The sequence below is a fragment of the Helianthus annuus genome, chromosome 12 (assembly GCF_002127325.2).
Source record: "Helianthus annuus cultivar XRQ/B chromosome 12, HanXRQr2.0-SUNRISE, whole genome shotgun sequence".
Lineage (NCBI taxonomy): Eukaryota > Viridiplantae > Streptophyta > Magnoliopsida > Asterales > Asteraceae > Helianthus > Helianthus annuus.
In genome coordinates, this window is record NC_035444.2 from 49088842 (window position 1) to 49233020 (window position 144179).

Here is a 144179-nt window from a genome sequence, read left to right on the forward strand (position 1 = left end):
GGTCAGCGTTGAGTCATTTTCTATTTACAATTGTCCTAGATGAGTTGTCAAAGTCGATTCAGGAGTTAGTTTCATGGTTCTTTCTTTTTACAGACCATATTATGCTGATAGAAGAAAGTTTAGAAGAATGGCGTGTAGCCTTAGAATGCAAAAGTTTGAGGATAAGTCGCTCTAAGACCGAGTACCTTTACTGTGATTTTAGTGGAGCAGGTGATGAGCACGACACGCAGATCACCATTAAGGGACAGGTGGTTCCACAGGCAACTAAGTTCAAGTATTTAGGATCGTTTGTTCAGAGTAATGGAGAGATAGACGTTGACATAGCTCACCATATACCTGTTCGATGGTGTAGATGGAGAGCAGCCACAGGGGTATTGTGCGACAAGAGGTTCCCTGATAAATTAAAAGGGAAATTTTAAAAGGTTGCAATTAGACCCTCTATGTTATACGGAACAGATTGTTAAGCCATCAAGAAAATTCATGCACGAAAGCTAGAGGTGGCAGAGATGAGGATGCAAAGATGGATGTGTGGGCAAACTAGGTTAGACAAGATAAGAAATGAGGTTTTTAGGGAAAGATTAGGAGTTTCTAGTATTTCAGACAAGATGTCACACCCCCAAATTCCACCTACGGAGTAGCATCCGCTTGAGGGCGTGACTGACCAGGATCCAGCCACCAATTATACTGAGCATTGTTTAATAGCAAAATTATTCACCAACCCAAGTAGTTAGTAAACATCACAGTTTAAGTTTGATAATCAGTTTAGACAAACAGCGGAAGCATAATCCAAATAGTTTTAAAGACAGGTTCATAGTTCGAGATAATTAAAACCCAACACGCGGGTTTTGACGACCACTACACGTTCCCAAGCTGCGAGCTCCTGAGTCACTGGTTACCTGCAAAGCATGCAGTAAGGTGTCAACAATAATGTTGAGCGAGTTCACTAGTGTCCAGTTTTTAATTACCAAAAACTTGTTTCACCAGTTAATTTATCCGTTTATACATGCCATGGGGAGCTACCCCAAAAGTAAGCGACTAAACTGTTTTTCCAATACCGAATACTAGGTAACCGTACGTTTCCGCAGAATGCCCCGATGTCAATGTTCTATCATCATTGACGGATGCCTAAGTCCATTAGTTCACTCCCGATCCCATACACGGGCACGGTGTGAGGTTGGTAAGACCTAAATAGCGCTATCAACTAATAACCCGTTCGCCTGGCCCCGGCGACTAATCGGTATTAAGTAGTAGGGACTTAAGTGATAGAGTTTCGCTTAGTGCTGTTTGTTGCATACCGTATAAACAGTAATTAACTAAAGGTTCCCAATAACAAGGGAAGAAAAGTAAGTTGTATCCCTCACAAGGGGATAGTGTTGTTTTTTAGTTCCGTTTCCCAAACCACCGGGAACGCATGCTTTAAGTTGTGAACCCACCTTGGGTTGCTCGGTAGATTATTTACTCGGTCAATCACGTTGGTCACCACGTCCGATTGATGTTCGGATGCAAGGGTGTGGGGGAAACAGTGGAGAGGGGGCTCTCGAGTGACGAATACAAGCTAGATCCCGAGCTCCAAGCTGCCGCTTAGCGGATCCGAGAGGATGGAGGGAGTTGGTTAGTGAAGTTCTAGGGTTTTCTAGAGAGAGAGAGGAAGCTAGGAGGAGTGAGAGGGTGTGAGAATGAGAGAATGATTGTGGGTTTGAGTGTCCAAAGAATAGGAAGGTGTGGCTTATGTGAGGGTTTTATAACCCAATTCACGGGCTTAAGGAGATGCGGCCCAAACGGCCCAACCGTTCACTCGAGACCGGGTGGTCTCGAGTCGGGTTTCGTGGTCTTGGCCCACCACACACATACATACCTATATATACTACATATACAAACATCGTGCAAGGATCACATAGAACATCAAAATAACACGCAACTTTCATTTAATAACGTATATACACACAATGATATTACAAGATAATGCTCAGGAAATCCCAGTGTGTCACATTATCCCCAAGTTTTAAGAACTTTCGTCCCGCAAGTTGAGGCAGCCACTGACAAGCTAGTATGGGCGAGAGCGTTTCAACGGGGTGTCACATCATTCCCCCGTTAGTTTGGAATTTCGTCCCGAAATTCGGTTGTAGCTTCAGTGCTGGGGGTTTCGTTTGGGAACAACTGGGGATACTTGTGCTTCATCTGATCTTCCCGCTCCCAGGTAAACTCCGGGCCACGTCGCGAGTTCCAACAGACTCGTACAAGAGGTATCTGGCTACGTTTGAGGGTTTTGATCTCTCGATCCGTGATCTCAATCGGTTCCTCAGTAAAGTGTAGCTGTTCATCAATAGTGAGTTCCTTGAAAGGAATTACGAGTGCTTCATCTGACAGACACTCCTTCAGATTAGACACGTGGAAAACATTATGCACCGCACTCAGTTCCTCAGGCAGATTCAGTCTATAAGCAACCTTACCGATTTTCTCTGTAACTTCGAATGGTCCGATATATCGCGGATTAAGCTTGCCCCGTTTACCAAAACGAACCACACCCTTCCAGGGTGAGACTTTAAGTAGAACCCGGTCACCGACCTGGAATTCTAGTGGTTTCCTACGATTATCAGCGTAACTTTTTTGACGGTCACGAGCTGCCGCCATGCGTTGTCTGATCTGGGCAATCTTTTCCGTTGTGTCTACCACTAGTTCTGGGCCTGTGATTTGGCTGTCGCCAACTTCCGCCCAGCAGAGAGGTGATCGGCATTTACGACCGTACAATGCCTCAAAAGGTGCTGCCTGAATGCTAGTGTGATAGCTGTTATTATACGAGAATTCTACTAGCGGTTGGTGCTTTTCCCAATTCTTCCCAAAGTCGATCACACATGCCCTGAGCATGTCTTCTAGGGTTTGGATGGTGCGTTCGGACTGCCCATCCGTTTGCGGGTGATAAGCGGTGCTCATGTCCAAACGTGAGCCAAAGGATTTGTGCATAGCTTGCCACAACTCCGAAGTAAAACGAGCGTCTCGGTCGGAAATAATGGAAGTTGGCACTCCGTGCCTTGAAACCACCTCCTTTAATTACACTTCTGCCAAGGTAGAAAACTTATCTGTTTTCTTAATAGCCAAAAAGTGTGCAGATTTGGTCAATCTGTCTACTATCACCCAAATAGTGTCATTCCCGCGTTGGGACCCTGGTAAACCAGTAACGAAATCCATGGAAATTTGCTCCCATTTCCATTTCGGGATTTCTGGTTGCTGGAGTAGGCCTGCTGGCTTCTGGTACTCTGTCTTGACTTTTGCGCAAGTCAAACACTTGCTGACATATGTTGCTATGTGGGCTTTCATGCCATGCCACCAATATGTAGTCCTTAAATCATGGTACATCTTATCCGAGCCAGGATGTACTGAGTAACGGGACTTATGGGCTTCGTTCATCACAAGTTCACGTAGATCTCCGTAGAGTGGAACCCAAATGCGCCCTATCACATAGTATGCGCCATCTTCTTTTTGTTCTAGTCGTTGTCTCGATCCTCGCAGGGACTCAGCCCTGATGTTTTCCGGTTTTAATGCTTCAACTTGAGCATTTCGAATCTGAGTAGGGAGGTTAGACTGGATGGTAAGTTGTAGCGCTCGCACGCGCTTGGGCGTAGTGTCTTTTCGGCTGAGGGCGTCTGCCACGACATTGGCCTTGCCCGGATGGTACTTGATGGCGCATTCGTAATCATTCAAGAGTTCGACCCATCGACGTTGTCGCATGTTTAATTCCTTTTGCCTAAAGATATGTTCGAGACTCTTGTGATCGGTGTAAATAGTGCACTTGGTACCGTACAGGTAATGTCTCCATATCTTAAGAGCAAAAATCACTGCTCCCAGTTCCAAGTCGTGCGTAGTGTAGTTTCTTTCGTGCGTCTTGAGTTGTCGAGAAGCGTAGGCAATAACTTTCTCGCGTTGCATTAACACGCAACCAAGCCCATGAATAGACGCATAGCAGTAAACCACGAAGTCGTCAGTACCTTCAGGTAACGAGAGAATAGGAGCACTACAAAGGTTATCCTTTAGCTTTTGAAAAGCGGCCTCCTGAGCTTCATTCCACTTGTAGGTAATACCTTTCTGAGTGAGGGTTGTGAGGGGTTGAGCAATCTTCGAGAATCCCTGAATGAATCTGCGGTTGTATCCTGCTAATCCCAAGAATTGGCGGATTTCGGTTGGAGTTTTGGGCATAGGCCAGTTCTTTATAGAGTCGATCTTAGTCGGGTCGACGTGAATCCCATCCTTATTGACTATGTGCCCAAGGAAATGGACTTCTCGAAGCCAGAAGTCGCATTTCGAGAACTTGGCGTACAATTGCTCATTGCGAAGGAGTTCGAGGATAAGGTGTAGGTGCTGTTCATGCTCTTCTTGACTTTTTGAGTAGATCAGGATGTCGTCGATAAACACAATCACGAATTTGTCGAGGTAAGGCTTGCACACCCGGTTCATGAGATCCATAAAAACCGCAGGCGCGTTAGTCATTCCGAAGGGCATAACGAGGAACTCGTAATGACCATAACGAGTCCTGAAAGCAGTTTTGGAGATGTCTTCATCACGAACTCTCAGCTGATGATAACCTGATCGTAGGTCAATCTTGGAGTAGTAGCTCGATCCTTGCAACTAATCGAACAGATCGTCGATTCGCGGGAGAGGGTAGCGATTCTTGATGGTAACCTTGTTCAACTCACGATAGTCGATACACATTCAGAAGGTGCCATCCTTCTTCTTAACAAAGAGCACCGGCGCTCCCCAGGGTGACGAACTAGGACGGATAAATCCTTTATCCAATAGTTCCTGTAATTGCGTAGAGAGTTCCTTCAGTTCTGCAGGGGCTAGTCGATAAGGCGCACGAGCTATGGGCACTGCTCCGGGGGCTAGCTCGATTTGGAATTCGACCTGACGATGGGGAGGGAGTCCATGTAGTTCCTCAGGAAATACCTCGGGGTAGTCACGTACTACTGGAAAATCTTCAATCCTCTTTTCCTTCTATTGTGTCAGTGACGAGTGCTAAGATAGCGGTGTGCCCTTTTTGTAAACACTTCTGGGCTTTTAGAAACGAGATAATGCCTGTGACTTCTCCGCCTTTGTTACCTTGAATGATGAGGGGTTTGCCAGAACGGCGAGGAATACGAACCGCTTTCTCTTGACAGAGGATCTCAGCGCGATGTTTGGACAACCAATGACGACGTCGAAGCTTCCAAGTTTGATAGGGAAAAGATCGACACTAAACGTCTGACCAGACAATTCTAGCTCGCAGTCTTGGATCACGTGCGAGGCCTCGATGTTTCTACCATTGGCTATCTCGACGATGTGCTTAGAACTTAATAATGCAGGTGGGTGCTTAAGCTTCTTACTAATACGTAGGGATACATAACTAGCATCGGCTCCAGAATCAAATAACACAGAAACATAACGATCATCAAGTAGGAACTTACCCGCCACGACGTTGGGGTCATTCCTTGCCTCTCCAGCTCCAATCACAAAAGCTCTTCCTCTTGCACCATTCCCCGCATTGTTGTTTTGATCATTGTTCCCAGCTCCCTGGTTGTTGTTGTGATTCTGGTTCAGTTCGGGGCAATCCTTTCGCATGTGCCCTGTTGCCCCACATTTGTAACATCCGCGGTTGTTTCCCTGCTGTTGCTGCTGCTGTTGGGGTTGTTGCTGATTCTGCCTAGCCGGAAACTGACTCCTACAGTCCTTGGCTTCATGCCCCAACTTGTTGCATCGCTGGCACTGACCCTTGTTACATGCCCCATTGTGGTGCCTGTTACACTTGTTGCACTTAGGGTAGCTTCCCCGATAGCCACCCTGTTGCTGAGGGCCTTTGTTGTTTTCAGTTTTCCTTTGCTGGGCTGGGGCCTGAGAAGAGTTAGTATCCTTGCCCTGATTTCCATCCCACTTTCGTTTGCCATCACTAGAAGTTCCTTCCGTAACACTGATCCTCTTGGGCAACTTGCCCTCTTCCACAGCCTGGTTGGTGAGTTTGTGGGCAAGACGAACCACGGGCTGTATGGTATTGAGGTTGGCCGAGGTCACATGGCTCCGGATTTCTGGGACCAAGCCTTTGATGTAAAATTCGATCCTTCGATACATAGGTCGGGACATGTTTGGGCAAAGTGCAACATAGTCGTTGGACAGCTTGGTGTAGGTCTCAATCTCTGACCCAACCATCTTGAGACCATAGTACTCGTCCTCGAGTTTGTGGATGTCATCCCTGTGACAATACTCTTCCTTAATCATATCCTTGAAATCTTCCCATGCAGTAGTATTAGCAGTCTCCAAACCAAGCATTTGAATTTGCGCCTTCCACCATGAAAGCACGCTTCCCTCAAGGGTACCAGTAGCAAACTTCACCCAATTAGCAGGGGGACATTCGCAGACAGCAAAGACAGCTTCCACCTTCTCGATCCAGTGCAGAAGACCTATGGCACCCTCCGTGCCATTGAAAGGGAGAGGCTTGCAATCCATGAAGGTCTTGAAAGTACAAACACGTGGTTGCACAGGCGCATGTTGACCTCCAGGGTGAGCTGCGAAAGCTACAGCCACCGTGTTGATCAGGTTAGTGAACTGCGCCTGAGTCACGTTGACGTTTCCTCGTCCGCGTCCACTCATTGTCTTCATAACCAGAAAACATAGTATGAGTGTGATGTCGTAATATAGCGAGAATAAGATAGAAGAGGGGAGGCGTATCTATCTAATTAGGCAAACTAGTACGTATAGCAGAGTAGAAAGCATAAAACAAACAAGCAAGTAAACACGGGTCCGAGCTATGAGGTCAGATAAGTCGAGTCTTGCACTTGGAGTGTAGTGTCGTCACGAGTCACGGGTTATAGTCTGGTTTTTCCTCAAAAAGATTTTCCCCTTTTTAAAACCAAGTTCACTATAACCAATGGCTCTGATATCAATCTGTCACACCCCCAAATTCCACCTGCGGAGTAGCATCCGCTTGAGGGCGTGACTGACCAGGATCCAGCCACCAATTATACTGAGCATTGATTAATAGCAAAATTATTCACCAACCCAAGTAGTTAGTAAACAACACAGTTTAAGTTCGATAATCAGTTTAGACAAACAGCGGAAGCATAATCCAAATAGTTTTAAAGACAGGTTCATAGTTCGAGATAATTAAAACCCAACACGCGGGTTTTGACGACCACTACACGTTCCCAAGCTGCGAGCTCCTGAGTCACTGGTTACCTGCAAAGCATGCAGTAAGGTGTCAACAATAATGTTGAGCGAGTTCACTAGTTGTCCAGTTTTTAATTACCAAAAAATTGTTTCACCAGTTAATTTATCCGTTTATACATGCCATGGGGAGCTACCCCAAAAGTAAGCGACTAAACTGTTTTTCCAATACCGAATACTAGGTAACCGTACGTTTCCGCAGAATGCCCCGATGTCAATGTTCTATCATCATTGACGGATGCCTGAGTCCATTAGTTCACTCCCGATCCCATACACGGTCACGGTGTGAGGTTGGTAAGACCTAAATAGCGCTATCAACTAATAACCCGTTCGCCTGGCCCCGGCGACTAATCAGTATTAAGTAGTGGGGACTTAAGCCATAGAGTTTCGTTTAGTGTTGTTTGTTGCATACCGTATAAACAGTAATTAACTAAAGGTTCCCAATAACAAGGGAAGAAAAGTAAGTTGTGTCCCTCACAAGGGGATAGTGTTGTTTTTTAGTTCCGTTTCCCAAACCACCGGGAACGCATGCTTTAAGTTGTGAACCCACCTTGGGTTGCTCGGTAGATTATTTACTCGGTCAATCACGTTGGTCACCACGTCCGATTGATGTTCGGATGCAAGGGTGTGGGGGAAACAGTGGAGAGGGGGCTCTCGAGTGACGAATACAAGCTAGATCCCGAGCTCCAAGCTGCCGCTTATCGGATCCGAGAGGATGGAGGGAGTTGGTTAGTGAAGTTCTAGGGTTTTCTAGAGAGAGAGGAAGCTAGGAGGAGTGAGAGGGTGTGAGAATGAGAGAATGATTGTGGGTTTGAGTGTCCAAAGAATAGGAAGGTGTGGCTTATGTGAGGGTTTTATAACCCAATTCACGGGCTTAAGGAGATGCGGCCCAAACGGCCCAACCGTTCACTGTTCACTCGAGACCGGGTGGTCTCGAGTCGGGTTTCGTGGTCTCGGCCCACCACACACATACATACCTATATATACTACATATACAAACATCGTGCAAGGATCACATAGAACATCAAAATAACACGCAACTTTCATTTAATAACGTATATACACACAATGATATTACAAGATAATGCTCAGGAAATCCCAGAGTGTCACACAAGATAAGGGAGGGGAGATTGAGATAGTCTGGGCATGTCAAGAGGAGGCAGACAACAGACTCGACTAGAATAGTTGAAACGCTCACTTTAGATGGAAGGAGGAGTAGAGGCAGGCCGAAAATGACTTGGGATGAGCGGATTAGGCAAGATTTTCTAGATTTGCACCTCTTTGAGGACATGGAAGATGATAGAACATCGTGGAGACGTAGGATTAAGGTTAAGGACTTTTAGGAGTTTGGCCTAGGTTTTGGTTTAGGTTCTTGTCTTATGAGTTTAAATTTTTCATTTTCTATGAGGTGTGATATAGCTTTTTATATGTTTTCACCTATTCCCGGTGGCATAGTTTTACTAACAACTACTTATTTATTTATGTGTTTATTTTTATTATTTTTCTTTCCATTTTTAGTAGTTATGTGCTTATATGTGTTTTTCGAGAAGCTTATGTCTTTGTTATGGTTTTTTAGAGCCGGGGGTGTTACTGGAAGCAGTCTCTCTATCCCCTGAAATAGAGGTAAGGCTTGCCTACATACTACCATCCCCAGAGCCTATCAATAGCTTCGCTATAGATGGGATTATACTGGGTATGGTTGTTGTTTTTGTTTTTGTTTTTTTTTTGTCTTTTTATTTATTAATTTAGAAAATCAAAACTCTCTCTCACTACCACATCTCTCTCTACCTTCTCTCTAGGCTCTACTAACCACCACCACCACCAATCTGATCCCACTACCACCTGCCACCCATCACCACCCCTCCAAGCACTCTTTTATACTAAACACCTCTAGTGAAACACCCTAGAAAAAAGAAAAACCCAACCCCAAAATCGGTACCCAACCTAAATCAGAACCCGCCATCTTCATCTTCAACCCTAAACCAACAACCATTTGGGGATGAAATTAGTCAAACCTTTCTACCTTCTTGTTGGTGCACTACATCTGTTGATTTCGTCTTAGATCGAGTTTTTCATTGTAATGTATAGATTAGGGCATGTTTTACGAGAAAACTGGAGAGTTTACGTGTTTTAGAGTGTAGGTCCGCTTATTCGGACATGGTAGGTTAGCTTATTCATCAGGTCCGCTTATACGAACATGCCGTATAAGGGAACCTATTCACCTATATATACCACAAAAGAGGACCTCATTTGTAACTTTCAGATTGCATGTAGAAGCTGTCAAATTAATCAGAAAAGAGATTTAAGAGTATATCTAGTTGTTTATACGTCAGGTACTTGTTTTCCGCACCTGTATCTGATCAAACTCCTCTGATTGACTCGTTCGGGTCAGAATCCGATCCTACAAGGGGTATCAGAGCTTCAGGAGGAGGAGTTCTATTGAAATTTGCTGGATTTCATCACATATTCTTACTTCTACACCTTCTTTCTACGTCAGAGCGAGATTTCACGGTCGGAATTCGCTCAAAATTTCACAGATTGTGCGTAACAGTGTATAGTCAAATCCCTGAAAGTTTGAGGCTGAAATTCAAAGTAAAAACGGGTCAAAACGTGTTCCGATGTAGGTCCGGTTTTACGGTAACTCATAGATTCGCTCCAAATTTCAGTTTTGGTTCGCTTTTAGGACACTTTTAAGGTAGATCCGCTCCAAATTTCTGTTCAGGTTCGTTTTTTCGTCATATGTTTCATAGATCCGCTCAAAATATGCATAGGTTCGCTCCAAGTGTATTCACAGGTTCGCTTATTCGAAAAACAGTAGGTCCGCTTATTGGTAAACAAGTGTATTCACAGGTTCGCTCCAAAATAAGTGTTTGGTCCGCTCATTGATAAACAAGTGGTTCGCTCATAGGGTATTGCATATTCCAACAAGTGGTTCGCTTTTTAGTCGTCTTCTTCATAACGTCTGATCCTGCAACAGTAGTCGGCCCAATCACTAATAGTGTAAAACAATAATAATCGGCCCACTAGTTTCTTAATAATCATGCTTGTTTGTCGGCCACTTTATAAAGTCACGGTCCATTAAAAGTTGTCGAATTAATGTTGCCATCGACCCACTAAGGGGTATCGGCCCAATCAAAGTTAAGTCAACAAAATTTAAAATTGTCGGACATATGTGAGCATCACGTGAATATTGTTAGTGGCCCTATCAGATTTTTTTCCCAATTATCGGCCCAATGAATGATCATTTAAGTGCATGTATCCCTAGTCCACAAAAGTAATTTGACTACATAAACAAATACATCTCATGAGTTCATATGAATGGTCCAATAGAAAATGTTGATTGTCTGCATTTTAGATTGGCACAAGAAATGATCATCAATGCATGTTATATTTAAAAAAAAAAAAAAACTCCAGGTCTCCTAAATTGGAGTGATAAGGATTGCAAGTGATAAAATTGTCGGCAAAGTGGCAAGATAAGGCCCAATCACTTGATTCTTGCATGTTGCGGCCCAACCAACTGTTATCATAAATGTTTTTTATGACGACCCATTAATGAAAAGTTGTTTGATCATTAATTGAAATCCATGTGATCATTGTAGTTTAAATTGGCCGAAATCATATTTCATCTTGTTTGAAGCTTAAAGTGTTGACAGAATACCGAAGTTTGAGGCCCATTTGATCTAATTCAAGTTTCACATTGCGAAGTCATTTGAAAGGGTCAAGCTAGTTTGAAAGTGAATTTTGTGTCACACGGATTGAATTTGATTCTAATTCATAATAGGTGGTTCAGTCTTAGGTCATAGCATTACATATGGTTTAACTCTCAGTTCACATCAAGTTCAGTTCGCAAGATGTGTCAATCTACAGTCTGCTTAGTCTGTCAACATTCGGTCCGCACAGAATATTCACCGGTTCAAGTATCAGTTTGTTTCTGTTAATTGATAAGTTTTAAACTAATCGTGTTTTGTTTGTTTGTGTTACGTCAGGTATTTCAAGATCGTCAGGTGAATTCGAGATCATCAGGTAATTCAAGATCATCAGGTGATACAAGTGTGAAGAATGGATTCTGAGTTTTACAACGCGTTCGCTACAACTCCTGCTAGTCCGACCGACATTGCTAAGAACATGACAATGGAGAATGAAACTGGAACGATGCAAAAACCTCCGAAACTTATGGGAATTGAAGATTATCACGGATGGAAGAAACGTTTTGAGAATTAGGTGCAGGCGAATCATCTAAAAGCTTGGGAGAGTATCGAAACTGAATATGTTAGACCACAAAGCGCTATGAATGTCGATAAAATCATTTCTGAATTCACTGATCAAGAGAGGGAAAGTTATAAAGGTGAGAAAATTATGATCAATCTGTTACAGCAAGCAGTAAAGGAGGATATATTTGTGTTGCTTCAACATGATGACAATGCGTACTCTATCTGGGAAGCTCTTAAGAAGAAGTTTGAGGGAAGTATGGAAATGCTACAGAGTAAAGCAGCTTTACTAAAGAAAGAGTTTGAATTGTTTACTTGCATGCCTGGTGAAACGACAAAGACTCTCATTGAAAAATACTGTCATCTTGTTCGCACCATGTCACAGTTGAAAATTACAAAGACTCCAGCTGAATGGGTTGAAAAGCTTGCTGATGCGTTACCGCAAAAGGAATGGGGCACATATCTGATGATATTGAAGAATTCCGGACAGTTTAGCATGTGACAACTCGTACCTTAGACCTATCTTGTGTAACGTTCTGCAATTACGTGAACTTTATTAGATGAATGTTATATGGTTATGTGCTTTGTGTAATTTGTTTGTATATGTTAACCAAGCCCAAACCACACATCATGAACCGATTACCCTTGGGCCGAACCCCTCCCTCTCGGCTCACTATACTTGGACTCGGCCCATCACTCTTAAACGGGTATACATTCACGCATCCTTTAGGGTTTTGTTTCTTTTCACAATTGGCAAAACACATTGACACACACAAACTTTAGAAACTCTCTCTCTCTCTCTCGGAACCGGATCACACACTCACCCTTTCAAGCTCTCGGCTCCGCTCTTGTTTACATATCGGTTAGTAATTCATGATTATGTATTTTGTCAATTATGTGGTATCATGTTGTTGATATGTGACCGGTCTTGTATGTATTGTATCCGAATGATTTTTGATTGATGTGAATTGCATGCTAGATAATAGTATAGACGCCATGAATTATGTGATAATAAGAACCGTTTGAGTACAGATAATGTTCTTGTAATCGGTCTTGCACATGGATCGGATGTATATGAATTATGGATCGGCTGTTAAATATTGTTAAAAATCAGGTTATGTTGACCGGCTACATGCTTATGTAAATCGGATAGGTTGAATGTTCTAAGTTATTGTTCGGGTTATGCGAAGATGTTAATAAATCAGATTGTGTGCATGATGGTTTGAGAATGGATATATGTTAACAATTCGAGATATATGCTAATATGTTTTGGGGATTTGATGCATTGTTCATGTCGATTTGATTTGGGTTCATAGAGTTTATGTAAATATGTTGCTAAAGACTCTATTTGATCGATAATTGCCATATTTTGAAACTGTTAATTATCATGCTTGATCTGTTTCCGAAACTGTTGAACCTGTTTGCTGAAATCACGGATTAGATGTTATTATTATTTAAGGAATTCAGGAAATCAGTTACACACATGGTTGCGACTCAGATTGCGAGTCGGGAACCCACAGTCTCGACTCGAGACCACAACAGCACAAGCCGAGACCATGGTTGCGAGTCCCGTTGCGACTCGTAACCGGACCATGACGAGCCGAGACCACCCGTTGCGACTCGTATTCAGCTGTTTCGACTCGTAACCCCCGGTTGCGACTCGAGATCCCTGTTGCAACTCGAGACCACCTTTGCACGTACACTGTTTTGGGTTTTCACTGTCACGGGCCCAATCGTTTGGGCCAAATGATTTGGACTTATGACTGTTATGTTATTGGACTGCTTATCTGGTCGGGCCGATATGTTATTGGGCTGTTATGTGCTAATTGTTGGACCGAGTGTTTTATACTTGAACTGTTTAGATTGGGCTTTGATATTTGGACCGAGTACATTGGGCTCATATCTTGAAACGCACAAGAATGTTAATGCTATGCTCTTGTCTGTTCACATGCATACGTGATAGTAACGTGTTAACATATGTGATGTACACGTGTATTACCTTAGTCAAAACCTGACTTGTATAATAACCATGATAGGACGTGGTTGACCATTTACTTGCTACCTGTACTCTTTGTGTATCTGCCGAGCAAACCAAGGTGAGTTCACACAGCCAAGGCATGGGATTCCCGGGTTGGGAATTGGGTTGGATATGTGGAAAAAGAATTACTCGTACTTACGCATACTCTAGACTATAGACCATCGTCCTCAGGTTAGTCAGGACACGTTACGTAAAGCCTACGTAACCCAGTTTTTGCCATTTGTCTCTCGGGTCGGGAGGACACGTTACGTAAAGCCTACGTAACCCAATACCTTCTACTGTCTTCCGGGTCGGAAGGACACGCTGCGTAAAGCCTGCGTAGCCCCCACGCGTACAACTGTCCTCGGGGAAGGGCACGTCACGTAAAGCCTGCGTGACCCAGTACGTATTCCTGTTCTCGGTAAAGAAGAACACATGGTCGGAAGTTAGTCTAGTATGTACCATAATGGGAAGCCCGTTATAAAGGATAAACGTGAGGATCCCTCACCAATAGAATACACTTGCTTGGGAAGCCTTATTAGATGAACTTACGCATGATTATTACAAACTTACTTTCTGTGAACTCGCTCAACTAGTTGTTGATTATTTGCTGCATGCCTTGCAGGACCTTAGGTACATAATGGAGCTTGCACAGGGAGGAGCAGGTCGTTGTGGGATACGGATCATGAACGTTAATTGAACTTATAACTATTTTGAGTTTACATTACTATGCTTCCGCTACTTAAACAATGTTTGGTTTTTGAACATCAGTCATGTCGTGATGAATTACATCATCTACTTATATTAATACTCGCTATGTTTGATATGATTGATGGCTTGATCCTGGTCAGTCACGCTCCCGAGCGGTGGTACTCCGCGGGTGGATTTTGGGGGTGTGACAGATTGGTATCAGAGCCATTGGTTATAGAGAACTTGGTTTTGATATGGGAAAATGTTTTTATTAAGACCGGACTATAACCAGAACAGTGCTCTCAACGATCCACAACGACGCTTCACTCCACGTGCAAGACTCGACATCCTAGGTAATAAGGTTTATGTTTATTGCCTGTTTGCTAGAACTGCTTCGAACTTTGCTCGCATTACGCTTAGATACACATGACACTATTACATGAGAATCCCTACGTGCTTACTCTTTTCTGTCATCGCCCTAATTGCGAACCACTCTCACTTACGTTACTTTTACTATGAAGATCATGTCTGGACAAATTAGCATGACACAAGCCCAGCTAGAGGCTTTAGTTCAAGCTCAAGTTGCTGCGGCACTTGCAGCCGCACAAGCAGGAGGTATATCCTGTGGTTATAACACACACTAGGATCTTTAGATCCTACACTCCTAAACTAGCCCCTGTAATTAAACCTTGTCCTATTCGTACACAATAGGTCAACTAGCACAGCAACCAGTCTGCACTTCCAAGAATTTCATGGACTGTCATCCAAGTACCTTCAGCGGCACGGAGGGAGCGGTTGGACTCCTCCATTGGTTTGAAAGGCTCGAAACTGACTTCGAGGTGCATGATTGCCTGAGTCTCGTAGAGTGAAGTTTGCTGCTAGCACACTCGAAGGTGTTGCATTAACCTGGTGGGAAGCACAGGTTCAAATGTTAGGGCTGGCAGCTGCTAACGCCACTTCCTGGAACGAGTTTAAGGATTTAATTAAGGAAGAGTTTTGCAGTCAAGAGGACATCCACAAACTAGAGGAAGAGTTCCTCAACCTACAGATGGTGGGGTCTGAAATTGAAGTTTATACGAGGAGATCAAACGAGTTAGCCACATTTTGTCCTACTATGGTAGACTCTCCCACCAAGCGCATCGAACTGTATCTCAAGGGTCTAGTGCCCGAAATTCAGAGTCTTATGACCACAGCTAACCTTGGCACTATCCAGCAAGTCACTCGACTGGCTCATCGTCTCACAGACCAGGCTGTAGAACAGAACAAACTACCGAAGCGTGCTGAGACTGATACTGCAGGTGCTTCTAGAGATAACAAACGCAAGTGGGATGAAAACCAGAGCACGGGATTGATTTTGGATGACTACCATTGGCTCGGACAGCAGTTTACTAGTAATCATGGGCAGAAAAGATATCTAGGAATTCACCCATGGTGCAACCATTGTAACAGACACCACAGTGGACGGTGTCGCAAGGAACGATGTCAGAGATGTCTTAAGATTGGTCATGAAGCTAAGGATTGTCGAAACTCACGTCCTGTAGGTCAGGAACAACAGCCTCAAGCCCCACAGGCTCAGTGGCAGCAGCAAAGTTTCAGAGAATGTCTTCAGTATAGTACAAAGGATCACTATGAGAGACACTATCCACAATTGAACTGGAACCAGAACCAGAACCACGACCATGGAAGCAGGAACGGCAATGGGGCTAGCAGCGGGAGAAACAACGGAAACAATGACGCCCACGACCGTGTGTCTGGGATGGGTCAGGGTGATGCAAGGGAAGATCTTAACGTAATAATGGGTAAGCTACTTCTCATCGACTCTTATGTTACTATATTATTTGGTTCGGGTGTGAATACCAATTATATGTCCTTGAAATTAGTCGAATGATAGAACATACACCAACTCCCTTAAACACCCAACGTGTCGTAGTGTTAGTTAATGGTAAGGTCCAGAAGCTGTACTTAGTTCAGGATTGTAAATCTTATCCACGCTGGTCAGACGTTCCCTACAGACCTCATTCCTATAGTTCTGGACAACACCTATAGCTCACGCACCGTATCGCGTAACTTCAACTGAGCTGGAAGAACTGTCAAAGCAGCTACGAGAGCTCTTGGAAAAGGACTACATTCGTCCAAGCTCTTCGCCTTGGGGAGCTCCAGTATTATTCGTGAGAAAGAAGGACGGTACCTTCGGGATGTGCATAGACGACCAGGAACCCAACCAGGTGACGGTGAAGAACCGTTATCCTCTTCCACGCATAGACGACTTATTCGACCAGTTGCAAGGGTCGTGTTACTACTCCAAGATAGACCTACGGTCAGGGTATCATCAGCTGAGAGTACGGGATGAGGACGTCTCCAAGACAGCCTTCAAAACTCGTTACGGCCACTACGAGTTTCTTGTCATGCCGTTCGGGTTAACGAACGCGCCTGCTGTATTTATGGATCTTATGATCAGGGTGTGCAAACCCTATCTTGACAAGTTCGTCATTGTTTTCATCGACGACATTCTAATCTACTCCAAGAGTCAGGAGGAGCACGAGTAGCATCTTCGTCTTATTTTGTAACTCCTTCGGAAGGAGCAGCTGTACGCCAAGCTTTCTAAATGCGACTTCTGGCTTTGTGAAGTCCACTTCTTAGGCCATGTGGTGAACAGGGATGGGATCCATGTCGATCCATCAAAGGTAGATTCGATCAGAAACTGGCCTGCACCGCGTACACCGACAGAAAATACGCCAATTTTTGGGTCTGGCAGGTTACTACAGACGGTTTATCAAGGATTTCTCAAAGATTGCTCAGCCGCTTACGCTACTGACACAGAAGGGTGTTACCTATCGCTGGGGAGAGCCCCAGGAGACTGCTTTTCAGCACCTAAAGGATAGACTTTGCAGTGCACCTATCCTCTCATTGCCAGAGGGCACAGACGACTTCGTGGTATATTGTGATGCATCCATTCGGGGACTTGGATGTGTATTAATGCAACGCGACAAGGTTATCGCTTACGCCTCTCGTCAACTCAAGGTTCATGAACGCAACTACACGACGCACGATTTAGAGCTGGGAGCTGTTGTTTTCGCACTTAAGATATGGCGACACTACCTGTACGGTACCAGGTGCACGATTTACACCGATCACAGGAGTCTCGAGCATATCCTTAAGCAGAAGGATTTGAACATGCGTCAACGGCGATGGGTTGAACTACTAAACGATTACGAATGCGCCATCAAGTACCATCCAGGCAAAGCCAATGTTGTGGCTGACGCTCTTAGTCGAAAGGACACCTTACCGAAGCGCGTGCGAGCGCTACAGCTTACGATACAGTCTAGCCTTCCTGCACAGATACGAAATGCTCAGACAGAAGCACTGAAGCCCGAAAACGTCAAGGCCGAAGCCTTACATGGCTCACGTCAGCAAATGGAACAGAAGGCAGACGGCGCCTACTATGTAACGGGGCGTATTTGGGTCCCTCTTTATGGAGGTCTACGTGAACTTGTGATGGACGAAGCTCACAAGTCTCGCTACTCGGTACATCCAGGGTCGGATAAAATGTACCACGACATCAGCACTACTTATTGGTGGCCTAGTATGAAGGCCCACATTGCTACGTACGTTGGAAAATGCTTGACCTGTGCGAGAGTCAAGGTTGAATATCAGAAACCAGCTGGCCTACTGCAGCAGCCTAAGATACCGCAATGGAAATGGGAAGAAATTTCCATGGATTTCGTTACAGGCCTACCTAGATCCCAGCGTGGGAACGATACGATATGGGTGATCGTGGATCGACTCACCAAGTCTGCACGCTTCCTACCTATAAAGGAAACGGACAAGTTCTCCACTCTTGCAGACGTATATCTTAAAGAAGTTGTTTCAAGGCACGGGGTGCCCACATCTATCATTTCGGATCGCGATGCACGATTCACGTCAGAACTTTGGCAAGCGATGCACAAATCTTTCGGCTCACGGTTAGACATGAGCACAGCATACCATCCTCAGACCGATGGGCAGTCTGAGCGAACGATTCAAACACTTGAAGACATGCTTAGGGCATGCGTTATCGATTTCGGCAACGGCTGGGAAAAGCACCTCCCTTTGGTGGAGTTCTCGTATAATAACAGTTATCACACCAGCATCCAAGCCGCTCCATTCGAGGCATTGTACGGGCGTAAATGCCGGTCACCTCTCTGTTGGGCAGAGGTGGGGGATAGTCAGATCACGGGTCCAGAGATTGTAGTGGACGCCACAGAAAAGATTGCACAAATACGACAACGCATGGCGGCAGCACGCGACCGTCAGAAAGCCTACGCGGACAAGCGTAGAAAGCTTTTGGAATTTCAGGTCGGGGACCGGGTTTTACTAAAAGTTTCACCCTGGAAGGGTGTAGTACGTTTTGGCAAACGGGGCAAACTGAATCCGCGATACGTCGGACCATTCGAAATCATAGAAAAGATTGGCAAGGTAGCCTACAAGTTAAACCTACCAGCTGAACTCGGGGCAGTTCACAATGTTTTTCATGTGTCGAACCTAAAGAAGTGCCTATCAGATGAAACCCTCATCATTCCTTTTAAGGAACTCACTATCGACGAGCGGTTGCAGTTCGTCGAGGAACCAGTTGAAATCACGGACAGGGATGTGAAGGTCCTCAAAAACAAGAGAATCCCTCTTGTTCGAGTTCGTTGGAACTCCAAACGTGGCCCATAGTACACCTGAGAACGCGAAGACAGGATGACAGAAAAGTACCCCCAGTTATTCGAAACCAATGCTACCACTACTGAGGCTGAAGCTACTACTTCGGAATTTCGGGATGAAATTCCAGATCAACGGGGGGAGGATGTGACACCCCAGGAAAATCAGCGAACAATACAGTTTACCTAGCTTCCTCAGTGAGTGCATACCAAATTTCGGGACGAAATTTCCAATTAGTTGGGGATAATGTGACAACTCGTACCTTAGACCTATCTTGTGTAACGTTCTGCAATTACGTGAACTTTATTAGATGAATGTTATATGGTTATGTGCTTTGTGTAATTTGTGTGTATATGTTAACCAAGCCCAAACCACACATCATGAACCGATTACCCTTGGGCCGAACCCCTCCCTCTCGGCTCACTATACTTGGACTCGGCCCATCACTCTTAAACGGGTATACATTCACGCATCCTTTAGGGTTTTGTTTCTTTTCACAATTGGCAAAACACATTGACACACACAAACTTTAGAAACTCTCTCTCTCTCTCAGAACCGGATCACACACTCACCCTTTCAAGCTCTCGGCTCCGCTCTTGTTTACATATCGGTTAGTAATTCATGATTATGTATTTTGTCAATTATGTGGTATCATGTTGTTGATATGTGACCGGTCTTGTATGTATTGTATCCGAATGATTTTTGATTGATGTGAATTGCATGCTAGATAATAGTATAGACGCCATGAATTATGTGATAATAAGAACCGTTTGAGTACAGATAATGTTCTTGTAATCGGTCTTGCACATGGGTCGGATGTATATGAATTATGGATCGGCTGTTAAGTATTGTTAAAAATCAGGTTATGTTGACCGGCTACATGCTTATGTAAATCGGATTGGTTGAATGTTCTAAGTTATTGTTCGGGTTATGCGAAGATGTTAATAAATCAGATTGTGTGCATGATGGTTTGAGAATGGATATATGTTAACAATTCGAGATATATGCTAATATGTTTTGGGGATTTGATGCATTGTTCATGTAGATTTGATTTGGGTTCATAGAGTTTATGTAAATATGTTGCTAAAGACTCTATTTGATCGATAATTGCCATATTTTGAAACTGTTAATTATCATGCTTGATCTGTTTCCGAAACTGTTGAACCTGTTTGCTGAAATCACGGATTAGATGTTATTATTATTTAAGGAATTCAGGAAATCAGTTACACGCATGGTTGCGACTCAGATTGCGAGTCGGGAACCCACAGTCTCGACTCGAGACCACAACAGCACAAGCCGAGACCATGGTTGCGAGTCCCGTTGCGACTCGTAACCGGACCATGACGAGCCGAGACCACCCGTTGCGACTCGTATTCAGCTGTTGCGACTCGTAACCCCCGGTTGCGACTCGAGATCCCTGTTGCGACTCGAGACCACCTTTGCACGTACACTGTTTTGGGTTTTCACTGTCACGGGCCCAATCGTTTGGGCCAAATGATTTGGACTTATGACTGTTATGTTATTGGACTGCTTATCTGGTCGGGCCGATATGTTATTGGGCTGTTATGTGCTAATTGTTGGACCGAGTGTTTTATACTTGAACTGTTTAGATTGGGCTTTGATATTTGGACCGAGTACATTGGGCTCATATCTTGAAACGCACAAGAATGTTAATGCTATGCTCTTGTCTGTTCACATGCATACGTGATAGTAACGTGTTAACATATGTGATGTACACGTGTATTACCTTAGTCAAAACCTGACTTGTATAATAACCATGATAGGACGTGGTTGACCATTTACTTGCTACCTGTACTCTTTGTGTATCTGCCGAGCAAACCAAGGTGAGTTCACACAGCCAAGGCATGGGATTCCCGGGTTGGGAATTGGGTTGGATATGTGGAAAAAGAATTACCCGTACTTACGCATACTCTAGACTATAGACCATCGTCCTCAGGTTAGTCAGGACACGTTACGTAAAGCCTACGTAACCCAGTTTTTGCCATTTGTCTCCCGGGTCGGGAGGACACGTTACGTAAAGCCTACGTAACCCAATACCTTCTACTATCTTCCGGTTCGGAAGGACACGCTGCGTAAAGCCTGCGTAGCCCCCACGCGTACAACTGTCCTCAGGGAAGGGCACGTCACGTAAAGCCTGCGTGACCCAGTACGTATTCCTGTTCTCGGTAAAGAAGAACACATGGTCGGAAGTTAGTCTAGTAAGTACCATAATGGGAAGCCCGTTATAAAGGATAAACGTGAGGATCCCTCACCAATAGAATACACTTGCTTGGGAAGCCTTATTAGATGAACTTACGCATGATTATTACAAACTTACTTTCTGTGAACTCGCTCAACTAGTTGTTGATTATTTGCTGCATGCCTTGCAGGACCTTAGGTACATAATGGAGCTTGCACAGGGAGGAGCAGGTCGTTGTGGGATACGGATCATGAACGTTAATTGAACTTATAACTATTTTGAGTTTACATTACTATGCTTTCCCTACTTAAACAATGTTTGGTTTTTGAACATCAGTCATGTCGTGATGAATTACATCATCTACTTATATTAATACTCGCTATGTTTGATATGATTGATGGCTTGATCCTGGTCAGTCACGCTCCCGAGCGGTGGTACTCCGCGGGTGGATTTTGGGGGTGTGACATAGCAGGCTATCGATTGCACAGTTTATAGAGAAGTTGGAGGCACAGGATCTGGAGCAGCAGAAAATTGCCAGAATGAACAGTTCTACTCATCAGCAAGATATCAAATTGTACTATAAAGGAAATGTTCAAACTGCTGAAGCCAGTCCAAAGATACAAACTGCATTTAGTGCTGGAAATCAATCTGAACCAAGCAGTTAAGGATCAGTCAACACTAATGGGTTCTCAACGGTGAATCCTCCAAGTGTTCAAAATACATCAGTTGGAAATGGTCATCTGTTACAATGTAATGTGGCTCTACATCTTCAAAACGAACAGAATTATACTGAAGAAATTGTAAAGAGTCAAATGGGATTACTGGTCACTGCATTGGAAGCTTATGAAGGGTTGATTGCAAGAAGAATTGGCAATCCAATGATGACAAAAGAAGATTATGACCAGATCGATGCAGAGGAGCTAGAATTGATGGACATCAAGTTGGCCTTGGCGAGTGTTTTGAGGAGAGCTGAAAATTTTAGATTGGTTATAGGGAGAACTGATTTCTTGGATGCAAAACTTTCTAACTTAGGATTTGATAAATCTAAAGTTGTTTGTTTTCGTTGCAGGGAGAAAGGTCATTTTAAAAGAGAGTGCAAGAATCAGCAGCCAAGAGGAGAAAAGGAATCGTCTGGGAAAGATGATTATTACAGGAAAACCATTTATCAGCAAATCACTCATCAACCGCATCAACAAAAAGAACCTCAAATGGCACATGGAAGAATGATCGAGGATGCAAACAGAAAATCTTATTATGGCATCATTGATAAAGATGATGAGAAAATGGCTGAAGGTTTTAGCTGGGACAAGTTTATTCCAGCTGATTCAAATGTTAAAGCGTTCATTGCACATATTATTCGAAAGCCAGAAATGCTGAAGGAATGGATGGAAGTGTTATCTGATGAAGAGAAGAGTGAAGATGAAGGATCTGTTTCATCTGAAAACAGTTCATCAGAAACAAGTGATAGTGATGAAGAGATTGAACATATCAATATTGGAAAAACTCACTTATCTTCTGATAGCTCTGAATTTTATTTTGCAGAAAAACTGAAGAAACTGCAAGAGAGGAAAGCTGCAAAAGAAATGAAAGAAGTCAAAGTGATTGAGAAGATTGTGGAGGTTGAAAAGAGAGTTGAAGCCGAGAAGATCATTGAAGTCACAAAACCTTGTCTTACATGTTTAGAGTCTTGTAAACAATGTATAGAGAAAGACGAGAGGTTTAGTAAGTTAGAAAAGTTGAAAGAACAGTTGTTATTTGTTGTAAAAAAACTTGAAAAAGGCGTATGATGTATTGAATAGGCATGTGAATGGTCTGGAGAAGACTAACTCAGAAAGAGAAAAAGCTTTGAAGATGCTAAATGCAACAATGATGACAAAGCAGAAAGAGATCAACATGTACATAGAAGAATGTGCAAAGTTGAAGATAGAGTTGGAGAATGAAGCAGCTGAGAATGAAAGAATCAGAAGATTGCTGCAAAGTTACAAAGGTTGTGACTACGTAATGGATAGAATTTATCCAACAGTTGAAGGTTTCGAGGCATTTAAAGATGAACAGCCAAAGAAGAAGAAGGATACTGGTAAGAAACAGGGTGTCTGTTATAATAAGTGTCCGCCTCCGATTTGGGAAGGGTACTCGCCTAGAAAACCTAACGAGGACGAACTAAAATAGGCGGTCAATAATAAGTTAGAATCCGAGATAACCGATGTTTTACCAGACAATATTGACGTCACGTTTACAGCATCCGACACAGATCATGAGTCCGAACTGATAAAACAAGTGGTCGATCAGGTGTTGGATAAGGATGAGGAGTCAGGGTCAAAGTCCGAGTCCGAAAGTTCGTGTCAGTCAGTCAGGAGTTCGAGTTCGTCCGAAAAGAGTTCAAAATCATCGGGAAAACGGGTTTATAGTAAAGAGTTTTTATTGTCAAAATCTAATTTGAAGGACGAAACGTTTAAAGTTGCATATACTTTGAATGATTCTGACAAATTATATTTTGATAAGGAGTTTCCAATAAGAGGTGTTAAACTAGAAATGATTAAAAAGGTTTTCAAACTAACAGAAATTAATATTTCTGAAATAAAAGATGAAAATCTTATTGTAAAACCTAAATTTTACACCTCAAGAGTTCAACAACGACTAAACAAGAAAAAAGGTTACAATTCTGGTTCGGGTTTTCAAAAGAAACCAAACCAAAATCGTAGCTACAAAAAGAAAGGACTTGGTTTTACTCCACAAGAAAACTATAAAAATGACAAATTTTCTAAAACAAATACAAAATTTGTTTCAGGTACTAGCTCGGAAGAGGAGAAGAAGTGCTCATTCTGGAAACAAACAAATCAAGAATTTCTAGCCGAGAAAAAAAAGAATGGAGCTTACGTGAAGAAAGAAACGAGAACCTGTTTCCGATGCAATGAAGTTGGTCACATTGCATGGAACTGTCCGAAAGCGACAAACACAAAACAGGGAGTTTCTGGAAAAATGAAAGAAGTTGTTGTTGATAAAACCGAACCACCAACTGAACAATTTAAAGTTTTCAAAAATTCAACATTTGAAGTTGGTGAATGTTTGAAGAGATTTTACAAGCGAAGTGTAAAACTTGACAACCAAAAATGGGTTGTTAAGAAATCTGAAGTAAAATCTGGCGATGCGTCTGATTCCACAAAATCAGAGGAGCCACAGTTTGATGAGAGTGATGAAAACTCAGTTCCTTCAATGGATGACGAGAACTTTCCACCATTGAGGACTGAGAATTTTAAAAGAAAAGTTGGAAAGTCTGAATTCTCAAATCAGGGTTATTCTGAAAAGGATAATTTTGATGTTGAAAAAGCTTTTAATGGGAATGTAAAGAAAATTTTCGGTAAAATGGTTGATAGGAAGGTGAAAGGGGTAAAAGACTTCTATGCTACAAAGAAAGCAACTTACACCCCAACTAAATCCGAATTGAAATCACCCAAGGCTGGTCAGGCTTGGGTGGACATTTTCTTCGTTTGAAAAACCTGACTTGCCGGAGATCCCAAGTTTGTAATCGTGGATCAGGAATCGGCATCATTCATGTATTATGAGTTTGTATGAAAAATTCTTAAAATTGTTAAAACTTTACAGGTTGAATGACTACGCCGGAGCTTCCAGGTTGGTAAGTGCGAAGCAGGAATCGGCATTTTGTATATACATACAAGTGGTATTGTATGGTTATTTTACAAGTGGTACATGTTGCTTAATTGCAAAATAGTAAATCAGGGACATTAAGTTGTACTTGATTTACTAACTCTTGATATTACAAAGAACAAGATGATGAACCATATCCCCGATTTTAACAAAGTGATAAACCTACAAGTGGTTTTTATCTTAACAAACTCATTTTCCGGAAAAATCATTTTGATTAAAACAAACTTAAGTGTTTTGAAATCAAAATGAGAAAATGGTTTGTGAAAGGGGGAGTTCAGATTGTTTATGCCTAGTGAATGGCGAATTGAGGCGATTTGATATTGGTTGTCATGTTTCTGTACAGTTTGTGTTGTTTTCTATGTTTTCAAGTGGGTCAAGAATCTAGAAGTTTTCAAATTTCCTTTGAAATGTGTTTGCATTTTAGGGGGAGTAGGGAAATTTCAGAAAATCCAAAAACATTAGAAAATTTGAAAAAGCCAAAAACATGATAAAATTCAAAAATTGAGTTTCGTTGTGAATAGAGGAAATGATAGTACATCAGTGGACTGTCACAACATGCTAAAGAATTGTAAAGATAAAATGTGATAAACAATCTCACTGAGGATGTGCTAGTAGGTTTTTACACATTTAGTACATTGTGACGAGATATAAACCTAAAATTCAAACTTGCTTATTCTGTGGGTTAACAAAACTGCCTGGATATATAGGTAACCCCTGAAATCTCGTTTGAAAGGTCCCTTATTCTGAGATACTAGGTCTTTATGCTCAGTAATATCTGGGGTATTATCCCGGGACTTCTGCTGTATGGAAGTACTGACCTAGTCCCCGGATAATGCTTTCCGCAAACGCTTGAAAAAGCGCTGCCCTCAGCAAATTGATGAAACAATAAAATTGATAGTCATTGCTGTTGTAAAAAAAGATCCTCTAAAGGGGACCCACCAAAAGTCGAGCCGTCATCTCTCTGCTGAACGGAAGTTCTGACCTGAGCTCTCACGGTTTCGCAATTAACCCTGAACAGATATCATCTGTGGTATACTCACCTGTAAGACTGAATATTGGGATCTGGATACGGGAGTATATTCAAGTAGTGGGACACACGGATAAGTTTAAGTTCTCAAGACATTAATATTGTATCTCGGATCAGTTGAAGTTTGTGTAAAAATTTATGTGGACAAATATACTGACAATCTAGGTGAATTGTTTAGAACTTAAAATGAAATGAAGCTTAACGGTGTTGATGACTTGTTTCGTAAACTGATATGATCCATTTACACGAACTCACAAAAATATCGTTTGTTAATATGTCTTTACTACATTACATATTTCTTTATTTCAAAATCCAAAAAGATTTTCAGTGTGTTTTAGCATAAAATTTTGAAAAAGTCAAAAAGATTTTAGACAACTGATATTGGAAAGCTGATTTTCAAAATTCCGAGTGCTAAACATGATGAGCAATATTTGAGGGGGAGTGTTTGTTTGGAATTAAATGTTTTCATATTTTAACCTTTCAAGTGGTTCATTAATATTGTCACTGATAAAGTTTTAGTTTGATTTGAGGAAGAGTTTGTTTTAGTGCATACATCTTTATTCTAAAATTGTAAAACTTATGTTTTAGGTAGAGAATTTGTAGGATAAGATGAGAAGCTGTTAGATGAAAAGACAGACAACGATCCTGAAGATGTTAGTGAAGAACAAAGGAATACCAGTAAATCGAGAGGGGGAGTCTGAAGATAGGGAGAAACAAAAAGCCCAGAGACTGATCAAGACTGAAGATGTGAAGACACAGCATTGTTGTGACTCGATAGTCGACTCCATCAACATCTGCGGGGGAGTCTGTTGGTGCACTACATCTGTTGATTTCATCTTAGATCGAGTTTTTCATTGTAATGTATAGATTAGGGCGTGTTTTGTGAGAAAACTGGAGAGTTTACGTGTTTTAGAGTGTAGGTCCGCTTATTCGGACATGGTAGGTTAGCTTATTCGTCAGGTCCGCTTATACGGACATGCCGTATAAGGGAACCTATCAAGTTCGCTTATATGGACATGCCGTATAAGGGAACCTACTTACCTATATATACCACAAAAGAGGACCTCATTTGTAACTTTCAGATTTCTATACCGAGGTGCTGCCGGTGTGAGAATTGCATGTAAAAGCTGTCAAATTAATCAGAAAAGAGATTTAAGAGTATATCTAGCTGTTTTTACGTCAGGTACTTGTTTTCCGCACCTGTATCTGATCAAACTCCTCTGATTGACTCGTTTGGGTGAGAATCCGATCCTACACTTCTCACCACTACCTTCATCTAATATCTCAAGTGCAACCTCTAATTGGTCATCCAAATACCTATCTAATAAATTCACCTTCTCCTTCTCCTTCTCTTTCACATCCTCCTGCTGACGTGGCATCGGCCGCGGTTGCAACCCATCCGATTTCAACCGGCGGCGACGGCAGAAGAAGAAATAGGCCTCAACGATGCAAATGAAAGGGGAAAACACGCATACGAGAGGGATGATTTACGGCAAACACATCAGAAGGATCAAGTAACAAAATCAGTGACCTCTGAGCCATGATTTGAGAAGCAGAGTCATCGCCGCCGTCGGATTGTTGAATTCGTTGGCGGCGGTTGCATACCCGTTATCGTTGACGATGAGTAATTTGCAAACGGGAGTTTAAGAGAGAGAAGATTCAATCTTTGAAAGCAGATTTGTTTCTAATATATTCACAACAATCATCCAACCCATATCAACCTTTTCCTCTCCCCACCCAACTTTTGATCTCTGTTACAATGGCTGCAAGAAAAGCTATATTCACACTGCTTCTAACTCTCTGTTTTGTAATCTTAATAAGCTCCACTAAATCCGTTGTGCCACAACAAGAAGGTAACACATTTATTTTGTTTCAAGAAAGTGGATTTGTGGATTCTTGATTAAGTTTTTCTTCAAATTATATTATTGTTTCTTAAAGAATGTTGGTCTGAAAGTTTGAAATTTTAGAGAGAGAAGATGGAGAGATGGGTTTTTAGAGAGAGAAAGGTTCGACCAATTTGGGGATGAAATTAGTGTGCAGAGAGAGATGGTTATTATATATAAGTAATTAATTAATTACATATATATAAAATTACTGAAATACCATTACTCTTAGTTGAATGATTTAACTAAGTTAAGAGTCGGGGAGAAAATGGAAAAAAAACATGGTACACTATTGGAGTAAATAGTTATTTTTAAAGGATTAGGGCAAAACCATTAAAACGACCTAACCACAAGGAGCAAAACCGAAGTCTACTGTAGTTATTATAAGTTTAAAGCCTTTAGACTAAAGGTGAGCATACGCATACGCATATGCATACGCATACGTGTTCATTTTTCATCTCTAGCTAACTGATATAATATTATTCGCATAACAATGACCGTTTTGAACTCTGAAAACGGTATAGCAACAATATAATATACACGTGTTTCTGAAGTTTAGAAATGCCTTAGAGCTTTATTAGGACCAGGTTACATGTTAGTATAACTCTCTCTGATTATACAACTTGGTTCATTAGTTATCCGATTCATTTAAATGTTTCCGTTATATGCTTAATTGTTGACCATTATGCCCTTTTGACCATAAAATGATATTTTTGAAAATGTGAAAGAATAGAAACCTTTATTACTGATTTATAAACATGCCCCTAAATTTTCACATCAGTTTGAGGTCTAGATTAGGAGTTATGCTCATTAGCGTAATTAGAAAGCGTTTTATTAATTAAACGGCGTAATTAGCATATAGCCTAACTAAACCTAATTTTCGATACCAAACTTTTTACCTACTGATGTAAAATAATATTTTGGGATTTTTGAAGATTTTTATTTATTTTTAGGCTGAGCATAACATAGGATTATACCTTTGATTCGGTAGTTGTCGGTTTTGCCCTTTTGGCCTATAAAATGAGTTTTACAAATCATTTTGATACCAAACCTTTTTCTACTGATTTTATATGATAAGTAAAACATTTTAAGCTTTCTGGAATGATAAAAATATCAGCTTTTCTTATAAAACCCGGAAATCGCTTAACATCGCCTTTTTTACGCGTTTTTAACGCATAGTATAAATTAAAACTATTTTTAACATATAAGGTTTGATACCTACTGATGTTTTAAGTAAATTTTCATAATTAAACAGTAGGCAAAAGTTTTAAACTCAGAATTCTAATGTTGACCTTTAAAGCTTAGGTGAAATTACCAAAATGCTCATTCGGTGCATAGTTTGGTTATAGAAGATAAATTTCACATATATGCAATAACCTGCTGATATAACTTATTAAATTAAGTATTTTTACTAATTATATCAGACCTGGAACTCAGAATAATATTTAATCTCTTTTATGACTTTTATAATGACCATAATACCCCTACGGGGCTTAATTTGAGTTTAAATTCATTTTGGGCATAATAGAAGGTATCCTACTGATATCACAACATATTTAAGGCATATTAACTTAGGAACCTGTACATGACTCATTTGGTTACCCGTTACGCATTTTTCGCGTCCGGCGCGGTTTATGTAACTAGTTTGCATAAATTAGCCGAAACGGGTCAAACCTTATCATTTTTATCTCAAAATCCAAAATGTGTTTAGTTAATCCATATTACACAAGTCTTCAAAATTGTCAGGTCTAAATCACATTCTAATCCGGTCTTCGCTTAATCGTGCGTTTGAACCGTATATCTTCCTTAAAAACTAACCGGTCTAAGTTTAGGCTTAATTAAAACCCGTTAGGAATCTAATAGGTCATTAAAAACCTTTGTTCTAGAATAGGAGCCCAGTAAAAGCTACGTGCACTTGCTGTTTGTGAATTATACTTGCTCAGGTAAATACTTTTAACTTATTTTCCCTTATACGGGCTTGGGGTACGGTATATAAAATACCGCTTGGTTGGGCATTGAATTTTTAATCATATGAAGGTTAATTTATTGAAATGACCGGTTTAAATTGTTTTGTTTGCTTAAAGCCTTTGGGGGGTTAATGACCATGTCCCGGGTATCCTTGGCATCATTCATAGAAATGGCCACGACCTAAGCACTGGGTGTAGGCATACACCCGCCAGTGCATATATAAATAAAAAGGTATAACCGCCGGTTTCGAGAATAACTCGCTGCGGGACTATATCATGTGGTGTGTCTATTAATCTTTAACCCGGTGTCAACCCGGGCTACTGAACGTATAACGAACATGTAATTCTTTTACAAGTTTATATATAAATAATTATCCCAAGTTTTAAAATATTTTGTGCCTTCTGCATTCAAATCAATTTTCATAAATGTTTTCAAAATGAGTCAGTTAATTGTATTTACCTGTGTAAACTGACGTATTTTCCCAAAAAGGCTAAGTGCAGGTACTAATCGGAATAGGCTGGCCTCTCGTAGCATCAATAAAGAGTCTTGCAAGTTTAGATGTGTTGGGATTGAACCCTACCAGAGGAACAGATAATGTAAAGCCAAAACCTGATCACAACAGTGGATTCACAATAAGCAGATGTTTATACTAAGCTCTCCTCTTGACAGTGGTTACCCATCTGCCGATACACTCTAAACACTACTCAGAAGAACAACTGATGAACCAAACACTGATGAAACAACTAAAGACTGCTAAAAGGCAAACACTGAGCTCTATCTACCGCTGTCTCTCAAGTACTACTGAAGATTCAAGCACTGCTCATTCAAAGACTGATCACCTTTTGAAGAAAGCACTGATGGTCTAGTAATCAGTGCTTAGGCTGTAACAGTGGAACACGAACAGTGTTAGACTTCGTTTGTATTGTATTATCAATCAGTTGTTAGACATCAGTAGTTTTGTATAGATCAGTGGTTATAGGTTGTTAGGCTGTTAGATGTCACTATCATGGTGACGTCAGCTGAGGTACATCAATAATTTGGTTTGCCTATAAATATGACAGTACTCTGTACTGTTATATTTGATTCGTTTTGTGTGAGTTCTTCTCCTCAATTCAATCCTTTCATCTTGTGCAACCAACCCCGGAGTATCAGGCTGAGGGGGAGTTTAGTCTGTAAGCTTGCATTGTAACCTTTTGCTTTTAATGTAATCTTTCGACTCTATGAAAAAGCAATTGTATATCAAACTATATTCTCATTTGATTGTGTTTACAAAGTTTGTTATCCATTTTCGCTGCACTTTTCATTGTTTAATAGTCTCTGAATGTTCATTCTATACAAACAAACACAATCATGACAGCCTCAGATGCTAACAATTGGTATCAAAGCCTGGACAGTCAAATTCGATCTAACAATCAATTTGACATAACAGTTCGGCTCAAAATTCATTGATGCTATAGTTGGTTGTATTCAGTTGAAAAACAGAGTAACGAGTGAATCATGATCAAAATGGTTATTCAGAAACTCTGTAAATCAACCAAGATGTCATATGACACACAAATTTCAAGCAACAAGTGTTATCATGCACAAGTAACTCATAGTTTTCAGATCTGTAAAATATCTGATAAATTATGGGATCGTTCAATATTTTCTAAATTGATTTCAATTGTTGCTTTGATATTTGTGATGTTTTCACTAAATGCTAAAGTATGAACCTCAGATCAGCAAAACCTATGTTCATCTAAACACTAGTATTATGCTGACATGGAAAGAGGGAAATACAGCTTTAGTCAAAAATTTTTATATGCTCAAAGGCAAGTTGAGAATCCTCAAAAGGACAAAAACAACTTTGTCAAAACACATTAATAAAATAAGATGTCAGAACAGTCCAAATCATACGTAATGTGAGATCTGGTAATAAAACATACACAAATGTGGCTAGATCTCTCAAAACATTACCTCAAAATGATTCTGGACTAAACTTCTTCAAAATAACATCTCCCAGTGAGTATTTCTGTACTTGTGAATGGGAAGGGTAAAAAGGGTAAAAAGGGAAAAAGAAAATGAACAAATCTCAAAGTGTGGCTATCTCAAAACTTTTGAATCCAAAAGAAAAGGCGTATAAGCATAAAACACTCTTGAGGTTACAGTTGGGTAAAACAATGAAGTCATGCAACTGTGTGCATTCATCAACACAGGAATTGTTCAGGTAACAATGGCATCTCCAGTGATTGTTCTTAAAAGAAGAATTTACAATCAATTTTCAAGAAAATGACCCCAAACAAGGGACAAAATAACTTGAGAATGATATGATCATGAACTAATTTGGAAAGCTGTCAGATCCTTTTGAGAATTTTCAAAACATCCTTTAATTTTTTTAAGGTGTTTTTCTCTAAATAAAACCAGACATATATTACCTTTTATAAAATATATTGTGTACTTTTACTCATTTTTGATAGTAAAAGTTGTTCTCTGGTCAGGATGAAATTTCCTTATTTTTTGTGTGAAATTACTATCCTAAATCTGGTCAAAAGGAAATGGCACACATATCAAGGTCATGTTAAGCTCAAGTTTGGTTTTCACAGATCATAAATTGATTGCAAATTGATTTTGAACTACTGAGATACTCATGTTCTAGTTCAAGTAATTAGACACAAAATGAGTAGCTCTAGTAGAAATGTCTTCATCATCTGGGATGCTAAACCACTGTCTGGAATAATGGACACTTGGCAAAACCTTGAACAAAATTTCTCTACATAACCGCTGGCAATTTAATCTTGACAATATATATCTAAAATGTATTTTGTTAATAATAGCATCTCTGGTGCTCAACAGATGTTAGATAAGATATTGTGCTTTCACAAGACAAAATCAATTTCTACATCTGAACAAGCAGATGCTAACATTATTTGTCAAAAATTAAAACACTGCTGCACTATCAGTTGTTGCAATAAAAGTCCTCAGTTTATTTTCTACCACTGTTATACCTAAAATGCTGTTGTGCCTCAACATCTGCTATCTAAAGTCTGTCCACTGCTGATAGTCAACCTCTGTTCTTGCAAAAACACTGATGTTTAAAATCATTGTTCCATCCACTAATACACCCACTGCTTCATTTCATTACCGTTGTAACCACTGATGCTTGATCCATCAGTGGTTGTCAAAACAACTGTCCTCCATTATTTACCATTTCATCAGGGGTTGGCACGTGGTCAGTTTTTAGCCGTCAGATCATTATAACCGCTGCCACCTCAGCATTCACCTTTTCCCTAAAATAAAACCCTGATTAAACCCAAACAGAGGCTTACACTGTCGAATTGAATTCCAAACATTCTGTTCACAAAGCAGTTTCCCTCTCATAACTCCAAAAATCTTCTTCGATATTCTTCATCAAAAATGACGAAACCAAAATCGAAATCAAAACCAAAATCATCTTCTTCATCCGCTCCTAAAGACGCCACTCAAATGGCCGTCGATCAAAACGAACTACCATACAAATCTCCTCACAAATACTTGGGTATTCTCACAAAACCCACATCCAATAACACTTTCGACGCCATCATCAATACCTTATCTGCATCAAAGTACAAAACTTTGATAACAGCAGATGCTCCCATCTACATACAAACCCAGAGAGAGTTCTGGAAAATGGCTACCCTTGAGAAACAAGGAGATACTGTCAAAGCCATAAACTCCTCGATACAGGGTAAAGAATTTCAGATCACTCCACAATTAATCTCAGAAGTCTTCAACCTAGATGATCAAAAAGGTAAAACTTATGTATCCAAAGACGATTGAAAACTGATTTTCTAACAAGAGGGTATGCAGTACAACCAACAAGAGATGCCTTACAAAAAGGTTATTTCCCTCCTGCACCCAGGTTTTTATTTCACACTCTTTTAATGTGTGTTTCAAATAAAACAACATCTTTTAATGAAATACCATTAAAAATCCAATGTCTGGGATATGCTATTTTGAACAATGAAAATTATAATTATTCCCAGGAGATTTTCGATGATATGGTAAGAAATGTTGACAATAAAGCTTTTCTGCTCTTTCCAAGGTTTTTAAGCTATTATTTTGAACAAAAATTTGTAAAGGAAGATGCAGAGTTGCCCAAATAAGGTGCTCCTTTTAAAATAAACTGTTTAACACCTGAAACATTCTCTAGAATGTTGGCACCAATAAAAACAAAAGCAGAGGTGCCTGAGCAGAATTTAGTAGGTGAAATTGCTCCTCCGGTATCTGCTGCTGAGCCCACTGCTCCAGGTGATCAGAGCAGCACAACCACTGCTCTGAAACCCACACCTGACATTACCAAAAAGACCAAAAGAAAAACATCTAGAAAACCTACCAAACCCAAAACAAAGGCAACTCTGGAAGATGAGATCCCAGAGCAAATGCCAGTGACAGCACAAAAGTCACCAATAACCACTGCTGCTACTTCCTCACAGCAGTTGAAAGAAAGATCTCAACCCCAGCCTCAAACTCCTCTTGCATCCTCACAAAAGGATCAAGTTGTAAGCATAGGGACTCCAAATTATGAAGCTTTGGATTCACTCGGATCTATCTTCCACAGTCCTGATCCCAAGGACATGTCTCTTTCAACCCCTTTACCCTCACCCATCACATTCCCACAATCAATAAAACCTTTGTTGCATACAGATGCTATTACTCAGACACAAACCAGTTCCTCTCAAACACCTATCACTGAGAGTATACTCCCACAAGTGACTGGGTCTGATGTTGATACCTCTGTTATCCCAGCAACAATTGAGGAGGTTACACTGCAGGAATTACAAGTAATTCCTGTCAGTAGTTCAAGTGGAGCAGCTACTACAAGTGTTGAATCTACCGATTTGCACTTGGACAGTGGTTTCATTAGTAAGACTCCCTTGAAGGCAATTTCTTCTATAGCACCACTGAGAACCACCAGTGAGTTTGTTCTGACTACTGGCAACATCAAAAGGTTATCAAGTGCTGAAGAAAGAAGTCCCCAGTACCAAGAACAAGGGGCATCAATGGCTGACTTTTGGGACTCTGTTCCTAAGTCATTCATTGGTAAAACCACTGCTGGTGGGGATTCAGATGATCCTATTAATTCAGGTGATGATTCAAGATATCAGGAATTGACGGGCAGGGTCGAAAACCTTGAAACCTCAGTTGCCGAAATAAAAGATATGGTGCAGCAGCTGTTAAAAGCTCAGAAAGCCCAATCCACTGTTCCTCCAGCTCAAACATCTGCTCAACAAGCACCTGCTGCAAATGAGTTATGGAATCTTTTTCAACCACTGCTGGAAAGACAAAAGCAGATGGCAGATCAGCAGCATGCCATACATGTTCAAAACCTGACCAATATGGTGGAATCAAGATTCAAGGATACTCAGGCGGATATAAAAGCTATAAAAGCTCACATTCAAAATGCCTCTGGAAAGGTTCCCTCCACTGTTCTTTTCATGAACGAACCCTTCTCAGATAATGCCAAAAAGGGGGAGAAGATCAAGTGGAAGAAAAAGGGAATTGACGATGGTATATATGTTGAGCCAGAAAATAGTCAAACCAAAACTGCAGTATCAACACACACCACATCACCACACACCACCACAACAACTGTTCCACCACCATCTGTGTCTACAGCACAAAAACCACCATTACCATCACAAACAGCCAAACCATTATCACCCTCTGCAAAAAAGCAGAAGACAATAGATGTTACAACATCTGTTGTAATGGCAACAGTGGTTGAAACACCAATTGTTTCAGCTACTGTTAGTTAACCACTGATCACCACTGAAACAACTGCCATCATAACCCCTGCTCAAAAGCAGAAGACATCTGCTAATACATTAGTAGATGTAATGACAACAGCGGTTGAGACACCAGTTGTTTCAGCAGCTGTTAGTCAACCATCCACCACTTCTATCACCTTTCCTATATCACAACCAAAGCTCTTCAGTAGAAAAAGAAAGCCAATCTCTGCCAATGAGGGAATACATGATCCTAATGCTGCAAAATATCCACTGGAACTCGAAGCTATCAAAAATGAGATGAGGCAATTCTACACAGAAGATGATCCTTCAAAAAGAAGATTCTCCTCACTCATAGGCTACATGGCACCAGTATGGATGACTACCTCAAAATCAAGGCAAAGCAAGCTGAAGTAAAAGCTAAGGTTGATAGTAAAAGTGAAGGTCTAAGCGATGAAGGCATTGCTAAAAGACTGGAGTTCTACTTCACAAAAGTAAAGCAGATAGAAGAATTTCCACAAGAACTAATCAAAGAAAAGGCTGATCAAAAGAAAAAGTTAAGGAAACAATATCTAGCCTACATCATGAAAGAGAAATTCTATCCTGCTAAAGAACAACAGTTTGAAGAATGGCCATTAGTTGCATTAAAGCATGAAGCTGAGAGGATTAACAGAATCAAAGATGATCCTACAAAGAAGAAAAATGCTCCAAACTGGAGCAAATACAAAAAGCTCATTGCTGACCTCACTGTTGAGTACAAAGGAAAGAAAAAGGAGCTGGTGGATGCAAAAATGGATACTCCTGAAGCCATATCAAAGTGGTACAGGCAGCAGACTGATGAAGCCTATGAAAGGCTAAAGAAAAGAAAGATAACTATTTCAAGTGCTTCAAAGAAACGTGAACAAATGATGAAGCTTGAACAGCAGATAGAGAACCTCAGAATAATGTACAAATCAGCAGACAATCCAGTTTTTGGTAAACAACTGACTGAAGAAGAGGTCAAAGAAAAGGAAGCAGAGTACTTCAAGGACACCATCATGAAAATGGGTCTAAAAGAAGACAGCTCAACAAAGCTTCAAAACCTTGTTATGAAGGTATTAAACAAACCTGCATCACCAAACACTGCAACAGACATGCCAGAAATTGAAAGGCAAGAGCTTATTGAACAAGAAACTGCAGAAGACATTCAAAAGAATGTCTGAAAGTCTGCAAGTGTTCAGAAGGCCATCATCTCCCAACTCATCAAAGAATAAATCTCTCCCAAGAAACCCATTAGGTTTAAAAATACTAAAGTGGATATCTGATCAAAAGACCCACGTATTGACTCTTGTCAGAACCAATGGTGAAGTGAGGTACATATTAAGGAAAGAAGCACTTGGCCTAAGTGTTGAAGATATGCAGGATATCCTTGAACTTACACTATGTAGGGATGAAGATTATCTAAGTTCCAAGGAATTTGAAGCTGAATTCAAAAGATAAGCTAAGAAACTTTTGGTGAGAAATAAAAATCTAGAATAATGACAGGTTTTGGCATTATCTGTTCCAGGGGGAGATTGTTGGGATTGAACCCTACCAGAGGAACAGATAATGTAAAGCCAAAACCTGATCACAACAGTGGATTCACAATAAGCAGATGTTTACACTAAGCTCTCCCCTTGACAGTGGTTACCTATCTGCTGATACACTCTAAACACTGCTCAGAAGAACAACTGATGAACTAAACACTGATGAAACAACTAAAGACTGCTAAAAGGCAAACACTGAGCTCTATCTACTGCTGTCTCTCAAGTACTGCTGAAGATTCAAGCACTGCTCATTCAAAGACTGATCACCTTTTGAAGAAAGCACTGATGGTCAAGTAATCAGTGCTTAGGCTGCAAAAGTGGAACGCGAACAGTGTTAGACTTGGTTTGTATTGTATTGTATTATCAATCAGTTGTTAGACATCAGTAGTTTTGTATAGATCAGTGGTTATAGGTTGTTAGGCTGTTAGATGTCACTATCATGGTGACGTCAGTTGAGGTACATCAGTAGTTTGGTTTGCCTATAAATATGACAGTACTCTGTACTGTTAAATTTGATTCGTTTTGTGTGAGTTCTTCTCCTCAATTCAATCCTTTCATCTTGTGCAACCAACCCCGGAGTATCAGGCTGAGGGGGAGTTTAGTCTGTAAGCTTGCATTGTAACCTTTTGCTTTTAATGTAATCTTTCGACTCTATGAAAAAGCAATTGTTTATCAAACTATATTCTCCTTTGATTGTGTTTACAAAGTTTGTTATCCATTTCTGCTGCACTTTTCATTGTTTAATAGTCTCTGAATGTTCATTCTATACAAACAAACACAATAATGACAGGCTCAGATCCTAACAAGATGCCTTTAAATCTGTTGAACAATGTTTCCTTTTTATTTGATCCGTCTGTGGATCTTTTTCAGCCATTTTGTAATACTTGATATTACACTTTATTCGGTTGAAATATATTTATCTTTTGCTTAAGCTGTGCATTTAAACTGTGTTGTTTGACTATGACGATATCAACTACGTCACGATACTCCCCACCGGGCCCACCGGTAATACGTGGAAATATCGGGGTGTGACACTATCTAACAAACTCACCTTCTCCTTCTCCTTCGCTTTCACATCCTCCTACTGACGTGGCACCGCAGCGGTAGCAAACCATCCGATTTCAACCGGCGGCAGCGGCAGAAGAAGAAACAGGCTTCAGCGACGCAAATGAAATGGGAAAACATGCATACGAGAGGGATGAGTTACGGCAAACACATCAGAAGGATCAAGTAACGAAATCAGTGGCCGCTGAGCCATGATTTGAGAAGCAGAGTCATCGCCGCCGTCTGATTGTGGAGTTCATTGGCGGCGATTGCATAGCTGTTATCGTTGACGATGAGTAATTTGCAAACGGGAGTTTAAGAGAGAGAAGATTCAATCTTTGAAAGCAGATTTGTTTCTAATATATTCACATCAATCATCCAACCCATATCAACCTTTTCCTCTCCCCACCCAACTTTTGATCTCTGTTAGTCTGTTACAATGGCTACAAGAAAAGTTGTATTCATACTGCTTCTAACTCTCAGTTTTGTAATCTTAATAAGCTCCACTGAATCTGTTGTGCCACAACAAGAAGGTAACACATTTATTTTGTTTCAAGAAAGTGGATTTGTGGATTCTTGATTAAGTTTTTCTTCAAATTATATTGAGAAAAATGCAATCTGCGTCCCTGTGGTATATCCTAAACATCAACCTGAGCCCATAAATTAAATTTTTGGATGTTTGAGCCCCTGACCTTATGAATTCATAACACTTTGAGTCCCTGCCGTCAGTTTGACTGTTTGAGGCAGGGGTAAGACCATCTTTTGACATATATTAATAACACTTTGCGTCCCTATGGTATGAGTGAAATATCAACCTGAGTCCCTAAATTCATTTTTTGCTTTTTTCTTAAGAAATATAATAATTCAAATTAACTCTTTTATTTGAACATTTTTCTCTTTATTTTTAAATAAATGCAATCTAATAATTAACTCTTTTTAAATAAATGCAATATAATAATTAAATGTATACTATATATATCAAATTATTAAAGCCTAAATTCTCATTTGTTTTTAAATAAATGCAATATAATAATTAAATGTATACTATATATAACAAATTACTAAAGCGTAAACTGTATATTAAGTGTAAAGTTTTAATACATACAATACAGAGACAAAACGTCATACCAACTTCGTAGACTTGACGGAACTTACAGACTCGATAACAAAAGACCGTAACATACAATACAAAGACAAAACGTCAAAGATCCACAAGCAATTGTGGATCTTTACTGACGGGTGCACTTCGGAATGTAGCAGATATGAATATAACCTCAGTGTAGGTAATTACATATCTTCCACTGGGGTTATATTCATTCATATGAATGAATATAACCCTAGTGGTAGATATGAAATTCAAGAGCTCGCTAATTACATATCTGCCACTGGGGTTATATTCATTCATATGTTACAATATAACCCAAGTGGCAGATACGTAATTAGCGAGCTCTGGAATTCTAAGGAAAATCGAAGACCTACACTGGGGTTGTATTCAGTCATATCAATCACTTTCTTATGTGCACCGCACCATCTTCTAGGAGGTTGTCAAGTGTTCTCGCCTTCGTAGTTGGTCTTTTGCGTATCTTTACATCCGCAGCCATTTTGTACAATATAAACACATTCAAATGAGGAACACATCAATCCGAAATTGATCTAATATAAACACATTCAAATGAGGAACAATGTATTCACAATCTGATCCAATATAAACACATTGGCTTTAAATAACTACACAAGAATCAACACCAAAACACATTCAAAAACCTCTGTTTTTAATTTAGTACCGTATTCATAACCAAAACACATTCAAACAAAACCACAAGAATCAAACAAGAATTAAACAAAACCACAAGAATCAAAAACCTACACATTCAAATGAGGAACACATCAATCCGAAACTGTTCTTTTTAAACAGTTCTCAAACAACTACACAAGAATCAACACCAAAACACATTTCAAGTTTCAATATTGATGTGTTTAAATAACTACACAAGAATCAACACCAAAACACATTCAAAAACCTCTGTTTTGAATTTAGTACCATATTCATAAACAAAACACATTCAAACAAAAATCAAACAAAACCACAAGAATCAAAAACCTCTTTACATCCGCAGCCATTTAGTACCCTCTGTTTTGATACCCGAGACAAAAACCCACAAGAATCAAACAAAACCAAACCTTTGTTTTGATATCCGAGACAAAAACCCACAAGAATCATGTTATCTATGTGATTTAGGTTTGTGATTTTACCGTATAGAAGATAACCCTCTGTTTTGATACCCGAGACAAAAACCCACAAGAATCAAACAAAACCAAACCTTTGTTTTGATATCCGAGACAAAAGCCCACAAGAATCATGTTATCGATGTGATTTAGGTATGTGATTTTACCTTGGATTGTTATCGATGAAGATGATGAAGCTGATAAAGATGATGAAGATGAAGATGATGAAGATGTATTGTTCGGAAGATGAAAATGATGATGATGATGATAATCGGTGTTGGGAGATGGGAGAGATTTGGTTGAGAAGTGTGATGAAACTGTTCAAATCATGATGAACTGAGATTAAGTATAGAAGATGTTAAGGGTCAAGGGCATAAAGGACTTTTCACAACTGTCAAACGGTCAAACTGACAGAACATTGACGACAGGGACTCAAACTGTTAAGAATTCATAAAGTCAGGGGCTCAAACATCCAAAAATTTAATTTAGGGGCTCAGGTTGATGTTTGGGACATACCACAGGGACGCAAATTGCATTTTTCTTAATTATATTATTGTTTCTTAAAGAATCTTGATCTGAAAGTTTGAAATTTTAGAGAGAGAGAAGATGGAGAGATGGGTTTTTAGAGAGAGAAAGGTTCGACCAATTTGGGGATGAAATTAGTGTGCAAATGAGATGGGTTTTTAGAGAGAGAAAGGTTTGACAAAGTTGAGAGAGATGGTTATTATATATAAATAATTAATTAATTACTTATATATAAAATTACTGAAATACCATTACCCTTAGTTGAATGATTTAACTAAGTTAAGAGTCGGGGAGCAAAATGGAAAAAAAAAAACATGGTACACTATTGGAGTAAAATTGTTATTTTTAAAGGATTAGGGCAAAACAATTAAAACGACCTAACCACAAGGAGCAAAACGGAAGTCTACTGTAGTTATTATAAGTTTAAAGCCTTTAGACTAAAGGTGAGCATACGCATACGTGTTCATTTGTCATCTCTAGCTAACTGATATAATATTATTGGCATAACAATGACCGTTTTGAACTCTGAAAACGGTATAGCAACAATATAATATACACGTGTTTCTGAAGTTTGACCGAGATGACACAATCGAAACTGGTTGACCGAGTTACAAATACGAATGGCATAAACTGCGCATTATTGGCAACTATACATGTTCAATAACAAGAACATGATGTGCACACACATAATTCTAGTTCTGTTTCCTGAAGATCTCAGTATTGGCCTGATATGCCAGATAAAGTTTTAATCAATGATTTTATATACCTTGATCTACATTTCGCCCGGAAGCATCGTATCCCCTGGCAGGTCACATACCGCAATTCCCTGAAAGTAAACAAGATTATATAAAAAAACTGTTTGCGAGTCAACCCAACCCGTTTTCACTGGTATCAGGTACTCACCTCTCCCGTTAAGTGTGCTACACATTTCTTCTCGGCAAGCAGCTCGTCCTCAGACTAAAAAAATATGAAAGTGATTTAGCATTGTACCTTGTAAGATAAAAATATTATAGATTTGAAGAGTGAAGATTTCGAGTACCTTTTAAATTCTTTTCCATAGGTAGTCATCGAATATCACGTCTTTAACAAGCTCGTAATCGCCATCCCCCTAACCGAAAAAATTAACGGAGTTGAGAAATACAATTAGAAGAAGAGTTGAAACTTAAAAGTAAAAAAAAAAAAAAAAGTGTGATTAGTACTTACCTTGGATCTGCAAGGCATGCTGAAAACAATACCCTCTGCTATTCCATAAGGATTTCCATTTGTATAAACCTGCGGTTTTCCAATGTAAAGAGTTAGTCTACTACAATAATACTCTAATGTTTTGATGAATTTGTTGTTTATATGGCTCTGCGTATGAAACTACACTGCACGTTGGGCTACTTTCTACTGGTTTGACTCGCTTGGCCTATTTAACACGTTCCGTATTTAGCTAAAATAACCTATTCTATCCAATTGACGCGTTAAAGATATATAAAAAGAAAACATCTAACAGGAAACTTACTCCGGTTGAAAACCAATCACCCTCTGGTGTGGGTGTTACAAGAGACCTTATCGCATCCACAATGGAAACAGCAGTTGATGCTGCCGAAGATCTTCCCCATTTTTTTATTAAGACTCCGCCTCTCTACAAAACATTTACCCGCGTTTAGTATTAAAAGAAAAAAAAAGAGTTAAACGCTGAAAGAACCAAAATAGTGTAGGTAAACGAGACTTACTGTCTGTACCACTTGGGTAAATTCCTCTTCTAACCATTTTCTATCCCTAATAACCTCCGTAACGGGAATTCCATGTATTTTAGCATTTAAAAAATCCGGAACCTAAGACAAACAACTGAAATTCAGGAAATGAAACAAAAGTTAGAAGTTAGAAAAACATTGAGTAACCTGAGTTGTCGAGTGGTTTCCCCAAATGGTGACGTTAGAGACTTTATGGTAGAAAACTCCTGCTTTTAAAGCCAACTGTGAAAAGAATAATATCAAGTTCATATATATATATGTTTCAAAATTAGTTAAAGTTACTTATAAAAGGAATTATAATACCTGACATTTTGCTCTATTCTCGTCTAGTCTAGTTAACGCATGAAAATTCTTTGGAGGTATTTTCGGAGCGTTTTTCATGCATATCAAAGCACTGCAAAAAACATACAAAATGTTACGGTTTGACTCGGACAAAAGTCAAAATGTAGTTTTCCATACTATGTATTGCAGGGGTTTCCCACCACCATGACTTTGACATTAGGTGATGCAACAGCATTGAGAGCTTTTCCCTGAGTCAACATGTCACATCTCCATTGAATAATTATAAAATTTCTGACAGATGTTATTAATATTTTCGACTAAAAGCACCTGCTCTGCAAAGATTTGGCCATTAATATCCAACAAATCAGCTCTTTCCATTCCTGGTCCTCTAGGCTTTGCACCAATCAAAAGAGCCCATTCCGCATCTTGGAATACCTCGTATGGATCTATACCGATGCTTACTTCTCTTAACAATGGATATAACGAATCCTCAAGTTCCATGGCAACACCTACATGATATGACCATAAGGTATCGTTTCTTTTTTAATCCCATTAAACGATAGTCTTAGTTGTTACCTTCAAGAGCTCCAAATGATCGTTCAGATCCCAAAAGTTTAAGGGCAATAGGTTGGTCCGGGCCGAAAACCTCACCAGATGCAAGCTGCAATTAAACCATGAATTATGAATCTTCCTTCAAGCGTAGTAAAAAGCTATAATCATTTTAGACTGTGTGGTAGACCATATATATTTTTACTAGACACTACAGGAAAACGTTTCGTCATAATTAATTGTTGAGTGAATTTCAAGGATTGTCCTGTATATTTATACTCATTTTCAGGCGTTGTCCTTTATGTTCAAAATTGACGAGTTTTGTCCTTTATGTTTTCAAATCATACACGTTTTGTCGTTTAGGCCTAACCCATTTAGTTTTTTAGTTAAATTTGGTCATATGCTTTGCACATGAGGACATTTTTGTCAATTCAAAATTGGTGTCTTCCACCCATCACCACCTCCAATCCACCTCCATCACAACCTGCCAAAAATGCCCCCTCATGTGCAAAGCACATGACCAAATTTAACTGAAAAACTAACTGGGCAAGGCTTAAAGGACAAAATGTGTATGATTTGAAAACATAAAGGACAAAACTCATCAATTTTAAACATAAAGGACAACGCCTGAAAATGAGTATAAAGATAAATGACAATCTTTGAAATTTACTCTTAATTGTTTGGTATTTGTTCAACACATTTTTTTTTTTTAATCTAAGGTTCTTGTATTTGCATCTTCAACTATGATCGACGAAGATTTCGTATTAATTATGTAATTTGGTGACAAGAACCACGAGATACCATGTGTAATTTATTAGACTATATTATTACTAAGGTGTGAGCCCACGGGCCCACTTTAGGTATCTAGAGTTTGGTACCATTTCTACAACTATTGATTCAATAAGTAATTGAGTATTTTACCATTCGACATCATTGAGTATTTATAGTACTAAAGGGGTATGACAGTTGCATTATCAATACCATGTGCCTGTACAATTAAGCCAATACGGAAACCTATACAACAATCGTATAAATTATATCTCAGGTGTTTTTTCATCTAGATTAAGTTTGAACGTTCGTGAACATGTAGCACACGAACTTATCCAATGGAAACTCTTTTTCTAACGAAAGCAAAATTAAAGTCAGCATGTTTCGTACTCCTGGCGTTTGGAGGAACTAGAGTTACACCGAGAAAAACTCAAATATTCTGGTAGAATGAATATTGTCTAGCCTAGGCAATTTCACTGTAAGCAGCTAAACGATCTACGGAAGATGGAATAATGAAGACCTTAAATGACAACATAATTTATAAAACCGTTCATGCGCAAAGAAGACGTCCCACAAATCATAATGTACCGATTAAAACAATTACTAGTTTTGGTACCAGAACGAGCAAAACATAAATGACAATACTTGCCAAGTTGACAAACATGACACAAAGAGAAGGCTTTACTAGAACATGAAACACGCCTTAGTACCACTAGATATTCGCCAAAGAAACGCTAGTGTAATGATGGTGGCGACAATTAGACTGATTAGATTTTGTTCAAAATGTCAAAACCGATCCACATTGTGACGACCTGTAATCTTTAGGTGTGTCCTTATTTCCGAATCACATTCTGTTACGATTGGGTTGCATTGTAGCTAGGTATGCTCGCACGTTTATTTGTTTAACTTGGTTAAGTTTAAATGTTTGTTACTTGTTTAACTCGGTTAAGTTTAGTGTTAGCCTCTTAATTAAACGACTGTTAACTTGGATCGCATCTTCACGCGTACACCTTGAAATATTGTTAATTTGGACTTTGCATTGGGCCGGTTAGATGTGAGTCCATATACACACACCTGAAGCCTATCTACTTGCGTTTGGGCCTGGTTGAGCCCAAGAGGGTTAGTTGTTTGGGGCCGGTTAGTATTTCAGCATATCTACATGCTTAGTAGCGTAACATATTAACAAAACCCTAAGCTACCCTAAAACACACGATCACAGTGGGCAGAACACCCCCCCCTCTCGTAATCTTCTCCTCCCTTGAATCACGACGACAGTAGACCTCCATCCCCCTCATCAGCGAGACATCACCTCTTTCGGGCGAACCTTGGTTAGTAGATTTTATGTTTATTGTTAATTGTGTGATCTTGCAATGTGCAAAACGTGGGAACCTGAATTATGTTTTTGTATGTTAAACTATGTTAGGGTTGTGCATGCATGGTTTGAAACTTGATTGATCATTGTACGACTATGTATAAAAATCGGTAGTATATGATGTTAGGCCTTGCATGATGATAATTCCATGATCTAGGGTTATGCTTAGGATCCTACGGTTTGTGTGATATTAGATAGTTTGCATGATTGTAAATATATGGTGAGTTAGGAACTGAGTTGCACTATAATTTATGTGGACTTTTAATTGATAATTGATTTGGATGTTAACCTTCTTGGTATCTGGGATGCATAATTAGTGGAAAATCGTTGATTTATATGGACACGAGACAAGAACATAACTGATAAAGCCAATGCCTAGAAATATTGTAAACAATGGAATTTACCATTGAATAGGTTGCAAGTGTGAAACTGGTGTGAGGGTGAGGGTGAGATCCAAAACAATCGGCCCACTTAGATCATATTCTTACTTGAACTTATTATGTAGTTGGGCCACACATTAAGTTGAAACACACCACGTCTGTTCGCACCATTACTGTTGGGCCGGGAGACATAACTGGGCTGCTAATTAAGATAGATCGCACAGCCAATCGGACTTAAGTCTGGGCTTCACAAACTGAATTGGACCGCACACAAATTACGAACCGGTTGCTGATCGCACAAGCCGAACTTCAGTCACATACACACACGGAATGGGCCGCCTCACCGAGTCCATCGCACGCTTGGGCCACACTTAGATGGGCGCAGCGTTAAAACATAGTGGGCCGGGTTGGATTGGGTTATCGGCTGCAAACTAAATGGTGGGCAACAACATCAAAACATTAAGCAACTAGGCTGTATTGGTGTCGGCAAAAGGGAGGGGAACGTGATGGGTTAACATGAGGATTGAGGGTAGGGTAATTACCACTCATATATTTAAAAAGCTTGTGAAGTTTATAATTTAAAATTATTCAAAAAAATCAACAACGATATATGTGTGTTTAATTCAAATATATGAACATGGGTGTTGTGGTTAGGTAGGCTGAATGATTTAACATATATGATTCGATAACAGTAATGGTATATATACATACATGTTAGTGGGCCGGATGGTTTAGGGTGTATTAGTGGGCCGTTATGTTATATTGGATTGCGAATAGGGTTAAGTCTAGTATGTATAATGTATATCGGATAAGTGGGCCGTAATATTATGGGCACGGACTCAAATAACAATGTTGCAATTAGGTATAGATGTTAACAGGTTATAAGGTATTAGTTGGGCTCCGTGCGAACAAAACTGGACATGGGCCGACCCAGTGTGTGTGCATTAAGGGTGCAGTGTGTTGGATATGTTTATATTTAGGTGCACATTGATAATGTGTGATTATGTGTTTGATGGCGTGTCAACGGACATAAAGATATATAATATTACGTGTATGTTATGATATGACAGTTTGTTAACCTGTATTACACTTAAACCTTGAGTTGTTGGGAACACTAGGACATTGCATGACCCTACGTATGTGTACTTATGTTTACTATACATTAGGTCGCGTGTAACGGGTTTGACATTTAAAGTGTAGAAGTAATAAATCTTACCGAGCAAAACTAAGGTGAGTTCATCTCTCTCTTGAGCATGCGTCCCGGTGGTTGGGACAGTCTTTGGGTATCCCTAAGAGGGATTGGTTTTGGGTAAATCTGGGAATGTTGGATAATATACTCATCCTATCACCATTAAAGTCCCTCCGTGTTGTTTGGTTACCTGAGGGGTAACATGGTATTAGTTAGTAGCGCTACTTAGGTTTGGCAACCTCACCCCGTACCTGGGAGGACGGGTGTTGCACTAATGACCTAGTCATGACCAATGCTTTGATAGGAGCATTGGAGAAAGGGCAAAATAATCAGAAGCCGTCTTGTATTCGGGGTATTATCAACATTGTTTTCAACATTACTTTCGGAATTAAATTCAATGGATTAACTAACACTTGGTAATCAACGTTTTCGTAAAACTATGAACTCACCAGCGTTGTCTGATACACTTGTTGCATGCTCGCAGGTCGTTAGATTGTATGGATTTGGAAACTTGCTGTCTGAAGTAGCTGGAGTGGTCATGGGTCGTGCTGGTTGGATACGAATGATGGGTTTATTGATTTCATACATTTAATTTGAAACAGTTAACTATGTTTTCTTTTATTTGCTTCCGCTGACATGTTGGTTTTCATTTAAACTTATTGACGCTACTTTTCAGTAATAATTGATGATTTTATTCAACACTTGTGATTGGTTCAATATGATTAGTGGCTCGTTATTAGTTTGTCACACGCCTGACAGGGACACTCCCTAGGTGGCATTTTTGGGGGGGGGGGGGTGTGACAGTTTGGTATCAGAGCCGCTGGTTATAGTGAACTTGGTTTTAAAACGTTTTCATAAAACCAGACTATAACCGAACAGTATCGAAATCGACCATGACACTCAGCTCCAGACTGCAAGGTTCGTTTCTCATTTACGATTGCATAGTATATCTAGTGTACACTTATGTATGACATTGCACGTGAATGCACACTTGGCACAACAGCATGAGCCCTTATATTAACAACCCCTGTTATTTGAACTGTTAGTGTGACACTACCCTTCGACTATTGTGATTCTTGATCATATAAAACCTTTCGCTTGCTATTTGAATGTGGGGAACCTTTTAGCGCAAGTTAAGAGGCACTGAGATAAGCATGCAAATCGCCTTATTATTATGGGTGCACAGATAATAATAACGCGAGGTGCATGCAAGTCCCAGTGAGGCTTAACGAGCGTGAGAAGGGTTCTGCCCTATTGTGTGTAAACTTGGTAGATTGTAGATTTCAACTTGATACTTGACCTGTACCTCATTTCAACTCGTAACCTTTTCCCTCTTATCCTATAGAATCATGAGTGGACGAGGACATGGACGTGGTCACATCGCGATGACCCAAGCTGAGCTGACCAACTTGATCAACACTCGTGTAGCTGAAGCCCTAGCGGCTTACCAGGCTGGTACGATAGGTGCCAATTACTTTATATCCTTGTGTCGTATACTCGAATCTTACCAGTGCGTTGTACGTTCTTACGTTTTAGGTCAACCTGCGAATCAAAACAATCCACCTGCTCCACCTGCATGTACGTACAAGATGTTCATGGATTGTAAGCCACAGACCTTCAGTGGGACCGAAGAGGCTGTAGGACTCCTGCGATGGTTCGAAAAGGCAGAATTAGTATTTGCAATGTGTAACTGTCCTGCCGGGGACAGAGTGAAGTATGCTACGGGCACACTCGAGGATGGTGCCCTGACATGGTGGAATGCCCAAGTTCAGATGTTGGGTATTGAGATGGCGAATGCCACTACTTGGGATGATTTCAAAGAGTTGATGAGGGAGGAGTATTATCCTCGTGATGAGATTCAGAAACTGGAAAACGAGTACTATAATTTGAAAATGGAGGGATCTGAGATTGAAGCATACACTAGGAGGTCTAATGATTTAGCAACTTTGTGCCCTAACATGTCTCGACCCCCACCTCGGCGGATTGAGTTGTATCTCAAGGGCTTAGCACCAGCTGTTAAGGGGTACGTTACTGCTGCAAACTTAGACAATCTGCCCCGTATCGTCCGTTTGGCACATAAGATTACTGACCAAGAGGTCGAACGTGGCAACTTGCCGCCACGTGTTTCTGCTACTACCTCGACTGCTACAGCTACCACACCTGCTAGTGATCACAAGCGAAAATGGAACGATACTGACAAAGCAACCAGTGCCAGCCAATATCATAAAAGGGCAGACAACAGCATCCACCGTAGTTTCAGCCAGTCGTCTTCTGTGAACCAGAATCAGAGCAACAATTCAAATCAGAGTTCTTACGCGGGAAAGCTACCAAAGTGTGATAAGTGTATGTTCCACCATCGCGGACCGTGCACCCGGGTATGTCATAGGTGCAACAAGGTGGGTCATATGGCTAAAGATTGCAGGGTCTGGCTTCCAAAGCAGCCGCAGCAGCAGCCACAGCAACAGGAGAGGCAACAGCCCAACAGAACCGGGGAAATCAAAAGGGGTGCTTTCAGTGTGGTGATGAGGGTCATTTTAAGAGGGATTGCCCTCAGCTTAATCAGAATGCTGGCAACAACAACAATACTAGGAGCGACAACAATGGGAACAATGGTGGGAACGGAGCACGTGGAAGAGTATTTACTATTGGCGCTGGGGAAACTCGCAATGATGGCAATGTTGAGACCGGTACGTCTTCTTTGAATGATCTTTTTCCTGCTTCTGTTTTATTTGACTCTTGTTTCGATTGGAGTTATGTGCCTTAGGGTTCAGTCGTCAGTTAGGACTGACTCCCACCTCCCTTGTAAAATAAGCATGTAGTAGAGTTAACTGCTAGTAAATCGATAGAAGCTTCTCATGTTCTTTTTGGTTGTAAACTTGCTATCATGGGTCAAGTGTTCGACATTGACCTACCACCCAAAACTCTTGTAAGTTTTGACGTGGTCGTTGACACGGATTTGGGTATCTATGCATCAAGCGGAAATTCTCTGTAAAGAGAAAATCGTGCGTATCCCTTGTCACACCCCCAAAATCCACCTGCGGAGTATCACCGCTTGGGAGCGTGACTGACCAGGATCAAGCCACCAATCATACAGAACATTGTATAAAATAAAAGTAAATGCAATATAATCCAAACCATTTCCATATGAAAGGTGTTTCCAAAACATAAGTAAGTTGTCATTGTTTAGCGGAAGCGTATTATTGTAAAACCCATAGCAATTAAGTATCAAATATCAAAAGTGTTCAATAAGATGATCAAGATCCAAGCCCCACAACGACCAGCTCCTCCGTGTGCAAGCTCCAATATGTACCTAAGGTCCTGCAAGGCATGCAGCAGATAATCAACAAACTAGTTGAGCGAGTTCACAGTTAATAGTTTAGTTTGGGTAATAGTGCGTTTGTTCAATAAAGCATCATATCGTATCAGTTCCATCGCGGCCTCACAGGCATGTGTGCGAAGATTAGGTTCGTTAGTTCGCGACCGTAGTCTTTACCGACCAGGGTGTGTGCGAAGGCAATTTATCAGTTCGTTCGCGACCATAGTCTTTACCGACCAGGGTGGGTGCGAAGGCAGTTGAGTAGTTCGTAAGCATCAACAGTTTAATCGTTCGTTACAGTATCAAAGTATGCACAAGTAATCATCCAACCCATTCCCACCCTGGGAACCCATGCCTTGGCTGTGTGAACTCACCTTGGTTTGCTCGGTATGCTAGGTTATGCACTCACAAGTAATTAATCACGTCCTATTGTATGCACGTATAACAAATCAGTTCATGTTCGCAATGATACGCGTGCAATTTAATGTTCACATAACAGTCAGTTTGCATATCGGCACAACACGTATTGTTTCACATCAAACCATCAGCTAGTGTACACGAATACCAATGTTAACATTCATCACTAATCATGGCATGCCAAATAAATCAAACATACATTCCAACATTAAAATATGTTCATAATTATATATCTTTCGATCCACCCTTATCTTTCGGTACATTAGTGATCTTTCGATACACAGTTATCACAGTTATCCTTCGGACCGAAAGTTATGTTTCGAACCAATGCCATCTTTCGACCAACTGTCATCTTTCGGTCAACTTAATTATGTTTCGGTCAATGCTATCCTTCGGTCAATGCTCCTATGGTTCGGTCAAAGCTATCCTTCGGTCAACACTACTATGGTTCGACTAACAAGCATCTTTCGACCACAACTATGTTTCGAGTAGCAATATCTTTCGACAATTAACAGTTACGTTTGATCACAATCAGTTACGGATATCATGCAGTCAATTACAGAAACAGAAACCCTAATCATCTACAGCCGTCATCATCATTAACAAGCACATTTCATATATTCAATCTCAAGAACCCTAACCGAAATCATGAACAATAACCATATTCATTCGGATTACTATCAAGACATAACAACCTCATGTAAACTGATTTCATAATAACCCGATTTCACTAATATATCAACAAGTTATCAATCCGGAGCATACATCGTCACAGTAACATAACAAGCACCATTGAATCGATTTAAACTTATTATCATGCCATACAACTACAAGATCATCTTTATACGATTCCTATCATTCAACATACAATCAATTCGAGTCGTTCTTAATCAAAGCATGTAATAATAATAACATCATGTCATCAACGATGATAGTGAAACACTAACCGGATTAAGGGATTGAAACTAGTGGGGTTTCGGGTGCACAAGAACTTTCAGCCGACTCCAAGACTTCGAGAGAGAGGGAAAGGTATTAGGGTTTTTAGAAACTAACTGCCGGTTACATGCATCACGTATTTAAACGTATTACAGAAATGGGCCAAGCCCATTAGAAAGGCTGGGCCGAAAGATGTCGAAGGATGGAGTCTTTGGTCGAAGGATATGTTTCGAGATCCTTCGAACCGGAAGCTGATCCTTCGAGTCGAAGGATATGTTTCGAGATCCTTCGAACTGTGTGCCATGCTTCGTGATCTAGACTAAGTGTTTTTAATAATAAATCTAATATTATATTCTACCACAGCAAGTAATCACATATGACAAAACGACAATACGTTTCATTAAAATACATCGCGTACAATTTCAAGTCCACAATCCAAACAACTAAACAGTCAAAGTCAACGCGCATTTAATGCGAAAGTGAAAGTCAGAAACTCGAGTTGTCACATTATCCCCAACTTAAAAGGAATTTCGTCCCGAAATTTGGTACGCACTCACTGAGGAAGCTAGGCAAGTTACATCGTTCACTGGTTTTCCTGGGGTGTCACATCATCCCCCCGTTGATTTGGAATTTCGTCCCGAAATTCAGTAGTAGTAGCTTCAGCCTCAGCAGTGGATGCATTGGTTTCGAATAACTGGGGATACTTTTCTTTCATCTGATCTTCGCGTTCCCAGGTATACTCTGGACCACGCTGGGAGTTCCAACGAACTCGAACAAGAGGGATTCTCTTGTGTTTGAGGACCTTAACATCCCGGTCCGTGATTTCAACTGGTTCCTCGACGAACTGCAACCGCTCATCGATAGTGAGTTCCTTAAAAGGAACTATAAGGGTCTCATCTGATAGGCATTTCTTCAGATTCGACACGTGAAATACATTGTGAACTGCACCGAGTTCAGCTGGTAGTTTTAATCTGTAGGCTACTTTGCCAATCTTTTCTAAGATTTCGAATGGTCCGACGTACCGCGGATTCAGTTTGCCTCGTTTACCAAATCGAACCACACCCTTCCAGGGTGAAACTTTCAATAAAACCCGGTCCCCGACCTCAAATTCCAATGGTTTCCTACGCTTGTCCGCGTAGGCTTTCTGACGGTCGCGTGCTGCCGTCATGCGTTGTTGTATCTGTGCAATCTTTTCTATAGCGTCCACTACAATCTCTGGACCCGTAATTCGACTATCCCCCACCTCTGCCCAACAGAGAGGTGACCGGCATTTACGTCCGTAGAATGCCTCGAATGGAGCGGCTTGAATGCTGGTGTGATAACTGTTATTGTACGAAAACTCCACTAAAGGGAGGTGCTTTTCCCAGCCGTTGCCGAAATCAATAACACACGCTCGAAGCATGTCTTGAATAGTTCGCTCAGACTGCCCATCCGTCTGAGGGTGATATGCTGTGCTCATGTCTAAACGTGAGCCAAACGCTTTGTGCATCGCATGCCGTAGTTCTGACGTGAATCGTGCATCCCGATCCGAAATAATAGAAATGGGCACCCCGTGCCTCGAAACAACTTCCTTGAGGTAGATATCTGCGAGAGTGGAGAACGTATCCGTTTCCTTAATAGCCAGGAAGTGTGCAGACTTGGTGAGTCGATCCACGATCACCCATATTGTGTCGTTCCCACGCTGAGCTCTCGGTAGGCCTGTAACAAAGTCCATGGAAATTTCTTCCCATTTCCACTGTGGTATCATAGGCTGTTGAAGTAGGCCAGCTGGTTTCTGATATTCGACCTTGACTCTCGCACAGGTCAAGCATTTTCCAACGTACGTAGCAATGTGGGCCTTCATACTAGGCCACCAATATGTAGTGCTGTTGTCGTGGTACATTTTATCCGACCCTGGATGTACCGAGTAGCGAGACTTGTGTGCTTCGTCCATTACGAGTTCGCGTAGACCGCCATAGAGAGGGACCCAAATCCGGCCCGTGACATAGTAGGCGCCGTCCGCCTTTTGTTCCATTTGTTGTCGTGAGCCGCGTAAGGCTTCAGCCTTGACGTTTTCGGGCTTCAGGGCTTCTGTCTGAGCAGCTCGTATCTGAGCAGGAAGGCTAGGCTGAATCGTAAGCTGTAGCGCTCGCACGCGCCGTGGTAAAGTGTCCTTTCGACTAAGGGCATCCGCCACAACATTGGCTTTGCCTGGATGATACTTGATAGCGCATTCGTAATCGTTAAGTAACTCAACCCATCGTCGTTGACGCATATTCAGACCCTTCTGCTTAAGGATATGCTCGAGACTCCTGTGATCGGTGTAAATCGTGCACCTGGTACCGTACAGGTAGTGTCGCCATATCTTAAGCGCGAAAACAACAGCTCCCAGCTCTAAATCGTGCGTCGTGTAGTTGCGCTCGTGAACCTTGAGTTGACGAGAGGCGTAAGCGATAACCTTGTCGCGCTGCATTAACACACATCCCAGTCCCCGAATGGATGCATCACAATAAACCACGAAGTCGTCTGTGCCCTCTGGCAATGAGAGGATAGGTGCACTGCAAAGTCATTCCTTTAGGTGCTGAAAAGCAGTCTCCTGGGGCTCTCCCCAGCGATAGGTAACACCATTCTGTGTCAGTAGCGTAAGTGGTTGCGTGATCTTTGAAAAGCCTCTAATAAACCGTCTGTAGTAACCTGCCAAACCCAAGAATTGGCGTATTTCTGTCGGTGTACGCGGTGCAGGCTAATTTCTGATCGAATCTACCTTGGGTGGGTCGACGTGAATCCCATCCTTGTTTACCACGTGGCCTAGGAAGTGGACTTCACGAAGCCAGAAGTCGCATTTTGAAAACTTTGCGTACGATTGCTCTTTTCGAAGAAGTTCCAAGATAAGACGTAGGTGTCGCTCGTGCTCTTCCTGACTCTTGGAGTAAATCAGGATGTCGTCGATGAAAACAATGACGAACTTGTCGAGATAGGGTTTGCACACCCTGTTCATAAGATCCATAAATACTGCAGGTGCGTTCGTAAGCCCGAACGGCATAACCAAGAACTCGTAGGGACCATAGCGAGTTCTGAATGCTGTCTTAGAGACGTCCTCATCCCGGACTCTCAGCTGATGATAACCTGACCGTAGGTCGATCTTGGAATAGTAACACGACCCTTGCAATTGGTCAAATAAGTCGTCTATGCGCGGAAGAGGATAACGGTTCTTCACCGTCACCTTGTTGTGTTCACGGTAGTCGATGCACATTCTAACTTACCGTCTTTCTTCTTCACTAACAACACTGGAGCTCCCCAAGGCGAAGAGCTAGGTCGGATAAATCCCTTATCCAAGATTCCTGGTAGTTGCGTCGATAGTTCTTCCGGTTCTGGTGGAGTTAAGCGATACGGTGCTCGAGCTATGGGTGCTGCTCCTGGAGCGAGCTCGATTTGAAATTCGTCCTGATGATGCGGCGGTAGACCAGGTAAATCCTTGCGAGACACCTGAGGAAAGTCGTGTACAACTGAATGGTCTTCCAACTTCTTTTCTTTCGCTGATGAGTCAGTAACGAGAGCCAAAGTTGCGGTGTGGCCCTTCCGCAAACATTTCTGAGCCTTCAAGAAAGAGGTGATGCCAACCACGGCACCACTCTTGTTGCCTTGAGCTTCGAGAGGTTCTTGACCAGAACGAGGAATGCGAACAATCTTTTCTTTGTATAGGATTCCTGCTTGCTGTTGCTGCTGGCGATTCCGGTGTGCAAGCCGTGGGCTCCTGAATTCCTTAGCTTCTGCTGTGCTCAGGCGATCACTATTCTTGTGCTGCTGTTGTGCTTGAGACCGAGCGGTAGCTGAACCCTTGCTGGAATACCCATCCCATTTCCGCTTGTTGTCACTAGGAGTAGTGGGAGTAGCAGAAGTGGTAGCGATAGTAATAGCGCTGATACAACTAGGTAGCCTGTTCTGTTCCACTGCCTGATCCGTGAGGCGATGAGCAAGACACTGAATGTCTTGGATTTTGTCGAGGTTAGCCGATGTAGCTTGGCTCTGAATCTCTGAGGCTAGACCCTTGAGGTACAATTCGATACGCTTGTTTGGAGGGTCCACCATGGTTGGACACAAGATGGCCAGTCCGTTCTATCGTTTCGTATGAGCTTCAATTTCTGACCCCATCATTTTCAAATGGTAAGGCTCCACTTCCAACTTGTGGATGTCATCACGCGTGTAGTATTCCCTTTTAATGTGTTCTTTGAATTCGTTCCAGGGGGTGGCGTTAGCAGCTGCCAACCCTAGTATCTGTACTTGCGCGTTCCACCTGGTTAGCGCGATTCCTACCAAAGTACCAGTGGCGTACTTGACCCCTGCGAGCCTCAGGGCGTTCACACATGAAGTTCTTGAATGTGCCACTGAATGTGCTTGGGCGACAGTCCATGATGTTCTGGAATGTGTGCGTTCTGACCCGTTGCGCGAGAAAGATAGATCAAGGTTAAGCGCGAAAGTTGGGTCACGAGAGTAGGATCTAACATCCTAGAATAGGTCTGGGATAGCAGGTTATACCTCCTGCTTGTGCGGCTGCAAGTGCCGCAGCAACTTGTTCGTTAATGAGAGCCGTCAACTGGGCTTGAGTCATGTCAACACGTCCAGACATGATCGAACAGTAAAGGTAGCATAAGTAAGAATGGTTCACGAATAGTGCGATGACAGAAGAGTGTAAGCACGTATGTGTTCTCAAGCAATAACAAGTTGTGAGCAAAGTAATGTAAGCATACTACGAGCAAAGTTCTATGCAGTTCTAGCAAGCAGGTAATAAACATAAACCTTATTACCTAGGATGTCGAGTCTTGCACGTGGAGCGAAGCGTCGTTGTGGATCGTTGAGAGCACTGTTCTGGTTATAGTCTGGTTTTAATAAAAACGTTTTCCCATATTAAAACCAAGTTCTCTATAACCAATGGCTCTGATACCAATCTGTCACACCCCCAAAATCCACCTGCGGAGTATCACCGCTTGGGAGCGTGACTGACCAGGATCAAGCCACCAATCATACAGAACATTGTATAAAATAAAAGTAAATGCAATATAATCCAAACCATTTCCATATGAAAGGTGTTTCCAAAACATAAGTAAGTTGTCATTGTTTAGCGGAAGCGTATTATTGTAAAACCCATAGCAATTAAGTATCAAATATCAAAAGTGTTCAATAAGATGATCAAGATCCAAGCCCCACAACGACCAGCTCCTCCGTGTGCAAGCTCCAATATGTACCTAAGGTCCTGCAAGGCATGCAGCAGATAATCAACAAACTAGTTGAGCGAGTTCACAGTTAATAGTTTAGTTTGGGTAATAGTGCGTTTGTTCAATAAAGCATCATATCGTATCAGTTCCATCGCGGCCTCACAGGCATGTGTGCGAAGATTAGGTTCGTTAGTTCGCGACCGTAGTCTTTACCGACCAGGGTGTGTGCGAAGGCAATTTATCAGTTCGTTCGCGACCATAGTCTTTACCGACCAGGGTGGGTGCGAAGGCAGTTGAGTAGTTCGTAAGCATCAACAGTTTAATCGTTCGTTACAGTATCAAAGTATGCACAAGTAATCATCCAACCCATTCCCACCCTGGGAACCCATGCCTTGGCTGTGTGAACTCACCTTGGTTTGCTCGGTATGCTAGGTTATGCACTCACAAGTAATTAATCACGTCCTATTGTATGCACGTATAACAAATCAGTTCATGTTCGCAATGATACGCGTGCAATTTAATGTTCACATAACAGTCAGTTTGCATATCGGCACAACACGTATTGTTTCACATCAAACCATCAGCTAGTGTACACGAATACCAATGTTAACATTCATCACTAATCATGGCATGCCAAATAAATCAAACATACATTCCAACATTAAAATATGTTCATAATTATATATCTTTCGATCCACCCTTATCTTTCGGTACATTAGTGATCTTTCGATACACAGTTATCACAGTTATCCTTCGGACCGAAAGTTATGTTTCGAACCAATGCCATCTTTCGACCAACTGTCATCTTTCGGTCAACTTAATTATGTTTCGGTCAATGCTATCCTTCGGTCAATGCTCCTATGGTTCGGTCAAAGCTATCCTTCGGTCAACACTACTATGGTTCGACTAACAAGCATCTTTCGACCACAACTATGTTTCGAGTAGCAATATCTTTCGACAATTAACAGTTACGTTTGATCACAATCAGTTACGGATATCATGCAGTCAATTACAGAAACAGAAACCCTAATCATCTACAGCCGTCATCATCATTAACAAGCACATTTCATATATTCAATCTCAAGAACCCTAACCGAAATCATGAACAATAACCATATTCATTCGGATTACTATCAAGACATAACAACCTCATGTAAACTGATTTCATAATAACCCGATTTCACTAATATATCAACAAGTTATCAATCCGGAGCATACATCGTCACAGTAACATAACAAGCACCATTGAATCGATTTAAACTTATTATCATGCCATACAACTACAAGATCATCTTTATACGATTCCTATCATTCAACATACAATCAATTCGAGTCGTTCTTAATCAAAGCATGTAATAATAATAACATCATGTCATCAACGATGATAGTGAAACACTAACCGGATTAAGGGATTGAAACTAGTGGGGTTTCGGGTGCACAAGAACTTTCAGCCGACTCCAAGACTTCGAGAGAGAGGGAAAGGTATTAGGGTTTTTAGAAACTAACTGCCGGTTACATGCATCACGTATTTAAACGTATTACAGAAATGGGCCAAGCCCATTAGAAAGGCTGGGCCGAAAGATGTCGAAGGATGGAGTCTTTGGTCGAAGGATATGTTTCGAGATCCTTCGAACCGGAAGCTGATCCTTCGAGTCGAAGGATATGTTTCGAGATCCTTCGAACTGTGTGCCATGCTTCGTGATCTAGACTAAGTGTTTTTAATAATAAATCTAATATTATATTCTACCACAGCAAGTAATCACATATGACAAAACGACAATACGTTTCATTAAAATACATCGCGTACAATTTCAAGTCCACAATCCAAACAACTAAACAGTCAAAGTCAACGCGCATTTAATGCGAAAGTGAAAGTCAGAAACTCGAGTTGTCACATCCCTCTCCCTAGTGGGGAATCCTTATCAGTTCAAGATCATCGTAGTGGTGCCATTGTTGGCATCGTCTCAGTTGTGAAAGCCCAGAAGTGTCTACGGAAGGGCTACTCTGCTATACTAGCTCTTGTCACTGATTCGCCACTTTAAGAAAGGAAGATCGAGTGTCTTCCACTTATCCATGAATTTTCTGACATGTCTTCTGAAGAGTGAGCTGGTTTACTTCCACATCGTTAGGTGGAATTTCAGATTGACCTTATGCAAATCCTGATTTCCTTCTGGGATACAGCAATCCCTTGGGTTCGCTGGGTACTATCACAGATTCATAATGGGATTTTCGAAGATTGCGTAACTTCAACCTCCTTAGCACAGCGGGGAGCTGTGAAATTATGGGAAATAAAACAGGGAACGTCTTTTCAGCTTTTGAAACCCAACCCTGCAACGCACTGAGCATCACTTCTATCTGAGGGTACTTATGATCTGGCGGTATACCATGATGGTTCAAATTAGCGTCCTAGTTATACATCGATGCAACACGAGAAGGAGATGGCTCACGTGGTGGACTTATAGGAAGGACGGCATGATTCACGACCTGCGATGGAAGCCGTAGTCCTTGGATTTAAATTGGAGGCATTACTACCGAATGCACCACTTAGACCGATCACAAGGGCCTCCAGTGTACCCTTGTTTCAAGAGAGCTAAGCATATGATGGCATCGCTGGATGGAACTTCTGAATGAATACGACCATGAAACCTAGACGTGCACGAGCTTTGTAGCTTGCTATCGACTCTAACATGCCTGATCAGACTCGTCTTGCTCAAACTGGAGAACTGAAGGAAGAGAGTTCTCAAGAATTAACCCATGCAGGGCATGGGGAAGCAACCTTTGGCAGGTCGGACGATATTTGCTACTTCACGGAACGAATATGAACCTCACTATACAGCAACCTTAGGGAACTGGTGCAGACGAAGCACACGGGTCTCGATATCCTATTCACCGGAGTTTTGATAGGATGTATTAAAACCTCAAGACCATGTACGAGTGACCGGGCCTGAAGGCCCACATAGCAACGCATGAGAACGATCGTTGACTTGTGGGAAAGTCAAGGTGGGGTATTAGCAACCAGAAACACCAATATGGAAATGAGAGCAGACTTCCATGGATTTGGTCACTAGTCTACTTACAACTCGAAACGGAAACATTATCACCTGGATGATCATTGATAAACTCAAGTTACCAGCACACTTCTTGCAATCAAGAAAACTGACGAGTCTCCACAGTTGTGAATATTCCTCCGAGAGAGGCGGCTTTTAGGTACGAGGTGCCAACTCCTGTTATCTCTGAATTTGATCTATGCATGATCTGTGTCAGGCAATGCACAACAACCTGGGAGGGTGTGGAATGCTTGGGAATCATGGCAAGCTTAACTGACGTCATGATGGACCATTCAACAGTCTGGGAGGAAGCGGTAGCGTAACCTATAAACTCGAGTTACCCGAGGAATCGGGTAACGTACGTGATATCATTTATGTTTCGGATCTAAAGCAGTGGTTGTCTGATGAAACACGTGCGATACCTACTGGAGGAATCTATCGAACACATGGACCAGGAAGTCAAGGTTCGTAAACATAGTCGTATCCTGATTGTGAGAACGCGAAGATCAGATGAAGCTTAAGTATCCTCAACTATTTCCTGATGATCAGTCTAATTCTGGTGCTATTGGTGAATTTCGGGACGAAATTCCTCTTCAAGTTGGGGATGATGTCGCATCTGGGGAAAATCTGCAGCAATCTTGACCCATCACCTCACTTCTCTGTGCTTGCTTGTCAAATTTCGGGACGAAATTTCTTTCAAGTTGGGGATGATGTGACGACCTGTAATCTTTAGGTGTGTCCTTATTTCTGAATCACATTCTGTTACGATTGGGTTGCATTGTAGCTAGGTATGCTCGCGCGTTTATTTGTTTAACTTGGTTAAGTTTAAATGTTTGTTACTTGTTTAACTCGGTTAAGTTTAGTGTTAGCGTCTTAATTAAACGACTGTTAACTTGGATCGCATCTTCACGCGTACACCTTGAAATATTGTTAATTTGGACTTTGCATTGGGCCGGTTAGATGTGAGTCCATATACACACACCTGAAGCCTATCTACTTGCGTTTGGGCCTGGTTGAGCCCAAGAGGGTTAGTTGTTTGGGGCCGGTTAGTATTTCAGCATATCTAGATGCTTAGTTGTGACAACCCTCACAAAACCAGGTATCCGTACGACTTAATTAACTATTAATTGTTGCCTAATTACTGTGCTTAACTGAGATTTATGATAAACTGCTACTTGATTGTTGATACTTGTACATATCTGCATCATACTTTGATTTTCCCTCACTACATTATTTACTTACTGAACTCTAGTGACAAACATAATGCACGAAAGCACAGTAGCATTTGGACGGATAACCTATTTGACATGCTGATATAGCCAGCATCAGGCAGACACTGCCTCTAAAGGCCTGAATGAGCCAGAAATATTTTACTACACCCATAGTGTGTGTAGGGATACAAGGGTTGTATAACTACGTCTCTAGGAATAAGATATAGAGATTGGATGTGCCAAAAACGTATTCTAAGCACAAAACACAGCACTTTTATCAACACACTAGCTTCTAGCTAATTAATAAAGTGCCAAAACATGAGGAAATATTCCTGACACTTTGCAGAATAAATTGTGTCGCTAAAAATATTATTTACGACGCTTAAAGGATTACTTAAGCACTTTAACGGATTACTATCCAACCGAACAACCGGACTATACCCGGAACATAAAAATATTGCCAAAAATATTATTGGTCTTTTTCTGAGCCAGTTAGGTGTGACAACCCGAAACCTAGAACCTTTCGTTGTAACTTGCTTGTACGTTATGTGACTAGTTAAAATGATAACGTGAACCCTTTTATGTGATAAGTGCTTTGTTGTGAGTGCATTTGTATATATATGTGTACGTGTTTTATGTGAACCGAGAACCCGACACGAAACAACGGACCCGACTCGAGACCAAGAGGTCTCGAGTGAATAGTGACCGAATAGGCCTTTGGGCCGAGAACCTTGTGGCCGGTTGGGCCATTGGGCCGTGAACCCCCACTCGAAACCCATAAGGGTGCAACACTTGGAACTTGGCTATAAATACACCACCCCTAGTTACTTGTTACCACTTTGTTGAACATTAGAACACACACACACTTCTATCTTCTCTCCCACTAGAACTCTAGCACACAAACACATCTCCAAGACTCTCGGATCCACTCGGTTGACACAAGAAACTCTCGGATTTGGACTTTGGATCGGCACACACACACACACATCACCAACCGGTTAGTATTTTTATGGTTAATTTTTGTTGTGTTTGTGCTTGAATGGATGTATGCATGAGATGATGTCTATAGTTAGAGATTACATGATGTTCTTGATGTTTATGATGATTCTAATATGCACCATGTTGATAACCGGTTAACATATATTATATGGCAAGATGTGATATGTTGTGTCTAAATGAAGTTTGAACCACTTATGTTGATGAACATGAAATCGGGTTACATATGTCATGAAATCGGACTTGTATGAAAACCGGGTTATGTGTTATGCTTAGTGTTTTGATGCTTGTTCATAGTGTTGATTGAATAAGTGGTTAAAATGTTATGAACTTGATGAAGATGGGTTTGAATATTTGAAGAACACTTTGAATGATAGTTGAAGATTGAAAACCCTTGTGATTTTGATCCACATTTGACTAATAGCCTGATTAGGAAATATGTTAGTGAAATTCTATTGGTCATTTCCGGATTTGGGCCTGATTATATTGTACTATTTGGCTGATTACACCTGCATCAACACGTGAACGTGAAAATGACAGCTTACCGACTCGCAATCACCCGTTGCGACTCGCAACCACAGCGTGATGACTCGAGACCACGCGGTTGCGACTCGCAACCATATCAGGACAAGCCGAAACCACAGGTTACGAGTCCGGTTGCGACTCGAGACCTTAGCATGATGAACCGAGACTACGGTTGCGACACCGGTTGCGACTCGCAACCATCCATGATCAACACACAGCATGACTCGAGACCATGCTTGCGAGTCCGGTTGCGACTCGAGACCACACTTTGGGCCTTAGTTAGTGGGCCGGACTTATGAACTTCTGTGCTACTGTTGATGAGTTATTTGGGCCTGTTATCACGAGCCCAACTGTTTGGACTTTGAACTTGTGATTGACTGTTACCTGTGAACTGTGAACTGTTACTGATTATACGTGATTTCCATGCGTGTTGAACATTTGTACACTACTTGGTTCGAATCTGATTATACGTGATATCCGTGTTAGGACGTTATTGACTACTTGCGACTTGATTGACTTTCTGTGATTAACTGCCGAGCAAACCGAGGTGAGTTCACACCCTTTACAAAGCATGGGATTCCCTGGGTTGGGAACGGGGTTAAGGAACGTGGTTCCTCGTCTACCTTGGGTAGGACGTCAGTGGTTCAGGAATGTGATTCCTCGTCCGGATGGACGGATAAACGTACTAGACTAAAACTCTATCACGAAGTCCCTCCTTTTTGTATCGACTAATCGCCGGGCCAATGGCGAGCGGGTCATTAGTTAGATAGCGCTATTTAGGTCTGACAAGCCTCACACCGTGCCGCAGAGGACGGGCGTGAACTAATGGATCTGGGGCACGTCAATGATGATAGACATTGATGTTTTCAGGGCACATAAACATGACTACAGTCAGCAATCGATACGGTAACGAGTCTAGTATACACATGGGGTAGCCCCCACGGCTGGAGAGCCAGATGATGTACATGGGGTAGCCCCCACGGCCGAAATGCCTGATAACTACATGGGGTAGCCCCCACGGCCGGAGTGCCGGAGTAACTGGGAATGAACTGGTCACGTCTTTTTAAACAATGGGGTAACCCCCACGGCAGGATGCCAGATAAAGTAAACTGTTTTCGAAACAACTAAAACGAACGCCCACCCGTGAACTCACTCAACTAGTTGTTGACTCGTTACTACATGCTTTGCAGGACCATAGGTACTCAACTGGAGCTTGCATGGAGGAGGATCGTTGTGGGACAGGGATTGCTACAAGACTATGTTAAACTTGAAACTTTTGGAACTTATGTTATAACTTTAAACTTATGCTTCCGCCTGCAACTTAAACTTATTTGTTTTGGAACACCAATCGTGAATGGTTAAACTTTTATAACTATTTATATGCTTGTTCAGTATGATTGGTGGCTGGATCCTGGTCAGTCACGCCTCCAAGCGGTAGTACCCCGCAGGTGGGATTTTGGGGGTGTGACAGATTGGTATCAGAGCCATTGGTTATAGTGAACTTGGTTTTAATAAAGGAGAAACGTTTTTGTTAAAACCAGACTATAACCGGTTTAGTGCTCAACGGTCCACAACGACACTTCGCTCCTCATGCAAGGCTCGACGTTCTAGGTAATATAATGTATGTATGTTGCCTACTTGTTAGTTACGTAGTACATTGCTCATGGTATGCTTGATTAGTATAACTACTGTTGTTTGAACACGTGCGTGCTTACTCTGTCCTACTATCGTGCTTTCGCGAACCTCTCTCACACGTATTACTCTTGTTATGAAGAACCATGTCTGGACGCGTTAACATGACACAAGCCCAGTTGACGGCTTTGATCAACGAACGAGTTGCCGCAGCGCTCGCAGCTGCACACGCAGGAGGTATATCCTGCAGTCCGAAATTGTCCTAGGATCATTTGGATCCTACTCTCGTGAACCAACCTTTGTGTTAAACTCTGTCTTTTCTTTCACCTACCTTAGGTCAGTATGCTCAGGCACCGGTGTGCACTTTTAAGACCTTTATGGACTGTCGACCCACTACTTTTAGCGGAACTGAAGGAGCAGTAGGTCTCCTACACTGGTTTGAGAAACTGGAATCTGTGTTCGAAATGTGTGAATGCCCTGAAGCGCGCAGGGTGAAGTATGCTACTGGTACTCTCGAGGGTTTGGCTCTCACGTGGTGGAATGCTCAAGTGCAGATGTTAGGGTTGGTTGCTGCCAACGCCACCCCATGGGAAACTTTCAAGGAAATGATCAGGGAGGAATACTGCAGTCGTGACGACATTCACAAACTGGAGGATGAGTTTTACAATCTCAAGATGTCAGGATCAGAAATTGAGGCATACACTAAGAGATCGCATGAGCTAGCCTTGTTGTGTCCTACTATGGTGGATCCTCCCTACAAGCGAATCGAACTCTATCTCAAGGGCTTGGTGCCAGAGATCCAAAGTCATGTGACTTCAGCAAGGTTGACTACTATCCAGCAGGTTGTACAGTTGGCTCACCGTCTTACTGACCAAGCGGTGGAGCAGAACAAGTTACCGAAGCGTATAGGTGCTGCAACTACTTCTGGTGCTTCTAGTGGGGATAAACGGAAATGGGATGGAACTTCAAGCAGGGGTTCAACTTCAGTGCAAACTCAGTCTCAGCAGAGAAAGACAGATGATCACAAGAGCCCCAGTCAGCAGTCGTCTGGTGGTCAAAGTCATGGTGGATACAAAGGAAATCACCCCAAGTGCAATCGTTGTAGCCTACACCACAGTGGGCCATGCACCAGGGGCAACTGTCATCGATGCAACAAGCCTGGTCATGTTGCAAAGGATTGCAGAAGCGCATACCCCGTCAATCAGAATCGTCAGCAACCTCAGCAGAACCAGCGACAGCAGCAGGGTAACAACAAAGGATGCTTTCAGTGTGGAGCTGAGGGCCACTTCAAGAAAGATTGTCCCCAACTGAACCAGAACAACAACAACAATCAGGGGAATGGTAACAATGGGAACAACAACAACAATGGTGCTAGGGGACGAGTGTTCGTGATTGGTCAAGGTGAAGCAAGGAATGATCCCAACGTGGTGACGGGTAAGTTCCTTCTCGACGACTTTTATGTTACAGTCTTATTTGATTCGGGTGCCGATACTAGCTATGTGTCACTAGAAGTTAGTAAGATGCTTAAGCGTACTCCTACACCCCTGAGCGACAAGCACACTGTAGAGCTAGCTAATGGTAAGAGTTTGGAAGCCTCACACGTAGTCAAGGGTTGCCAGCTTATTCTCGCTAACCAGACCTTCTCTATCGATCTTATTCCTATCGTCTTGGGTAGTTTCGACGTTGTCATTGGGATGGATTGGTTATCCCAACACCGAGCAGAGATTCTTTGCAACGAGAAGATCGTCCGTATTCCTGGTCTAGGTAGTGAACCTCTCATGATTCGTGGCGACAAGAGAAGTGCTGTTGAGAACATTATCTCTCTTCTTAAGGCTCAGAAATGCTTACGAAAGGGCCACACTGCGATTTTGGCTTTAGTTACTGATACCACAGAGAAGGAGAAGAAGCTAGAAGATTTTCCGGTTGTACGCGACTATCCTGAGGTATTCCCTGAGGAATTACCTGGTCTTCCGCCCCATCGCCAAGTCGAGTTTCAGATTGATCTAGCTCCTGGAGCCGCGCCTGTAGCCCGTGCACCTTATCGTTTAGCGCCATCAGAGTTGGAAGAACTCTCCACACAACTACAAGAACTCTTGGATAAGGGTTTTATTCGTCCTAGCTCATCGCCTTGGGGAGCTCCAGTGTTATTTGTGAAGAAGAAGGATGGTACCTTCAGAATGTGTATCGACTATCGAGAACTCAACAAGGTGACTGTGAAGAATCGTTATCCTCTACCGCGTATTGACGACTTGTTCGACCAGTTGCAGGGGTCGAGCTACTATTCAAAGATCGATCTGAGGTCGGGATATCACCAGCTGAGAGTCCGAGAAGAGGATGTCCCTAAGACGGCTTTTAGGACTCGATATGGGCACTATGAGTTTCTGGTCATGCCGTTTGGGTTGACGAACGCACCGGCAGTTTTTATGGATTTGATGAATCGAGTGTGCAAACCGTATCTGGACAAGTTTGTTATAGTCTTTATCGACGACATCCTGATCTATTCTAAGAGCAAAGAGGAACACGAACAACATCTACGACTTATTCTGGAACTCCTTCGGAAGGAACAGCTTTACGCGAAATTCTCGAAATGCGACTTCTGGCTTCGAGAGGTCCATTTCCTAGGGCATGTGGTGAACAAGGATGGGATTCACGTTGATCCATCCAAAGTGGAATCTATTAAGAACTGGCCTGCGCCTCGCACACCAAAGGAAATTCGCCAATTTTTGGGATTGGCAGGTTACTACAGGAGATTCATTAAGGATTTTTCTAAGATCGCGCAGCCTCTCACCTTACTAACGCAGAAAGGCGTTGTTTATCATTGGGGAAATGCACAAGAGTTAGCTTTTCAACATCTAAAGGATAGACTTTGTAGTGCACCTATCCTTTCATTGCCAGAAGGCACAGATGATTTTGTGGTTTACTGTGATGCATCAATTCAAGGTCTTGGTTGTGTATTGATGCAACGAGATAAAGTCATAGCCTACGCCTCACGACAACTTAAAGTTCACGAGAAGAACTACACGACACATGATTTAGAGCTGGGAGCGGTTGTTTTTGCACTTAAGTTATGGCGGCATTACCTTTACGGAACAAAGTGCGCCATCTACACCGACCACAGAAGTTTAGAACACATATTCAAACAGAAGGAACTGAATATGCGGCAGCGACGATGGGTCGAGCTGCTGAATGATTACGAGTGCTCTATCAGGTATCACCCGGGCAAGGCCAATGTAGTGGCGGACGCCCTGAGTCGAAAGGACACTACGCCTAAGCGTGTAAGAGCTTTACAACTCACGATACATTCTAGTCTACCTTCGCAAATACGAGCTGCTCAGATAGAAGCACTGAAACCAGAAAACGTTAGAGCAGAAGCTCTACGCGGGTCAAGGCAACGCTTAGAACGGAAGGAAGACGGTGCTTATTATGTAACAGGACGCATTTGGGTCCCACTCTATGGCGATTTACGAGAACTTGTGATGGATGAAGCGCACAAATCTCGCTACTCGGTACACCCTGGTTCGGACAAGATGTACCACGATATTAAAACTACGTATTGGTGGCCTAGCATGAAGGCCCACATAGCAACTTACGTCAGCAAGTGTTTGACTTGTGCGCGAGTCAAGACGGAATATCAGAAACCTTCAGGCCTACTTCAGCAACCAGAGATACCACAATGGAAATGGGAGCAAATTTCCATGGATTTTGTTACTGGCCTACCTAGATCACAGCGCGGAAACGATACTATCTGGGTGATCGTGGATCGACTCACAAAATCCGCACACTTTTTGGCAATCAAGGAAACGGATAAGTTCTCCACTCTGGCGGAAATATACCTCAAGGAAGTTGTTTCGAGGCACGGGGTGCCCACTTCTATCATCTCTGATCGAGATGCACGTTTTACTTCGGAACTGTGGCAGGCAATGCACAAGTCTTTTGGCTCACGTCTTGATATGAGCACAGCGTATCACCCACAGACGGACGGGCAGTCCGAGCGAACTATTCAGACTTTAGAAGACATGCTTCGCGCTTGTGTAATCGACTTTGGCAACAGCTGGGAAAGGCATCTGCCACTTGTAGAATTTTCGTATAATAACAGCTACCACACCAGCATTAAAGCTGCTCCGTTTGAGGCATTGTACGGACGTAAATGCCGGTCACCCCTCTGTTGGGCAGAGGTGGGGGATAGTCAAATCACTGGTCCAGAACATGTGGTAGACACTACTGAGCGGATTGCTCAAATACGACAACGCATGGCGGCCGCTCGTGACCGTCAGAAGGCATACGCCGATAAGGGCAGGAAACCACTTGAGCTCCAGGTTGGGGAGCGGGTATTACTCAAAGTTTCACCCTGGAAGGGTGTGGTTCGTTTTGGTAAACGCGGCAAACTCAACCCACGATACGTTGGACCTTTCGAAATTCTTGAGAAAATAGGCAAGGTGGCCTACAGACTGAAATTACCAACAGAACTCGGTGCAGTTCACAACGTTTTCCATGTGTCGAATCTGAAGAAGTGTCTGTCAGATGAGACGCACGTAGTTCCTCTGAAGGAACTCACGATCGACGAACAGTTGAAATTCGTCGAAGAACCTGTCGAGATCACGGACCGGGATGTTAAGGTCCTCAAGAGCACTAGAATACCTCTTGTTCGAGTTCGTTGGAACTCACGTCGCGGCCCAGAGTTTACCTGGGAGCGCGAAGATCGGATGAAACAAAAGTATCCCCAACTGTTTGAGAACAGTACAAACGCTACTGAGGCTGAAGCTACGGAATTTCGGGACGAAATTCCAGATCAACGGGGGGTGGATGTGACACCCCAGGAAAACCGGGAAAACCTTACAACTTGACTAGCTTCCTCAGTGAGTGCCGTCAAATTTCGGGACGAAATTTCTTTCAACTTGGGGATGATGTGACAACCCGAAACCTAGAACCTTTCGTTGTAACTTGCTTGTACGTTATGTGACTAGTTAAAATGATAACGTGAACCCTTTTATGTGATAAGTGCTTTGTTGTGAGTGCATTTGTATATATATGTGTACGTGTTTTATGTGAACCGAGAACCCGACACGAAACAACGGACCCGACTCGAGACCAAGAGGTCTCGAGTGAATAGTGACCGAATAGGCCTTTGGGCCGAGAACCTTGTGGCCGGTTGGGCCATTGGGCCGTGAACCCCCACTCGAAACCCATAAGGGTGCAACACTTGGAACTTGGCTATAAATACACCACCCCTAGTTACTTGTTACCACTTTGTTGAACATTAGAACACACACACACTTCTATCTTCTCTCCCACTAGAACTCTAGCACACAAACACATCTCCAAGACTCTCGGATCCACTCGGTTGACACAAGAAACTCTCGGATTTGGACTTTGGATCGGCACACACACACACACATCACCAACCGGTTAGTATTTTTATGGTTAATTTTTGTTGTGTTTGTGCTTGAATGGATGTATGCATGAGATGATGTCTATAGTTAGAGATTACATGATGTTCTTGATGTTTATGATGATTCTAATATGCACCATGTTGATAACCGGTTAACATATATTATATGGCAAGATGTGATATGTTGTGTCTAAATGAAGTTTGAACCACTTATGTTGATGAACATGAAATCGGGTTACATATGTCATGAAATCGGACTTGTATGAAAACCGGGTTATGTGTTATGCTTAGTGTTTTGATGCTTGTTCATAGTGTTGATTGAATAAGTGGTTAAAATGTTATGAACTTGATGAAGATGGGTTTGAATATTTGAAGAACACTTTGAATGATAGTTGAAGATTGAAAACCCTTGTGATTTTGATCCACATTTGACTAATAGCCTGATTAGGAAATATGTTAGTGAAATTCTATTGGTCATTTCCGGATTTGGGCCTGATTATATTGTACTATTTGGCTGATTACACCTGCATCAACACGTGAACGTGAAAATGACAGCTTACCGACTCGCAATCACCCGTTGCGACTCGCAACCACAGCGTGATGACTCGAGACCACGCGGTTGCGACTCGCAACCATATCAGGACAAGCCGAAACCACAGGTTACGAGTCCGGTTGCGACTCGAGACCTTAGCATGATGAACCGAGACTACGGTTGCGACACCGGTTGCGACTCGCAACCATCCATGATCAACACACAGCATGACTCGAGACCATGCTTGCGAGTCCGGTTGCGACTCGAGACCACACTTTGGGCCTTAGTTAGTGGGCCGGACTTATGAACTTCTGTGCTACTGTTGATGAGTTATTTGGGCCTGTTATCACGAGCCCAACTGTTTGGACTTTGAACTTGTGATTGACTGTTACCTGTGAACTGTGAACTGTTACTGATTATACGTGATTTCCATGCGTGTTGAACATTTGTACACTACTTGGTTCGAATCTGATTATACGTGATATCCGTGTTAGGACGTTATTGACTACTTGCGACTTGATTGACTTTCTGTGATTAACTGCCGAGCAAACCGAGGTGAGTTCACACCCTTTACAAAGCATGGGATTCCCTGGGTTGGGAACGGGGTTAAGGAACGTGGTTCCTCGTCTACCTTGGGTAGGACGTCAGTGGTTCAGGAATGTGATTCCTCGTCCGGATGGACGGATAAACGTACTAGACTAAAACTCTATCACGAAGTCCCTCCTTTTTGTATCGACTAATCGCCGGGCCAATGGCGAGCGGGTCATTAGTTAGATAGCGCTATTTAGGTCTGACAAGCCTCACACCGTGCCGCAGAGGACGGGCGTGAACTAATGGATCTGGGGCACGTCAATGATGATAGACATTGATGTTTTCAGGGCACATAAACATGACTACAGTCAGCAATCGATACGGTAACGAGTCTAGTATACACATGGGGTAGCCCCCACGGCTGGAGAGCCAGATGATGTACATGGGGTAGCCCCCACGGCCGAAATGCCTGATAACTACATGGGGTAGCCCCCACGGCCGGAGTGCCGGAGTAACTGGGAATGAACTGGTCACGTCTTTTTAAACAATGGGGTAACCCCCACGGCAGGATGCCAGATAAAGTAAACTGTTTTCGAAACAACTAAAACGAACGCCCACCCGTGAACTCACTCAACTAGTTGTTGACTCGTTACTACATGCTTTGCAGGACCATAGGTACTCAACTGGAGCTTGCATGGAGGAGGATCGTTGTGGGACAGGGATTGCTACAAGACTATGTTAAACTTGAAACTTTTGGAACTTATGTTATAACTTTAAACTTATGCTTCCGCCTGCAACTTAAACTTATTTGTTTTGGAACACCAATCGTGAATGGTTAAACTTTTATAACTATTTATATGCTTGTTCAGTATGATTGGTGGCTGGATCCTGGTCAGTCACGCCTCCAAGCGGTAGTACCCCGCAGGTGGGATTTTGGGGGTGTGACATTAGGGTCCCTGATTACCCTAACACCCGCTTTATAATGCGTCAAACAACTAACGGGGTTAATCTCTAAAAGTAACCTACTTAACATAACTGAACTCTAACTGAACAATCGAGATCCAACCGGATACCCCCCCCCTAATGGAATCGGCCAACATGATGGGACAAGGGGAGTACACCTTTTTGATATTTTATTAGATTTCGTGGATATCTAGACGACATAAACCGTTGGACGATGATCAAGTTTTTGTCTATAAAATCCACCCAAGACCCATGAGACTTGTCATCCACCACAAATCACCAACTCACTCTCTCTTGCTCTCCCTCTCTTCTCGGCCGTAACCCCCCACCCACAACCATCCACCTTTCGGTTCTTGTTTGGCCATTTCAAGCACATACAAGTTATTCGGGTCACGTATAAGGAAGTTTGAAGCAAGCGGAAGTTGAAGGACCTCGTTCATTTGCTTTTATCCACGCCATTTCCGACTAGATTCTTCCCTAGCCCCGAGCTAGAGGTATAATGTTTAAAACTCACTCTCGAGCGTATCTAAAGTGGTTAATATAATTTTTAACGGTTAAAAGTCGGAATCATGCGTTTTGAATCTTTAAAGACTACTAAAACTCGAATATTGTTGGTTAAAAGCTCATAACGCGTGTAAAAGTCGTAGTATTCGAATATGTTGATTATTGAGGCCCGATCTACGATGTGGTGGCTCTTATCATCGTTTAACCCGACTTTGTTAAGATCACGAATCTTGACATACGCTTGTTTCTATGGGTACAAGGGTTAAAAGGTGAAACTCCACCACACGAGAAGCATGAACTTGTGTAAAAGTATTTTGACATGTAAAATAGTATTTAAAACGAGCCGATCTACGTATGTACAAGTGGTATATTCGTAGAACCAAGTGTCGAGAAAATCATGTTTTATAAAAGTTGGATGACATGTTAATAAATATGATTTTTACAAACTACAAGTGTATAAACACTTGTGAAACGAAAGATCCGACAAAATAACAATTTTTACAAAAGTTGTCGGGAAGTTGTAAAGAATGATTTGTTCCAAAAACGGGGTTTTTGCAAGACTAAACTATTTTATACATAGATCCACTAAATATAAGGTGATCTACATTACGACTTTCGGAAAAATTTCAAGTTCATGTAATAATGCGATTTTACATACTAGTCTACAAGTTTAATGTGTTGGAACTAGTTTGAAGTATCGAAACTTGATTGGTTGATTAAAGAAATTGTTGAAGTTATTTTGTAAAAGAAAATGATACGCTTGAAAGCGTGGCCACCTCCAGTTACAGGGGAAACTCTGGCGAAATTTTTCTAAAAATATAACACTTAGAATTATTTGCGAGTGTTAAACTATTTTGAGATGTTTTCAAAATACATTTCGCCATGACTTTATTTATTAAATAATCGGAGGTGGGATTTTCACAAAAACTAAACGTGATAAATATTTATTCGATAAATATATTTTTCACCACACTGTTTATGATTATTTTGTAAAAATATATAAATATTATTTTTAGAGTAAAAATAATATTTACAAACTGTGACGAACCCAAAATAATACCAACGCCTACACGACAAACATATAAGTTACAACGGTAATTACTATTACCACTAAATCGCCAAAACGTAACTTACGCCTTATCCGGAAATATTCATAAATGCGGATATTGTCAACGTATTATTTTGGAAAGTATTATACGAAGAGAAAATATATTGTTTTTGAGAAAAATAATTATATTTTGGAATGAGAAATAAAATATATTAAGTGAGACTTAATATTAGAAACGCACATGTATTAATTCCCCCATCCTTGGGAAGGAGATTAACTACCTATTATATACAAGGAACGGTTGTCTAACTGTTTCCCGAAAATTAAACTATAAAGCTAAAGCACGGCCATCCGTCTAATAGAATTAGCACATGTAGGTCGTTGCACAGCTTTCGGACATTTGGAGTGCTTGATTTAGCTACGCACTGACTGTGAGTTCATGTCCCCCTTTTCTCTTAACTGTTTTCAGTTTTCTAAACTGCGGGGGTGAAATACATGTTACATTGATTATGAATACTTTATACATGGTATGGTTAGCGTAAGGAGGTTTGTTACTTAGATCATGTGAGTGGGTAGGCGGAAACTTGAGGCCATTAATCCTCATAGTAGGACCGAGGGACAGGAGCGGTAGATCTATCTGGGTGTAGCGAGCCCAGCCCCAGGTCCAACTGAACGGACCTCGGGGTGACTTAGTGCCCGACGCATAAATCCGCTAGGTTTGAGTCATCCCTACTTGCACTTCACACATATCAATGGCCTTGCAAACCATTGGTGATCTCTTTTTCCTTATTTGCTACATACCAGGTTTTTGATAAAGATAAAGGTTTGTTTACGCACTTTCGCATGAACTCGCTCAACATTATTGTTGATTTTTCAACTTACATGTATTTCAGGAAACTAACGATCTGGCGCGGTATGGCTTGTTTTCCGCTGCATTAGGCCCGAGGTCATCCAGGGTTCGAGACTTGTGACTCTTTCCTGGACAAGTCACAGTCCCTGAACCATGTTTACTTTAAGTTTGCATTTGTAATGTTTAGACAAGTTATGGTTGTTGGGTGTTAACCCATTAAGACAATGTTTAATATTTTTATTATCAATGGATGATCTTGCATATTTTTAATTCATATAGCTTGTTATGATTAAGCTATGGTATTAAGAAGTCACACCAAATTAACCACGCTTCCGCAAAGCCACGGTGTGACAGCTTGGTATCAGAGCTCTGATCATAGCGAACTAGGATTCCTTCTCGAGTCTAGACTATGATCACTAGGGCTCTCACGAAAACATTTTTACTGCATACCACTTAAGTCCAGATCCAAAACGTTTTTATAAACAAATGTTGAGCATATTTTATTTATTATTTTAGGCTCAGTCTGGGAGGCTGAGGCTCGGTCTGGGAGACTGAGGCTCGGTCTGGGAGGCCGAGGCTCGATCTAATGGATCGAGGTAATTGTCTAGTGGGACTAGGGAGTCAGTCTGGGAGGCTGAGAGAATTTTCTAGTGGGACTAGGGAGTCAGTCTGGGAGGCTGGGAAAGTTTGCTAGTGGGACTAGGGAGTCAGTCTGGGAGGCTGGGAAAGTTGGCTAGTGGGACTAGGAAGGACAGTCTGGGAGGCTAGGAGGCTAGTGGGACTAGGAGGATTATGTGATTATTACTTGGTAACTTGTGTGATTACCTGATTTACTGATTATTTGTGCATGTTTGTGATTGTGTTACTGACATTATGAATCACCCGTGGCATGCGACATGTTTATGCGTATGTGATTCAGATACCACCGGACCCTTACCCTGAGTATCGGACGACACTATGTCTTCAGAGCACGAGGTGCATACCTCCGATTTCACCAGCACCGATGATGATGACTTCCAGCCCTTCGCTCTGCCCGACGGCGCTGATGAGCATATCGATGACCCACCTGCTGAGTATCTTCCCTTGGTGGCGATTCCAGCTCCCATACCTCTTGCTTCTTATCCAGCATACGACTTACTACCAGACGCCGAGGCTGACGGCGACATTGATCTCTTTGAGGACGAGCCTTACGAGGATGAGATTCCTGATGCAGCCCCTCTTCCCGCTGGCGATCTTTTGATGATCGCTGGTGCTCCTGTTGAGGACTCGCCCGCCCATTCGCCCGTCCCAGACTCCTTTGAGTCTGTGGCATCTGCACCGTCTCACGAGGTGAGCACGCAGCATTTTGTACACGACTCGGACCCCGATCAGGCATCTTCTGCCGCACCCATTCCGAGCTTTGTGTTCGAGCACGACGACATTGAGGATTCGGATCCCATTTTTCCTCTAGGATTTGATCCTGACCGCGATATTGAGTATATTCCTATGGACCAGCATATGGAGGACCCTGTTGATCCCGTTGATCCTATCGATCCCTTTGATCCAGAGTTTGATTTTGACATGGCTTTTGATGACTCAGAGCCTGCCTTGGCCCTAGAGCAGGCAGCTGCTCTCGATCCTGTGCATGAGCATGACTTGGTACATGCTGACGTTCCTGTTGAGCCCGTTTTGGCCGACCCACCTGTTGGTGATGTTCCTTTGATAGCTGATGATCCTGTTGTTGATCTACCTTTTGTTGATCCCCCTTTGATTGCTGATATCCCTGTTGACCACCCAGTTGAGCATGTTGCACCCGTTGATCCTGTCATTGCTCCATTTGATCCTGTACCCCTCGAGCCTGAGCACGCCCTATTTGCAGAGCATATGGATCCACCCGATGAGGAGGCACGGCATGGTTGGATACCTGCTGACGAGGATGTTCCACCGTTTCCCCCACATCACACTGATGCACATCATACTGATTTTTCATTTCAGATCCCACCGTTTGTACCTCCAGCGGGGCCTGGAGAGGGCTCTTCAGCCCACCCTTTTGGGCACATACCGATGACTATGCCTTTCGTACCTCAGATGACACCTGTTCCATCTTCTGTTCATGTAGCACCATTCGATCCCACCAGCACGCCACTGCTTTGGTCATCTTCCTCTCCGATGCCACCCACTGATCCATATCATCCATTCCATATGGGGTATACTATAGAGGACGTCTTGATGTCCTTTGTCCATCAGCATGAGTCCCATACGCAGCGACTCCAGGAGCTCGAGAGAGCTCAGTTATCACTAGGTCCATACCATGGTCAGACATCCTCATCTTTTCAGCCTTTTCGATCACTACTCCCGGACTTTGCTGCCCGACTTACGACTTTGGAGCAGCAGATCGCTTCTGTTATTCGCACTCAGCAAGCGATGGAGGAGGATTGGCTTCATTTACGCCGCTTACTCTACACTCACTTTCCTCCTCCTCCACCCCCATCTGCATAGAGCTCATCGGTGCCATAGTGGTAGACGATGGTGAGACGACAGCGATTGTGACTGCACAGCCTTTTGGAGACCATCTGATGATTTCTGACTTTTGTTGATACTTATTTGATGTACCTGATGTATGTGATACTGATATGATATAGTTTTGTACAGGGGTGATGTAGCCCCTATTTGATTGATGGTTGTATGACACACTTACTACACTTTATGGTCTCGATATATGTAGCAATCGCGGTATTCTCACCATATCTGATGCACTTGATTTCTTATTTATATTTTTGCAACATGGGATGTTGGGACATGGGATGTTGTATGTATGATATTTGCAACATGGGATGTTGGGACATGGGATGTTGTATGTATGATATTTGCAACATAGGATGTTGGGACATGGGATGTTGTATGTATGATATTTGCAACATGGGATGTTGGGACATGGGATGTTGTATGTATGATATTTGCAACATGGGATGTTGGGACATGGGATGTTGTATGTATGATATTTGCGACATGGGATGTTGGGACATGGGATGTTGTGTGTGATATATTGATAACATGAGATGTTATGTGCTATTATTATTACTATATACGTACGCTTTATTATGGCCTGACCAACGTACACATCCTTAGAAGATGGCGCCAAGACGACAACCTCAGCCAATGCCTACTACTCAGGACGAACTACAGCAAGTCATTGCTGCTGCTATTGCTCAATATGCTGCCTCTCAGGGAGGAATGAGTGGAAGCAACTCTGGCAACACGGGCAACAACAACAATCCACCGCACGGGTGTACCTACAAACAATTCTTGGACTGCAAGCCCATAAATTTCTATGGCACAGGTGGTGCTGTTGCTTTCGTCCGCTGGGCTGAGAAAACCGAGTCCGTACTTCGCATGAGCAAATGCGCGCTGGATCAACAAGTCACTTACATCTCAGGGCTATTTGTGGATGGAGCCCTATCCTGGTAGAATCTACAGGTCCAGACCCTTGGCGAAGCCGCAGCTTACGCACTAACGTGGACTGAGTTGAAAGAACATATGCGCAAGAAGTACTGTTCTCGCTCTGAAATCCAGAGGTTAGAGACCGAATTCTAGCACCTGAAGATGGAAGGTCCCAAGATAGCTGAGTATGTTCAGAGGTTCCACGATTTGTCGCATGTGGTACCCTACATGGTTACACCTGAGTTCAAGAGAATTGAGCGCTTCATTTGGGGACTAGCTCCTCAAATAATCAGCATGGTGACCTCTTACCAACCAGCGACAATCACTGAAGCCATTGATCTGAGTGTGGCTCTCACCGAAGAGGCAATTCGGTTGAACAAGTTTGATGAAGTCGAGCCGAAGAAGAAAGAGACTCACGTGGAGTCGTCAGGTGGAAACAAGCGAAAGTTTTCGAATTTCAAGCAGGGCACCGGGATGGTGGTTAAGAAAGGAGAGCAGAATGCGCCAGCTCAAGATACAGCTGGTAGTAAAAAGAAAGGGAAGGGATACATGGGTGCACAACCCAAGTGCAACTCATGCCAACGACATCACTCTGGTCGTTGCAGCCTAAGGGTTTGTGAATCATGTGGGAAGACTGGTCATACGAAGGATTTTTGTTGGGCTAGTGCTGGCCGGGGAGGCCAGGGAGGATCTGGGAATAGGAATAACCGTGGTGGTAATGGGAACCGCCCACAAGGAAACCAGGGAGGTGTTGGGAACCGTGCCAATAATGCTAACCAAGCAGGCGCCATGAATCGGAACCAGGGAAACCATCAAGCTGGAAACAATGGTGGGAACGGGCAGAGGCCCGGATGTTTCAATTGTGGAGATCAAGGGCATTACAAGAGGAATTGCCCAGAATTAAACCAGGCACGCGGAAGAGTATTTAACATGGAAGCCAGGGAAGCACGCCAGGATCCCAATGTTGTCACTGGTACGTTCCCTGTAAACCAACGCTATGCATCCGTTTTGTTTGATACTGGTGCCGATTATAGCTTCGTATCACTAGAATTTAGAAACATGCTTGGTTTAGCCGCTAGTAAGTTAGATATTCCATACTCGATCGAATTAGCGAATGGGAAGTTAGTAGAAGCTAACGAGGTGATTCGAGGTTGCGTAATCGAACTGGGAGAGCGTGAGTTTGCTCTCGACCTACTACCAGTCCAGTTGGGAAGCTTCGACGTGGTAGTAGGGATGGATTGGTTATCGAGTAACAAGGCAGAGATAGTTTGTCACGAGAAGATTATTCGTATCCCGACCGATGATGGTGAGACCATTGTTGTTCATGGGGAGAAGCGTGAGACGCCGTTAAGGATGATTAGCTGCCTGAAAGCAAGGAAGTGTTTGCAGAAAGGATGTGTTGCTTTTCTGGCACACATTGTGGATAAAAAGGCTGCTGAGCCGAAGATCGAAGACATCCCTGTCGTGAGGGAATACCCAGAAGTCTTTCCAGAAGACTTGCCTGGCTTGCCGCCTCAAAGGCAAGTGGAGTTTCGCATCGACTTAGTTCCAGGCGCCGCGCCTGTGGCTAAGGCACCCTACAGACTTGCTCCGTCTGAGATGCAAGAACTGTCGACGCAACTTCAAGAGTTGTTAGACAAGGGATTTATCCGACCGAGCTTCTCGCCTTGGGGAGCTCCTGTTTTGTTTGTGAAGAAGAAGGACGGTAGTTTCCGTATGTGCATTGACTACAGAGAGTTGAACAAGCTGACGATCAAGAATAGGTATCCCCTGCCAAGAATCGATGATCTATTCGACCAACTTCAAGGTTCAAGCTTCTATTCAAAGATCGATCTTCGATCTGGATACCATCAGCTACGGATACAGGAGGAGAGTATCCCGAAGACAGCCTTCAGAACTCGATATGGACACTACGAGTTTCTCGTCATGCCGTTTGGTTTGACAAACGCACCTGCAGTGTTCATGGATTTGATGAACCGAGTTTGTAAGCCATACCTGGATAAGTTCGTGATTGTATTCATCGACGACATCTTGATTTATTCAAAGACGAAGGCTGAGCACGAGCAGCATCTTAGAGCTATTCTAGAGCTGCTGAAGAAAGAACAGTTGTACGCCAAATTCTCTAAGTGTGAGTTTTGGCTAAGAGAAGTGCAATTCCTTGGGCACGTGGTGAATGGAGATGGAATCCATGTGGACCCGACCAAGATCGAGGCGATCAAAGATTGGGAAACGCCAAAGACGCCAACCGAGATTCGGCAATTCTTGGGTTTGGCTGGCTATTATCGAAGGTTCATCGAGAACTTTTCAAAGATCGCTCAACCGTTGGCACTCCTCACGCAGAAGGATAAGAAGTTTGATTGGGGAATCAAACAGGATGAAGCGTTTCAGATATTGAAAGATAAGCTTTGCAACGCGCCAATCTTAGCTCTACCAGAAGGTACAGATGATTTCGTGGTATACTGCGACGCATCGCGTCAAGGATTGGGTTGTGTGTTGATGCAACGTCAAAAGGTTATCGCCTACGCATCACGCCAACTGAAAGTGCACGAAAAGAACTATACCACTCATGATTTGGAGCTAGGCGCAGTGGTTTTTGCCTTAAAGATCTGGAGACACTACCTTTACGGTACAAAGTGCACAATCTTCACAGATCACAAGAGCCTCCAGCATATATTCAATCAGAAGGAGTTGAATATGAGGCAAAGGCGATGGGTCGAGTTGTTGAACGATTACGACTGCGAGATCAAGTATCATCCAGGGAAGGCGAATGTGGTCGCTGATGCCCTAAGTCGTAAAGAGAGAATCAAGCCCATAAGGGTTAGGGCTATGGAAATGATAATTCAAACCGACCTTTCCTCGCGCGTTCGTGCAGCACAGAAGGAAGCTCTCAAGGAGGGAAACCTTGAGGAAGAATATCTCCGTGGGATGGAGAAGGTTTTGGTGCCAAACAGGGAAGGAACGTTGTGTTTTGAGAAAAGGATTTGGGTTCCTCTGTTTGGTGGTTTAAGAGAGGTTATCTTTGATGAAGCTCAAAAGTCGCGATACTCTATCCACCCTGGAGCGGATAAGATGTACCAGGATCTTAAAGATTATTACTGGTGGCCTAGGATGAAAGGCGATGTTGCTATTTACGTGAGCAGATGTTTAACTTGCGCCAAAGTTAAGGCGGAATACCAGAAGCCTTCGGGACTTCTGCAGCAACCAAAAATTCCCCAGTGGAAGTGGGAAGAAATCTCCATGGATTTCATTACAAAGTTGCCAAGGATGCCAAAAGGCCATGACACTATCTGGGTGATAGTGGATCGCTTGACGAAGTCAGCACACTTCTTACCTATCCGCGAGAAGGATAATACAAGCAAATTGGCTGAAATCTACATGAGAGAGATTGTTGCACGCCATGGAGTACCTCTCTCGATTATCTCTGATAGAGACGGAAGGTTCGTGTCAAGAATATGGCAATCCTTCCAGGAAGCTTTTGGCTCAAGGCTGAATATGAGCACAGCTTTTCACCCGCAGACCGACGGTCAAAGCGAGCGGACGATTCAGACGTTGGAGGACATGCTGAGAGCATGTGTTATGGATTTAGGCGGTAGCTGGGATAAGCATTTACCCCTGGTTGAATTTTCATACAACAACAGCTACCACACCAGTATTGGTGCCGCACCATTTGAAGCTTTATATGGGCGCAAGTGCAGGTCACCGCTCTGTTGGTCTGACGCAGGTGATAGACAATTGGTAGGTCCCGATGTAGTTCAGGAAACTACAGATAAGATCGCGCAAATCCGAGATCGCATTAGTGCGGCTCGTGACCGTCAGAAGACCTACGCAGATCTAAAAAGGAAACCTCAGGAGTTTGAGGTTGGGGATATGGTTTTGTTGAAGGTATCACCGTGGAAGGGTGTGGCACGCTTTGGGAAGCGTGGGAAGTTGAATCCGCGCTACATTGGTCCTTTCAAGGTTTTGGAAAGAATTGGGACCGTAGCATACAAGTTGGATCTACCTGCCGAACTGAATAATGTTCACGATACATTTCATGTATCCAATCTGAAGAGAAGTCCAACTCAAGTTAACGTTGCCATTCCTACCGACGAAATTCATATTGACGACACGCTCCACTTCGTTGAAGAACCTGTCGAGGTCACGGATTGGAAAGTGAACAAGACCCGCCGGAGCAGTGTCAAGCTCGTCAAGGTTCGCTGGAATGCTAGACATGGTCCTGAGTTCACCTAGGAGCGTGAAGACCGAATGAAAGAGAAATACCCCCACTTATTTCCTGAGAACCCTGCTTCTACAAGCAGAATTTAAAATTTCGGGACGAAATTTATTTAACGGGGGGAGAATGTGACAACCCTCACAAAACCAGGTATCCGTACGACTTAATTAACTATTAATTGTTGCCTAATTACTGTGCTTGACTGAGATTTATGATAAACTGCTACTTGATTGTTGATACTTGTACATATCTGCATCGTACTTTGATTTTCCGTCACTACATTATTTACTTACTGAACTCTAGTGACAAACATAATGCACAAAAGCACAGTAGCATTTGGACGGATAACCTATTTGACATGCTGATATAGCCAGCATCAGGCAGACACTGCCTCTAAAGGCCTGAATGAGCCAGAAATATTTTACTACACCCATAGTGTGTGTAGGGATACAAGGGTTGTATAACTACGTCTCTAGGAATAAGATATAGAGATTGGATGTGCCAAAAACGTATTCTAAGCACAAAACACAGCACTTTTATCAACACACTAGCTTCTAGCTAATTAATAAAGTGCCAAAACATGAGGAAATATTCCTGACACTTTGCAGAATAAATTGTGTCGCTAAAAATATTATTTACGACGCTTAAAGGATTACTTAAGCACTTTAACGGATTACTATCCAACCGAACAACCGGACTATACCCGGAACATAAAAATATTGCCAAAAATATTATTGGTCTTTTTCTGAGCCAGTTAGGGTCCCTGATTACCCTAACACCCGCTTTATAACGCGTCAAACAACTAACGGGGTTAATCTCTAAAAGTAACCTACTTAACATAACTGAACTCTAACTGAACAATCGAGATCCAACCGGATACCCCCCCCCCCCTAATGGAATCGGCCAACATGATGGGACAATGGGAGTACACCTTTTTGATATTTTATTAGATTTCGTGGATATCTAGACGACATAAACCGTTGGACGATGATCAAGTTTTTGTCTATAAAATCCACCCAAGACCCATGAGACTTGTCATCCACCACAAATCACCAACTCACTCTCTCTTGCTCTCCCTCTCTTCTCGGCCGTAACCCCCCACCCACAACCATCCACCTTTCGGTTCTTGTTTGGCCATTTCAAGCACATACAAGGTATTCGGGTCACGTATAAGGAAGCTTGAAGCAAGCGGAAGTTGAAGGACCTCGTTCATTTGCTTTTATCCACGCCATTTCCGACTAGATTCTTCCCTAGCCCCGAGCTAGAGGTATAATGTTTAAAACTCACTCTCGAGCGTATCTAAAGTGGTTAATATAATTTTTAACGGTTAAAAGTCGGAATCATGCGTTTTGAATCTTTAAAGACTACTAAAACTCGAATATTGTTGGTTAAAAGCTCATAACACGTGTAAAAGTCGTAGTATTCGAATATGTTGATTATTGAGGCCCGATCTACGATGTGGTGGCTCTTATCATCGTTTAACCCGACTTTGTTAAGATCACGAATCTTGACATACGCTTGTTTCTATCGGTACAAGGGTTAAAAGGTGAAACTCCACCACACGAGAAGCATGAACTTGTGTAAAAGTATTTTGACTTGTAAAATAGTATTTAAAACGAGCCGATCTACGTATGTACAAGTGGTATATTCGTAGAACCAAGTGTCGAGAAAATCATGTTTTATAAAAGTTGGATGACATGTTAATAAATATGATTTTTACAAACTACAAGTGTATAAACACTTGTGAAACGAAAGATCCGACAAAATAACAATTTTTACAAAAGTTGTCGGGAAGTTGTAAAGAATGATTTGTTCCAAAAACGGGGTTTTTGCAAGACTAAACTATTTTATACATAGATCCACTAAATATAAGGTGATCTACATTACGACTTTCGGAAAAATTTCAAGTTCATGTAATAATGCGATTTTACATACTAGTCTACAAGTTTAATGTGTTGGAACTAGTTTGAAGTATCGGAACTTGATTGGTTGATTAAAGAAATTGTTGAAGTGATTTTGTAAAAGAAAATGATACGCTTGAAAGCGTGGCCACCTCCAGTTACAGGGGAAACTCTGGCGAAATTTTTCTAAAAATATAACACTTAGAATTATTTGCGAGTGTTAAACTATTTTGAGATATTTTCAAAATACATTTCGCCATGACTTTATTTATTAAATAATCGGAGGTGGGATTTTCACAAAAACTAAACGTGATAAATATTTATTCGATAAATATATTTTTCACCACACTGTTTATGATTATTTTGTGAAAATATATAAATATTATTTTTAGAGTAAAAATAATATTTACAAACTGTGACGAACCCAAAATAATACCAACGCCTACACGACAAACATATAAGTTACAACGGTAATTACTATTACCACTAAATCGCCAAAACGTAACTTACGCCTTATCCGGAAATATTCATAAATGCGGATATTGTCAACGTATTATTTTGGAAAGTATTATATGAAGAGAAAATATATTGTTTTTGAGAAAAATAATTATATTTTGGAATGAGAAATAAAATATATTAAGTGAGACTTAATATTAGAAACGCACATGTATTAATTCCCCCATCCTTGGGAAGGAGATTAACTACCTATTATATACAAGGAACGGTTGTCTAACTGTTTCCTGAAAATTAAACTATAAAGCTAAAGCACGGCCATCCGTCTAATAGAATTAGCACATGTAGGTCGTTGCACAGCTTTCGGACATTTGGAGTGCTTGATTTAGCTACGCACTGACTGTGAGTTCATGTCCCCCTTTTCTCTTAACTGTTTTCAGTTTTCTAAACTGCGGGGGTGAAATACATGTTACATTGATTATGAATACTTTATACATGGTATGGTTAGCGTAAGGAGGTTTGTTACTTAGATCATGTGAGTGGGTAGGCGGAAACTTGAGGCCATTAATCCTCATAGTAGGACCGAGGGACAGGAGCGGTAGATCTATCTGGGTGTAGCGAGCCCAGCCCCAGGTCCAGCTGAACGGACCTCGGGGTGACTTAGTGCCCGACGCATAAATCCGCTAGGTTTGAGTCATCCCTACTTGCACTTCACACATATCAATGGCCTTGCAAACCATTGGTGATCTCTTTTTCCTTATTTGCTACATACCATGTTTTTGATAAAGATAAAGGTTTGTTTACGCACTTTCGCATGAACTCGCTCAACATTATTGTTGATTTTTCAACTTACATGTATTTCAGGAAACTAACGATCTGGCGCGGTATGGCTTGTTTTCCGCTGCATTAGGCCCGAGGTCATCCAGGGTTCGAGACTTGTGACTCTTTCCTGGACAAGTCACAGTCCCTGAACCATGTTTACTTTAAGTTTGCATTTGTAATGTTTAGACAAGTTATGGTTGTTGGGTGTTAACCCATTAAGAAAATGTTTAATATTTTTATTATCAATGGATGATCTTGCATATTTTTAATTCATATAGCTTGTTATGATTAAGCTATGGTATTAAGAAGTCACACCAAATTAACCACGCTTCCGCAAAGCCAGGGTGTGACATTAGTAGCGTAACATATTAACAAAACCCTAAGCTACCCTAAAACACACGATCGCAGTGGGCAGAACACCCCCCCCCTCTCGTAATCTTCTCCTCCCTTGAATCACGACGACAGTAGACCTCCATCCCCCTCATCAGCGAGACATCACCTCTTTCGGGCGAACCTTGGTTAGTAGATTTTATGTTTATTGTTAATTGTGTGATCTTGCAATGTGTAAAACGTGGGAACCTGAATTATGTTTTTGTATGTTAAACTATGTTAGGGTTGTGCATGCATGGTTTGAAACTTGATTGATCATTGTACGACTATGTATAAAAATCGGTATTATATGATGTTAGGCCTTGCATGATGATAATTCCATGATCTAGGGTTATGCTTAGGATCCTACGGTTTGTGTGATATTAGATAGTTTGCATGATTGTAAATATATGGTGAGTTAGGAACTGAGTTGCACTATAATTTATGTGGACTTTTAATTGATAATTGATTTGGATGTTAACCTTCTTGGTATCTGGGATGCATAATTAGTGGAAAATCGTTGATTTATATGGACACGAGACAAGAACATAACTGATAAAGCCAATGCCTAGAAATATTGTAAACAATGGAATTTACCATTGAATAGGTTGCAAGTGTGAAACTGGTGTGAGGGTGAGGGTGAGATCCAAAACAATCGGCCCACTTAGATCATATTCTTACTTGAACTTATTATGTAGTTGGGCCACACATTAAGTTGAAACACACCACGTCTGTTCGCACCATTACTCTTGGGCCGGGAGACATAACTGGGCTGCTAATTAAGATAGATCGCACAGCCAATCGGACTTAAGTCTGGGCTTCACAAACTGAATTGGACCGCACACAAATTACGAACCGGTTGCTGATCGCACAAGCCGAACTTCAGTCACATACACACACGGAATGGGCCGCCTCACCGAGTCCATCGCACGCTTGGGCCACACTTAGATGGGCGCAGCGTTAAAACATAGTGGGCCGGGTTGGATTGGGTTATCGGCTGCAAACTAAATGGTGGGCAACAACATCAAAACATTAAGCAACTAGGTTGTATTGGTGTCGGCAAAAGGGAGGGGAACGTGATGGGTTAACATGAGGATTGAGGGTAGGGTAATTACCACTCATATATTTAAAAAGCTTGTGAAGTTTATAATTTAAAATTATTCAAAAAAATCAACAACGATATATGTGTGTTTAATTCAAATATATGAACATGGGTGTTGTGGTTAGGTAGGCTGAATGATTTAACATATATGATTGGATAACAGTAATGGTATATATACATACATGTTAGTGGGCCGGATGGTTTAGGGTGTATTAGTGGGCCATTATGTTATATTGGATTGCGAATAGGGTTAAGTCTAGTATGTATAATGTATATCGGATAAGTGGGCCGTAATATTATGGGCACGGACTCAAATAACAATGTTGCAATTAGGTATAGATGTTAACAGGTTATAAGGTATTAGTTGGGCTCCGTGCGAACAAAACTGGACATGGGCCGACCCAGTGTGTGTGCATTAAGGGTGCAGTGTGTTGGATATGTTTATATTTATGTGCACATTGATAATGTGTGATTATGTGTTTGATGGCGTGTCAACGGACATAAAGATATATAATATTACGTGTATGTTATGATATGACAGTTTGTTAACCTGGATTACACTTAAACCTTGAGTTGTTGGGAACACTAGGACATTGCATGACCCTACGTATGTGTACTTATGTTTACTATACATTAGGTCGCGTGTAACGGGTTTGACATTTAAAGTGTAGAAGTAATAAATCTTACCGAGCAAAACTAAGGTGAGTTCATCTCTCTCTTGAGTATGCGTCCCGGTGGTTGGGACAGTCTTTGGGAATCCCTAAGAGGGATTGGTTTTGGGTAAATCTGGGAATGTTGGATAATATACTCATCCTATCACCATTAAAGTCCCTCCGTGTTGTTTGGTTACCTGAGGGGTAACATGGTATTAGTTAGTAGCGCTACTTAGGTTTGGCAACCTCACCCCGTACCTGGGAGGACGGGTGTTGAACTAATGACCTAGTCATGACCAATGCTTTGATAGGAGCATTGGAGAAAGGGCAAAATAATCAGAAGCCGTCTTGTATTCGGGGTATTATCAACATTGTTTTCAACATTACTTTCGGAATTAAATTCAATGGATTAACTAACACTTGGTAATCAACGTTTTCGTAAAACTATGAACTCACCAGCGTTGTCTGATACACTTGTTGCATGCTCGCAGGTCCTTAGATTGTATGGATTTGGAAACTTGCTGTCTGAAGTAGCTGGAGTGGTCATGGGTCGTGCTGGTTGGATACGAATGATGGGTTTATTGATTTCATACATTTAATTTGAAACAGTTAACTATGTTTTCTTTTATTTGCTTCCGCTGACATGTTGGTTTTCATTTAAACTTATTGACGCTACTTTTCAGTAATAATTGATGATTTTATTCAACACTTGTGATTGGTTCAATATGATTAGTGGCTCGTTATTGGTTTGTCACACGCCTGACAGGGACACTCCCTAGGTGGCATTTTGGGGGGTTGTGACACACATGATCTATCGGTCACCATATAATCGGTAGCAGTAGACGGTTACCACATAACAATCTATACAATAACAGATATCAAAACTTAGAATCTTATCTAACAACTTAATATCCAATGTCCTAACTTCCGGTTATAATAATTAATTACCTTGAAGAGTAAATGGTTGGCTATCATCCCCGCTGCACCTGAAACCGCAACATTAATCATCTTCTTCCATGATTTCGTTTTATCTTCCTGACAATGTTCACAACACTTATCAAAATTATTCTTCGGAATCCGACTTCTAGACTTATTTTTAAGGCCAAAATATTAACAGTATAGCCATTGACTTTTAACACTTAATATACACACATCCGAAACCAACCAACCATAAAACACCAAATAAGTAAATTCGGCTAAAAAAGCCAATATAATAATTACACGTGTAAGTGCCGGCTAGATCTCAGTGAGCAAGCCGGCACAACAGCCTCCTTTAAGATCTACACAACACTTTACCCGTGTAATCATTATCGAGTAATATAAAAGTACCAACAACAAATGATAGTAGCAAACTTACAGCCTTGAGATCATAAGTGAGACAGAACACACCGTAACAATCCGACTTCGGTTTCGGATCAACACCAACCGGCACAATAGCCTCCTTTAAGATCTACACATACTTTCTTTTGACTTGCCATTCAAACATTCTTAATGCAACTACGAATTAATACAATGATGCACCAGATTCGTTTGTATTTTCGGTGTATTCTCGCAATTCTATAAGGTCAACATCCTAACTTCATTCATTCAATTGCTCGAAAGTTGATAGATCATTTTCATATTGCAGTTACATTTGAGCTTGCTGACATCGAGCAAGTGTTATTGTTTCTAGAACTCATTTGCATTTTGTAAGCGATCCAACGGGATTCTATCGGTCAGAACTCCTCTTTTATTGGACCCCTGTGAAATAAGTGACACCAGATGTTACATGTATACATCTCGTATCCCTTGACGTCGAATTATGAGAGACAGACCTTTTAACCATTTGATTCTTAATATAGTAAGATGTCCTTGGATTCACCTGATTCAGTAGATCTTGATTCGGTGTTGTGGTTAGTTGTTGTGGTGTTATTCATATCTATACATGCATGATGTAACCCTAAGGAGTTAAGGTAGTATAAATTTCAAGGACGAAATTTTCTTATCAGGGGGAGAATGTGACAACTGTCAAAAATTCAGGTATTCGTACAATTAATTAACCATGATTAATGCTTAATGACTGTGCTGAATTTGCAATTTATTGCTTTCGTATTTCTGCCATATATATACATGTGCATCATACATTGTATAATGTATTACTGATATTGCATGAAAGCTTTATTGCCTTAATTGATGCATTAAGTACCGTTAGCAACGTTATCTGATAAATCAGGAAAATGCTGACAAAACTCAGTACATAGATAGAGAGTGCATTGAGACACAGAATGAGCCGGAAACCAAGTATTACAGTAGTATAGTGTGTAGGAAAGTAAGGATCATAAAACTGCCTTTCTAGTGATAGTTTAAGTGCCGCAAAGTGCCTAAAACTCACCCAAAGTGCTGAATTCAGCAAAAATCAGCATTTAAACAATCTAATACTATGCAGAAATATGGTAAAATGGTCCTGAATGCTTTCCTAAGTGTCGGGAATCAAAATTGCCACAAAAAGGGAACATAAAGCACACTAAACTGCAAAGTTTAGAATCTTAACGAACCAGTAACCAACCGAACAATCGGACACTACCCGAAACACCAAATTTACACTGGAAGCACTGCTTTAACATTTCCAAGCTAGTTATGGTCCCTGAACATCATAAAACCTCCTAAAATATCTAGTAACTAAATCCTAACTAATACTTGGATTTTAACCTAGCAAACTAACCATTAGTTCAAGCCTACACCTAGACCCCCCACCTACTTACGGCCCCAACATGGCCCCCACAAAATGATTTGTTTTATTTCTTTAATAGATCTTGTTCATGCTTTAAATGACATAATATCCAAGAGTTAGATTGATGAAATGGGTTTTAAGTATACATGTAAGTTCATAATCTCATTTCTACACCTACTAAAACACACACAAGTTCTTCCTTCTTCCTTGCTTACCCACGGCCGAAACCACAACACCCATCATCAACATCATTCAATCAATTTCATTCATTTCCAAGCATACTCAAAGGTGTAAGGAGGTGTATAAGGAAGCTAGGAACTTTCGGAAGTTCAAGAACCTCTCTTATTTGCTTTTATCCACTTGTTTTCTACACTTGAATCATCCCTAGCCTTGAGCTAGTGGTAAGAACCTTGTACACCCCATTTTACTTCCATTTTTAGTGGTTGAAGATGAATCATAATAAAAAACTTGAAGAACCCTAAAGAACATAAGAATGAAACTTGAACATAAGCTTGTTTAATGAAGTAATCTTGATGAATATGAGTTGTTATGCTTGTTGATCTTTGATTGTTTGTAGAAATGATGTTGATCATCATAAGATCTTGCTAGATTATGATTAAAAACATAATCTAGCAAGATGAGAAAGTAAAAATGTTGAAGGATGATAGATCATCCACACTTGAAGCATGAACTTGAAAGAATAAAGTTGTTTCTTGAAAAATAAAGATCAAAGTAAGTTATTAATCATATAGATCTAATGATTTATGAATGGTTTTTCAAAGGAACCAAGTTGAAAATGTGAGTTTCATTTAATCTTGGTTCGTACATAAACAAACCTTATTTTTTAGTGGTTAAACAAGAGTAAAAACATTTGTGAAACAAGAAAATTTCATAAAGAAACATTTTTAGAAAATGTGACAAGAAGTTGTAAACATCTAACGTCTTTAAAAATGAAATTTTAAAGAACTAATCACGTTTTAAAGGGTAACAAGACTTACTAAGAGCACTAGTAAGTTACTACAAACTTTTACAAATATTCAAGTTCATGAAGTAGTAGTTATTACTTATTTTTGGCAAAATTGGTAAGTAAAGGTTGTTTGTTGATGATTGTGAATTGATTGTGATGATTTTTACAAAAGAAAATGATATGCTTGAAAGCATGGAAACCTCCATTGTTAGGGGAAACTATGGCAAAATTTTCTAAAAATATAAACACTTAGAAAAATATTTTTAAACAAATATTTACAAGTGTATTTTAAACCATGAGTTTTCTACATAAACTTTTCCATAAATTTTGTCACAAAAATATAAATATTGTTGGTTGGTTTTCATAAATAAAAATGACTAAATATGTATTTAGGGAAATATGAATTTAGAAGTCACATGTGTGTGATTATTTGTATACTTTGTGTATTAGTTATTATTTAAGGACTTGAAATAATATAACTCACATAAATACCAAGAATTACCATCCAAAATATTACCAAAATTCTAATGAATAAATATACACATTTACACAAAAATATTGGTGAGAACCGAACTATGGAATAAGACTTACAAATATATTCCGGAAAATTTGTTCACAAAGAATGTTTTGGTAAATAATATTTTGGACAACAAGGAAGTAAAAATATGATTTTTACCATTACTACAAGAATATATCATATTTTTTACAAGGAAAAATATATTATTTTTTACAAGTATGAAAAAATATATTTTTCTTGAAATTTTTAGAAGATATATTATTTTTCTTACACAAACATGAAATACAATAATTTTGGGAGAAATATATATATTTTCTCAAATAAATATGAAACATATCATTTTTCGAAGAAAATGAGTTTAAATATATTTTCCAAGTTGGACCTGAAAATATATTATTTTCGGAACTTATAAGAGAATACAAATATTTTTTCCAAAAGAAAAGTTATAAATAATTTTTCCAAACAATATTCATTATAATATCTATTTTGGAAATATATATTGGGGGGCTTTATTAAAGATAATATTCTGGAATGATTAATATGAAATTAAGTATAAGAATACTTAACAATTACATGAAGATACGTATTCTCATACGTATAAATACACACCAGAACACACGATCCTAATACATGGCAAAAATATACAAATATAAGAATACAAATACACCCATCCTTGGGAAGGAAAATACAAGTATAAATACTTGGGAAGTATTAAGATAATATGTATTGTTTTAACAATTGTTCCAAAATTTAATAAATATAATTTAAGTTAAAATATTAATTATTTTAACAAGTAATCATATAAATTGGACTAACACCGAAGACACAAAGAAACATAACTCAAAGACAATAATACTAAGTCAAGGCACGACCCGTTCGTCTAATAGACATTAGTACGTTGTATGTAGTCGTGTTTATCCGAAGAACTTGAGTTACGGTGATTGAAGACGCAAGACGGTGAGTTCATGATTCCCCTTTTCTTTTAACTATTTTTAGTTGTATAACTTCGGGGGTGAAGTACATGTTACAACTATTTACAAATATTTATACATGGTATGGTTAGCTAAGGAAGGGTACTACTAGATCATGTGAGTGGTGGGTATGACGCTTAAGGCCATTAATCCTCATTGTAGGACCGAGGGACGTGAGTGATAGATCTATTTGGGTGTAGCGAGCCCACACACATGTGGACCAGGGTGGCCCATGAGGTGACTATGTCTTATTCCTGGAGACAAATCTACTAGGTTTGAGTTTTCCTGCATCACGTCACAAGTATTAATGTATTAGCTACACATTAATGATCTGTTTTCCTTGTTGCTTTCATACCGGGTTTTTCAAGTACATACAAATATACTTACAAATGTTTCAAAGGTTTATTCATAAACACACACATGAACTTGCTCAACTTTTGTTGATGTTTTCAAACTACATGTATTTCAGGAAATTAAGTATGGATCTGGCGGGCGTTGGATGTTTCAAGTTATGTTAAGAATAAAGGATGTCATCCGGTGTCTTAGGAATTGGTTAGTGTGTCTTATCCTAGAAAAGAAACATCTTCCAAGGCCTGGTTTTATTTAAAGTCTTTTGTCAAGTCCTTACGGAACTCTAAAACTATTTGCATGGGTTGTAATTCTAATTTGAAGTCTATGAATTAAGACAAGGTTGTTATGTTTCTAAACTCACTTAATGGATGATCATCTTTGGTTTTATCATATAGTTGTTGTTATGATTGAATGCAATGATATTTAGCAAGTCACACCATAATCACGCTTCCGCAAAAGTCAGGGTGTGACAGTTTGGTATCAGAGCTTCGATTGTACCAAACTAGGATTCCTTCTCGAGTCTAGACTACAATCATTAGGGCTCTCACAAAAATATTTCTACAACATGTTTTCATTACATACACGAAACGCCCAGATCTAAGAAACAAACATTTTTATAAAGAAAAGACACGAAACAAATTTCAAGGTTTATGTCTGTGGCTCAGTCTGAGAGACTGGGTGGTTCAGTCTCTCAGACTGGGTGGTTCAGTCTGATAGACTGGGTGTTTCAGTCTAAGAGACTGGGTGGTTCAGTTTGAGAAACTGAGAGGTTTAGTCTGAGAGACTAGGTGGTTCAGTCTTGGAGACTAGGTGGTTTAGTCTGGGAGACTAGGAAGGATACATGATTTCCTAATGAATTGACTTGCTTACATACTTAATGTTGGTAGATAATAAGTGTACATATATTGTGAATGCTTTGTTACAGACGCTATGTCGTCATCCGATAGCAGATCGCCTAGCGACCCTGGCCCCATGGCAGTATGTGACAACTCGAACTTTAGGCTTGCTTTTATGTAACGTTTGTGCACGGCATGTGATTTTATAAACCCGAATGATTAATTGATTTCATGATGTATGTTATGATATTATGTGCTTTTTTTATGTGTGTATGTTATGTTTATTGTTGTTGAGCCCAAACCAAACACAAAACCCGATCCGCACAACACCATTCGAACCACACAAGGCTTTCGGGCCACTCCTTGTTCTCGGGTCCATTAGACAACCGAGTGGGCTCGGCCCACTCCCCACTCGCAACACACAAAACCGAGTTAGGGGTTTTGTTTTACCACTTTTGCAATTCACAAACACACACACACAAACCCTAGAAGCTTTCCTCTCTCCCTCTCGGCTTGCTTGGAACCCGACGGCACACACACACACTTTGAAGCTTTTGAAACGAATCGATCCTCTACCTTCAATCCAATCGGTTAGTGTTTGATTGTGTTTTAGTAATTGAATGTTGTTGTTATTATTACATGCTTTGGTTTGAACGAGTATGATTGATTGTTATGTCAAACAATATGAACCGTATATAGACGATCTTGTGGATCGGTTTGCATGTCAATAACTTGGAAATTGATTTGATGATGCTTGCTAAACTGCCGTGATGATTATTTAGTTCGAATTATAATCATGATGTTCATAAGAATCGGCTGTTATGTATTGTTTTGGACAAGTGTTCTTGATTATGTTTGGTATTAGGGTTCATGAAAATTGATGTTGTTTTCCCTTGTTTGATCGATAATTACCATATTATGAAACTGATAAAGGTTGGTAATTGATGATAATTGTCATGTTTGATCTGAATTCGAAACTGCCAAGGATGTTAGCTGAAATCACGGGATTTAATTGACTAAAAGAATGGAAATCAGTTACACGTCCGGTTGCGACTCGGATTGCGAGTTGGAACCCCCACTCGAGACCAAACCGCACGAACCGTAACCACTGTTGCGAGTCAGATTGCGACTCGTAACCAGACCGGGATGAACCGAGACTATCCGTTGCGACTCGCATCCAGCCGTTACGACTTGATATCCTCGTTGCGACTCGTAACCCCGTTGCGAGTCGAGACCACCAATTACACGCACACTGTTGGGCCTTCACTGTTACGGGCCCAATCTATTGAGCCCAACGATTTGAATTATGGACTGTTTGCTATTGGACCGGTATACGTTTACTAATTGGGCCGATTGGGAATCTGGACTGTTTTGTTATGGGGCTGCTTATGTCATTGGGCCGGGTATGATTGGACTTAGAACAATTGGATCCTCACATGCTATGTCTTATCTGCTTACGTGCGTACATGTTTGCCATGTTTATACGTGATACAATATACACGCTACATACGAACCTGATTTATATAACCATGATAGGACGTGAGTGACCATTTACTTGCTACCTGTACTCTTTTGTGTATCTGCCGAGCAAACCAAGGTGAGTTCACACAGCCAAGGCATGGGATTCCCGGGTTGGGAATTGGGTTGGATATGATGAATATGGAATGATTACTCGTACTTACGCATATACCAGACTATAGACCATCGTCCTCAGGTTAGTCAGGACACGTTACGTAAAGCCTACGTAACCCAGTATATTTGCCATATGTCTCCCGGGTCGGGAAGGACACGTTACGTAAAGCCTACGTAACCCAATACCATCTACTGGCTTCCAGGTCGGAAGGCCACGCTGCGTAAAGCCTACGTAGCCCCCACGCGTACCACTGTCCTCGGGGAAGGGCACGTCACGTAAAGCCTACGTGACCCTGTACGTTTTCCTGTTCTCGGTAAAGAAGAACACATGGTCGGAAGTTAGTCTAGTAAGTACCGTTAATGAGAAGCCCTCATTAGCCAGGATAAACATGGGAAGCCCCTACCAGTATTATGATCACTAGTATGGGAAGCCCCCACTAGCTACACTTATGCATTATGTTATGAACTTACTTTCTGTGAACTCGCTCAACTAGTTTGTTGATTATTTGCTGCATGCCTTGCAGGACCTTAGGTACATTATGGAGCTTGCACAGGGAGGAGCAGGTCGTTGTGGCAGATGGGTCATGAACATTATTGAACTTATAACTTTATTTGGATTTACTTTACATTGCTTCCGCTATTAAAACGATGTTTGGTTTTGGAACATCAATCATGTCATGGTGACTTACGTTAATTACTTTTATATTAAATGCTATGTTTGATATGATTGATGGCTTGATCCTGGTCAGTCACGCTCCCAAGCGGTGGTACTCCGCGGGTGGATTTTGGGGGTGTGACAGATTGGTATCTGTGACACCTCGGATCTTTCCGGATAACCTTTCGATGTAACAAACGTGTACGTAATCGACTAACAGTAAAAATATATGAAAAACTATTTGTTATTATGTGTTATGTGCCGATTTACTTATGTGTATGTATATATATATAAGTGTTATATATATGTGAACCAAACCTGAGACCCGACTCGAGACCACGGTCTCGAGTGAACAGTGAAGCACTTGGGCCGGATCAGGCCTTGTAACCGAGAAACCCAACCCGGAACCCCCCTAGCCCAACTCGGTGCACTATATAAACCCAACCCCACCTCCCTTATCCATTTTACACACTCTCTTCTCACACTCTCATACTCTCCCCTTATCTCCTCTCACTAAACCCTAGCAAACCAAGACCAAGGTCACCTCCTCTCCTCTCCTCCTTCTCGGAACCAAATCGGAGACATCAAGCTCTCGGATCAACTCAACATCGCACTAGGAAGACCACCCTTCACACCCTTCATCAACCGGTTAGTTTGTGGCCTTGTTGATTTTGAATAACTCTTGAATGTTGGTAGTGATTGTTTATGTTCGTTACTATGAAATGCTTGTTTGATGATCTAAGAGATTGCTTGAAGGTGATTTAGTGTCTTAATGAAAATTATCCGGTTTTGTGTTTAATGGTTTTTGTTATTCGGATAATGCTAGGTGCTTGTTAGAATGATTTTTGACCGAATGGTATGCATGATTTCTTGATCTCATGAGTTTTGATTTGTGATGAATCATGCTAGATAGGAACCGAGAATATAATGCCGATTGTGTCAAAACTGTTTGTGTTAAGAATGTGTTCTTTGATCTCAAAGTTTTGTGCTTAAATGATGATTATGGTTGAATGTTGTTTGATTATGGTATGAACATCATGAAGGAAAGTTGAATGTGTCAAATATTTTGAAAATACTGATTTTGATCCAAATTTGTGCACAAATCGACCAACAAACATGTTTTAGTGGAAATAGTACAGCAGTTACATGAAAATGCAATTTCATTGGATAGTACAAGTCTGCAGGTTCTAGAAGGGATTGCCATGCACGTTATCACGGTTGCGAGTCGCAACCTTTGGTTGCTACTCGAAACCACGCGTGACCAGTCGAAACCTCCCAGTTGCGAGTCGCAATCAGCACGCATCAAACCTGGTTGCGAGTCGCAACCAAACCTGCTAAGTCGCAATCTCCGGTTACGAGTCGTAACCAAAGCGTGACGGACCGAGACCGCAGTTGCGAGTCGCAACCTCGGTTGCGAGTCGCAACCACCTTAGTTTCGACTGGGCCGTTTTATGTTATTGGGTTTTGACTGTTTTGCTGTTTTGGGCCTTAACTGTTGGGCTGTCTATTGTTTGGGCTGTTTACTGATCTGCTAACTGGTTGTATGTTGGACTTTCTGATGACTGGGCTGCACGTATACTTGTTACTGTAGATGTTTGCATGTATGCTAAGTGTGTTTTATACGTGTTTACTTGTACCCGACTTGACCCATACTTGGTAACCATGCTAGGACGTGGGGACCAACATACTTAACCAAGTAACGTATCATACCGAGCAACCCAAGGTGAGTTCACAACTTAAAAGCATGCGTCCCGGTGGTTTGGGACACGAGACTAAAACAACCCTATCCCCTTGTAAAGGGGATACCGTCTACACTCCTTCCCTAGTTATTGGGAAACAAACTTACTTTATCTTCCCTTGTATTGGGAAACCTTTTTAGTTAATTACTGTTTATACGGATTGCAACTAACGGCACTAAACGCAACTCTATCACTCAAGTCCCTACTACATAATACCGATTAGTCGCCGGTGCCAGGCGAACGGGTTATTAGTTGATAGCGCTATTTAGGTTTTACCAGCCTCACACCGTGCCATGGTATGGGATCGGTCGTGAACTAATGTACTCAGGCATCCGTCAATGATGATAGAACATTGACATCGGGGCATCCTGCGGAAACGCATTCGGTTACCTAGTGTTCGGTATTGGAAAACAGTTTAGTCGCTAACTTTTGGGGTAGCTCCCCATGGCATGTATAAACGGATAAATTAACTGGTGAAACGAGTTTTTGGAATTTAAAACTGGACAACTAGTGAACTCACTCAGCATTATTGTTGACCCCTTTACTGCATGCTTTGCAGGTGGCCAGTGACTGGAGCAGCTACTTGGGATGTGTAGTGGTCGTCTGCCCGTGTGTTGGGCATTTATTATGCTTACCTTATGAACACTGTTTAAAAACTATTTAATTATGCTTCCGCTACTTGTTACTGTTTAAACTTTAAAACTTTAAACTCTGAACTTGATATTGCTAATCTCATGATTAGTAAGTATTACTTCGATATTAACCAATGCTTAGTATAATTGGTGGCTGGATCCTGGTCAGTCACGCCCCCGAAGCGGGTGTTATCCGCGGGTGGATTTTGGGGGTGTGACAGATTGGTATCAGAGCCATTGGTTATAGTGAACTTGGTTTTAAAAAGGGGAAAAATCTTTTTGAGAAAAACCAGACTATAACCCGTGACTCGTGACGACACTACACTCCAAGTACAAGGCTCGACTTATCTGACCTCATAGCTCGGACCCATAGTTACTTGCTTACTTGTCTTATGCTTTCTGCTTTGCTATACGTACTAGTTGCCTGATTAGATAGATACATCTTCTCTCTTCTATCTTATTCTCGCTATCACGCACTCATACTATGTTTTCTGGTTATGAAGACAATGAGTGGACGCGGACGAGGAAACGTCAACATGACCCCGGCTCAGTTCACTAGCCTGCTCAACACTGTGGCTGCAGCTTTCGCAGCTCACCCTATAGGTCAGCCTGCACCTGTGCAACCACGTGTTTGTACCTTCAAGACCTTTATGGATTGCAAGCCTCTTCCTTTCAATGGCACGGAGGGTGCCATAGGCCTTCTGCACTGGATTGAGAAGGTCGAAGCTGTTTTTGCTGTCTGTGAATGCCCAACTGCTAACTGGGTGAAGTTTGCTACTGGTACTCTAGAGGGAAGCGCACTTTCATGGTGGAAAGCGCAAATTCAGATGCTTGGTTTGGAGACTGCAAACGCTACTGCGTGGGAAGATTTCAAGGATATGATCAAGGAAGAGTACTGTCACAGGGATGACATCCACAAGCTGGAGAATGAGTACTATGAACTCAAGATGGTTGGGTCAGAGATTGAGACCTACACCAAGCTGTCCAACGACTATGCTGCTCTTTGTCCAAACATGTCTCGACCCATGTACCGAAGGATCGAACTGTACATCAAGGGTCTGGCCCCAGAAATCCGAAGCCATGTAACTTCAGCCAACCACACTACCATTCAGCCGATCGTTCGACTTGCTCACAAACTCACCGATCAGGCTGTGGAAGAGGGCAGGTTGCCCAAAAGGATCAGTGCTGCGGAAGGAAGTTCTAGTGATGGAAAACGAAAGTGGGATGGAAATCAGGGCAAGGATGCTAACCCTACTCAAGCCCCAGCTCAGCAAAGGAAAACTGACAACAACAAGGGCAATCAGCAACAGGGTGGCTACCGGGGAAACTACCCTAAGTGCAACAAGTGTAACAGGCACCACAATGGGGCATGTAACAAGGGTCAGTGTCAGCGATGCCACAAGATAGGGCACGAAGCCAAGGATTGCAGAAGTCAGTTCCCAGCAAGGCAGAATCAGCAACAACCTCAACAGCAACAGCAGCAGGGAAACAACAGAGCTTGTTTTAAATGTGGGGCAACAGGGCACATGCGAAAGGATTGCCCTGAACTGAATCAGAATCGCAACAACAACCAGGGAGCTGGGAACAATGAGCAGAATAACAATGCTGGAAATGCAAGGGGCAGAGCTTTCGTGATTGGAGCTGGAGAAGCGAGGAACGATCCCAACGTCGTGGCGGGTAAGTTCCTACTTGATGATCGTTATGTTTCTGTGTTATTTGATTCCGGTGCCGATGCCAGTTATGTATCCCTTCGCATTAGTAAGAAACTTAAGCACTCGCCTGCATTATTAAGTTCTAAGCACACCGTCGAGATAGCTAATGGTAAGAACATCGAGGCCACGCACGTGATCCACGACTGCACCCTAGAATTGTCTGGCCATACGTTTAGTATCGATCTCTTCCCTGTCAAACTTGGAAGCTTCGACGTCGTCATTGGTATGGATTGGTTATCCAAACATCGCGCTGAGATCCTCTGTCAAGAGAAAGCAGTTCGTATACCTCGTCGTTCTGGTCAACCCCTCATCGTCAAAGGCAACAAAGGTGGAGAAGTCACAGGCATTATCTCGCTTCTAAAAGCCCAGAAGTGTTTGCAGAAAGGGCACACCGCTATCTTAGCACTTGTCACCAACGCCCACGATAAGGAAAAGAGGATTGAAGATTTTCCTGTAGTACGCGACTATCCCGAGGTATTTCCTGAGGAACTACCTGGACTCCCACCCCACCGTCAGGTCGAATTCCAAATCGAGCTAGCTCCTGGAGCAGCACCCATAGCTCGTGCACCGTACCGTCTAGCCCCTGCAGAACTGAAGGAACTCTCTACGCAACTACAAGAATTATTGGATAAAGGATTTATCCGTCCTAGTTCATCACCCTGGGGAGCCCCAGTGCTCTTTGTCAAGAAGAAGGACGGCACATTCCGAATGTGCATCGACTATCGTGAGTTGAACAAGGTTACCATCAAGAATCGTTACCCTCTCCCGCGCATCGACGACCTATTCGATCAGTTGCAAGGATCGAGCTACTATTCAAAGATTGACCTGCGATCAGGCTACCATCAGTTGAGGGCACGTGACGAAGACATCTCTAAGACTGCGTTCAGGACCCGTTATGGTCACTATGAATTTCTCGTCATGCCTTTTGGAATGACCAACGCGCCTGCAGTGTTCATGGATCTTATGAACCGCGTATGTAAGCCTTACCTCGACAAATTCGTGATTGTGTTTATCGACGACATCTTGATTTATTCAAAAAGTCAAGAAGAGCATGAACAGCACCTACGCCTTATCCTCGAACTCCTTCGCAACGAGCAACTGTACGCCAAATTCTCTAAATGTGACTTTTGGCTTCGAGAAGTCCATTTCCTCGGCCATGTAGTTAATAAGAACGGAATTCATGTCGACCCAGCTAAGATCGAATCGATAAAGAACTGGCCTACGCCTAAGACTCCCACTGAAGTTCGCCAATTCTTGGGTTTGGCGGGCTACTACCGCAGATTCATTCAGGGATTCTCAAAGATTGCACAACCTCTCACAACACTCACTCAGAAAGGCGTCGCCTACAAGTGGAATGCAGCGCAGGAATCTGCTTTTCAGAGGCTTAAGGATAACCTCTGTAGCGCTCCTATTCTCTCGTTGCCTGACGGCACTGACGACTTTGTGGTTTACTGCGATGCGTCTATTCATGGGCTCGGTTGCGTGTTAATGCAACGCGAGAAAGTTATCGCCTATGCCTCTCGACAACTCAAGACGCATGAAAAGAACTACACGACGCACGACTTGGAATTAGGAGCAGTGGTTTTTGCTCTTAAGATATGGAGACATTACCTGTACGGTACCAAGTGCACCATTTACACCGATCACAGAAGTCTCGAGCATATCTTTAGGCAAAAGGAATTGAACATGAGACAACGTCGATGGGTCGAACTCTTGAACGACTACGAATGCGCCATCAAATACCATCCGGGCAAAGCCAATGTCGTGGCAGACGCCCTCAGCCGAAAGGACACCGTACCAAAGCGCGTGCGAGCACTGCAACTTACCATCCAGTCTAACCTCCCTACCCAGATTCGAAATGCTCAAGTTGAAGCATTGAAGCCGGAAAACATCAGGGCTGAGTCTCTGCGTGGATCGAGACAGCAAATGGAACAGAAAGAAGATGGTGCTTACTATGTGACAGGGCGTATCTGGGTTCCACTCTTTGGAGATTTACGCGAACTCGTGATGGACGAAGCCCACAAGTCCCGCTACTCAGTACATCCTGGTTCGGACAAGATGTACCATGATTTAAAGACTACCTACTGGTGGCCTGGTATGAAGGCCCACATAGCAACATACGTTAGCAAATGTTTGACTTGCGCGAGAGTCAAGACAGAATACCAGAAGCCAGCAGGTCTACTCCAACAACCAGAAATTCCGAAATGGAAATGGGAGCAAATTTCCATGGATTTTGTTACAGGGCTACCTAGATCTCAACGCGGAAATGATGCTATTTGGGTAATCGTAGATCGATTGACCAAGTCCGCGCACTTTCTGGCTATTAAGGAAACAGACAAGTTTTCTACCTTGGCAGAGATTTACTTAAAGGAAGTAGTTTCGAGGCACGGAGTGCCAACCTCAATTATTTCCGACCGAGACGCTCGATTTACTTCGGAACTGTGGCAAGCTATGCACAAATGCTTTGGCTCACGTTTGGATATGAGCACTGCTTATCACCCGCAAACGGATGGACAGTCTGAACGTACCATCCAAACTCTAGAAGACATGCTTAGAGCGTGTGTGATCGACTTTGGCAAGAATTGGGAGAAGCATCTACCGTTAGTAGAGTTCTCATACAACAACAGCTACCACACTAGTATTCAGGCAGCACCTTTTGAGGCATTGTACGGTCGTAAATGCCGGTCACCTCTCTGCTGGGCGGAAATCGGTGATAGTCAAATCACGGGCCCAGAGATGGTGGTAGATACAACGGAAAAGATTGCCCAGATCAGACAACGCATGGCGGCAGCTCGTGACCGTCAGAAGAGCTACGCTGATAAGCGTAGGAAACCATTGGAATTCCAGGTCGGTGACCGGGTTCTACTTAAAGTCTCACCCTGGAAGGGTGTGGTTCGCTTTGGTAAACGGGGCAAGCTTAATCCGCGATATATCGGACCATTCGAAATTACCGAGAAGATCGGTAAGGTTGCTTATAGATTGAACCTGCCTGAAGAACTGAGTGCGGTACATAACGTTTTCCACGTATCCAACCTGAAGAAGTGTTTGTCGGATGAAACACTTGTGATTCCTTTTAAGGAACTGACGATTGACGAACAGCTACACTTTACTGAGGAACCGATTGAGATCACTGATCGAGAGATCAAAATCCTCAAACGTAGCCAGATACCTCTTGTACGAGTTCGTTGGAACTCGCGACGTGGCCCAGAGTATACCTGGGAGCGGGAAGACCAGATGAAGCACAAGTATCCCCAGTTGTTCCCTAACGAAAATCCCAGCACTGAAGCTACGAACGAATTTCGGGACGAAATTCCAAACTAACGGGGGAATGATGTGACACCCCGTTGAAACGCTTTCACTTACACTAGCTTGACAGTGGCTGCCTTAACTTTCGGGACGAAAGTTCCTAAAACTTGGGGATAATGTGACACCTCGGATCTTTCCGGATAACCTTTCGATGTAACAAACGTGTACGTAATCGACTAACAGTAAAAATATATGAAAAACTATTTGTTATTATGTGTTATGTGCCGATTTACTTATGTGTATGTATATATATATAAGTGTTATATATATGTGAACCAAACCTGAGACCCGACTCGAGACCACGGTCTCGAGTGAACAGTGAAGCACTTGGGCCGGATCAGGCCTTGTAACCGAGAAACCCAACCCGGAACCCCCCTAGCCCAACTCGGTGCACTATATAAACCCAACCCCACCTCCCTTATCCATTTTACACACTCTCTTCTCACACTCTCATACTCTCCCCTTATCTCCTCTCACTAAACCCTAGCAAACCAAGACCAAGGTCACCTCCTCTCCTCTCCTCCTTCTCGGAACCAAATCGGAGACATCAAGCTCTCGGATCAACTCAACATCGCACTAGGAAGACCACCCTTCACACCCTTCATCAACCGGTTAGTTTGTGGCCTTGTTGATTTTGAATAACTCTTGAATGTTGGTAGTGATTGTTTATGTTCGTTACTATGAAATGCTTGTTTGATGATCTAAGAGATTGCTTGAAGGTGATTTAGTGTCTTAATGAAAATTATCCGGTTTTGTGTTTAATGGTTTTTGTTATTCGGATAATGCTAGGTGCTTGTTAGAATGATTTTTGACCGAATGGTATGCATGATTTCTTGATCTCATGAGTTTTGATTTGTGATGAATCATGCTAGATAGGAACCGAGAATATAATGCCGATTGTGTCAAAACTGTTTGTGTTAAGAATGTGTTCTTTGATCTCAAAGTTTTGTGCTTAAATGATGATTATGGTTGAATGTTGTTTGATTATGGTATGAACATCATGAAGGAAAGTTGAATGTGTCAAATATTTTGAAAATACTGATTTTGATCCAAATTTGTGCACAAATCGACCAACAAACATGTTTTAGTGGAAATAGTACAGCAGTTACATGAAAATGCAATTTCATTGGATAGTACAAGTCTGCAGGTTCTAGAAGGGATTGCCATGCACGTTATCACGGTTGCGAGTCGCAACCTTTGGTTGCTACTCGAAACCACGCGTGACCAGTCGAAACCTCCCAGTTGCGAGTCGCAATCAGCACGCATCAAACCTGGTTGCGAGTCGCAACCAAACCTGCTAAGTCGCAATCTCCGGTTACGAGTCGTAACCAAAGCGTGACGGACCGAGACCGCAGTTGCGAGTCGCAACCTCGGTTGCGAGTCGCAACCACCTTAGTTTCGACTGGGCCGTTTTATGTTATTGGGTTTTGACTGTTTTGCTGTTTTGGGCCTTAACTGTTGGGCTGTCTATTGTTTGGGCTGTTTACTGATCTGCTAACTGGTTGTATGTTGGACTTTCTGATGACTGGGCTGCACGTATACTTGTTACTGTAGATGTTTGCATGTATGCTAAGTGTGTTTTATACGTGTTTACTTGTACCCGACTTGACCCATACTTGGTAACCATGCTAGGACGTGGGGACCAACATACTTAACCAAGTAACGTATCATACCGAGCAACCCAAGGTGAGTTCACAACTTAAAAGCATGCGTCCCGGTGGTTTGGGACACGAGACTAAAACAACCCTATCCCCTTGTAAAGGGGATACCGTCTACACTCCTTCCCTAGTTATTGGGAAACAAACTTACTTTATCTTCCCTTGTATTGGGAAACCTTTTTAGTTAATTACTGTTTATACGGATTGCAACTAACGGCACTAAACGCAACTCTATCACTCAAGTCCCTACTACATAATACCGATTAGTCGCCGGTGCCAGGCGAACGGGTTATTAGTTGATAGCGCTATTTAGGTTTTACCAGCCTCACACCGTGCCATGGTATGGGATCGGTCGTGAACTAATGTACTCAGGCATCCGTCAATGATGATAGAACATTGACATCGGGGCATCCTGCGGAAACGCATTCGGTTACCTAGTGTTCGGTATTGGAAAACAGTTTAGTCGCTAACTTTTGGGGTAGCTCCCCATGGCATGTATAAACGGATAAATTAACTGGTGAAACGAGTTTTTGGAATTTAAAACTGGACAACTAGTGAACTCACTCAGCATTATTGTTGACCCCTTTACTGCATGCTTTGCAGGTGGCCAGTGACTGGAGCAGCTACTTGGGATGTGTAGTGGTCGTCTGCCCGTGTGTTGGGCATTTATTATGCTTACCTTATGAACACTGTTTAAAAACTATTTAATTATGCTTCCGCTACTTGTTACTGTTTAAACTTTAAAACTTTAAACTCTGAACTTGATATTGCTAATCTCATGATTAGTAAGTATTACTTCGATATTAACCAATGCTTAGTATAATTGGTGGCTGGATCCTGGTCAGTCACGCCCCCGAAGCGGGTGTTATCCGCGGGTGGATTTTGGGGGTGTGACAGTATCAGAGCCATTGGTTATAGAGAACTTGGTTTTAATATGGGAAAACGTTTTTATTGCCTGTTTGCTAGAACTGCTTAGAACTTTGCTCGCATTACGCTTAGATACACATGCTTTGATTACATGAGAACACCTATATGCCTACGCTTTTCTGTCATCGCCCTACTCGCGAACCATTCTTACGTATGCTACTTGTTACTATGAAGACCATGTCTGGACGAATCAACATGACTCAAGCCCAGCTAGAGGCTCTCGTTCAAGCTCAAGTTGCTGCGGCAGTTGCAGCAGCTCAAGCAGGTAGTATATCCTGCAGTATAGGCACACACTAGGATCTTTAGATCCTACATTAACTCACGTATTTAACTTCGTCCTATTCGTACACAATAGGTCAACACGCGCAGCAGCCTGTCTGCACGTTCAAGAATTTCATGGACTGTCGTCCAAACTCTTTCAGCGGCACAGAAGGAGCGGTTGGACTCCTCCACTGGTTCGAGAAGCTAGAATCAGTATTCGAGATGTGCGAGTGCCCTGAGGCTCGCAAGGTCAAGTTTGCCACCGGCACTTTGGAAGGGATAGCACTGACTTGGTGGAACGCCCAAGTCCAGATCTTAGGGTTGGCAGCTGCTAACGCCACCCCATGGAACGATTTTAAGGAACTCATCAAGCGTGAGTATTGCACACGTGAAGATATTCACAAGCTGGAAGACGAGCTGTATAACTTGAAAATGGTTGGATCGGAAATCGAAGCGTATACTAAACGGTCCAATGAGCTGGCTGTTCTGTGTCCAACTATGGTGGACCCTCCATACAAGCGCATTGAGTTGTATCTCAAAGGTTTGGCGCCAGAAATTCAGAGCCACGTGACGTCGGCTAATCTCGAAAACATCCAGGAAATCCAGCGTCTCGCTCACCGTATCACCGATCAGGCAGTGGATCAGAATAAACTGCCCAAGCGTGTCAATGCTACTGCTAATGTCACCACCTCAGTTACTCCTGCTACATCTGGTGACAGTAAAAGAAAATGGGAAGGAGATTCTAGTAAAGGTTCAGCGACTGTTCAGCCACAAGCTCAGCAACAGAAGATCGATCACTACCAGAGTCCCAGTCAGCAATCCTCTGGTAGTCACAGACAGAGGAGATATCAGGGTAGTCAACCTAGGTGCCACAACTGCAACAGGCATCACCACGGCCCGTGTAACAAGGGTCGTTGTCAAAGGTGCCTCAAAATGGGTCACGAGGCCAAAGACTGTAGGAGCCCTCGTCCTGCGAATCAGAATCAGCAGCCTCAGCAACCAGCTCCACAGAACCAGCAGCAGCAGCAGCAGCCACAGCGTGGAAACCGGGGATGTTTCCAGTGCGGGGCTGAAGGTCACTTCAAACGCGATTGCCCTCAGTTGAACCAGAATCGCAACAACAATAACCATGGCAACGGGAACAACAACGGTGGAAACAACAACAACAACGGCAATGAAGCTCGTGGTCGTGCATTCGTGCTAGGTCGAGGTGACGCAGTGAACGATCCCAACGTTGTTATGGGTAAGTTTCTCCTCGACAATATTTACGTTACTGTTTTGTTTGATTCGGGTGCGGATACAAGCTATATGTCTGTGAAAATGTGTCAACTGCTAAAACGTGCACCAACACTTTTACCCACCAAACATGTAGTAGAGTTAGCTAACGGTAAAAGTCTAGAAGCCACGCACGTAGTTCAGGGTTGTAATCTTATCCTAGCTGGTCAAGCCTTCTCTATTGATCTCATTCCCATAGTTTTGGGTAGTTTCGACGTTGTGATTGGGATGGATTGGTTATCCCAACGCCAGGCAGAAATCTTATGCAGCGAAAAGGTTATTCGCATTCCACGTTCTGGTCAGGAACCTCTAGAAGTTCAAGGTGACAAGAGTGGTGCAGTGGTTGGCATCATCTCTTTCTTGAAGGCTCAGAAATGCTTACGTAAGGGGCATACTGCCATTCTGGCACTCGTTACAGACGCTTCAGTGAAGGAAAAGAAATTGGAAGACATTCCAATTGTACGTGATTACCCTCAGGTGTTTCCTGAAGACTTACCTGGCTTACCGCCTCATCGTCAGGTTGAATTTCAGATCGAGCTCGCTCCAGGAGCAGCACCTATAGCTCGCGCACCATACCGCCTAGCTCCATCAGAATTGGAGGAACTGTCAAAGCAGCTACAGGAACTCTTGGAAAAGGGTTTCATACGTCCAAGCTCTTCGCCTTGGGGAGCTCCAGTACTTTTCGTGAAAAAGAAAGACGGTACGTTCAGGATGTGCATCGACTACCGTGAACTCAACAAGGTGACGGTGAAGAACCGTTATCCTCTTCCACGCATAGACGACTTATTCGACCAGTTGCAAGGGTCGTGTTATTATTCGAAGATAGACTTAAGGTCAGGGTATCATCAGCTGAGAGTCCGGGATGAGGACGTCTCCAAGACAGCTTTCAGAACTCGTTACGGTCACTACGAGTTTCTCGTCATGCCATTCGGGTTAACGAACGCGCCTGCTGTATTTATGGATCTTATGAACAGGGTGTGCAAACCCTATCTCGACAAGTTCGTCATTGTTTTCATCGACGACATCCTAATCTACTCCAAGAGTCAGGAGGAACACGAGCAGCATCTTCGCCTTATTTTGGAACTCCTTCGGAAGGAACAGTTGTACGCCAAGCTTTCTAAATGCGACTTCTGGCTTCGTGAAGTCCACTTCTTAGGCCATGTGGTTAACAAGGATGGGATCCATGTCGATCCGTCCAAGGTAGATTCGATCAGAAACTGGCCTGCACCACGTACACCGACAGAAATACGCCAATTCTTGGGTCTGGCAGGTTACTACAGACGGTTTATTAGAGACTTTTCGAAGATTGCTCAGCCGCTTACGTTACTGACACAGAAGGGTGTTACCTATCGCTGGGGAGAGCCCCAGGAGACTGCTTTTCAGCACCTAAAGGATAGACTTTGCAGTGCACCTATCCTCTCTTTGCCAGAGGGCACAGACGACTTCGTGGTTTATTGTGATGCATCCATTCGGGGACTGGGATGTGTGTTAATGCAGCGCGACAAGGTTATTGCTTACGCCTCTCGTCAACTCAAGGTTCATGAACGGAACTACACGACGCACGATTTAGAGCTGGGAGCTGTTGTTTTCGCGCTTAAGATATGGCGACACTACCTGTACGGTACCAGGTGCACGATTTACACCGATCACAGGAGTCTCGAGCATATCCTTAAGCAGAAGGATTTGAATATTCGTCAACGACGATGGGTTGAGTTACTTAACGATTATGAATGCGCTATCAAGTACCATCCAGGCAAAGCCAATGTTGTGGCTGATGCCCTTAGTCGGAAAGACACCCTACCTCGGCGCGTGCGAGCGCTACAGCTTACGATTCAGTCTAGCCTTCCTGCACAGATACGAGCTGCTCAGACAGAAGCACTGAAGCCCGAAAACATCAAGACTGAAGCCTTACGCGGCTCACGACAACAGATGGAACAGAAGGCAGACGGCGCCTACTATGTAACGGGCCGGATTTGGGTCCCTCTTTATGGCGGTCTACGCGAACTTGTGATGGACGAAGCACACAAGTCTCGCTACTCGGTACATCCAGGGTCGGATAAAATGTACCACGATATTAGCACTACTTATTGGTGGCCTAGTATGAAGGCCCACATTGCTACGTATGTTGGAAAATGCTTGACCTGTGCGAGAGTCAAGGTTGAATATCAAAAACCAGCTGGTCTACTTCAGCAGCCTAAGATACCTCAGTGGAAATGGGAAGAAATTTCCATGGATTTTGTTACAGGCCTACCCAGATCCCAGCGGGGAAATGATACCATATGGGTGATCGTGGATCGACTCACCAAGTCTGCACACTTCCTACCGATTAAGGAAACGGACAAGTTCTCCACACTCGCGGACGTCTATCTTAAGGAAGTTGTTTCAAGGCACGGGGTGCCCACATCTATCATTTCGGATCGCGACGCACGATTCACGTCAGAACTTTGGCAAGCAATGCACAAATCTTTTGGCTCAAGGTTAGACATGAGCACAGCATATCACCCTCAGACGGATGGGCAGTCTGAGCGAACGATTCAAACACTTGAAGACATGCTTCGGGCATGCGTTATCGATTTCGGCAACGGCTGGGAAAAGCACCTCCCTTTGGTGGAGTTTTCTTACAATAATAGTTATCACACCAGCATTCAAGCCGCTCCATTCGAGGCATTGTACGGGCGTAAATGCCGGTCTCCACTCTGCTGGGCAGAGGTGGGGGATAGTCAGATCACGGGTCCAGAGATTGTAGTGGACGCCACAGAAAAGATTGCGCAGATACGACAACGCATGGCGGCAGCACGCGACCGTCAGAAAGCCTACGCGGACAAGCGTAGAAAGCCATTGGAATTCGAGGTCGGGGACCGGGTTTTATTGAAAGTTTCACCCTGGAAGGGTGTGGTTCGTTTTGGCAAACGGGGCAAATTGAATCCGCGATATGTCGGACCATTCGAAATTATCGAAAAGATTGGCAAGGTAGCCTACAAGTTGAACCTACCAGCTGAACTCGGGGCAGTTCACAATGTCTTTCACGTATCGAACCTAAAGAAGTGCCTATCAGATGAAAACCTCATCATTCCTTTTAAGGAACTCACTATCGACGAGCGGTTGCAGTTCGTCGAGGAACCAGTAGAAATCACGGACCGGGATGTAAAGGTCCTCAAACACAAGAGAATCCCTCTTGTCCGAGTTCGTTGGAACTCCAAACGTGGCCCAGAGTACACCTGGGAACGCGAAGACAGGATGACAGAAAAGTACCCCCAGTTATTCGGGAACCAGGCAACCACTACTGAGGCTGAAGCTACTACTTCGGAATTTCGGGACGAAATTCCAGATCAACGAGGGGAGGATGTGACACCCCAGGAAAATCAGTGAACAGTACAGTTTACCTAGCTTCCTCAGTGAGTGCATACCAAATTTCGGGACGAAATTTCCAATTAGTTGGGGATAATGTGACAACTCGAACTTTAGGCTTGCTTTTATGTAACGTTTGTGCACGGCATGTGATTTTATAAACCCGAATGATTAATTGATTTCATGATGTATGTTATGATATTATGTGCTTTTTTATGTGTGTATGTTATGTTTATTGTTGTTGAGCCCAAACCAAACACAAAACCCGATCCGCACAACACCATTCGAACCACACAAGGCTTTCGGGCCACTCCTTGTTCTCGGGTCCATTAGACAACCGAGTGGGCTCGGCCCACTCCCCACTCGCAACACACAAAACCGAGTTAGGGGTTTTGTTTTACCACTTTTGCAATTCACAAACACACACACACAAACCCTAGAAGCTTTCCTCTCTCCCTCTCGGCTTGCTTGGAACCCGACGGCACACACACACACTTTGAAGCTTTTGAAACGAATCGATCCTCTACCTTCAATCCAATCGGTTAGTGTTTGATTGTGTTTTAGTAATTGAATGTTGTTGTTATTATTACATGCTTTGGTTTGAACGAGTATGATTGATTGTTATGTCAAACAATATGAACCGTATATAGACGATCTTGTGGATCGGTTTGCATGTCAATAACTTGGAAATTGATTTGATGATGCTTGCTAAACTGCCGTGATGATTATTTAGTTCGAATTATAATCATGATGTTCATAAGAATCGGCTGTTATGTATTGTTTTGGACAAGTGTTCTTGATTATGTTTGGTATTAGGGTTCATGAAAATTGATGTTGTTTTCCCTTGTTTGATCGATAATTACCATATTATGAAACTGATAAAGGTTGGTAATTGATGATAATTGTCATGTTTGATCTGAATTCGAAACTGCCAAGGATGTTAGCTGAAATCACGGGATTTAATTGACTAAAAGAATGGAAATCAGTTACACGTCCGGTTGCGACTCGGATTGCGAGTCGGAACCCCCACTCGAGACCAAACCGCACGAACCGTAACCACTGTTGCGAGTCAGATTGCGACTCGTAACCAGACCGGGATGAACCGAGACTATCCGTTGCGACTCGCATCCAGCCGTTACGACTTGATATCCTCGTTGCGACTCGTAACCCCGTTGCGAGTCGAGACCACCAATTACACGCACACTGTTGGGCCTTCACTGTTACGGGCCCAATCTATTGAGCCCAACGATTTGAATTATGGACTGTTTGCTATTGGACCGGTATACGTTTACTAATTGGGCCGATTGGGAATCTGGACTGTTTTGTTATGGGGCTGCTTATGTCATTGGGCCGGGTATGATTGGACTTAGAACAATTGGATCCTCACATGCTATGTCTTATCTGCTTACGTGCGTACATGTTTGCCATGATTATACGTGATACAATATACACGCTACATACGAACCTGATTTATATAACCATGATAGGACGTGAGTGACCATTTACTTGCTACCTGTACTCTTTTGTGTATCTGCCGAGCAAACCAAGGTGAGTTCACACAGCCAAGGCATGGGATTCCCGGGTTGGGAATTGGGTTGGATATGATGAATATGGAATGATTACTCGTACTTACGCATATACCAGACTATAGACCATCGTCCTCAGGTTAGTCAGGACACGTTACGTAAAGCCTACGTAACCCAGTATATTTGCCATATGTCTCCCGGGTCGGGAAGGACACGTTACGTAAAGCCTACGTAACCCAATACCATCTACTGGCTTCCAGGTCGGAAGGCCACGCTGCGTAAAGCCTACGTAGCCCCCACGCGTACCACTGTCCTCGGGGAAGGGCACGTCACGTAAAGCCTACGTGACCCTGTACGTTTTCCTGTTCTCGGTAAAGAAGAACACATGGTCGGAAGTTAGTCTAGTAAGTACCGTTAATGAGAAGCCCTCATTAGCCAGGATAAACATGGGAAGCCCCCACCAGTATTATGATCACTAGTATGGGAAGCCCCCACTAGCTACACTTATGCATTATGTTATGAACTTACTTTCTGTGAACTCGCTCAACTAGTTTGTTGATTATTTGCTGCATGCCTTGCAGGACCTTAGGTACATTATGGAGCTTGCACAGGGAGGAGCAGGTCGTTGTGGCAGATGGGTCATGAACATTATTGAACTTATAACTTTATTTGGATTTACTTTACATTGCTTCCGCTATTAAAACGATGTTTGGTTTTGGAACATCAATCATGTCATGGTGACTTACGTTAATTACTTTTATATTAAATGCTATGTTTGATATGATTAATGGCTTGATCCTGGTCAGTGACGCTCCCAAGCGGTGGTACTCCGCGGGTGGATTTTGGGGGTGTGACACAGTAGTCCCCAATGATGAGGTTATGCCAGAGCCGGAGATCTTCACATCAGATTCAGAGAGTGACCCGGAGATGATGTCCTACGACAACGACGAATTGCAGCCGTTCGCGTTGCCTGGCTTTGGAGATGACTTACCACTTACTGATGGCATTCCAGACGAGGATCTTTTTACTGCTCCCATTCCAGTCCATGATCATCATATCATCGATCATCCCAATGGTGAGCATGTTGTGGCACCGATCCTCGCTCCCATTCCTTTAATGACCTTTCCTCTCGAGGATTTGCCTCTTGATGATCTGATTGATATTGACGTTGATTTGTTTGTTGATGATCCTTTTGATGATGCCCATGGTGATGGAGAGCTCGATGAGGACGTTGTTGCTGTTCCACTCTTTGAGATCCCTGTTGTTGGGATTTCCCTCGACACTAGTTTACACTCCGTCCCAAATTCCTTTAGGTCTGTGATTTCTTTCGCCTTGCAGGCAGATGGTTTGCGACATTATGCCACTGACTCTGATAAGGAGACGGCCATCTCAGTTGCTCAGATTCCTCCACACGACTTTGAGCTTGATCTTAAGCCAGATTTTGTTCCCGTTGATCAGCCTGACAATACACCAACTGATCCTGAGCCTTTATTTGATCATGACCCTATTCCTTGTGACATACCTGACATTGCACCCTCATACCTGATCCAGTTCCTGCACCCATTGATCCACCTGTTGTTGAGCCTTTTATTCCCCCACCTGCACTCGCACCCGTTGATGTTGCTCCTTTTCATTATGTGGAGTCTGATGTCCATCGCGTTGATTTACCTATCGATCTTTTGCAGGACATACCCGCACCCCGTCTAGGGGAAGACACTTCGGGCCAGCAGCCTAGTCATGACCCTCACGTTTCAGCAACTTTCCCACACATACCCCAGTCTACACCTTTTGCTCATTTTACTTCTTCACCACTTGATGGGCCATTCCGAGGGTCCCCGCCGTATTCCATGCCGACCTCAGACCCCTACCTTCCCTCGCATTTTGGTGGTTATACATAGGATGAGTTACTTTACTCGCTTCAGCTTCGTTTTGAAGTTATAAGTCGTAGAGTCTTGGAGCTTGAGTCGATACCGCGTCCCTTACCGTGTCCTAGTCAGCATGCTTCTGTTCCCCCTCATACATCACCGCCTCCTTTTGCATGTCCACCTGCACCTCTTACTCCCTTCCCAAAGTTTGATGCTCGATCCCTCACCGCCGAGTAGCAGGTCCGTTATTTTCTTCGACATGTGCACAAGCTCGAGGAGGAGCAAGTGCATGTTCTCAGTTTGATTTTCCTCCCTCCTCCTCCTCCTCCGCCATCAGTATGGTAGGTTTTTGTTTTTATGCAGACGCATTACCTGTGATGAGATCACCACTTTTGAGCTGAGCTTGTGAAGCCTTTTGGAGATCACTTTTGATTGTGAGACCTTTGTAGTTTTGTCGACTGGTTGGACAAGGATAGTATGGTTCTGTGTTGTATTTTGATATAATATACTTTGCAGAACATGTAACAATACCTTGTGGTCAATGATTAATGAAAGCCCAATCGTAATGTTCTCATTAAACACGTTGTTGATATATGGGTTTGTGCTATGATTGTGATGTTACGTGTTTGTCGGTAATGCTCTCATTAAACATATTCTCATTTACTTTTTATTGCTATGATTATGCTGTTACTTGATTGGTTGATATGATAATTTATTATGTATATACATATGACCTCTAAACAACTATATACACTCCCTGAACAAATGAGACCTGACCAATCTAAACTTCTTCTTAGAAGATGTCTCATCAAGAGATCATTTGACTGACCAAGGTAGAATGCCAAGCGCATGTCTCACAAGCCATAGCTCGGCACAAGGTTCTTCACTACAGACACAGCGAAAGTACCTCAGGGAATTGTCACGGCCCCCGTCCCGGTGTTACCCGGTCCAGGAGTCGCGGGACAGGATCTTTAAGTTGACAACGGAAGTTTAACAGGATCTTTTAAAATTCGAATATGCCCAATTATTTTATTTCATAATTTGGGACGAACCCCGTAATATACAATAGAGGAATTTCACGAGGAAATTCCCTGGTTTACAAAACATGTTTATTTATTTAACCGAGCCACCACTTCAAGCTTTATTAGTGCTCCGTAGCACTTTTCCTTGATTCACAGTAGGTCACCTGAAACATGTTTTAAAAATATGTTATCAGCGGGGAAATACTGGCGAGTCACTCAAATTTGATAAAACGACACATAGCTATAAATTACATCATAAGAGCGATTACAATTGCTTCTATCTTATTTTTATCTGGCGCCGTGTCACACCCTAGTGACGATGGTCATACCACTATTGGGTCCTTTCACCCAAGTAGTGATGATTATCACTGTTAATTCAAGATAACCACGACTTAATCCCTGTAATTATAACTTTGAAAATAATTTGGAGTATCGTAAAACACTGTTGATAAAAAGAGAATGACTCACATTGCAAGTTTAGTTGGGCAGAGTTTAGCCTACTGATAAGCCTGATAACCTAATTTAAACAAAAATGCACACAAAACTAGGTAAGTAACTTAATACAACATTTACGATAAGCTCACGAGATTAAAACCCTCATGATGAATGACAAAGTATTGCCCTAATTCGGGCAGCACTTAAACATCCATCGGATTGGTTTTAATCGATCGGACATTGTATCGTAGCAGTGATGGAGTTAATACCATGTATCCACGGCAGTGTTTCTCTATTGAAAATTTGGAATTTGAGCAGAATACTTCATGTTTGAAAGAAAATTTTGAGCACAGACGAAAGCCCATGCCTTGATCAATTTATAGCTGATTTTAAGGTTTTACGCGGCCCGCGTAAACCTTAAGAAAAACTTATGCGACCTGCGAGGGCCGCCTAGTCTACGACTAGGGCTACGGTGTCACACCTATGTCTGCCACGTGTGCGACACGTGGCCTGGGATGCTTATCCGGTCAACCTTGCTTTGACGTGGCCCGCATAAGTCTAAGCTTACTCTTACGCGCCCCACGTGAAACCCATAAATCTTGTTTTATTGGTTTTTCATGCACATTATGGTTTTAGGGGTCCGGGTTTTCACTTACGGGTCTATTTGGGACATTTTTGAAGGTCCTTACATCCTCCCCACCTTATTTTAAATCTCGTCCTCGATATTTATTGGAATAAGTGAGAATATTTTCGCTTCATTTCCGATTCCAGCTCCCAGGTGTACTCCGGTCCTCTTTTTGAATCCCACTTGACCTTGACAAGTACTAGTCTCATGTGTTTGAGAAACTTGATCTTCCTGTCCTCTATTTGAAGTGGTTTCTCAACAAACTTTAGCTTTTCATTTACCTCCATATCCGGAAGACGTATTACCAGTGATTCATCAGATAAACACTTCTTGAGGTTGGATACATGGAATACGTCATGTACCCCGGCTAATTCTTCTGGTAGTTGTAGGCGATAGGCAACTGGTCCTATGCGCTGACTTACTGGGAAGGGTCCTACGTATCTTGGATTTAGCTTTCCTTTCTTACCAAAGCGAACTACTCCTTTCCAAGGAGAAACTTTTAGGAGTACTTTGTCTCCAACTTGAAATTCTAGCGGCTTGCGTTGATTGTCGGCATAACTTTTTTAGCGATCTCGAGCCGTCTTTAGTCTTTCATTGATTTGAGTTATCTTGTCGGTGGTTTCCTATACAATTTCAGGACCTGATAATTGACTTTCTCCTATTTCCGCCCAGCAAACTGGAGTTCTACATTTTCGTCCATATAGTGCTTCGAATGGGGCAGCTTCGATGCTTGAATGATAACTATTATTATAGGAGAATTCAATTAAGGGTAGGTTGTCGTCCTAGTTTCCACCGAAATCTAACACACATGCTCTGAGCATGTCTTCTAGTGTTTGGATCGTCCTTTCACTATGTCCGTCTGTTTGGGGATGGTATGCAGTACTTAAGTTCAGTCGGGTCCCCATTGCTTCTTGAAAACTTGTCCAGAAGTGTGAAGTAAAACGACTATCTCTATCTGATACAATAGAGAGTGGGACTCTATGTCAGGATACTACTTCGTCTACGTACAACTTTGCTAACCTTTCCATGCTGAAGGTTTCCTTTATGGGTAGAAAATGAGCTGATTTGGTTAATCGATCCACAATTACCCAAATCGCGTTGTTACCTTTTCGGGTTTTGGGTAACTTAGTAACGAAGTCCATTGTTATTAGTTCCCACTTCCATACAGGCATTCTAATTGTTGCGGTAACCTTGAAGTTTTCTGGTGCTCTGCCTTAACTTGCGAACAAGTCAGACACTTAGATATATATCTAGCTATGTCCTTTTTCATTCCTATCCACTAGAAATTATTCCTTAAATCTTGGTACATCTTGTTGTTTCCAGGATGAATGAATGGTATACCTAGATTTATGGGCTTCCTCTAGAATCTTATTTCTCAAATTTCCTTGCCTAGGTACCCAAATCCTTTTCTCGTGGAATCTCCAAATTCCGTCATTTCCTTGCTCTAATTCTTTTATTCTTCCCTTTATTCCTTCGGCATCATTCTTGATTGATGTTTCTTGTATTTTTTTTAGTTGTTCCATTATCTAACTGTAGATTTAATCTAAGTGCACGAGCTGGCCTTTGCTTTTCATGATATTTACGACTTAGGGCATCTGCGACTACATTTGCTTTTCCTTTGTGATATTGAATATCACAGTTATAATCACTTAGAATTTCCATCCATCTTCTCTACCTCATGTTTAATTCTTTTTGCCCAAATATGTATTTTAAACTTTTATGATCCGTATAAACGGTAAACTAACTTCCATATAGATAGTGTCTCCAAATCTTAAGGGAAAATGTTGATGCATATTTTGTCTATCGCCTTCGTCAATCCGGTCAATCCGAGTCATAGTGAAAAGCCGAGAAGAAATCAAGTGCATATTGTCATATTTAGTTAGAAATGGCAAGGTGGCAAACTTGTAATTAGTGTGAACTTTCACTAAGTTGCCTTAACCATATAAATAGGAGATATGTCATGATTTTAGTTAGACTTTGGTAGAGACTTTTGGAAGAGTTTTAGAGAGATAGTTGGAGAAGACTTGGAGAAGACTTTCTAGAGAGAGAAAGTAGAGAGAGAAAGTTGTAGATACGTGATTCTTGTATCGATCTTGTCAAATTCAGCAATGGAATCACATTATTAGTACGTTATCGTGTGTTCGGTCACGTTCGTTCACGGATTCCGCACGTGAAACGTTCGTTACGCAATCGAACGGTGCCAAAACCGGTCCTACAAGTGGTATCAGAGCTAGGAGCTCGATTGCTTGATCAAACACGTTGTTTTCGTACTGATTTCAGCCGATTCAGAGCAGATTCAGATCCGATTTATCCTAATTCTTCACTTTCTTACGTTTTTTACTGAAAAACGTCAAATTGAACAGGTAAATACGGTCCAAATCGTCTGATTTTTGGATAGGTTGTGCGTTTAGTCCCGATCTACAACCCTACCAAGTTTCAGCTCGAAATTCCGAGCCGTTTAGGAGTAATCGCGAATTTTTGGTCCGAATTTGCGTCATCTTTCAGCTTGGAACCGCCTTTGTGAACATCTGGAACCGCTCGAAAATACTCACTGGAACCGCTCGTAACTAAAGTGTGGAACCGCTCGAAAATTCTGTCTGGAACCGCTCGTAAATTCAGGACTGGAACCGCTCGAAATTACTTTCTGGAACCGCTCGTAATCAGTTGGGTTGAACCGCCTATTTGACGATCTTAAACCGCTCATTGTGTCAGTATGGATCGCTTATGAATCATCTTCTTCACGTGACTATCTAATCTTGCAGGTTGTTGTCGGTTGCATGTTAGAAGCCAAATCCTAGTGGTTGATAAACACTGTCCCACAATTGCTTGTCAATAAACAAACCCAAATGGAGGCCAAATCATCGAGTAGCATCATTCCACCGTACCATGTGAAACCCACATGTTCACCGACCCACTTGACCACCTATTAAATTTTGTTGCACCGCCCAACCGCCCCATATAGCCAATACCTGCCGACCCAAAGAAACAGTACTGTCTTTGTTTCATTGGCTTTTGAGGGTTTGTTTACATCACTCACACCGCCCTTTATTTTGGCCCTATAAAAAGTTGAAATCCCACCGCCCCATTATAAAAGTTTGGCCCTATCAGATCATATTTGCCGCCCATTAAACTCCACGGCCCAATCAAAAGAAGGATTTGTGTAGCCCACTAATGTGAATCAATATTATAATACTTGTCTTCGATGGCTGATATCAAATAAGTTGTTAAAGATTAAACATTTTGTTGGCCCTATAAGATGTTAGTCTAGTGGGTTTTTGAGGTTTAATAATTGTTCAATCTTTCTAGTTTAGTTCATCTGATTTCAAATACAGTCAAGTCTAGTCAGGTCGCGCGAAAAGATTCGATTCGTTTGAAAGAAATCATTTCGCTTGGAAGTTTGTTCTAGTGTGCACTGAAGTTCAAAAGTTTCAAAGGGTCAAGTTGTCTGTAAACGTTCAGTTCGCGCAGTTTGTCAACTTTCAAGTCCGTACAGAATTTTCACAAGTATTTCCCTAAGTATCATCTGATTTTTGAAACATGGAAGAGAACTTTTACAATGCTCTTGCTACATCGGTTGATGCAGTTTCAGCTGCGTTATTGAAGAAATCATTTGATATGTTTGTGGCTTTTGAAGATGAAACAACAAAGCAAACAATTGATAGATATTGTCATCTGGTATTGGAAATGGGTAGATTGAACATTAAGAAAGAGGATGATGAGTGGGTCGATAAGCTAGCTGAGGCTTTACCCCAACAAAAGTGGGGAACTTATCTGTTGATTGTAAAACAAATGAGGAAGTCTCAAGTTATGAATCTGGCACAGTTTATTCAGATAATTGAAAAGCATGAGTTGGATATCCAGGAAAAAGCAAAGGTTGAAGAATCTTTGAAGAATGAAACTTCAAATTCTGCATCAGTATGTTTTATATGTGACAGCTTAAAGACCGAAAATGACAAACTCGTGAAAGATGCGGAAAGTTTGACTTTGGAAGTCAAAGAGCTGAAAAATAGGAAGCAAGCTGGTGATAATCAGATTCTAGTTTTGCAGGAAAATTGCAAAAACCTGAAAGCTGAAAATGACAAACTGTTGGTTGGTTTGAACAGTTTGACATTTGAAAACAAGAAATTGAAAGAAAAGGAAAAGATTTTTGAAGAGAAAATTAAAAATTTTGAAATTGAAAAAACAAAAAGGGAAAAAGAATTTCAAAATCAACTGAAAATTCTTGAAGATGAGAGAAATGTTTTTAGCCAAAACAACATTGAAAAGCAAAAACTGATCAATTCACATCTTCAGAAAATTATTAATTTGGAAAAAGAATGTGAATGTGCTAGAAAGAAAATCAAAGAGCTGGAAAAAGAGTTTGAAAGCAAACAGAAATCGTCAGAAGATGAAGATTTCTGGATTAAGCTTGAAAACAAAAATCTGAAAGCAAATGAATCAAAATTTCAGGAACAGATAAAAGTTTTGATGAATGAAAAATCTGTTCTTGAAAATTTGAAGAATGAAAATGAAAATTCAATCAAGTCTCATCTTGAAAGAATATCTCAGTTTGAAAAAGAAGCTGAGAATTCCAGAAACAAGATTGATGAACTTGAGAAGAAATTGATAGGTTTTGTGACTTCATCAGACAATTTGAAGTTTCCTTGTCCAAAACCGATCAATTCTGTTCCAATAAGTGACAATGTCACAAACTTTGACACTGTCAAAGTTGAAGATTGTGATGAGACACCTGATGATGAAAATGTTAAAAAAGAAAAACAAAAATTGTTTTTAAATTTAAAAGAAAAATTTCAGAAAACTGTTCTACAATCGACTGAAAAAGGTGAATGTTCTAAACAGAAACCTTTGAAGAAGAAAGTGGAACAGAAACAAAAAGATAATAAAAGTTCATCAGATCGATCATCCAATCAAAAGAAAAAATTACAAAAAGTAAAAAATGAAAATTCAAAAATTGTTGGTAATAAGTGGTGCAGGTCGGACCACAGTGCTTCAAAGCCAAATCCAGCAAGTTTGAGAAAAGAATATCACCAAGCCAAACAATGCTTTGATCTGAGCGTTTGGACTCAAAATGGTGATAGGTACGATAACAGAGTGTGTTACAGCTGCGGCTATCATGGACACATTGCTGTTAACTGCCGGAGTTGGAGTTATGAGACCAGAAGGTGCTACAACTACAACATCAAAGGTCACATTGCCAGAGATTGCCCAAGGAGATCGAATGAAAGATTGAGGGCTAATTCTCAGAAATCGGCAAAAATTCCAGTCAAAGTCAAGCCCCAGGAACAGAAGGTTCTAAAACCTAAAGTTCAAGAACAGAAAATTCAAGAAAAGAAAGTCAAGCTTTCACAGGGGCAGAAAGACAGACTGAGGAAGAAAAGAAAGAAAGCGAGAGAGTATCTCGAGAAGATTTTGTCCTCGGATTCACCGGACAAAAAGATTAAAAGTTCTGATGAATCAACTCCCTCAGCTGCAACAACAAGCAAAAAGAATTCATCAGATACAAATCTGGGGACAAAAGAGGAGAAGAAAAAGGAGAAGGTCGGCGATGAATCTGACAGGTCAAAGTCAGACAAGCCACCTTCAGGCAATGATTCTGGTATGGTAAAACCAGAGGAGCCATTGGTTGAGGTAAAAAAGGAGAATTCAGGTTTAGCAATGGATGATGCAAACTTTCCACCATTGTTGAGCAAGAATTCAAAATCACCCAAGGACAGTCAGGCTTGGGTGAAATTGTTTAAATAGAAAAACCTGACTTGCCGGAGATCCCAAGATGGTATCGTGGATCATGAATCGGCACATTTCTTGAGAAATTTCACTTTGGTGATTTTTCGCTTTAAATGTGGTAAATCAGGGACATTAAATTGTACTTGATTTTCTGCAGATGGATTATGTTAAAAATGGAAATGATATATCTTTAAAATGTTTGAAGAAAACAAGATGATGAGATAACCCCGAATCTACAAAATAGTTATCATACAAACTAATTTTTCCGGAAAAACCATTTTGATTGAAACAAACTTAAGTGTTTTGAAATCATTATGGGAAAATAGTTTGTTGAGAGGGGGAGTTCTGATTGTTTTTGCACAAGAATGGTGAATTGAAGTAATTCACATAATGTTGTCAAGTTTCTTGTATAGTTTGTTTTCAATTTTTTTCCTCGGAAAATCAAAATTGAAACATATTTTGATTTTAGGGGGAGTAAGAAAATTTTGAAAAATTTAAAAAATTGAAACATTGAAAATGAGTTTTGTTGCAAAAAGAGGAGATGATAGTACATTGGTGGACTATCACAGCATGCTAGAGATTTGTAAAGACAAAATTGTTTTTAAACAAGTCTTACTAATGATGTGTCAGTAGGCTTCACACAGTTAGTAAATTGTATTCGAGATATAAACATAAAATCAAACTTACTTATTTTGTGGGGAACACTACTTGGATATATAGGTAACCCCTGAAATCTCGTTTGAAAGGTTTCTTATTCTGGAATACTAGGTTCTTGTACTCAAATGATGTCTGGGGTATTATTCCGGGACTTCTGCTGAACGGTGGTTCTGACCTAGTCCCTGGCTAATACTTTCTTCATATGCTTGAAACATAGCATAAAGCCCTCAGCTGATTAGACAATAAAATTGATGATCAGTTGTTGTAGCTGAAAAGATCCTCTAAAGGGGACCCACTGCTAAGTCGAAGCTGATATCTCTCTGCTGAACGGAAGTTCTGACCTGAGATCCCTCAGTTCTCGCATTTTTTCCCCTAATTTATATACATATATCATTTGTAGTTACACTTACCTGTAAATCAGAATATTGGGATCTGGATACGGGAGTATATTCAAGAGGTGGGACACTCAAATAAGTTTAAGTGCTAATACATTAAATACGTATCTTGAATCAATTGAAAATTTGTGTAGAGGTTTAAGTGGACAACAATACTGACAATCAGAAGTAAATTTGTTTTTAACATTTGCTGATTAATCAAGATCAACGGTGTTGGTGATATGTCTCAAAAAACCGATATGATCCTCTTGCACAATCTCTCAAAAATAGTGTTCATTTTTGTATTTCATTAAATTCAAAAATCCAAAAATATTGTATTTTTGTTTGATATTTGAAAACTTCAAAAAGATTTTCAACAACAGAGTGTGAAGAACTGATTTTCGACATTTTAAGTGTAAAACATGTTGAACTTGTGGTTTGGGAGAGAGTGTTAAATTGTGAAGATTTGAAATGCAAAATTGGTTCATTAACTTGATGACTAAGTTGAATGGTAACCTACAATTTGATCTTCATAGTTTTTCTTATACGATTAGTTAATTCATTAAGTTGAATTACAAATTGTGTTGTTTTGTGATAGTGTATTTGAGTATTGCAGGTTTCTGATCCTGTTGCTACGAATAGCCAGGAGACACATCAGAACCAGAGAAGAGCTTAAACGGAGAAAGCCAGGAGTTGATTTCAATGGTGATAACGATTTCCAGACAGAGATCCCAGCACGATGATAGGGGGAGTCTGATGAAAGTTAGAGCCAGAGAAAGATCCAGGCATATGATTCTAGGTTGAGTTCCTGAAGAAGATCGAACAAGATTGAGGTGCTGTGAATGATTGAAGACTCTCACTGAAGATTCCGTCAACATCCAAGGGGGAGTTTGTTAGTGCAGTTGTCTGTGGACTACATCTTTGTTCGAGTCTTAGAGAGAGAGAAAGACAAGTCGTTACGAGTTTCACTACGAGATTGACTACGGTAATATCCAAGGGGGAGATTGTTGATGCATATTTTGTCTATCGCCTTCGTCAATCCGGTCAATCCGAGTCATAGTGAAAAGCCGAGAAGAAATCAAGTGCATATTGTCATATTTAGTTAGAAATGGCAAGGTGGCAAACTTGTAATTAGTGTGAACTTTCACTAAGTTGCCTTGACCATATAAATAGGAGATATGTCATGATTTTAGTTAGACTTTGGTAGAGACTTTTGGAAGAGTTTTAGAGAGATAGTTGGAGAAGACTTGGAGAAGACTTTCTAGAGAGAGAAAGTAGAGAGAGAAAGTTGTAGATACGTGATTCTTGTATCGATCTTGTCAAATTCAGCAATGGAATCACATTATTAGTACGTTATCGTGTGTTCGGTCACGTTCGTTCACGGATTCCGCACGTGAAACGTTCGTTACGCAATCGAACGGTGCCAAAACCGGTCCTACAGAAAAAATTATTGATCCCAACTTTAAGTCATGTGTCGTATAGTTTTCTTCTTGCTTTTTCAATTGCCTTGAGGCATACGCAATTACCTTTTTGCGTTGCATTAGCACACATCCTAATCCTAACTTAGAAGCATCACAATAAACTTCAAAATCTTCGGTCCCTTCTTGTAAGGCAAGAATTGGGGCGTTTGTTAACCTTTGCTTTAAAATCTTAAAAGCCTCTTCTTGCCTAGGTCCCCACTCAAACTTTACTGCTTTACAGGTTAGCTTAGTCAATGGCACATCTATCTTAGAAAAATCTTTAATGAATCGCCTATAGTATCCAGCTAACCCTAGAAAACTTCTAACTTCCATAGCTGATTGCGGGACCTTCCATTTAGTGATTGCTTCTATTTTGGAGGGATCTACGTGAATACCTTCATGATTCACCATATGCCCTAAAAATAGCACCTCCTGTAGCCAAAATTCACACTTCGAGAATTTGGCGTAAAGCTTCTCCTCTGTTAACAAAGTTAAGAGTGCATGTAAATGTGCACAATGCTCGTCCTGACTTTTGGAATAAAGAAGTATATCGTCGATGAAGCCAATTATAAATTTATCCAAGTACGGTTTACAGATCCTATTCATCATATCCATAAATGTTGCAGGAGCATTTGTTAATCCAAATGGCATAACTGTAAACTCGTAGTGACCATACCTAGTTCTGAAAGCGGTTTTAGGTATGTCTTCCTCTTGTACCTTCAACTGATGGTATCCGGAGCGTAAATCTATCTTAGAGAAATATCTAGCTCCCTGAAGCTGATCAAAAAGATCATCAATCATAGGTAATGGGTATCGATTCTTAATTGTAACCTTATTCAATTCCCTATAATCGATACACATTCGCATCGAACCATCCTTCTTCTTTACAAACAACACTGGCGCTCCCCAAGGGGATGAACTAGGTTGTATAAACCCTTAGCTTAATAATTCATCTAACTGCTTTTTCAATTCTAGCATTTCGGTGGGTGCTAACCGATAAGGTGCCTTGGCTATCGGTGTAGTTCCAGGAATTAGATGAATTCTAAATTCTACTTCCTTGTCTGGAGGTAATCCTGGTAGTTCTTCTGGAAATACATCCGGGTATTCTGATACTACTGGAATGTCCTTAAGTTCCTTACCCTTAGGGCTAATGATTACCGAAATCATATACACTATTCCTTGCTTTCGTTCATAACTAGCAACTTTCATTACCGAAATGAACTTCATTGTCTTACGTGGTTTATCCCCTACAACCACAATTATTTCTCCTGATGGCGCACGAATTTCTATAGAATTCTTATCACAGAGGATTCGAGCATGGTTGGGTACTAACCAATCCATTCCTAACACAACATCGAATCCAGCTAAACTCATAGGTAACAGATTTGCAGAAAAATTATGACCTGAAAGTTCTATCTTGCTTTCTTGTAAAACTTGATCTATGTTAACAGAGTTACCTTATGCTGTTTCTACTGTATAAATCTGCCTAAGTTTGGTTAAAGGTAGATTAAGAGCCTGGCAGAACCAAGTATTTATAAAACTTTGGTTTGCACCAGAGTCAAATAATACTTTCGCATAAACGTTGTGAACTAGGAACGTACGAGCTATCCCATCTGGAATGAGTTCTGCTTCTTGAGTAGTCAGCTGAAAGGCTCTTGCATTCTTTTTATTAGTTCCTTCAGCAGGTTTAGCCTTGTTGTCAGCTGGTTTGACCAGTTTAGGACAGTCTGGTCTAAAATGTCCAGCTTCCCCACAGTTGAAGAAGATTGTTAATTTCTTTCTTCTGCAATCTTCTTCTTGATGTCCCGGAATTTTGAAGAAGTTATAGTACCCCTTACATCTTCCAAAATGCTTTCTTTTACAAGTACTACAAAATGGAACAGTGGATGATTGCCCAATTCCTCTTTTCTTGAAATTACCACTATTACCCACACGAAATCCTTGGGTAATCTTTTGGGCCACTTCCTTCTTCTAATTTTCTTGTCGTGTGCATACCAACCCGTCAGTTAAGGTGTTAGCTAACTCCACCGCATCGTCAATCATGCGTGGTCTTGCAGCTTTGACGATATCACGGATCCTGCTAATCAAACCCCAAATATAGCGAGAAATAAGTACCAAGCTCTGGTGATGCCAGAGTTGGCACAATTTTGGCATATTCGAAAAATTTCGAAGTATACCCTTGACAGTCAACATCCACCATTCGGTGGCTCAGGAATTTGTTTGCCATTTGTTCCTTGTTGATACACTGAATGTCTGTTTACTGCGTCTTAATTGAGTCTTAGGTCTAGATAGGTTAGATTGGAGTTTGGAATTGAAAAAGTGGTTTTAGATTGTAATTTCGCTTGAAATGACAAGAAGTCATTTCAAGCGAAATCGGGTTATTGTGTAATTCCGCTCCAGATGTTATGTTGGTGATTCCGCTCCAAGTGATACATGGTGATTCCGCTTGAGATTGATCATCATGGGGTTCCGCTTGAGCAGTTTCAAGCGGAATCAGATCCACTATATATGTGTGTGATGATTTTTGGAGTTTGGAATTGAAAAAGTGGTTTTAGATTGTAATTTCGCTTGAAATGACAAGAAGTCATTTCAAGCGAAATCGGGTTATTGTGTAATTCCGCTCCAGATGTTATGTTGGTGATTCCGCTCCAAGTGATACATGGTGATTCCGCTTGAGATTGATCATCATGGGGTTCCGCTTGAGACGTTTCAAGCGGAATCAGATCCACTATATATGTGTGTGATGATTTCATTCGTAACGGTTGGAGCGGAATCTGGTCATGCTGTAGGTGTCGAATTGTTGTCAAAATTTACTCAGAAAGCATTAATAGAAAGGAAATTGAAAGGATAAAGTTGTTGTGACTTTGTTTACTTTGATTCCGCCTCTGTATTGTGACAACTCAAGTTCTCGACTTTCACTTTCGCATTTATTGTGCGTTGACTTTGACTGTTAGTTGCTTGACTTCTTGGACTTGTAATTGTACGCGTGGTGTTTTAATGAAACGTATTGTCGTTATGCATATATGTGATTGCTTGCGGTTGTAAAATATAATATTAGAATTATTGTAGAACACTTAAATCACGTAATGCTTGACGAATCGAGATGTAATTCATCATCAAACAAACTAGACGAAACATAATTGTTATTCGCCATCCAACCCACTCGACGAAACATAAGTGTTTCGCCGAGAGCCCAGATTCGCCAAAGCCCAATACGGCCCAAACTTGTATGCGTAAAAGTATATATGTGATTAGGAGAACGGTTATGAAAATACTGAAACCCTAGACTTCTTCTCTACTAGCGGCAGTCGTGAGACTCGATTCCCTCAAAGAGCGACCAAATTACTTCTTCGTTCTTCGTGGACGTGATTAATTATCTGTGAGCACTTACGTAGCATACCGAGCAAACCCAGGTGAGTTCACACTCTTACTAAGGCATGGGATTCCCAGGGCTTGGGAATGGGTTTTAAAGGATAAGGTTGAATAGATTCATACGGACACTATTACTAGACTACCATACCATCGTCCTCGGTTGTGCAGGATACATACGTAAAACCTACGTATACTTTTATTGCTCACTGTCCTTAGGTTGCGAAGGACACTCACGTAAAACCTACGTGAACTGATACTCACTACTGCCTCGGTTGTGTCAGGCACTTACGTAAAACCTACGTAAACCCCCGCGTACCCCTATCCTCGGTTGTGAAGGATACTTACGTAAAACCTACGTAAACTTGTACGTATTACTGTTCTCGGGACATGTAGAACACTTATGGATTACGAATAGTCTAGTGGTTATACAACATGGGAAGCCCCCACCAATAGAACGTGCTATCGGCCCAGTAGAGCCACATGTTACAAACAAATATACTATTAGGCATTTACTTTCTGTGAACTCGCTCAACTAGTTGTTGATCCTCTGTTACATGCCTTGCAGGTCGTTGTGGGCTTGGATCGTGATTGTCTTGTTAAACACTTATGATATTTGATATTTTATTATGATGGATTTTATTTATGCGCTTCCGCTAAACAGTGATAACTACTTATGTTTTGGAACACCTTTCATATGGATTTGGTTTGGTTTAATGGCAAATACTTTTACTATATATATTGTTCTATATGATTAGTGGCTTGATCCTGGTCAGTCACGCTCCCAAGCGGTGATACTCCGCAGGTGGATTTTGGGGGTGTGACATGTATATACAAAGATGAACTGCCGTTACTGACTATTTAGGGTTGCACACGGTCCAACAAGTGGTATCAGAGCACAAGACAAGGAGTTCATACCATAGCAGCTTGATTCTACCGGATTTTCTCATTTCTACTCTCTTCTACTCATACTTTTCTGATTTGAACAAGTTTCGACGGTTGAAATGGCCTGAATTTGACATATAACAAGCAAAACACAGTGATAACTAATCCCTGAAAGAATTGGACTTAAAATCGATCAATTTCACACAAAAGTTTGATATTCCGCTTGAAAATTATTCGACAAAAGATGATGTCATCATATTCCGCTTGAAAAGTTCAAGCGAAACCCCCTTTAACAACTAATTCCGCTTGAGAGTTTAATCTGATTTCGCTCGAAAAAGTAGATTCCGCTTGAAATACTTGTATTTTCAAGCGAAATCAGTTCAGTGTCATATCCCGCTTGAAAGTTATCATTTGATTCCGCTTGAAATCAGATCAGCTTGTAAGTCCCCTAAACCGTGCGGATCGTAATAGAATCGTCTATCTAACCTAGAGTGCGGAATCCCCTAGATCAGATTTCACAGAAAAACGAATAGAACACAAATCACTTTAAACCCAATCTTTATTGATTATCTTCAAACGATTACAAACAATCAAGATCTCCAATTCGTCCAAGCCTTTCTCTTTCTCGAATTCTCTCCAAAATGATTCAGGTGATTAGAGGATTAACCTAAACCCTAATGCTAAGCTTTGTTTATATAGGACAAAGCTTTGCATATGGGCTAGGTCTTGGGCAAGGCCCATTTCGCAAACCACTCCCCATATGTGGGTTTGGTTTGGCCCAATCACTCTTAATTCACTATTACAACTATTACAAAGCTAAACCCGCAAACTGTTTACCGTTTTACTAATTACAAAATATCCAAAGACCAAATCTAAGCTGTTGTCACAAAACATGCACCAACAAACTCCCCCTTGACAATAGCTCGCAAAGGAAACTTCAGTCTTCAGAATCTCAAAGTCTTTTGGTCTTTGGATAGCTTCAGCTTTAATAGCTTCTGTCAGCAACAGACTCCCCCTAAGATGATGCATCAAATCACCAAATCTTCAAAACAGTAGCACTTGAGTAAACTCCAGTTCAGCATTTGAATAGCACTCTTCAAACTCTTCAACTCTTCAACTTTGTCTGCAATGTAGAAAGGTGGTTCTACCATGCATCCAAGCAAACTCTCATCTTCACAGCAACTCTTCAGCAACATACAGCTTCAACCTGTATACTATAAAACCAACATCTCGAGAAACCATAAGAATATTTCAACAAAGTTAAATAAATTATTATTATTCAAGAGATTTATTAAACTGTATTATAGATTAAGCACTTTCCATTTAGCACCAACATGCACGAATTTTTAAACAAACACCTTATAACCTGCATGATTAAAATCTTTGAACTCACTTACTAACACTGTCTCCCCCTATCGGTAACAACTTCTCCAAAAATAGCAGTTTTTCGTACATTAAGAATCTTAACAGAAAAAGACGTTATTTTTGTATTTTTGTATTTTCTGAAAGCAAATAAATAACAGAAAGCAATAAATACTCTACTTTTGTGAGAATCACCGGTAAGAAGATCATATCAGCAAAATCAAACTGTTTCACACAATTAGATAATTCTTTATATAATTTTTCGTGAAAAGCAGTTCAAGACGATTACCAGTATGTTTGTCCATCTAAACAAAATGCATGAACATTTCAAGTACCATTACCTTATGATACGTTAAGGTAATTTTAGAATACCGAAATATGAGCGTGTCCCACTTCAGGATGTACCCCCGCGATCAAGGTATGCACAAAGATTCATCGTAGTAGGTGAGTATACTGAATTCATCCGTTTTGTATTTCAACGATAGATAATTGGTGAACATGTCAGTACTTACGTACAACAGAGAGACCAAAATATCTTATCTAGGGCTAAGACATATATTATTTTTGGTACGAATTGTGCATTTTGCACTTACTGAATGACTCTCTATGAGAGCTTTTTCATTTTCAGGGTTTTGGCATTTTTAGCTCTTTTAAGATATCCTAGGTGTGTCTAGGCCAGCATGTATCTGGATGCAGCAGAAGGACACCCCTGATATCCCCGGATGAAATAACAGTACAAAGACCCAAAACTTTAGATTTTGGCAATCTATCAACGCAAGAATTAAGGTCATTAAACCATACACCACTGATATGTTCCCCACTCATACTCAGTGCATTTAGGTTTATATCACATTGGTAAGTTGATTGTTTCATGCTTTTTGCCTACTGGTACATCATATAATGAAGCTGCTATCACACTTAAGCAATTTAGGTTTAATTTCAGTGTGACAGTCTAACTTGCTGATGTACTATCATTTCTTCTTTTTCACACAGTGATAACTCATTTTTGATTTTCTATTTTTTTATGTTTTTGATTTTTCAATGTTTTTGTATTTTTGATTTTTGAAAAAGCAATAAACTATTTACAAAATTCTTATGAAAAAACCAGTTATTCAGGATTCCTCATCCCGTTGAGTTCGACTAAGTGTTCAAAGCGAGCTCTATCAAAAGCTTTAGTGTAAAGATCAGCAAGGTTATCTTCTGTGTCGACTCGGTGCAGTTCAATTAGTCGCTTTTCAGCACAATCCCGTATAAAGTGATGACGTATGTCAATATGTTTAGTTCTACTGTGTTTACGAGATTGTTTGTGATTGATATAGTGGCATTATTATATATCATAATAGGAGAACGAGTGAAATCCAAACCGTAATCGCGCATCTACTGTTGGATCAGAGAACCTTAGAGCAACAGCTACCCGCAGCAATATATTCAGCTTCACACGTAGAGGTAGACACACAGGATTGCTTCTTGCATTGCCAAGACACGATCCTGCCTCCTAAGAACTGACAACCACCTGTTGTAGACTTTCTGTTTGATTTGCATCCACAAAAGTCTGAATCAGTGTAAGCAACGAACCTCAAATCACTATCAGCTGGATACCACAACCCAAGTTTAGATTTCCCCTTCAAGTAATGAAGAATACACTTCACTGCTTTCATGTGTGACTCTTTCGGATTCGCCTGATATCTGGCACACAAGCATACGGCAAACATGATGTAAGGTCTTGAAGCAGTCAAGTACATCAGAGAACCAATCATAACCCTGTATTGAGTTGGATCAACATCTTCAGTACTTTCATGATCTGGGCTAAGATTGTGGTTTTCGCAAATGGGTATGTTGAAAGTAGAGCAATCATTCCGATCCAAAATGTCATACACATACTTCGTTTGATGAATAAACATCCCATCCTCCTTCTGTTCAACTTGTAATCCTAGAAAGTAAGACAGCTCACCCATAGCGCTCATTTCAAACATGCTCTTCATCACCTGTTCAAATTCCTTACACATATTCTCATCAGATGACCCAAAGATGATGTTATCTACGTATACATGTATCAGCAGAAAATCTTCCTTCTTTCGCTTACTCAACAGTGTACTGTCAATCTGACCTCTTTCAAAGCCATTCTTGAGCAGATATGTAGACAGTGTCTCGTACCACGACCTGGGAGCTTGATGTAACCCATACAAAGCCCTATCAAGTTTGTACACTTATACACCACTGATTGTCTTTTAGAGCCATATGAATGTTCTTCGGCTCCTCTTGGGAAATAAAGCAACTATACAAGCACTCATTCACAATCCCAATTTTCTCAATCGAAAAAAATAACCCAGAATTCGCTGCTCTGCTTCTTCTAGTCTGAACACCTGCAATAGGATCTCCAAGTATCATGTCAACTGGATGATCTCTATTTGCTCGTGTAGTAGCAACAACATCGACTTCTAGATTATCACCCAAGTTTGATCCAACCTCCCCCTGAATATTCTGATTTGCAAACGGATTAATGAAATCCTCCCCCTGATTGGGTTCAGGTTCACTATCGCTTGAATCAGGATCAGCAGCACCTTGGGAAGTTTCCGGAGCATCTGACATATCTACATTCGATCTAGGCATGAACTCGCCGTCATCGTCTTCACCAATCACTGTTTGAATCAGCTAAGAATCATCGGCATCAGAAACCTCAGGAATATTAAATGATTTAAAAACACTTTCATAATCATATAATATAGCAGGACCACTCGTTGATTGTTGAGATTTGTAGGAAGTAATTTCCACATTAAAAACAACCTCAATTTTACCAGTTTTTTGATTAAAAACCCTTTTATTCGGTGTGCCAGGCACGTAACCTAGAAAGTAGCCTTCGTCTGCCACCTCACCTAATTTTTGTTTATCTTTGTTTCGCACAATGATGCAGGGTAATCCAAATAGTTCAAAGCCTGTTAAGTTTGGTATTTTGTTAAACATCAACTCATGACAAGATTTGTTAAAACGTTTAACAGTCAAAACTTTGTTTAGGACATAGCAAGCTGTATTCACAGCTTCTCCCCAGAAAAGAACTGGTAGCTTTGAATCTGAAAGCATCGTCCTAGCGGCTTCAATCAACGTCCTGTTTTTCCTCTCAGCGACTCCATTCTGTTGAGGAATATAAGGAGCAGAATATTGATATTGTATTCCCTTTCGAAGACAGTAGAGATCCAGAATCCGATTCTTGAAATCCGTTCCATTATCACTCCTTATCCTCTTGATCCTTGCACCATGAACGTTTTCCAATTTTGTAAAAAGATCTATCAGCATCTTTGCTGTCTCATCTTTTGTACCTAAAAAGAAAACCCATGAATAACGTGAGTAATCATCAGTGACAACAAGACAATAGTACTTTCCACCTATGCTCCTCACGTTCACTGGGCCGAATAAATCCATGTGAAGTAATTAGTAAGGGGCATTAATGGAATTTACTGTTTTAGACTTATGAGGTTTCTTGTGTTGTTTTCCCTTTTGACATAGAAGACATTTATCTTCCACTTGAAACCTCAGCAATAGAACCCCTTTCACTAGTTCATTTTTAATGATGTAATTCATTTTGCGGTAGTGAATATGGGCCATGCGTCTGTGCCACAACATAGATTCAGCTTCAGATGCTTTTGATAGTAAACACGCCACCGCAGCAGTTGGATCCTTGGCACCCATGTCCATGACATAAGTGTCATTTTTCCTTGGTTCACGCATCACTATCCAATCGTCCGGAATGAACAAACCCGGTTTCAACACTAATGCCTCAGTATTTGTAAAATGGACCGAGTGACCCTTGTCGCAAACTTGTGACACGCTCATTAGATTGTGTTTCAGCGGCTCAACATAGTTCACTTTGTCCAATGTGATCTTCCCATTTGTCACTTTTCCTCTTCTAGTAATCCTACCACCTTTAGCACCAGCAAAATTAACATGTCCACCATCATAATCTTCAAATTCAGAAAACAACCTCGCATCCCCCGTCATGTGCCTGGAGCAGCCACTATCAACATACCATAAGTTGATAATCCTCCTTAGCAGCTCCTGCACACACCAACCAAAAGATTAGTTAGATTGGGGGACCCAAGCCTTGATGGTCTTGGGTCGGCCAGATTCACCAACTACAGGAACATCCATCCAGTATCCATCACTCCCAACTGGAGTCTTGGATCTTGGACCTGTTGATGGAAATGGGGCATTATTTCCATAAGGTATCTGGTCCTTAGGGTTCCTATATGTGTTTGGACTGTGTGACCTTTGAAACTTTGTGTTTTGATTCCAAGAAGCTTGATTGTTGATTTTTCATTCTTGGTGAACTACTTCTAGGTCTCTCATATCTGCCTGATGTAGATTCAGGCTGAAATCTAGGCTGATTTCTTTGAAAACGCGGAAATTGTGGAGTTCCTTTTTCAGCCTTATTTACATCAACAGCAACACCCTTTTGTTGCTTTGGAGCAGATTTCTTTGGAGAATTTAATACTTTCTCCTCTTTAGCACCTTTCTTTTCTGGTGACTTTCCTCTTTGTTTTTCACTAACTTGTGCTTCAATCTTTTTGTTAGGACAGCAACTAGCTACATGTCCCTTTGTGTGACATTTGAAGCACGGTCTCCTTTTCGAAGACTTCTCAACTGAAGCCTTTGAACTAGGTTCTGTTTTTGATGATGATGCCTTGGAAGGATTTTGTTCAGTTTGCTTAATTTCAGTTTTTCTATGTTTTTGTTTTTTGCAAACTCTACATTTGATTCCTTTTCGGTAACAGCTGTTTCGGTTTTCATATCACTTCCTTGAACAAAATAAACCTTTTTAACAAAAGTTTGGTTATTGTTTTTAGAAGGTGTATTTTTCTTTCTCAAAACAGGTTTGCTGTTATTTCCTTCTTAGCATCATTATCTTCAAACATATCACCTTGACTAGATGTGAAACTACTTGGTGATGTTGACAAAAAATCTGTAAGCTCATCCTCATCAGGTAAGAAAGAATAGTCATGACTAAGAGGAGATGGGACTTCATTAAAGCCCCGAATCCCACACTTGTCTTGTCATTACTCTTCTTTAACCCACCCATCATATGTTTCATAACAAAAGTAGAATCTCTGAATTGACCTAACTTCTTTTCAAGTTCAACAATTTTAAGTTGTGCATCTGACAGCTCTTTGTTTTTATCCGAAATCTCTTTTCTTTTCTCAGCCATCATGTCATGAGCTAAGTCAATGACTTGAAGTTTTTCATTCAGTTTGCAGGTTAATGCTTCAATTTCAACTTCGTAGACTTTTATCTTTTTCAAATATGATGACTCATTTCTTTTAGAAAAGAAATTTGATTCTTTTACGTTAGACATTTCGCTCACCAGACTTTTGTTTTGAGTTGAGAACCTGTCAACTTCACCCTGTAATTCCCGACACTTTAAACAAATAGAAGTAGCAGAGTTACTTACCTCCCCTGTCGATTTGTCTGAGTTGGCCATGAGAGTAGCAAGTTGAGCGTCCATTCTTTTGATGAGTTCATCTTTCGCTTCAGCTTCCATTTCATGCTCAGACTCTGGTTTTTCCTCTTCAGCATCAGTTGTCTGATCAACCTTCTTTACCTCAGCTTCACTTTCTTTCTCAGCGTTCACTTTAGCTTCAGCTTCATCAACTGCCACGATCTCTGCCATAAATGCTTGTGTAACATTCTCATCATTTTCCAAGTGAATGCTCCAGTCATATGAGCCCTCTCTTGCAGTAGAGATCAACGCCCTTGAGTTAGAGTTGTTTGATGAATTTCTATTGTTTGAACTCTGGCTCGAAGTCTCATGCTTTTGTTTCTGACACTCCCTAGCGAAGTGACCATAACTCTGACAGTTAAAGCACCTGACTTTTGCCTTGTCAAAACCAACATTCTTCCCCACAAACTTCCTTCCAGTTCTGTTCATGAACCTCTTCACACGTCTTGAAATCATGGCCATCTGCCATTGCAAATCCATCTCTTCTAAGTCGTCAGGGTCAATCTGATCATAATCTTCATCTAAAGTAGCAGGATCAGATATCTTCCCCTGAATGGAGTTCTCATATGACGCAATAAACGAAGCAAGTAAAGCAATATGTTCTTCAGCAAACTTCACACTCATAGGCATTGATTTTGCATTACTACTTTGCTTTGAAGTTGATGTTCTCTTGACTCCTGTTGATCCTCCTGCAGCAGCCACAAAGCACACATCACCATCCTCATTCACTGTAACCTGCTCATTATCACACGAAAGAAACGCAGCAGCAGAGTCGCTGGACGCATCATGAGATAAAGAAGATGCAAGCCCATTATAGATCCCTGGATCTTGAACCTGTTCATATCCAGTGTCCTTCTTCTTCATGCTGAGCTCATAAGCTCTTAGCTTTCCAACAACTTCTTCCAGCTCCTTTGTTTCATATTCAGCTTCTCCGTTTATTATGAGAGTGTAAATATCCTATTTAACAGGCAGAGCATCAAGCAGCTTGTCATTTTTCTCTATGTCAGAATAGCAGTCTACATCATAATTATCCAGTTCTGCATCAGATGGTAGTATCGAGTGATGATGTCCTCAAGTGACTCATTCTTCAGGTACTTAAACATAGCAAACTGCTTCTTCAGAAGATCAACTTTGTTCTTCTTGACATCAGGATTTCCTTCATATCTCTTCTCTAGAGCCTCCCACATTTCCTTTGAAGTAGTGTACTTCTTAAAGGTATGTTTGATGCTATCAGGTACGGACATCTTGATGGCAGCCAAGGCTCTCTTTTCAGCCTCATACATCTTTTTATCATTCTCCTGCATGTTCACATAGGCTGTGACACGAGGTCTGCCTTCAAAGTCATGTGTAGGGTTTGTGTACCCATCAACAATACAGATCCACATGCGAGTGTCATGATATTCAATGAAGGATTGAAACCTATCCTTCCATGTCAAGTAGTTTTCCACCTTCATCATCTTAGGTGGTTTGTTGGTTGTGCCAACCTCATGCTCCATCCTTAAGAGTTCGTTCAATTTAGTCATGTTCGACATTTTAACGTAAGCAGACTGGTACAACCGTACAAATTTTGTCTGAAATCTGTTTTTACCAAATTATACCATTAGATTCGTCTCGAGATTACGATTCCAATGATATATAATGTCAAAAACCTTATTTTTCTTGTCCTAAAAATCCAAGGAGTTCAACGGTGCAAACAGTTTCCTGAGATGAGTTACGGATAATTTTCTAAACGCGAAACAGTGAAATTTTTCTTACGCAAGCCAAGAAAAATTCCACCCCTTCCGAAATGAGCAGAAATGGTTCGAAATGGTCCTAGATCCGAAATGGTTATCCGGAATGGTTAGGATTGGTCCGAAATGGACTATACTTATCCAAAATGAGACTTTTTATCCGAAATGGTCCGTAATTCTTCACAATAATCCGAAATCAACACCTTCTGATCCGTAATGGAGCAGTCTGATCCGTAATGCTAGCCTGTGGAACCGAAATGCAAGTCAATCTAGTCCGAAATGCAGATTTTGATCCGAAATGTAAGCCTGTGAATCCGAAATTCAAATCTGGAGATCCGAAATGATCCGTAATCTTTGTTTCTGGTCCGAAATTGCCTGTTTCAAGTCCGAAATTGACCAGAAATGCATGATTTCTATCAGTAATGGTCCGAAATGCAAGCAGTTTATCCGAAAACACCAGCAGAACAAGAACACAGCCTTCAAAAACGCCCAAAAATCCCGATTTTATGCAGAAAACCATTCTGAACCAAGCCAATCAAGAGCCTAATGCTCTAGAGCCTAATGCTCTAGAGCCTAATGCTCTGATACCAATTGAAGGCCCCTTAAACCGTGTGGATCGTAACAGAATCATCGATCTAACCTACAGTGCGGAATCCCCTGGATCAGATTTCACAGAAAAACGAATAGAACACAAATCACTTTAAACCCGATCTTTATTGATTATCTTCAAACGATTACAATCAATCAAGATCTCCAATTCGTCCAAGCCTTTCTCTTTCACGAATTCTCTCCAAAATGATTAAGGTGATTAGAGGATTAACCTAAACCCTAATGCTAAGCTTTGTTTATATAGGACAAAGCTTTGCATATGGGATAGGTCTTGGGCAAGGCCCATTTCGCAAACCACTCCCCATATGTGGGTTTGGTTTGGCCCAATCACTCTTAATTCACTATTACAACTATTACAAAGCTAAACCCGCTAACTATTTACCGTTTTACTAATTACAAAATATCCAAAGACCAAATCTAAGCTGTTGTCACAAAACATGCACCAACACAGCTCTTATTTCGCTTGAAACTGTTAGTCTGATTCCGCTTGAATTCAGACTATATCTGATTTCGCTTGAACCATCTCTGTTGATTTCGCTCGAAAGCTGATTTCGCTTGAAATTAGCTGTTTTTCAAAATTTCGAAAAATTTTCTAAGTGTTTGCTGATTTTTCAGGTACGTGCAAGATGGATGATCTATTCATGAACCCGTTTAGCGACATGTATGCTTTTGCTGGAAATTCTGGAGATCATACTTCTTCGAACAACACCAATGAGAACACGCCAAACACAAAGAAAAAGTTATCGGATGCCTTGGAGGTTGAAAGTGCTTTTGGAACCTATAACAAACCCCCGAAATTGATGGCTATAGAAGAATACAGTCGGTGGGCCAAGAAGTTTAACGATTGGTTGAGGGCTTTTGCTTATCCTAGCTGGAAGAGTCTATAAAATGGATACAATGATGGAGGCAAAAGTGGTGAAAGCTTAACATCACCTGAAGAAATAGAAGCATTTGTCACTGAGTAAAAATGCATTGCACTACTATTTCAGTCTGTTCGAGAAGATATAATATCTTTAATCGAATACACTAGTGCTAAAGATCTCTGGAAAAAGTTAGAAGTTAAATGTTTGGGTAGTGTAGAAATAGTGAAAAACAAAAAGAAACTACTTAGAAAAGAATTTGATTTGTTTGGATGTTTAAAGAATGAATCAGTTTGTAAAATGATTGAGAGGTTTGGGCATCTGAACCTGGAACTGGTGAGACATGAAATTTTCTATTCTCAAGAAAAGCTAGTCGACAAGTTGTTTGACTCGTTACCAGATGAGATGGATTGGCAATACTATGCCTTGATGTTGAAGAATACGATCAAGTCTGATCAACTCACAGTGGATTTACTGATTGAGAGACTAGAGAGTCACGAGTTGGAGTTAAAGAAGACACACAAAGTCAATCATTCGTCATACAAGCAGAACTTGGATTTGTATTATCCAAAAAGCATGATGCCAAAGAATACATCTCCCAAGACAGGGTTTTCTGCTAAGAGTTCCAACACTTCAAACAAAGAAAGTCAAAGCAGTGGATTTCACAGTGGATCTTCGTCATCTGCAAATCATTCTGATGCAAAGAATTTATTTCAATGCAACATCGTTGTAGACTTAAAGAACGCTCAGAATTTCAGCGAGGAGTTTGCTAAACAACAGATGGTTTTCCTAGCGTCTGTGTTAGAATCGTATGAAAGTCTTGTAGCTGGCAAGATAGGCAACACCAACCTGACAAAGGAAGACTACGATCAAATAGATCCTCAGGAGATGGAACTGATCGACATAAGGTGGTGTATGGCTAGTGCAGTTCGTCGAGCACAGCGTTTCATTGAGATCAAAGGGAGAAAGTCTATTGGTGGACCTTCTACCAAGTTAGGCTTTGACAAGTCTAAAGTGACGTGCTTTAAGTGCAAACAGAAAGGTCACTTTAAGCGTGATTGCCGAAATGCATATGCTGATGAATCTGAGAACCCGTTCAGAGAAGATTACTACAAGAAACCGATTTATCATCAGAATAAATCAGAGCCGCCAAGATTGATGCAGCTTGAAGAGAACAAAGAGAAGTCTAGAGCTCTTGCTGTAATTCACGACGATGAAGGTTACGACTGGAGTGAGTTGTTACCTGAGGAGGATGCGGTTGGATATGCATTCATGGCAAACTCTGAACCTGTTCCTTGGAAAGACAACAGAACTGAAGAACAAAAGTATGGTCACAGAAAGCTGTTAGCCACGAACAGAATGATCAGAATATCTGGTATCTATCTTGATGCAAAAAGAGCAAATAGATGGGATCCAGACAGAGAATGTTATCTTGACCCTTAGGGAAACATTGCTATTGACCATAACACTCTTGATTTGGAAACCATAATCAAAGAGTTGAAAGAAGAAGATGATTATTTGCAAAGGAAATGGTGGGGAAGCGGAGAAGAGAAGGAGAAAGAAGAGAAAGAGAAGTCAAAGAATATTGACACTGGAATCATTGACACGACACAGGAGTTGAATGCTGAAAACATGGGAAAGATGGCTGACAAGGTGCTGGCTGCTAAGGCGCTTGAGGTAGATTCTAAATCCATTTCTGAGTCTAAAAGCCAGGTCAGTTCAAACACGTCAACGACTGAGTCAGGTAAGAAAGTCAATGGTGATGTTGACTGCAAAAATTGCATCAAAGAATGCATCAAAGAATGCAAAGTTTGTAGCACAGTCACATATCTCAACGGTAAGAAGGTTGATGATCTGACTGCGAGAGTCAGAAGTGTTGAGGATCAAATTCTTGATCGTGATAAAATGGTTAAAGCTTCAACTGAACGTTTAAAAGAATTAACTGACAAAATTAAAAATGATAAAATTTATCATGAAAAGGTTAGGAAAGAAAATGAAATGTTAGTTCTTGAAAATCGTCAGATCACTGAAAATTTGAGAAGCTTAAAAGCACAATGAAAAATAATGATGACAGAAATGGTAAGACTTATAAAGAAAATGTTCATCTGTCGACAGTGCTTCGGTTAAAAGAAGAATTAATCAATCAATAACTGGATGAAATCGCAAAATTAAAGCTTAAATTTCAAGAAGCTGAAATTGAAAATGAGCGAATCCAGTTGAAGCTTAAGAGTTACAACTCCGCAAGCTTTCTTTTGCAACACATTGTTCCCAAACCCATCGGGAAAAACAAAGCAGGCGAAGATGTGTCCTCTGATGGAACCGGGGTGGGTTTTCATTGTGACAACTCGAGTTTCTGACTTTCACTTTCGCATTAAATGCGCGTTGACTTTGACTGTTTAGTTGTTTGGATTGTGGACTTGAAATTGTACGCGTTGTGTTTTAATGAAACGTATTGTCGTTTTGCCTATATGTGATTACTTGCTGTGGTAGAAAATAATATTAGAATTATTATTTAAAACACTTAGTCTAGATCACGAAACATGACATACAGTTCGAAGGATCTCGAAACATATCCTTCGATTCGAAGGATCAACTTTCGGTTCGAAGGATCTCGAAACATATCCTTCGACCAAGGACTCTATCCTTCGACATCTTTCGGCCCAGTCTTTCTGATGGGCTTGGCCCATTCCTGTGATACGTTTATATACGTGAATGCATGTAAACCGGCAGTTACTTCTAAAAACCCTAGTTCCCTTGTGTGTGTGTGACGGCATAGCAGACCCATTCCCTGTTCGAAGGATTTCATTCCGTAATCCAGATTTTCGGTTAGTGTTTAATTGTATTGTTTTGATTGATTAAATGATTTCATGTTCAATGTTACGAATTGGTTTGTTAATCGGCTAGATAATCAGGTCAGGGTGATCGACCGGATAGGAATTGATGTTGTTAAATGGGTGATTGATAATACGATTTGATGATAACATGTTGATTTAGCTTTGTTGATCGGCCGGATATGCCTGATAACCGGCCGGACTTGCTTGTTAATCGATAGAATGTTGTTAGAACCGGACATTATTTGCACGATGATCGGATAATATACGAATTGAATTGTCATGGTTGTTAAGATGTTTATGTTAATCAGGTTTATAATCGGCCGAATATTGTAATCGGACATGTTTATGTAATCGGCTCCTATGTGTAAATCGGATAGTTTGAATGATCTTGTTATTCAGATTAGGGTTCTTGATAAACATGGGAATCATGCTTGTTTGATCTTGTTGATGTTAACTGATTTGTGAAATTTGTGTTAATTGATAATCGGATAAACTTGGAAACTTGGAATAAACGTAACTGTTATTTGTCGAAAGATGTTAGTTGTTCGAAACATAGTTGTGACCGAAAGATACTTGTCCTTCGAACCATAGTAGTGTTGACCGAAGGATAGCATTGACCGAAGGATAGCATTGACCGAAGGATAGCATTGACCGAAACATAATTAGGTTGACCGAAAGATGACAGTTGGTCGAAAGATGACAGTAGGTTCGAAACATAACATTTGGTCCGAAAGATAACTGTGATAACTGTTTGTCGAAAGATCACTAATGTGTCGAAAGATAACCATGAATCGTAAGATGATAACTGTGTATCGAAAGACGTGTCGAAACATAATTGTGATAATTGTGATAACTGTTAGACCGAAGGATGAGCAATGTATCGAAGGATGGGTAGTGTGAATCGAATGATAGCTAATGATTTAATGTGAAATAATACGTGATGTGCCGATATGCAAACTGACTGTTATGTGAACATTAAATTGCATGCGTATCATTGTGAACATGAACTGATTTGTTATACATGCATACAATAGGACTTGATTAATTACTTGTGAGTGCATAACCTAGCATACCGAGCAAACCAATGTGAGTTCACACTCCTACTAAGGCATGGGATTCCCGGGTCGTGGGAATGGGTTAAAGGTTTCAATTGACTTATAACGTACAAACGCTTTTCCTAGACTATCACCTATCATGGTCCTCGGATGTCAGGACGGTTCCGTAGGTTGGGATAACACCTACGTGGTTCCGTAGGTTGGATAACACCTACGTGGTCATATGCCAATTACTATCCTCGATACAAAGGATACGCACGTAAAACCTACGTGTACGCATTACTTACTTCTTCCGTAGGTTGGGATAACACCTACGTGGTCATATACAAATTACTATCCTCGATACAAAGGATACGTACGTGAAACCCACGTACACCCTATACACGCTACTGTTCTCGGACGAAGAACAGGGATGATACGAATAGTCTAGTGGTCACATAACATGGGAAGCCCCCACCTGTATAAGTTACTATTGGCCCTGTAGAGCCACCCGTTACTTACTATTACGCATTTACTTACTGTGAACTCGCTCAACTAGTTTGTTGATCATTCTGTTACATGCCTTGCAGATCGTTAGGTACTTGGAGCTTGCACTGGAGAAGCGGGTCGTTGTGGGCAAGGATCGTGGTTTCTACGTTGAACTATTATGACATTTAAAACTATTAACTATTGTTGGTTTATTTACTATGCTTCCGCTACACTTTGAAACTATGGTTATGTTTTGAACACCTATCGTATTGAATGGATGGTTACATTTATTTTAACTTAATATTAATTACATGTTCAATATGATTGGTGGCTTGATCCTGGTCAGTCACGCTCCCAAGCGGTGATACTCCGCGTGTGGATTTTGGGGGTGTGACAGATTGGTATCAGAGCCATTGGTTATAGAGAACTTGGTTTTAATATGGAAAAACGTTTTTATTAAAACCAGACTATAACCAGAACAGTGCTCTCAACGATCCACAACGACGCTTCGCTCCACGTGCAAGACTCAACTTCCTAGGTAATAAGGTTTATGTTTATTGCCTACATTGCTAGAATTTGCATAGAACTTGCTCGTAGTATGCTTACATTACCTTGCTCACAACTTGTCATTGCATGAGAATACTTATGTGCTTACACTCTTCTGTCATCGCACTATTCGCGAACCTTTCTCACTTATGTTGCCTTTGATGTGAAGATCAATGGCCGCACGAATTACCATGACTCAAGCCCAGCTAGAGGCTCTCGTTGCTGCGGCAGTTGCAGCCGCCCAAGCAGGTAGTATACCCTGCAGAATAGACACTAGGATCTTTAGATCCTACATTAATTCTCGTACTTAACTTTGCCCTATTCGTACACAATAGGTCAACCCGCTCAGCAACAACCTGGGTGCACCTTCAAGAATTTCATGGATTGTCGTCCTAGCTCGTTCAGTGGCACGGAGGGAGCAGTTGGACTCCTCCACTGGTTTGAAAAGCTCGAGTCGGTTTTCGAAATGTGTGAATGCCCTGAGGCTCGCAGGGTGAAGTTCGCCACTGGTACACTTGAAGGGATTGCGCTCACTTGGTGGAACGCACAAGTGCAGATCTTAGGGTTGGCAGCTGCTAACGCCACACCCTGGAATGATTTCAAAGAACTGATCAAGAGGGAATACTGCACTAGAGAAGACATTCACAAGTTGGAGGACGAGTTGTATAACTTGAAAATGGTTGGTTCGGAAATCGAAGCCTACACCAAGAGATCAAATGAGTTGGCTGTGTTATGTCCAACTATGGTGGATCCTCCATACAAGCGAATTGAGTTGTACCTCAAAGGTTTGGCACCAGAAATACAGAGCCACGTTACCTCGGCTAACCTCAACAACATCCAGGAAATCCAGCGTCTC

General features: G+C 41.4%; 1 pseudogene; it reads right to left on the bottom strand.

Annotated features, from left to right (window-relative positions):
* Window positions 1–41141: 41141 nt before the first annotated feature.
* Window positions 41142–93422, bottom strand: LOC110892813 (annotated as a pseudogene).
* Between the last annotated feature and the right edge of the window lie 50757 nt (window positions 93423–144179).